General features: G+C 46.3%; 2 protein-coding genes across 2 annotated transcripts; one reads left to right on the plus strand and one right to left on the minus strand.

The window, feature by feature from the left end:
• Positions 1–18,716: 18,716 nt before the first annotated feature.
• On the minus strand, positions 18,717–82,011 carry LOC147596711 (alpha/beta hydrolase domain-containing protein 17B-like). Its single transcript, XM_086769507.1, has 3 exons — positions 81,545–82,011; positions 19,825–20,004; positions 18,717–18,936 (listed from the first exon to the last, which is right to left on the minus strand). Exons 1-3 carry the CDS (start codon positions 82,009–82,011, stop codon positions 18,717–18,719), a joined length of 867 nt encoding a protein of 288 aa, XP_086625633.1.
• An 18,100-nt stretch (positions 82,012–100,111) lies between these two features.
• LOC147596712 (syncytin-2-like) lies at positions 100,112–100,960 on the plus strand. Its single transcript, XM_086769617.1, has one exon. The coding sequence runs from the start codon at positions 100,112–100,114 to the stop codon at positions 100,958–100,960; it is 849 nt and encodes a 282-aa protein (XP_086625743.1).
• Positions 100,961–119,659: the final 18,699 nt, after the last annotated feature.

The raw sequence follows: 119,659 nt of genomic DNA on the forward strand, positions 1-119,659 counted from the left end.
ATTTTGTATATTTTGTATATATTAATATCCTTATATCCTGTTAGCTTTGTAGTTTTTAGTATTTTTAGTAAACTGTTTTTATCTCAACCCACGAGTTTTCCTTTCTTCCCAATTTCTCTCCCCCGTCCCACTGGGTAGGGGGAGGGTGAATAAGAAACTGTGTGGTGATCCGGGCTAAACCACCACAGTCTTTTTGACGCCCTGTCGTAGTTCAGCCCCGATCAGGACCAGACTACGCAGTCTCTCTCTCGCTCCCCCCACCCTCTGAGAGAACAGGGAGAGAAAATATAAGGAAAACGGCTCAAGGTTTGAGATAAGGACAGGGAGAAATCCTTAAAGTTACCGTTACGGGCAAAACAGACTCGACTTGGGGAAAACTATTCATTTATTTCTAAAATTAGCAGGAGAATGAGACAGGGAACAAGATAACCTCCCCCCACCCCTCCCTCTTCCCGGGCTTAACATTATCTCTACTACCTTCCCCTCCCGAGCGGCATGGGGGGGGAAAGGGAATGGGGGTCGTGGTCAGTTCATCACGCGTTGTTTTACGCCGCTGTATCATCGTCGGGGGAAGAACTCCTCACATTCCTCCTCTGCTCCAGCGTGGGGTCCCTCCCACGGGCCACAGTCCTTCGTGAAACTGCTCCGGCGTGGGTCATCTCTTCCACGGGGTGCAGTCCCTCTAGAACAGCTGTCCCAGCGGGCCCTCCATGGGCCACAGCCTCCTTCAGGCCTCCACCTGCTCCGGCGTGGGGTCCTCCACGGGCTGCAGGTGGATCTCTGCCCCTCCGTGGACCTCCATGGGCTGCAGGGGGACAACCTGCTCCACCATGGTCTTCACCACGAGTTGCAGAGGAATCTTGGCCAGAAGCCGTATTACTCCTCCCCCTCCTTCTTCACTGACCTTGGCGTCTGCAGCCATTCCTCACAACAGGCTGGCAGACGCCTCTCAGGATCCTTTTTACATCTTATTCACTTCTCATCTCCTCTCCACTTCTTGCAGCCAGGCTGGGCCGAGTTGGGCCCAGTCGGCTGCCCGGCGGGAGGCCAGAGGGTGAGGCCTGCAAGGCCCATGAGGCTCGCGCCTCCCCCTCTCTGCCCCCCGCTCAGCTGCTTCACATCTTCTTCTCTTTTTTTTCTGTTTTCCCCTACTTAAATACGTTATTGCAGAGGCGTTATCACGGGACATTCTGCTACCAATTGGCTCGGCCTTGGCCAGCAGCGGGTCCGCCCTAGGCCCGGCCGAGTCCACTGAACAAAGGGGAGCGACTTCTAGCAGTTTCCTACAGAAGCTACCACCTTAGGCCACCCCTCACTAACAAAACCAGAACACGCCCAATGTGGGGCTCGAAGGGGCCTCACTAGATCAGTCGTGAGATCATCAGACCTTAGTCTGAGGATTCAAGATTCAAGCCCCGGTCAGTCCCGAAGGGTTGAGATAAGGACAGGTTTTAACACAGTGTGTTGAAAACAGATTTGTTACAAGTGTTCATTAAGCTGGTTTGGTCATCGCTGGTCACAATGTTGTTTTATTTGTTCTTGCAGTTGTTTTTAGAGCTGTACTGGATAGCACCCTACTTGCCGTTTTTTCTGTTTGTCGGTGTTTGTGCACGGTTTATCAATGATGTGTGTTGGATCAAAGGTATCGGTCTGCTGTGCTATGTGGCACTGATTTGTTTAGTGAGATTGCTGGTAACAGGACCATTTTCATATCTGTACTCAATGGCGGCGGGCAGCGTGCAGACCAAGGAGGCAGAGGCAGCTCCACCCGGGTATTTCGGGAGCCATCTTGTTGGTGTTGTTTGGAACTATACCTGTTGTTTTGTTCCGGGAAGCCAGGCCGCGGGGGGAACATCTGTTTACAGCTTTCCCCACCTCACCAAGCTAATTTCAACAGCTTTTGAGAATTTTGAATACCCTTTTGATACCCCTACCACCGTGTTCATGGTGACAAGTCTCTTGCAGCTATCTCAGATCTTGATATTGATTAAGTTTAAACAATTTTTTAAAAGTATTATGGCTCCTCCAACCCCTGCAACAGACACTGTGGCTACTCAAACCTCTGCAAGCAGTACCAAAGAGAAACTGAAAAACCAATCTACACCAGTATCAGTTGCCCCTGTACAAAAGAAATACACCAAAAAATCAGTTCACATAGTGAAAAATGATGATGAACCAGGGCCGTCATATGATCAGGGAGAGGCAGAAGGGGAGGTAGTCACCCGATCCCTATCACTGAGTGAGCTGCGAGATATGCAAAAAGATTTCAGCCGTAATCAAGGTGAGCAACTTGTCACCTGGTTGCTCCGATGCTGGGACAGTGGGGCCAGTAGCCTGGAATTAGAAGGCAGGGAAGCCAGGCAGCTGGGATCCCTGTCTAGGGAAGCAGCCATTGACAGGGCGATTGGAAGAGAGTCAGCAGCCTGCAGACTCTGGAGGTGACTCCTGTCAGGTGTGAGGGACAGGTATTTCTTTAAGGAGATGCCACCAGTACGTGCAGTGGCTAACCAGCTCCGACAATATGAAGACAATCTCTCTTCCCCGATGCGGGCCTGTGTCTTGGCTATAGAAAGACTGACTGAGAAATCTGAAAGCCAGTTTGAAAAACTGTTAGAAAAACTATCTGAGGTGTGTCAGAAACTTGAAGATTCTTGCTCCCCACCTGCACGGACTAATATCTCAGCTATTAGAAGAAGACCTCATCCTCCTCCTGCTCAAGGGAGACGGTACACCCGACGAGATGACCTATGGTTTACCTTGCGTGACCAAGGAGAGGATATGAGGAAGTGGGATGGAAAGCCTACCTCGGCCCTAGAGGCACGTGTACGTGAGTTGTGAGGTAAAACGATCACAAAGGGAGGTTCTTCCAGGCAATTTGCTGCTCCAGTCTCCAGTGGGCAGTTCCCCAGACAGCGTAGAAGGGCTGATCTCACCTCTGATCCTATGGAAGAGACTTCTGATTCATATTCACAGAAAGTGAATAGAAAATATTATGAACAGGACTAAAGGGTCCCTCCCTCCAGCCAGGTGGAGGAGAGGGACAACAGAGTTTATTGGACTGTATGGATTAAGTGGCCTGGCACATCAGACCCACAAAAGTATAAAGCTCTAGTAGACACTGGTGCACAGTGTACCCTAATACCATCAAGCTACATAGGGGAACCCATTTGTATTTCTGGAGTGACAGGAGGATCCCAACAGCTGACTGTATTGGAGGCTGAAGTACGTTTGACTGGGAATGAGTGGCAGAATCACCCCATAGTGACTGGCCCAGATGCTCCATGCATTCTTGGTATAGATTACCTCAGGAGCGGGTATTTCAAAGACTCAAAAGGGCACCGGTGGGGCTTTTGGTATAGCCACCATGGAGACAGAGAAAAATAAACAGCTGTCCATCTTGCCCAGACTTTCAAAGGACCCTTCTGTTGTGGGAAAGCTGAAGGTTGAAGAACAAAAGGTACCAATTGCTACCACTACAGTGCACCGGCGGCAATATCGCACCAACCGAGACTCCACAATCCCCATCCTCAAGCTGATTCGTCGACTGGAGAGCCAGGGAGTGATCAGCAAGTCCCGCTCACCCTTTAACAGTCCCATATGGCCAGTGCGAAAATCTAATGGAGAATGGAGACTAACAGTGGACTACCGTGGCCTAAATGAGGTTACACCACCAATGAGTGCTGCCGTGCCGACATGCTAGAACTTCAGTATGAACTGGAGTCAAAAGCAGCCAAGTGGTATGCCACCATCGATATTGCCAATGTGTTCTTCTCCATTCCTTTGGCACCAGAATGCAGGCCACAGTTTGCTTTCACTTGGAGGGGGGTCCAGCATGGGGTCCCTCCCACAGGCTACAGTCCTTCATGAACTGCTCCTGTGTGGGTCATTTCTTCCACAGGGTGCAGTCCTTCCAGAACAGCTGCCCCAGCGGGCCCTCCATGGGCCACAGCCTCCTTTGCTTGCATCCACCTGCCCCAGCGTGGGCTCCTCCATGGACTGTAGGTGGATCTCTGCTCCTCCCTGAGCCTCCATGGGCTGCAGAGGGACAGCCTGCTTCACCATGGTCTTCACCACAGGCTGCAGGGGAATTCTGGTGAGGAGCAGCATTACTGCTCCCCCTCCTTCTTCACTGTCCTTGGCATCTGCAGCCATTCCTCTCATTAAAAAATCTTCACAATTGGCTCAGGCAGACACCTCTCAGGTTCTCTTCACATCTCTCCACTTCTTGCAGCCAGGCCGGGCCGAGCCGAGTCGGGCCCGGTCGGCCCCCCGGCAGGAGGCCAGAGGGTGAGGCCTGCAAGGCCCACAAGGCTCGCGCCTCCCTCTCTCTGCCCCTGCTCAGTGTCTTCACATCTTCTCTCCTCCTTTTTTTTTTTTTTTAATTTATTTTTCCCCTTCTTAAATACGTTATCGCAGAGGCGGTATCAGGAAACATTCTGCTACCAATTGGCTGTGTGAGGGATTTCAGTGATGGTCCATGTAGGGCCACTGTGGGAAATTACAAGCTGCACACAGCTGTGAGAACGCGACCTTGGAGAGGGGAGCTAAGAGGGTTTTTATTGAACAGTATGTTGCTGTTATCCAGGAACCGCTGTTAGCCAGCAGGGCACGTACTTGGCAGGCCTTGTTGCATGCGCTGGCCATGTGTGCATCAGCACCTGGTCAGTACTCTTCCACTGAATCTGCTGAGGGTATAAACAGAGGTGGCTCAGAGCGGAGGGAAAGAGAAAGGACCCAGAGCACACTCTACGAACAACAGGGGATGCCCTGAAGGTGCTGCGCCTACCTCCCTTCTCTGCTCTGACCCCGCTGATCATCATCCTCCTGCTCAGCGGTGTCTCCGGCTTAGTTGGGTTGGTAAGACTCTCATAAAGGGAAAACAATACACTAGTAACTGCTTATGCTAGGAACTGCTTATGCAAGGCTATAACAGAGCAATAAATACTGTTGTGCTTTTAAATATCATATGCTGGGTGAACTTTGTGCATAGGAATCCTACGAACTGGGTACATTGGCTCAGCCCTGGCCAGCAGCAGGTCCACCCTAGGCCCGGCCGAGTCCACTGAACAAAGGGGAACAACTTCTAGCACCTTCTTACAGAAGCTACCACCGCCCCCCCACCCCCCCCCACCCCCCCCCCCATAAAACCAGAATAAAAAGCTACGCAGAGTTGGGCTATAAAGGTACCTAAGGGGTTAGAGTCCCCAGGGGTTCAAGTCCCCATTGTACACCCGGGTTTGAGAAGTGGTTTGAGTCCTCAACTTGGTTAACTGTCTTGATTGGTTCCTGAGTTTTGGTTTGGTTACTGAAACTACGGATTTGGTTTTGTGGTTTTGGATCAGATAGCTGTTTTGTAACTCACATTTAGTATTGGTGGGGAATCATCTAAGGGAGGCCTCCTGAAAAAGTCACCTTTGGGGTGTATCTCAAAACAATGGAGACAGATTGCCAGATGCCCAGGTGGGGTCGCAATGAGGGAAAATTTGATTACAATATTGTAATCAATGGTGGCCAGTATATAAATTGGATGATGGGGAAAAGTGGCCTATGAATGGTACACTAGATTATAACACCTTATTGCAATTAATGTTGTTTTTGAGAAGAGAAAGGAAGTGGGATGAAGTGTTATATGCTGGTATGTTCTTTACTTTGAGGAGACATCTGGAATGTCAAAAGAAATGCAGTATAAATCTTGCACCTAGTGATTCTCCTGTTTTCGCTTTGGAAAAGAAGGGTAAAACTTTGAAAAGATGTTGTTCTGCCTGTAGCATAGGTCAAAGATGTTTAAAGGTTTCAGAGCAGGAGGAGGATGATATTGATTTATTGGTGGCCCCTGAATGAAGGTTGGGAACCCTAAATACTCGGTATGATGGTCCAGGGACAGAAAATAGGGGAAGCTGTGAAAGTTATCACCATCAAGGGAGTGAGTCAGTCTTGTGGGCTGAAGGTTTCAGCCCAATAGCAAGACGAACGAAGGGCAGACAAGGGGAAGTTATACAGGCACCCCTGCGGCAAGCTGTGGGTAATGAGGGATCGGTAACTGTGAAAGTTTTGTTTTCAATTACTGATCTTAATAATTGGAAACTGGCTGCTGAGAGTTATAGAGATGATCTGGATAGGGTAGCTAGTGCGTTTGAAATGATGATTAAAACCCAAGACCCTGATTGGAAGGATATTGAGGCAATTATGCAGATTTTGTTTGATAGCACAGAAAAATAAATGGTTTGAAAAACAACTAGAACACAAGTGGAAGCGCAAGCTGCTTCAGGAACTTTGCAAGGGACCATTGAGGTCCATTTTCCCTCTGTTGATCCAAATTGAGACCCAAATATACCAATATCAAGGCATCTTCTGAACCAATCTAAAAAATTTATTTTGTTCGGCATTCGAAATGCAATACCTAAGGCTATTAATTGGTCCAAATTATACTAAATTAAACAAGATTGGAAAGAATCTCCTACTGACTTTATGAATGAATTAAAAGAAGCTGCTCATCAATATACAACTATAGACCCTGATTCAGAAGAGGGAAGAAGTCAATTAGCTCCTTTGTTCATAGCGCAGTCATGGGATGATATAAGGAAAAAGTTACAAAAATTACAAGGAAATGACACCTGAGATCTAGGTAAACTATTAGATGTAGCCTGGACCATGTATAGGAACAGGGAGAGACAAAAGGAAATGGCAAATAGTAGGTTAATAGCAGTGTTGGAGGGCGGACAAAGAAGAGGATTGTACCCTGGGAGGGGCCGGGGAAGGGGAGGTTTTAAGCCATTACAAAATCCCAGGCCCCATCTGGGAGGAAACCAATGTGCTTGGAAAACAATGGGTTACTCACCAATACTTGCCAAATTCTCTGAAATCTTTATTGGGCAGAGATTTGCTTGAAAAAGTAGAAGCTGAAATCAAATTCAAGGATGGGGAAGTTAAAATTTTAATCCCAGAATCTAAATATGTGGAAGCCACAGCCTTGTTGTTACAGGATATAAATCCCAAAAAGGATGAGGTACCTCAAGAAATAAAAGATGCAGTGATTCCCATCATTTGGGCAGGAGAAGTTCCAGGAAGATCCAAAAGAGTGGAACCAGTAAGAATTGATCTAAAACCAGGATCATCACCGGTAAGAATTAAACAATATCCTTTAAAACTAGAAGCGAGAATTGGCCTGGTACCAATAGTTCAGAAATTTCTGAAATACAAATTACTGGTAGAATGCGAGTCAAAGTATAATACACCTATCAGTAAAGAAAGATGACGGGAAAGATTACCGTTTAGTTCAAGATCTTAGAGCAATAAATCAGATAGTACAAGACATACATCCAGTGGTTGTGAACCTGTATACATTACTAACTGCCCTCACTCTAGTGAGCAAGGTTGGTGTACAGTTTTAGATTTAAAAGATGCCTTTTTCTGCATTCCTCTTGATTCTGAAAGTCAGGAACTTTTTGCCTTTGAGTGGGAAAATCCTGAAACAGGGCGAAAGACACGATACACTTGGAGAGTTCTACCACAAGGTTTCAAGAACAGCCCAACCATTTTTGGAAATCAGATGTCAAAATAATTGGAAATCTGGAGGAAAGAAAACAGACGGGGAACTGTACTACAATATGTAGATGACATCTTAATTGCAGCAGAAACTTGAGAACAATGTTTTTCTCTGATCATAAGGTTTTTAATTTTTTTTTAATTAGTGGATACCATGTATCAAGAGAAAAGGCACAGATTGCCTGAGAAACAGTCATCTACCTGGGCTTTGAAATTCTAAAAGGGCAGAGATGATTAGGAATGGAACGAAAAGAAACTATTTGCCGCCTCCCCAAGCCACATACACCAAGAAAACTGCGAGCATTTCTAGGCATGGTAGGATGGTGCCGCCTGTGGATTGCGAATTATGGATTGTTGGTAAAACCCCTATATGAATTACTAAAAGACTCCCAAAGAGGCAGCCTTGAATGGACAAATGACAGCAGAGCTGCGTTCAAACAACTAAAACAGGCTCTGATGAGAGCCCCTGCCTTGGGATTGCCAGACCTGACTAAATCTTTTGAACTTTTCACTTATGAGTGATGAGGAGTAGCACTAGAGGTCTTGGCAGTTTCTAGGGGGACAACAAAGAGCAGTAGCATATTTCTCCAAACAATTGGACAATGTAAGCCAAGGATGGCCTAGCTGCCTCAAAGCAGTAGCAGCCACAGTATTGTTAATTCAAGAGGCCCGCAAACTTACTTTAGGACAAAAGATCACTGTGTGTGTACTGCATATGATAATCACAGTTTTAGAACAAAAAGGGGGACATTGGTTGTCTCCCAGTCATATGCTAGAGTACCAGGTGGTATTACTAGAACAAGATTATATTAATCTTAAGAATACTTCAGTCGTTAGTCCTGCTGTGTTCCTCTCCACTGATGAAGTAGAAAGTCCACCAGAACATGATTGCTTACAGACAGTGGAAGAAACTTACACTAGCCGCTCAGATGCAGGAAGCTGGGAGAGAGACAGACAGAACAATTGACCCAAACTGGCCAAAGAGAGCGTTCCGTGCCATAAAGGTCACGCTCAGTATATAACTGGGGGTTGCCCATGGAGGGGCATCCATTTTCTATCTCTCTCACTCACTGGCATCGTTCCCCCTACCTTGCTGGCTCCCTTTCACTCCTTTGCTTGCTGCTGGGTTTTGTTTCCGTGATCGCTGCTCGGGATGGGCTGTATCGGTCATTGGGACATGAGGTTGTGAGAAATCCTGCATTGTTCCTTTTGTATATTTTAGTATCCTTATATTCTGTTATTATTGCAGTTTTCCTTTGCTATTCTAGTAAATTTTCTTCATCTCAACCCACGAGTTTTCCTTTCTTCCCAATTTCTCTCCCCCATCCCGCTGGGGAGGGGGAGGGTGAGCGAGAAACTGTGTGGTGACCAGGGCTAAATCATCACAACAGTGCACAAGGGGGTTTTCCATACCGGGGAATGTCAGGGGAAGCCACCAAGACTCACCAGGATCCTGCAGCTCCTACGACAGCAGCTGATGAGACCTGGATGGCACCAGGCACAATGGCAACCAAGTCTCCCCACACATATAAATCCAGCCCTTAGGAAGTGCCAGTGACCAGGACGGACAAACAGGGCGTGGTGTGTCAGCAAGGGTGTGGTGTGGCAGTTTGCATGGAAGGGCATGCAGGAAGGGCATCTCCTCTCTGAAGGAGAGGCATTCCACTGGGCAAGTGGGAGACCTGAAGTACACATAACCCAGCATCTGAGCACTGTTCTGCAATCAACCGCACAGGCCAAGGGCACTCATCCTACCTGACCTTCAAGGCAGAATGGTGGGCACTCACCTGAGAGCAAAGGCTGCAGCTCCGGCTGAGAGGTCTGCACCAGCTACCCCAGCGGTAGCCAATGCCTCACGCAGATGGTGCTGCTAATGGAGAGGCTGCAGTGCAGACCTCGGGCTGCAGGAAGTGCCTGGATCTTGCTCCAGGGGCAGGGACAGGCAGCAGCCCTGCCTGCAGAAGGTGTGCCCAGGTGGAAGAGCTCCTGTGGCAGTGGCTGAGCTGCAGGAGGCAGTCAGGAGGCCGCGTGACATCAGGGAGGCTGAGAGGGAGCTGGATACTTGGCTCCAAGTGCAGTCTGCACTGGAACCACAGCCCCCAGTCAAACAGTCAAAAACTCCCCCACTGGTACACACAGAAAGGAGGGAGGCCAATGATGGAAGAGGAATGCAGAGGTAGATTCAGATTAGATATTAGGAAGAAATTTTTTACACTGAGGGTGGTAGAACACTGGAACAGGTTGCCCAGAGAGGTGGTGGATGCCCCATCCCTGGAAACATTCCAGGCCAGGTTGGACAGGGCTCTGAGCAACCTGATCTGGTTGGAGATGTCCCTGCTCCTTGCAGGGGGGTTGGACTGGATGACCTTTAAAGGTCCCTTCCAACCCTAACCATTCTTGATTCTATGATTCTAATGGAAGCTTGCAAAGGCAAGGACCAGCAGGAGGAAGAGACTTCCCCCGAAGCCTGAGGTGCCCTTGCAAAATCGCTTCACCACTCTGCAAATCGAAGAGGAAAGACTTAGCACATCAGGAGAGACGCTGGAGCTGAGCAAGGTAGCCTGACCTGTTCCCCATATAACAACCAGTGCAACCAAGAAGAGGCGGCGGGTGATAGTAGTGGGTGACTCTCTTCTGAGAGCTATGGAGGCACCCATTTGCGTTCCAACACACTCTCTAGAAAGGTGTGCTGCTTACTAGGAGCTCGTGTATCAAGGATGTCACCGAGAGACTACCAAACCTCATACAGTCCACAGACTATTATCCACTGCTGGTGTTTCATGTCAGCACAAGTGATGCAGTCAGGAGCAGCCTGAAAACTATCGAGAAAGATTACAGAGCCCTAGGAGCAATGGTAAAGGACTCTGAGGCACAGGTGGTTTTTTTCAATCATCCTGGTCAAAGGGAAGAGGCCTGAAAAGGCCAGTCAAATCCAGTAAATCAACAAATGGTTACAGGACTGGTGCTACAGCCAGGGGTTCAGCTACTTAGACCATGGGACTCACTTTGAGAAACCTGGTCTCCTGGGGACTGATGGAGTCCATCCGTCAGAGAAGGGGAAGAGCATCTTCAGTCATAAGGTTTGCCAAGCTGAGGAAGTCCGCTTTAAACTAAAGTTGCTGGGGGAGGAGAACCTCAATCCATCCCACTACTGTCAGCTTGATGCCAGTGCCAGCAACAGGTGCCCAGAGCCTGGAGAAAGTTCACAGGTCAGCAGGAGAGCACCTAAAGTGGGGCACAAAGGAATTCCAGCCACTCCAGCCAGTTTCATTGAGGGCCAAACTTAAAAGCTTCTGTGCTAATGCACGTAGCATGGGGAATAAACAAGAGGACACATGCGCGCGCCTGCACAACTATGACCTTATTGACATCACAGAGATGTGGTGGGATAGCTCCTATGACTGGAGTGTTGGAACAGAGGGATATAGGCTCTTTAGGAAGGACAAGCAGGGGAAATGAGGAGGAGGTGTCACCTCTATATCAATGACCAGCTGGAGTGCATGGAGATGGAGGAGGAGCTGACAGAGAGCTTAATGGGTCAGGATTAGAGGGAGGGCAGGGACAGGGGACATGACAGTGGGGGTCTGTTACAGGCCACCTGACCAGGAAGACTGAGCGGATGAGGCCCTCCATAGACAGATAGGAGCAGCTTCACATTCACAAGCCCTGGTCCTTATGGGGGACTTCAATCACCCTGATATATGTTGGAGGGACAATACAGCAGGGCACAAGTAATCCAGGAGGTTCCTGGAATGTGTGGATGGTAACTTTATTCTCCAAGTGATAGAGGAGACAAAGACGAGAGGTGCTATGCTGTACGCTCAGACAAAAATGCCAGGTAACCTGCATGGATGAACAAGGAGCTCCTGGACAAACTCAAGCACAAGAAGAAAACCTATAGAGGGTGGAAGCAAGGAAAGGGAGACTGGGAGGATTACAGAGAGATTATCCGAGTGGCCAGGGATCAGGTAAGGCAGGCTAAAGCCCTGACAGAATTAAATCTGGCCAGGGATGTCAAGGACAACAAAAAAAGTTTCTATAGGTACATCAGGGATAAAAGGAAGACCGGGGAAAATGTGGGCTTTCTCCATAAGGAAACAGGAGACCTGGTTACCTGGGACGTGGAGAAGGCTGAGGTACTCAACTACTTTTTGGCCATCCAGAGGGACCTGGACAGGCTGAAGAGGTGAGCCTGTGCAAACTTCATGAAATTCAACCAGGCCAAGTGCAAGGTCCTGCACATGGGTTTGGCAATCCCAGGCACAAATACAGGCTGGGTGGAGAATGGATCGAGACCAGCCCTGAGGAGAGGGACTTGGGAGTGCTGGTTGGGGAGAAGCTCAACCTGAGCTGGCAATGTGCCCTTGCAGCCCAGAAGGCCAACCACATCCTGGGCTGCATCAAGAGAAGCGTGGCCAGCAGGTCAAGGGAGGTGATTCTGCCCCTCTACTCTGCTCTGGTGAGACCACACCTGGAGCATTGTGTCCAGTTCTGGAGCCCCCAACATCAGAAGGACATGGACCAGTTGGAGAGGGTCCAGAGAAGGGCCACAAAGATGATAATAGGGCTGGAGCACCTCTCCTATGAGGACAGGCTGAGAGAGTTGGGGCTGTTCAGCCTGGAGAAGAGGAGGCTCCAGGGAGATCTTATAGTGGCCTTCCACTACCTAAAGGGGTCTTATAAGAAAGATGGGGAGAACCTTTTTAGCAGGTCCTGTTGTGATAGGACAAGGGTTAATAGTTTTAAAGTAGAAGGAGGTAGATTTAGACTAGATATAAGGAAAACTTTTTTTTTTTTATGCTGAGAGTGGTGAAACACTCAAACAGATTGCCTAGAGAGGTGGTGTTTTACCTCAGAGCAGGATCAGCACAAAAGGTTCAAATACCACAATACTCCACAAAATTAAGTTTTACCTGATTTATTCAAATAGAGAAGGTAATAAAGGATTAGTAGTGATTATCAACAGATTAACAGCAATAGCATTTAAAGGTAATGCATCTAATCATTGCTACATGAAAATAAGTACAGTGATTAAGAAAGATACATCACCAATTGCCTTATTAATACGCTACCATCATCCAGATCCGCAGTCGCTGCGGAGCCCCAGTTGCAGCAAGGATTTGGAGAGCCTGTTCTGGCAATTGGGAGGCCCTACACAGTGCATCCACTCATAGGTGAGGTCTCCAAAGTCATTGCAAGAGGGTCCAGCCTTTTTTAGTGCTAAATAAACAACTTTCTTTCATTATTCTAAAATGCGGAACCACCTGGTTTCAGTTACCCCATTTGGCCCTCCCTCTAGAGCTTGGCCAGAGTTCAGAAGAGGAAACATGGGAGTTGCTGTGATGTAACGCTTCTCTTTTGCGTATCTTCTGTTTTTTCCTACACAAGTTGTTACTTATTCTTATCGTGTATTTTCTCACACTCTGTGTATACTGAAGAAGCTACAATTAAAACGACACAATCCTGCTGAACATAGCAATGCGATATGGATCATCCATGGGTCAACTCTGCCTCAGGCCTGTTAGTCAAGCCCAGTCACTTCAGGTGGTGGATACCCCATCCCTGGAAACATTCAAGGCCAGGTTGGACGGGGCTCTGAGCAACCTGATCTGGTTGGAGATGTCCCTGCTCCTTGCAGGGGAGTTGGACTGGGTGGGCTTTAAATGTCCCTTCCAACCCTAACAATTCTATGATTCTATGATAATTAACCATTCATAAGCGGTCCCTAAGAGAATAGAATCTTTACTCACCAGTGTAATCCAGCACAGCTGCATCTAATGAAGGCACAACACTATTAGGCTTTTTTTATTCTGCCTCAATAAAACACAGAAACAAGAGCAGCAAAATTGCTATGCCACCTTTTTTGTCATTTCAATTACAGATTGCCATAGCATTCCCCAGCATAGAATTCAGAAATCAGATAGTTCTTGTGATGACACGTCATCATTTGCCTGCAATTTGCAGTACTACCAGCTGATTTCTATCACTTTTCATCACAGTTCTACACTCCTTTTTTGTGAATTTCTCAAGAGGTTTCTGGAAACATATCTAATTCATTCAAAAGGCTCAGGATTTCCATATAAATCAGAGTGGCTGAAAGATAGTAAGGAACTGAAATCAAATTGTATATAAAGTATGATGTAGTAAAGCTGAGTTACATATCTCTTGAAGTGTGTTTCCAATTGCAAAATCTTGGATTAGGATGAAAAATACAAGTCTAATATTATTGTACCTTAATACTAGTCTGAAGTTCAGAACACATTGATCTGTACTTGATCAAAAAAACAAACAAAAAAGCCAGTTGTTTGAGAATAATCTTAAATTCCTTTATATTCAAATAACAAACCAAGAAGCACAAGACAAGAAGTCACTGATGATTTCAATGAAAGATAAACTTGAATTACAGAAGAATGTTTATAATGCAACTCTGCAACAGAAAATCTTTATATTGAACAGCTGACTGCAGAAAGAAGTACGAATTAAGAGATGAGGATAGGAGAGTAATCAGAGCAATAGATGTCAATACAGAAATCTGCCAATAACTAATAACACTTTGTTACTGCATTAGCTCTTTGATTTCCTAGAGTAAGTGAGGAGTTGCTTATTAATTTGATTTACAATTAACAGTTGCTATTTCTTTTCAGAAAAAAAAGAAAGAACAGTAAGTGTGTGGAATTTTTACTGTTAATCAACAGATTTGAACCAAAGTCTTTACAATACTTGATAATACATTTAATTATACAATACTCTCAAGCAATGACAAAAATAAGCAGAACAATTAAGCTGCATAAGGCCTTAAAATTACAAGCACAGTGTGCACTTTTAGAATATTATTTGTTTACAAATTAGGTTACTTATAATTAAGTTTATCTCTCATAGTTTTAGTCAAGCAAAATGCATTAAAGGGAAAGGCATCTTAAAAAGTTTATTTTACTATGAGTTAATAGAAAAATGTCAACATTATCTTCTTGTCCACTCCCTGCACTGTCCTGGTGTGACTGGTGAAATTTCCATGCAATACTCAAAAAACAAGCTCTCACACTAAACAGCCAGAAGCAAGCCTGAACAGACATCTGCAAACTTGCAAATTGTTTATTGCAAAGTTGGATAAACTTCTAGTTTCTTTCTACTGAAATATTGCATCTCTACAATGCTTAAAACTATGTTGCTCACAAAGTTTTTCTAACTTCTAAAAGGCTTACTGATTTCAAAGAAGTACTTAGTGGCCTTAGTAGTAATCACGTAAATGATATTTATGTTATACAAATGATAACTTGTGACATTATTTTGGCAAGACCAGGATCACTGAGAAGATGATTGTGTAAATTTGACCCTTATCTTTCAGATTAAAAAAATCCAACCAAAACCCAACAACTAATGCAAAACAAAGCACAAAAGATATGAAAAATATGTAAAAAGAAATCTATTTTGAGTCCCTCTATAAAAGGGCATAGGTCATTTCCAGTGACTGTCTATTCTCATTATATATACAAGTATTTGCTCAAATTTAATGGCTATTGCATTTTTACAGGACAACTGTTTAAAAGTCTGTTTTTTACTTTACACCTGTGCAACGGAGTAAGTACAGTACATTTTGAGACAAAGGAGGGGTGCCATGCTCGACCTTGTGCTCACCAACAGGGAGGGACTGGTCAGGGATGTGAAACTAAAGGACAGCCTTGGCTGCAGCGACCATGACATGGTGGAGTTCAAGATCCACGGGGCAGCAAGGAAAATACATGGCAAGCTCTCTGCCCTAGACTTCAGGAAGGCGGACTTTGGCCTCTTCAGGGACCTGATGGGCCAAGTGCCATGGGAGGCGGCCCTGGAGGGAAGAGGGGCCCAGGAAAGTTGGTCCATATTCAAGGAGCACCTCCTCCAAGCTCAGCAGAGGTGCATCCCGATGAAAAACAAGTCGGGCAAAAAGGCCAGGAGGCCGGCGTGGATGAGCAAGGAGCTCCTGGACCAACTGAAAGTGAAAAAGGAAGCCTATAGAGGGTGGAAGTGGGGACAGGTAGCCTGGGAGGACTACAAAGAGGCTGCGCGAGTGGCCAGGGATAAGGTAAGGAAGGCCAAAGCCCTGGCAGAAATGAATCTGGCCAGGGATATAAAATGTAACAGGAAGAGCTTTTATAGGTACGTGGGGGATAAAAGAAAGTCCAGGGTAAATGTAGGCCCCCTCCAGAAGGGAACTGGTGTCCTGGTTACCCAGGACATGGAGAAGGCTGAGGTTCTCAATGACTTTTTTGCCTCAGTCTTCACCGACAAGAGTTCCTGTCCCACCGCCCAAGCTGTAGAAGGTGCAAGCAGGGACTGTGAGAATGAAGAACTGCCCATTGTACTCGAAGAGCAGGTTCGGGATCATCTAAGGAACCTGAAGGTGCACAAGTCCATGGGTCCTGATGAGATCCATCCGCGCGTCCTGAGGGAACTGGCGGATGAAGTTGCCAAGCCACTGGCTATCGTATTTGAGAAGTCGTGGCGGTCTGGTAAGGTCCCCGATGACTGGAAGAGAGGGAACATAACCCCAATTTTTAAAAAGGGGAATAAGGAAGATCCAGGTAACTACAGGCCGGTCAGCCTCACCTCTGTGCCTGGCAAGGTCATGGAGCAGATTCTCCTGGAAACCATGCTAAGGCACATGGAGAGCAAGGAGGTGGTTGGTGACAGCCAACATGGCTTCACCAAGGGCAGATCGTGCCTGACCAATTTGGTGGCCTTCTATGACGGGGTGACGGCATCGGTGGACAAGGGACGAGCAACTGACATCATCTACCTGGACTTGTGCAAAGCTTTTGACACTGTCCCGCGTGACATCCTTCTGTCTAAACTAGAGAGACATGGGTTTGATGGACGGACCACTCGGTGGATAAGGAGTTGGCTGGATGGCTGCACTCAGAGAGTGGTGGTCAACGGCTCAATGTCCATGTGGAGACCGGTCACGAGTGGCGTCCCTCAGGGGTCCGTGCTGGGCCCGGCCCTGTTCAACATCTTTGTCGGCGACATGGACAGTGGGATAGAGTGCACCCTCAGCAAGTTCGCCGACGACACCAAGTTGTGTGGTGCCGTCAACACGCTGGAAGGGAGGGATGCCATCCAGAGGGACCTTGACAGGCTGGAGAGGTAGGCCCGTGCCAACCTCATGAAGTTCAACCAGGCCACGGGCAAGGTCCTGCACCTGGGTCATGGCAATCCCAGGCACAAATACAGGCTGGGTGGGGAATGGATTGAGAGCAGCCCTGAGGAGAAGGACTTGGGAGTGCTGGTGGATGAGAAGCTTAACATGAGCTGACAATGCACCCTTGCGGCCCAGAAGGCCAACCGCATCCTGGGCTGCATCAAGAGAAGCGTGGCCAGCAGGTCGAGGGAGGTGATTCTGCCCCTCTACTCTGCCCTGGTGAGACCCCACCTGGAGTACTGTGTCCAGTTCTGGAGCCCCCAGCACAAGAAGGACATGGACCAGTTGGAGAAGGTCCAGAGGAGGGCCACGAAGATGATAAAAGGGCTGGAGCACCTCTCTTATGAGGACAGGCTGAGAGAGTTGGGGCTGTTCAGCCTGCAGAAGAGGAGGCTCCGGGGAGACCTGATAGCGGTCTTCCAGTACCTCAAGGGGGCCTACAAGAAAGATGGGGAAAGGCTGTTTAGTAGGGCCTGTTGCGATAGGACGAGAGGTAATGGTTTTAAAATAGAGGGGGGTAGATTTAGATTAGAAATTAGGAAAAAATTTTTTACGATGCGAGTTATAGAACACTGGAACAGGTTGCCCAGAAAGGTGGTGGAGGCCCCATCTCTGGAAACGTTCAAGGCCAGGCTGGATGAGGCTCTGAGCAACCTGACCTAGTTGGAGATGTCCCTGCTCCTTGCAGGGGGGTTGGACTAGCAGATCTTTGAAGGTCCCTTCCAACCCTAACCATTCTATGATTCTATGATTCTATGATATGTTGGGGATTAAAATAGGTTTACTTCTAGAATGTTAGAATTAATTGTGTGATTGCTTAGAGGTAAGCTAAACTAGAATCGAGTGTGTATTTGCTTAAAGTTAGATTGAATTGTAGCTTGCTTATAGCTTAGCATGAGTGAACTTTGTATAGCTTAGCATGCGTAGGCCTTGTTTAAAACTTGGCATAAGTGAACTTTAAATGAACTCTTTTTGCTAGCATGGATGACTATGCAGAGGAGGTAGCAAAGGAATATGGGACATCTTAATCTACAAGATAAGGGGAACCAAACCCATGACTCAAGGAAAAAGAAGACCTTCAAAATAGGCAGCAGATAACGAACAAAAGACCTTGATAACTTTTTCTGAGGGGCCCTAGGGGCAGGTCCAAGCCAGGAGATAAAGAAACTAACAACCAGCTGCAAACTTTTTGAAGACAAGGAGATGGCCTATCTAGAGATAAGGAGGAGACCCGATGGAAAGCAAGAAGCCCCCAGCCTCTGAAACCCTATTGGACCAACTGTAGTGTGGACAGCATGTGAAGAGGAGCAAGAAGATCCCAGCCCTGAAATACCATTGGACTAACTGTTGGGTGAACAGCTCGTGAAGAGTGCATGAGGAGTGAGGACTTAGATTGTAAAGGGTATAATTGTGCAGCGGTTTCTTTGTTTGGGGTCTCTCGCAGGAGGGGCCCAGCTCGAGCTGAAATAAACCGACTCTGTGGCAGAAGCTAGGGTCCGAACTCTAAATTACAGTCAGGGCTAAGTCTGGATTCAGCCACACCTAGGCTCCTTCCTGTGAAGGAATTTAGAAAGCAAGGGGGTCCAGTCTGAATCCCACGAGTCAGCAGAAGGGTCTTTCCCAGACTCTAACAGATATTTTGAAAATATGTATAAATTTGGTTTTGATATGCTAAAGCATTTGGCAACACTTTTACAGCAGTTCATTTTATATAATTAATATTTCATACAGTATTTTTTTTTTGTACATCTAAAGAGAAGAAAATCCTCAAACTAATATGAACTGCCAAGTTTTACTGCATGGTCATGTCATTCCAATTTATAATACTCGCATTAAAAATCTTCAGGAATTATGCTGATAAATCATTACCTGTACATTTAATGAAGGCAACCAACATTATTTCAAAACATAACCTGTAGATTTTATGTTATGTATTTATCAAGGTGTGCAATTCTGCAGTGAAATGAAAAAGCATGTAAATATACAAAGAAAATTACAAGTTTACCAGTTCCCGTGACACAAACCGTTTTAATCTTTCAAGGTACTGTCCATAGAGTTCCACATCATTATGGCCTGCTCCTTCTACCCACAGTGGTTCTACAGGTCTCTGGCAACGCTCAAGTAATGCTAGGCCATGTGAAAAGTCAATTACTTCATCTTCAGTCCCATGGATGATTAACACAGGAGATGTTATTTTAGAGATTTTGTCAATGCTGTAAGAAAAGATTATATCCATGAACACAGTAAGCTTTATTAAACCTTCTTGAAGGACTAGAGAGTCTTTATTTTTTTGTAATGGTTAAAAGTACAATGCGCAATTAAATTTTAAAATTGTTTAAATCATTAGAAATTTAGATATTATCAACACCCTGGAAGCCATTAGAGTAGCATATGCAAAACTACAAAGAAAGGAAAAACACTAGTGGAAGCTACTAGGATTGCATTACAGAGCAATCAATCTTAAAATGGTATTTATTACCATGTTCACTTCAAAAATCAAAGGCATTGTACTGATAAAAATACTGCTTCAGAGTTTTTCCTCAATAGAAAAAGAGCCTGTCAGAACTGGAAGAATTTTGGCTCCTAACTTTTGATTCTCTATGGGAAACTCCTTGAAGATAGATATTTAAAATGCAAGCAATTCTTCTAGCAAAGTGTACCAGTTTGTAATGGCCAATTAATGGCAGAGTTCTGAAATACATGACAGGACTCTATTTACTTCAGTTAAGGTCTATTTATTTTTTCCAGTCTTTGCTACATACAGAAATACATGCAAAACACTATTTATAGTCACCCAGAGTAACAATTCACTGCAAGAGAAATACTTGTTAGTTTTTAGGGTTTATGTATAGGAAAGCTAATCACATTTACACAGATACCCACTGAAATGATTCATGACATGAAAAACCCAAAAGATTTACAAAGTTTTGTAAACTCCCTCAAATGTTTCTCATTTTTTTTTATTCACTCTGATTATTCTCCAATTATTGTTTTTAAACCATCTAAAGAAAATTCAGAGTATTTACCATATTACTTGTTTCCCTATTCTACAATTTTTGTAATAGAAAAAAATGCATGCACAAAAAAATCTCACAACTCACTTTGGGAATGCATCAAAACAGTAGGTCTTCTTTGTATCAGGAAAAGCTACTCGCATTCCTGATGTCAGTGGAGAATGAAGAATTACAGCAGCACTTTCATACCTAGCAGCAAGATCCACAGATGGTACTGTTCCTATACTTTGGCCATATACAATAACATTTTCAGGGCGGATTCCATATCTAGAAAAAGAAAAATGTTAACAGAAATGTCATTTAAAATGAAACAGATTGATTTCTATACAACTAGACAAAAAAGCCCCTCTATAGATAAAAATTTCCTGAAGAGGATAAACCATGAAACAGGAGCTGGCAAAACAAGCAGATATGTTTTATAACATTTCTGACTTAAAAGGAAAATTATTTACTTTGTATTTGCAGTACTTTTTTTGCCTTATGCCCTGAATGATACTAAAATATGGGTTTATTTTTTAAAATATGGATTTGTGAATGCAGTTACAACTTGTCTACTAGCTGTATATTTTACTGATAATACTGGTGGACCTGCAACAGAAAACTGATTGGAGTCTTACTTACTATGTCTATGGTTATCAAGTGGAAAGTAGTCAAACATGCAAAAATTTGCTCAGCTTTATTATTCTGATACTTTGTAAAAGCTAAAAGCTGGTAATCCTGCTCAGCAATTTATAGGAACCTAAATGATCCCTATACAGACAGTATCCAGAATATTATGGATGCTGTGTAATAGTTGTGATACGTTTCTTTTATCACAGTTGCTTTGACGTATAGGAAGGAAGAGGAATATCTAACCTAATCCACAATTGAGACTGTACAGTAAGCACTAGAAAATTAAAGTCAAAGCCCCTTATACTTCGATGAAACCACTGTCACTTTTTCTGTAATTAACTGAGGTAGACAATTGAGTTGTGAAACAAAAAAATGACACCTACACAAGTCAGATCTAATATATTTTTCTGCACTAGTGTAGACACAAAGAGGATCTGATTCCCAAGTAACACAGCAGTACTGAAAAAGCCTGTAAGCAGATAGTTATGCTGATAAATGAGTATTCACTGCAGAAATGAACTACTGATAAATCAATCTATAACAGCAAAACACTCGTAAACACACTTCTACAGTCAGTACCGGTAGCACCTTTTTTTATTTATTTGGGAATGGGAGTACCTTAAATATGAAGGAACACACAGAATCATAGAATGGTTTGGGTTGGAAGGTCAAGATGACCTTTAAAGGCCATCTAGTCCAACCCCCCTGCAAGGAGCAGGGACATCTCCAACCAGATACGGTTGCTCAGAGCCCCGTCCAACCTGGCCTGGAATGTTTCCAGGGATGGGGCATCCACCACCTCTCTGGGCAACCTGGGCCAGTGTCTCACCACCCTCAGTGGAAAATTTTTCTTCTTTATATCTGTCGTGGTTTTGTTAGTGAGGAGGGGCCTAAGGTGGTAGCTTCTGTAGGAAACTGCTAGAAGTCACTCCCCTTTGTTCAGTGGACTCGGCCGGGCCTAGGGCAGACCTGCTGCTGGCCAAGGCCGAGCCAATTGGTAGCAGAACGTCCCGTGATAACGCCTCTGCGATAACGTATTTAAGAAGGGGAAAATAGAGAAAAAAAAAAGAGAGGAGAGAAGATGTGAAGAAGCTGAGCGGGGGCAGAGGCGCAGAGGGGGAGGCACAGGCCTCATGGGCCTTGCAGGCCTCACCCTCTGGCCTCTCGCCAGGCAGCCAACTGGGCCCGACTCAGTCCGGCCTGGCTGTAAGAAGTGGAGAGGAGATGAGAAGTGAATAAGATGTAAAAAAAGATCCTGAGAGACATCTACCAGCCTGTTGTGAGGAATGGCTGCAGACGCCAAGGTCAGTTCAGAAGGAGGGGGAGGAGTAATGTGGCTCCTGGCCAAGATTCCCCTGCAGTCTGTGGTGACGACCATGGTGGAGCAGGTTGTCCCCCTGCAGCCCATGGAGGTCCACGGAGGAGCAGAGATCCACTTGGAGCCCGTGAAGGACCCCGCACCGGGGGAGGTGGATGCCTGAAGGCAGCTGTGGCCCGTGGAGGGCCCGCTGGGACAGCTGTTCTGAAGGGACTGAACTCCGTGGAAGAGATGACCCACGCCGGAGCAGTTCCACGAAGGACTGTGGCCCGTGGGAGGGACCCCACGATGGAGCAGGGGAGGAATGTGAGGAGTTCTTCCCCCGACCATGAAGCAGCGGCGTGAAACAACGTATGATGAACTGACTGCAACCCCCATTCCCTCTTCCCCCCTGTGCCACTCGGGAGGGGAAGGTAGTAGAGATAATGTTAAGCTTGGGAAGAGGGAGGGGTGGAGGGAGGTTATCTTGTTCTCTGTCTCATTATCCTGCTGTTTGTAGTAATAAATGAATAGTTTTCCCCAAGTCGAGTCTGTTTTGCCCGTGACGGTAACTTTAAGGATTTCTCCCTGTCCTTATCTCAAACCTCGAGCCGTTTTTCTTATATTTTCTCTCCCTATTTTCTCAGAGGGTGGGGGGAGTGAGAGAGAGACTGCGTAGTCTGGTCCTGATCAGGGCTGAACTACGACAATATCTTGTCTAAATCTACCCTCTTTTACTTTAAAACCATTACCCCTTGTCGTATCACTACAGGCCCTGCTAAAATGTTTTTCCCCATCTTTCTTATAGGCCCCCTTGAAGTACTGGAAGGCCGCAATAAGGCCTCCCCGGAGCCTCCTCTTCTCCAGGCTGAACAGCCCCAACTCTCTCAGCCTGTCCTCATAGGAAAGGTGCTCCAGCCCTCTGATCATCTTCGTGGCCCTCCTCTGGAACCTCTCCAACAGATCCATATTTTTCCTATACTGAGGGCTCCAGAGTTGGACGCAGTACTTCAGGTGGGGTCTCACAAGAGCGGAGCAGAGGAGCAGAATCACCTCCCTCGACCTGCTGGCCACGCTCCTCTTGATGCAGCCCAGGGTACGGTTGGCCTTCTGGGCTGCAAGCACACACTGATGGCTCATGTCCAGCTTTTCATCCACCAGTACCCCCAAGTCTTTCTTGGCAGGGCTGCACTCAATCCCTTCATTGCCAGCCTGTAGTGATATCGGAGGTTGCACCAACCCATGTGCAGGACCTTGCACTTGGTCTTATTGAACCTCATGAGGTTCGCACAGGCCCAATTCTCCAGACTGTCAAGGTCCCTCTGGATGGCATCCCATCCCTCAGGAATGTCGACTGCACCACTCATCTTGGTGTCATCTGACTTGCTGAGGGTGCACTCGATCATGCTGTCCATGTCATTGATGAAGATGTAAAACAGTACTGGTCCCAGTACGGACCTATGAGGGACACCACTCGTCACCGATCTCCATCTGGACATTGAGTCATTGACCACTAACCTCTGGATGCGACCATTCAACCAATTCCTCATCCACTGAACAGTCCACCCATCAAATCCATATCTCTCCCTAATTTAGAGAGAAGGATGTTGTGGGGGACCATGTCAAAGGCCTCACAGAAGTCCAGGTAGAGGGCATCCATAGCTCTTCCCTTGTCCACTGATGTAGTCACTCCATCAGAGAAGGCCACTGGGTTGGTCAGGCAGGACTTGCCCTTGGTGAAGCCATGCTGGCTGTCTCGAACCACCTCCCTGTCCTCCACGTGCCTCAGCATATCTTCCAGGAGGATCTGATCCATGATCTTCCCAGGCACAGAGGTGAGGCTGACAGGTCGGTAGTTCCCAGGATCCTCCTTTCTACCCTGTTTAAAAATGAGTGCAATGTTTCCCTTTTTCCAGTCACTGGGGACTTCACCTGCCTGCCATGACTTTTCAAATATCATGGAGAGTGGCTTGGCAACTACATCAGCCAATTCCCTCAGGACTCTGGGATGCATCTCGTCAAGTCCCTTTTAGACTTATCTATGTTCAGGTTCCTCAGGTGGTCACGAAGCTGATCTTCTCTTTCAGTGGGAGGGACTTTGCTCCCCCAGTCCCTGCCTTAAGGTCCATCCACTCAAGAGGTGTGGGAAGAGATTGCCAGTGAAGACTGAAGCAAAAAACTTGTTGAGTACCTCAGCCTTCTCCTCGTCCATTTTTACTAGTTTGTCAGTCGTGTTCATCAGGGAGGTACACTTTCTTTGGCCTGCCTTTTCTGGCTGACATACCTGTAGAAGCCCTTCCTATTATTCTTTGCATCCCTTGCCAAGCTCAGCTCCAGCCATGCCTGACCCCATCCCTACACAACCGGGCAATGTTCCTATACTCTTCCCAGGATACTCATCCCTGCTTCCACCACCTGTGCATTTCCTTCTCGCCCTTTAGTCTGACCAGCAGATCTTGACTCAGCCATGTCAGTCTCTTGCCTTCCTTTCCCGATATTTTACACCTGGGGATCAAGAGCTCTTGTGCTCTATGGAAAGTGTCCTTAAAGATCTCTCACCTCTGTTCTGCTCCCTTGTCCCTGAGGGCAGTTTCCCAGGGGGTCCTATTGACTCACTCCTGGAAATTCTAGTTCTAAAATTCAGGGTCCTGACTTTACTCTTTGCCTGACCCATTTCCCTTGGGACTGCAAACTCCACCAGTGCATGATCACTGCAGCCCAGGCTGCCTCCAGTCTTGATGTCTCTGATTGCATTGTCTCTCACTTGCGTTGGTGACCATCAGGTCCAGTATGACATCCCCTCTGGTAGGGCTGTCTATTACCTGGCTTAAGAAGTTATCCTCAATGCATTCCAGGGGTCTTCTGGAGTGCCTACAGCTTGCCGTGCCAGTTTTTCAGCAGATGTCAGGGTGGTTGAAGTCTCCCAACAGGACAAGAGCCTGCGAGCACGATGCCTAATGTAGCTGGGTGTCCTGGTTTCGGCAGGGATGGAGTTAATTTTCTTCTCAGTAGCTGGTGTGTTTTGGTTTTCATGTGTAAAGAACGTTGATAAAAACACCCTGATGATAGAAGTTGTTGTTAATGAGACCAAGGACACTGTCTGGCTTTCCAAGTCTCATTAAAGTCTCATTAACGTGCAGATGCGGGAAGCTGGGCAAAAGACAGACAGAATAATTGACCCAAACTGGCCAAAGAGAGTATTCCATGCCAGAAACATCATGCTCAGTATATAAGTGGGGGTTGCCCATGGGAGGGGGCATCCATTCCATTCTGGCACCCATTCGGGCACCCCTGGTATCCTATTCTTCTCTCTTGCTTGCTGGCATCATTCCCTCTACCTTGCTGGCTTGCTCTCCCCGCTTTGCTTGCTGCTCGGTGTCGTTCCCGTGATTGCTGCTCAGGACGGGCTGTGTCGGTCATTCGGACATCGGGTGGTGAGAAATTGTACATTGTTCATTTTGTATATTTTGTATATATTAATATCCTTATATCCTGTTAGCTTTGTAGTTTTTAGTATTTTAGTAAACTGTCTTCATCTCAACCCATGAGTTTTCCTTTCTTCCCAATTTCTCTCCCCTATCCTGCTGGGTAGGGGGAGGGTGAATGAGAAACTGTGTGGTGATCCAGGCTAAACCACCACACTGGGATAAGAAGGTTTCGTCAATAGGCTCCTCTTGATCGAGTGGCCTGTAGTAAACACCAACCACAAGGTTCCCTTTGTTGCCTTGGTCTCTAATTTGCACCCATAAGCTTTCAACCTGCTTGTGGCTGTTCTGCAGAGCTAGCTCTTCACAATCTATCAATTTCTTGACGTAGAGGGCAACGCCTCTGCCCCTCCTTCCTCACCTGCCCCTTCTGAACAGCCTGTAGCCATCGATAGCCACACTCCAGTCATGGGATTCGTCCCACCAATTTTCTGTAATGGCAACCAGGTCATAGCTTTCTAGCAGCACAGTGGCTTCCAATTCCTCCTGTTTGTTGCCTGTGCTGTGTGCATTGACAGTGCAGGTACTTCAGCTGGGCTGTCGGCTGTGTCACCTTCTTAGAGGAGCAGCCCTTAATTCCTTTGAGGTATTTCATTGGTGTTTCCCTGTTGGCTCCTATTGTCTCAGGAGCCCCTGGCTCATCTCCGTAAGACTTCAGGTGTGCTGCAGTGTGCCCAGCACATCTCAGAGCAACAGGCTGAGGGCCCTCGCTATTACCCCGTCCCTCTAACCTTGGTATGCCATCCCACAGCTTGTCACAGGCAAGCCTGATATTACCCCCTCCCACTTCGAGCCTAGTTTAAAGCTCTGTCAATGAGCCCCGCTAGCTCATGTGCAAAGACCCTCCTCCCCCTTTGAGAAAGGTGAATCCCATCCAATGCCAGCAAGCCTGGGGCCGTGTAGGTCATCCCATTATCAAAAAACCCAAAATTGTGGCGGTGACACCAGCCACGGAGCCATGTGTTAATAGACTGGGTGCACCTGCTCCTTCCAGTGTCGCTGCCCGCAACTGGAAGGAGAGAGGAAAAGATAACCTGTGCCGCAGATTCCCTTATCAACCGTCCCAAGGCCCTGAAGTCTCTTTTGATCATCCTTGGACTACACATTGCAGCCTCATCGCCACCCACATGCAAGAGCAGTAATGGGTAGTAGTCCGAGGGCCGTACCAGGCTAGGAAGTTTCCTAGTGACGTCCTTAACCCAGGCCCCAGGGAGGCAGCAGACTTCCCTAAGAGGAGGGTCTGTGCTGCATGTTGGACCCTCTGTTCCCCTCAGAAGCGAGCTGCCTACAACTAGAACCCGTCTTTTTTTCCTCGTGGAGGTGGTTGTGATACAGGGGGTAGGCCTTTCTGACCCTGGCAACACCTCTGGTGTAGATGGACCATCATCCACATCATCCATTGAGTGGTCCTCCACATCCAGAGCCTCATACCTGTTGTACAGATACACCCAGGAAGGCTGGGTGGGCAAGGAGGGGGTTCGCCTGCTGCCTCAAGCATCAACTTGCCTCCATTCATTCTTTTCCTCTAAGCTACTACCTTCCGCTGGGCAGGAGGAGGATACAGGACTGCCTTGATCTTGGATTTTTACTGGTGGCTGTTCCTGTTTCTGTCTCAGGGAGACAGACTTTCTCAGACTCCCTGATGCTCCTTAACCTTTCTACTTCCTCTTGTAGCTCTGCCACCAGGCTGAGCAGATCATCCACCTGGTCACACCTCACTACTGCCACCCATTACCACTGAAAGGCTCTGGCACTCCCTGCAGCCTGAGACCTGGACGGCTGCATGCTTCCATGGGAGCTCTGTCTGGGTTGTCACATTCATCCTGGCGAGCTTCATCATCTTTGTGGCCCTTTGTTGGACTCTCTTCAGCATGGCCATGTCTCTCTTGTACTAGGGAGCCCAGAACTGGACACAGCACTCCAGGTGTGGCCTCACCAGCACTGAATAAAGGGGAAGAATCACCTCCCTTGACCTGATGACATTACACCTAATGCAGCCCACGATACCATTGGCTTTCTTTGCCACGAGGGCACATTGTTGGCTTATATTCAGCTTGCTGTCCACCAGGACCCCCAGGGCCTCTTCTGCAAAGCTGCTTTCCAGCTGGGCAGCCTGCAGCATAAGGGAGGTCATTCCCCTCCAGTTGCAGGATCTTGCACTTCCCCTTGATTAACTTAATGAGGTTTCTATCAGCCCATTTGTCCAGTCTGTTGAAGTCCCTCTGGATGACAGCATGACCACTCTGAGGTCAGTCATCAGCAAGCTTGCTGAGGGTACACTCTGCCCCACCACTCAGATCATTAATGAAGTTGTTGAACAGGCCTGGACCCAGTACAGACTGCTAGGGTACACCGCTAGTCAGTTTCCTCTAACTAGACTTTGTGCTACTGATCACCACCCTCTGGGCTCATTTTGCTCATCCAGCCCATATTTCACAGCTTGTCTATGAGTGTTGAAAGCCTTCCTGAAGTCCAGGTAGACAATATCCACCGCTCTCCCCTCATGTACCAGGCCAGTCATTTCATCACAGAAGGTTATCATGTTGGGCAAGCATGACTTCCCCTTGGTGAAACCATGCTGACTACTCCTGATGACTTCCTTGTCCTTCGTGTGCCTGGAAGTGATTCCGAGGATTAGCTGCTCCATCACTTTCCCAGGGATCAAGGTGAGGTTGACCGCCCTGTAGTCCCCTAGGTCCTTCTTCTTTCCCTTCTTGAAGATGGGAGTGACATTTCCTTTCCTTCAGTCCTCAGGTACCTCTCCCAATTTCCATGATCGTTCAAAATTTATTGAGAGTGGCCTCGCAATGACATCTGACGGCTCCCTCATCACTCGTGCGTGCATCCTATCAGGGTCCATGCACTTATCTATGTACAATTTGCTTAAGTATTCCCTAATGGGGTCCTCTTCCACCAACAGTATGTCTTACTTGCTCCAATCTTTCCCATGGGGCCTGGGATTCCTGAAGGCCAGTCTTACTTGTAAAGACTGAGGCAAAGGCAGCATTCGGTACCTCAGTCTTGTCCATGTCCTGTGTCACCAGGTCTCCTGCCTCATTCAGCAGCAGGTCCATGTGTTCCCTAGTCTTCCTTTTCTCACCTATGTATTTATAGAAGCCCTTCTTGTAGTCTTTGACATTCCTTCTCAGATTCAACGCAATGTGGGCTTTCCTAACTGCTTCTCTGCAGGCTCGGGCAGTGTCTCTGTATTCCTCCTAGGTTACCTGTCCCTGCTTCCACCCTTTGTATGCTTCCTTTTTGTGTTTGAGTTTTGCCATGAGCTTCTTGCTCATCCATGCAGGCCTACTGGCATTTTTGCTTGACTTTCTGCTGACTGGGATGGACTGCTCTAGAGCTTGGAAGAGGTGATCCTCCAATATTAACCAGCTTTCTTGAGCCTGTCTTCTCTCCAGGGCTGTATTCCATGGTACTCTACCAAGCAGATCCCTGAAGAGGCCGAAGTCTGCTCTCCTGAAGCCTAGTGTTGTGAGTGTCCTGGTTTCGGCAGGGATGGAGTTAATTTTCCTCTCAGTAGCTGGTGTGCTTTGGATTTTTGTATGTGAAGAATGTTGATAAAAACACCCTGGTGATATGAGTTGTTGTGAATGAGACCAAGGACACTGTCCAGCTTCCCAGGTCTCGCTAACATGCAGGCACAGGAAGCTGGGAGAAAGACAGACAGAACAATTGACCCAAACTGGCCAAAGAGAGTGTTCCATGACATAAACATCATGCTCAGCATATAAGTGGGGGTTGGCCAGGGCAGCTATCTGCCTTCCTGGCATCCATCTCTCTCCCTCACTTGCTGGCATCGTTCCCTCTACCTTGCTGGCTCTCTTTCGCTCCTTTGCTTGCTGCTGGGTGTCGTTTCTGTGATCGCTGCTCGGGACGTGCTGTATTGGTCATTGGGACATCGGGTGGTGAGAAATCCCGCATTGTTCATTTTGTATATATTAATATCCTTATATTCTGTTATTATTGTAGTTTTCCTTTGCTATTCTAGTAAACTGTCTTCATCTCAACCCACGAGTTTTCCTTTCTTCCCAATTTCTCTCCCCCATCCCGCTGGGTAGGGGGAGGGTGAGCGAGAAACTGTGTGGAGATCAGGGCTAAACCACAACAGTGAGCTTGCTTTTTGCCCTGTTCTCTCTCCTCAGAATCCTGAACTCTACCATCTCATGGTCACTGCAGCCAAGGCTGCCTTCAACCTTCACATCCTCAACTAACCCCTCCTTGTTGGTGAGTATGAGGTCCAGTAAAGCACCTCTCCTTGTTGGCTCTTTGTACCAATTTTGGCTGAGATAGAGTTACTTTTCTTCACAGTAGCTGGTATGGGGCTCTGTTTTGGATTTGTGCTGGAAACAGTGTTGATAACACAGGGATGTTTTAGTTATTGCTGAGCAGTGCTTGCACAGAGTCAGGGCCTCTTCTGCTCCTGACCCCGCCCCGCCAGCGAGGAGGTTGGGGGTGCACAAGGAGCTGGGAGGGGACACAGCTGGGACAGCTGACCCCAACTGACCAAGGGATATTCAACACCATATGACATCGTGCTCAGCAATAAATGCCAGGGGAAAGGAGGAAGGGGGGACATTTGGAGTTATGGCATTTGTCTTCCTAAGTAACCATTTGTCATAGTTTAGCCCCGTTTGGGACCAGACTACGCAGTCTCTCTCTCTCACTCCCCCCGCCCTCCAAGGGAACAGGCAGAGATAATGTAAGAAAAAGGCTCGAGGTTTGAGATAAGAACAGGGAGAGATCCTTAAAGTTACCATTACGGGCAAAACAGACTCGACTTGGGAAAAACTATTCATTTATTACTAAAACCAAAGCAGGATAACGAGACAGAGAACAAGATAACCTCCCCCCTACCTCTCCCTCTTCCCAGGCTTAACATTATCTTTACCTCCTTCCCCCTCTCTGAGTGGCACAGGGGGGAAGAGGGAATGGGGGTTACAGTCAGTTCATCACATGTCGCTTTATGCTGCTGCTTCCTCCTCGGGGGAAGAACTCCTCACATTCCTCCTCTGCTCCATCGTGGGGACCCACCCACGAACCACAGTCCTTCATGAACTGCTCCGACGTGAGTCATTTCTTCCATGGGGTGCAGTTCCTCCGGAACCGACTGCCCCAGCGCGGGCCCTCCACAGGTCACAGCCTCCTTCAGGCATCCAGCTGCCCCAGCATGGGGTCCTCCACAGGCTGCAAGTGGATCTCTGCTCCTCTGTGGGCCTCCATGGGCTGCAGGGGGACAGCCTGCTTCACCATGGGCTGCACCACAGGCTGCAGGGGAATTCTGGCCAGGAGTAGCATTACTGCTCCCCCTCCTTCTTCACTGACCTTGGCATCTGCAGCCATTCCTCTCATTAAAAAATCTTCACAATTGGCTCAGGCAGACACCTCTCAGGTTCTCTTCACATCTCTCCACTTCTTGCAGCCAGGCCGGGCCGAGCCGAGTCGGGCCCGGTCGGCCCCCCGGCAGGAGGCCAGAGGGTGAGGCCTGCAAGGCCCACAAGGCTCTCGCCTCCCCCTCTCTGCCCCTGCTCAGCTTCTTCACATCCTCTTTTTTTTTAATATTTTTTTTCCCCTTCTTAAATACGTTATCGCAGTGGCGTTATCAGGGAACATTCTGCTACCAATTGGCTCGGCCCTGGCCAGCAGCAGGTCCGTCCTAGGCCCGGCCAAGTCCACTGGACAAAGGGGAAACTTCTAGCAGCTTCTCACAGAAGCTGCTACCGTAGCCCCCCTCACCAAACAAAACCAATACACGGTGTTAAATTACAACAGTAATTTTGGCACCCAGCATGGGTCTCAAAGGGTTTGAGATATCAACAGATTTCACTGAAGTGTTGTAGACTGAATTGATAGCTGTTATAGCTCTGTAGGTATTGATTGGCAGGCTCTTGTACTTGCCATGGGGCTTCCTCCCCTTACTGTATATTAGAGTCCAGTGCTTGTTAGTGGCTGCTTTTTGTTGCTGTTTGCTGTACTACTGCTGTTGCTGTACTGCTTATCATCTTACTCTGCTGTGCCTGCAAACCTTTTGATAACAACAATGGTGATGTGCCTGGGCTGGCAGATGGCCAGGACATTGCTGCTGTTTCTGTGCTGCTGTACTGGACAGGGTGGAACTCCAGTACGGAGTCAAAGGGACTATGATCTCTGGATAAGTCCATGCAGGAGCAGGTACACCTCGAAGCATCTGTGGCCATGGATAAGTCCAGGCCACAGCAGGTATACCACTGAAGAGACTGTGGCCCATTAATAAGTCCACCCTGGAGCAGGTACACCCCTAAGGGGCTGTGGCGCATGTATAAGTCCACACTTATGGGGGAGTGAGCAAGTAGTTGCATGGTGCTTAGCTGGATACCAGGGTTAATCCACAACGCTCCTCTATCACTTGGGTCAGGAAGTTGTCATTGATGAACTCCAGGAACCTCCTGCATTGCTTATGCCCTGCTCTGTTGTCCCTCCAGCAGATATCGAAGTGGTTGAAGTCTCCCATGAGGACCAGGGCCTGTGAAGGTGAGGCTGCTGCTAGCTGTCTGTAGCATCTGATGGAACATGGCTTCACCAAGGGCAGATCGTGCCTGACCAATTTGGTGGCCTTCTATGACGGGGTGACGGCATCGGTGGACAAGGGACGAGCAACTGACATCATCTACCTGGACTTGTGCAAAGCTTTTGACACTGTCCCGCACGACATTCTTCTCTCTAAACTAGAGAGACATGGGCTTGATGGACGGACCACTCGGTGGATAAGGAGTTGGCTGGATGGCCGCACTCAGAGAGTGGTGGTCAACGGCTCAATGTCCATGTGGAGACCGGTCACGAGTGGCGTCCCTCAGGGGTCCGTGCTGGGCCCGGCCCTGTTCAACATCTTTGTCGGCGACATGGACAGTGGGATAGAGTGCACCCTCAGCAAGTTCGCCAATGACACCAAGCTGTGTGGTGCCGTCGACACGCTGGAAGGGAGGGATGCCATCCAGAGGGACCTTGACAGGCTGGAGAGGTGGGCCCGTGCCAACCTCATGAAGTTCAACCAGGCCACGGGCAAGGTCCTGCACCTGGGTCATGGCAATCCCAGGCACAAATACAGGCTGGGTGGGGAATGGATTGAGAGCAGCCCTGAGGAGAAGGACTTGGGAGTGCTGGTGGATGAGAAGCTTAACATGAGCAGGCAATGCGCCCTTGCGGCCCAGAAGGCCAACAGCATCCTGGGCTGCATCAAGAGGAGCATGGCCAGCAGGTCGAGGGAGGTGATTCTCCCCCTCTACTGTGCCCTGGTGAGACCCCACCTGGAGTACTGTGTCCAGTTCTGGAGCCCCCAGCACAAGAAGGACATGGACCAGTTGGAGAAGGTCCAGAGGAGGGCCACAAAGATGATCAGAGGGCTGGAGCACCTTTCCTATGAGGACAGGCTGAGAGAGTTGGGGCTGTTCAGCCTGGAGAAGAGGAGGCTCCGGGGAGACCTGATAGCGGTATTCCAGTACCTCAAGGGGACCTACAAGAAAGATGGGGAAAGGCTGTTTAGTAGGGCCTGTTGCGATAGGACGAGAGGTAATAGTTTTAAAATAGAGGGGGGTAAATTTAGATTAGAAATTAGGAAAAAATTTTTTACGATGCGAGTTATAGAACACTGGAACAGGTTGCCCAGAAAGGTGGTGGAGGCCCCATCCCTGGAAACGTTCAAGGCCAGGCTGGATGAGGCTCTGAGCAACCTGACCTAGTTGGAGATGTCCCTGCTCCTTGCAGGGGGGTTGGACTAGATGACCTTTGAAGGTCCCTTCCAACCCTAACCATTTTTTGATTCTATGATTCACTTGTTCTTCCTGATCAGATGGCCTATAGCAGACACCCACTACAATGTCACCCATATGAGTCTGCTCTTTATTCCTTACCCATAAGCTCTCAGGTTGCTCATCATCCATCCCTATACAGAGCTCCATACACTTGTGGTGGTGCAACTCCCCCACTCCCCTTCTGAGGCGCTTGGTGCAATTCCTCCCTTCCTGGGCCACATATCAACCTAGGATGAGTCATGAATGGATTGTGAAGGCAGTGGATCCAGGCGCTGAGGCACCCTCTTAATGTACCTGGCTCATGCTTTCCCCATTACTGGAAATAGTAATAACAGTCAATCACCTCCTGACAACCTAATACATCTGCACCTGGGTTGAAGCCCAAAGAGGGTGATACCAGAATTTTAAAAAACTAACAAATTCTGGGCCTGTGTAACTAGTGAAAAGCATCAGAATATGTCATAATCCAAGTCGGGCCGAAATGGAAAAGTACCTGACAAAAGTCAATTATCTCAGACCCTATAAATAGCAACCCTAAGTGAGACCCATTGAGCTCTCCTGGATCCCAGCGGGCTATGACCAGCATCTCCCCTGAGTTGGGACGCCTCTCAGGCATAGCCTCCTTAGACCAAAGAGGTTTAAGGACTATCTGCTGGCAAAGTCGACGAAAGGTCAGGGCGAAGTTTGACTTCTCGAGGCTCAATTATCGCCTGTTGAGGAATGCCGATGCACTGCGAGCATTTACTCTAAACTTGAGAAGGGAGAGGGAACTTTTAACTATAGGCTCGTCTCCTATATCCACCTCTCTACCCATACAGAGAAAAAGAGGAAACTTTTAACTATAGGCTAGTCCCCTCTACATAGATATTTCATTGGATCCAAATATCTCTGTCTGTGTTTGTGTGTTTTGTGTTTACACATATATAAATTTATTTAGGATCCCCTCTAGTAAGTTAGTGTGAATCTTGTCATTCTTGAATCTGTAATTAAGTTGCTGTTTTAATCATAATATATTCTACTGAATCACAGAAAACAATGTATGATGAACTGACTGCAACCCCCATTCCTCATCTCCCTGCACCTCTCAGGGGGAGGAGGTAGAGAAAATTGGAAGTGAAGTTGAGCCTGGGAAGAAGGGAGGGGTGGGGGGAAGGTGTTTTTAGGTTGGTTCTTATTTCTCATTATCCTACTCTGTTTAATTTGCAATAAATTAAATTAATCTTTCTCAAGTTGAGTGTGTTTTGCCCATGACGGTAATTGGTGAGTGATCTCCCTGTCCTTATCTCAACCCATGAGCTTTTTGTTGTATTTTCTCCCTCTGTCCTGTTGATGGAGAGGGAATGATAGAACGGCTTAGTGAGCACCTGGCAGCCAGCCAAGGTCAACCCACCACACGAGAAAAAAGTGACATCAGTATTGGTCACTTAAATGGGGCCTTAGAATTACAAGACATCCTGAAGAAAGGAAAAGTGACAGTTAAGGAGCTATACTCTAAGTCGAAGTTCAGATGACAAGAGCTCAAAAGATATATTGCAAAACCTGTTGATATCTCTGAAAACTCAGCTTCTTTTCTCAGCGGGAACACAGGAGAACCAGTGCATCATGACTGTTTGGAAACCATCAAAGCAACATACGCAAGCCGCCCAGACCTGAAGGACAGCCCCATGGAAAACGGGGAAAACTGGTTCACAGACGGGAGCAGTTATGTCTTAAATGGCAATTGACATGCGGGGTACGCCATCACCACCAGTCAAGAGGTAATAGAATCAGGGCCTTTGCCCATGAACACCTCCGCACAGAAGGCAGAAATAATTGCCCTAACCCGAGCCCTGGAGTTGGCCCAGGGCAAAACTGTGAACATTTACACGGACTCAAAATATGCCTTCGGAGTTGTGCACGCACATGGAGCAATTTGGAAAGAAAGAGGACTATTGAACTCCCAGGGAAAAAATATCAAACATGCAGAAGAAATTCTGAAGCTACTAGAAGCTGTCCAGCTCCCTGAGAAAGTGGCAATTATGCATATTAAGGCACACCAGAAAGTGAGCTCAGATTTGGAAAAAGGGAATGAGCTGGCGGACAGAGAGGCAAAACAAGTGGCCAAAACAATGGTGAAAGTAGAAGGGGCTCTAATTCCTGATAGGCAAATCTCCCTAGAAGGTAAGCCGAAATATACCAAGGAAGATGAAAAACTTATCACAGACTTGGAAGGGTCATATAATGAAGAGGGGTGGGCTTATACCCCACAGGGAAAACTAATTATTCCCTCTTGTTTACTGTGGCACTTGATACGGGAGGAACATAGGAAAAGGCATTGGGGAACAGAGGCTCTGTATAAACATTTGATAAGAGAAATTGTGGCCAGAAATTTATATACCACGGTGAGACAGGTGACTCAACAGTGTGACCTTTGCCTCCAGACTAATCCTAAAAATACTCCCAAACCAGAAATGGGCCAGATTGGGAAGGGCAATGGGCCTGGACAACAATGGCAGGTTGATTTTACAGAACTTCCAAGAAAAGGGGGGTATCGATATTTGCTGGTATTAACCGATACCTTTTCGGGTTGGCCAGAAGCATTTCCGACCAGAACAGCTAAGGCTCGGGAGGTAACTAAAGTATTGGTACAAGAGATAATACCACGTTTTGGGGTTCCAGCAACTATATCCTCTGACAGAGGACTGCATTTTGTCTCAAAAATAGTACAACAAATCAGCCACCATTTAGGTATAGATTGGCAACTTCATACCCCATATCGCCCTCGGTCAAGTGGTCAAGTGGAAAAAATGAACCACTTAATCAAACAGCAAATTGTGAAATTGGGACAAGAAGCAAACCTGACATGGCCTCAGTCTCTCCCTTTAGCCCTTTTGCGTATACGAACAAGACCAAGGGCGAGGGAAGGACTGAGCCCCTTTGAAATTTTGTATGGACGACCCTATGGAATACAAAAAGGGATATCTATGCAAATTGGGGACGAAATTATGACTTCCTACATGGTGACATTGAGCAAACAACTCAATAAAATTAGAAAGCATGTAATTAGTACCCGGGGAAGAGGTCTAGATGAACCTGCACATGATATACGACCTGGAGATTATGTATATGTAAAGTCTCTTGCAGAAAAAAACCCTGGAACCACAGTGGGAAGGACCGTACCAGGTACTCCTCACCTCCTTTACAGCAATCAAGATCAGAGAGCAGAATGCTTGGATACACCACACTAGGGTAAAAAAGGCACCACGAAAACTCTGGACTTCTGAAGTTCAGGGACCCCTAAAGCAATTCGATGCAGCTTGTGGTGTTTTTGTTGCAGATATTGGGAGTAAAATGAATCATAGAATATAGAAGTGTTAAGAATCAGTAGTAATTACAGATTATAACTTTAAAATAAGGAAACTGCCACTGACACCAATTTGCTGCTAAGAAATCCCCTACCCTTTCCATCTCGATCTGGGAATCGAGGTAATAGAGATGAGGGAGATTAATGAGATAATTTTTTTTATTAATCGCAGAACCGTAGCCGCATAGGGAGTGGGACCCTAGAGATCTTATAATACACATTTGTTAGAAGCTAGCCTAGCATATCTTTAATACAATGGTAAGTCCCAAACACCCCCAGATCCCACCTTCAGAAATAGGCCCTGAGCCATCACTTTGGAGCCAGGAAAACCAAGGAGCATCGCGACCTGTTCTCAAGACCGTATATGGAGATTTCAAGGAGGAGTTTGACCAGCGAATTTGAGGAGGGGGCGTTTTGACGACCACCGAGACCACCAAAAGACCCTCGACTCAAAAGACTGGGCATGCGCGAGTGGGTGGGGAAATGATGTAATGGTTTCTCAGAAAATTTATGTTTATGCATATTATTTCTTGGAATTTAATGAATATGTATAATTAATGTGTATTTAACCCGTGCTGTTGATCAAATGGGCGCGCACGCTAGGTGGAGCGATCCCCCGTGCGCCCAGCGCTGCAATAAAGAAGTGCCTGCTTCTTAACTTCTCATTGCTGTTAAGGAGTTTTATTCCGGATTTCGGTAACAGTTTTGGCGACCCAGATGGGACACCGCTTCTGAACCTCGACGGATCCGAGGGATCGCGGGACCTCCAGCGCGCACCGAGGGATTCTCGGGGAGAACCTCCGATCCCCGGACCGAAGGGCTCGAAGCAAGACCCCTGGGATTAGGGTAAGGCACTTCTTTTATTTGGAATTTGGATAGCCTGCCCATAAGACGCAGCGAAAGCTTCGCAGGGTTGGGGCTCAGAGGGTACCCGTTTGGTTTGGGAGCCTAGGCGTCTGCCCGTAAGTCATAAGCGAAAGCTATTGCTGGGTTGGACATTTGTGTATTTGGGGACAATTGTCATTTGCATTATTTGGTATCTGGCATTTGATATATATTTGGAATCGGAACACGGTAACTGATATATGGAATACGGCATTTGGTTTTTGGAAACACCTGGTACTCTGGTATATATACACGTGTATACTTGCTATATTCGCTGTACTTGCTATACTTGCTATCTTTGCTATCCTCGCTATATTTGCTATATTCGCTATATTCGTCATACTTATTATTTGTTATAATGTCCTTGTTTAAGTTGTTTAAGAGTAAGAGTAACAGTACAGGAAGTCTTAATGAAAAGATACCGAAAACATCACCGTTAGGATGTTTGTTAGCACATTGGAGTGAGCTGCATGATGATTTACGCAGGAGTAAAATGATTGAATATTGTAATCATTGGTGGCCTTTATATGTTCTAGAAGATCAGGAGAAGTGGCCGGTTAATGGGACTTTGAGCTATAATACTATTTTACAGTTAATGCTGTTCTGTAGAAGAGAGGGTAAATGGAGTGAGGTGCCGTATGTGGATTTGTTCTTTTACTTGAGACAAAGGACAGATTGGCAGAATGAGTGTAAATTGATAAGTCGAGATAATTTGGTGATGGCATTAACTTCAGAAAATCAGAAAACTAAGAAAGCTAAGAGTTGTTGCTCAGCTTGTGATATTGGGAAGAGGTGCATTAGGTGTACGGTGCCAAAAGAGGATGAAATGGAATTAGACTTAGATGTAGCCCCACCGGAAAGGGGGGGAGCAGAGTCTCTCTCCTCACAGGGAAGGAGTGAGTCAGGGCGAATAGAACCGGACAGTACAAGGGAGGAAACTGATGAAATATCAGAGGTAGTAGTTCATACTCCGGTGTCTAGACGAACTCGTCAGCAAACCCAGATGCTGGCTCCCTTAAGGCAAGGAGTGGGAGTAACTGGACCGGTATACGTTAAAACACCATTTTCTATCACAGATCTCATGGCATGGAAACAGGCGGCAGGGGTTTATAGAGAGGACCCAGAAAAGGTAGGGAGAGTGGTTGAAACAATTATTAGAACTCAGGATCCTGATTGGAATGATTTACAAGTGATATTAGATAATTTGTTGGATAGCACGGAGAAGCAGATGGTTTTAAAGGTTGGAAAAGCACAAGCAGAGGCGACAGGTGTGGGTGGAGCGTTCTCAGGAACACTGGAACAGAATTTTCCTTCGGCAGACCCCCAGTGGGATCCGAATGACCCGGTACATCGGGAAAGGCTAATTCGTTACCAAAAATGGGTACTGTATGGAGTAAAACATGCAATGCCAAAAGCCCTGAATTGGTCTAAATTATATGAAATAAAACAAGACAAAACTGAGTCGCCTTCTGCATTCATGGAAAGATTGAAAGAAGCCTCTAGAAAATATACTGATTTAAAATTGGAAACAGAGGCAGAACAACAACAATTAGCTTTAATTTTTATGGCACAATCACAACCTGACATAAGACGAAAGCTTCAAAAATTGGAGGGAGAGGACTCGAGAAGTTTGGTTAAAATGCTAGAAACAGCGTGGAAAGTTTATAATAATAGGGAGAGAGAGGAAGAACAGAGGAGAAGGGTGAGAGACAATAGGCTTATTGCTGTTTTAACAGGGAGCGCAGCAGCAGGGAGGGGACGAGTTCGGGGAAAAGGAAATTTTAGAAACTCTGGTACACGAGAATCTAATGCACCTCTAGGAATAAATCAGTGTGCATACTGTAAAGAGAAGGGACACTGGAAAAGGGAATGTCCAAAGCTGCAAGCAAATCAGCAAGGGGTTATGAACATGATGGTTTTAGATGACTGAAGGGGACCGGAGGGGAACCCAGCTGAACCTCTGGTTATAATTAAGCTGGGAAATGATAAAGTTGAATTCTTAGTGGACACTGGAGCTGTGTATTCGGTTTTGAATACTTGTAAAGGGAAACTAGGGAATAAAACCGCAACCATAGTTGGAGCGACAGGGAAAGAAGAAAATAGACCATTCCTTCAACCCCTTAATTTGAAGTTTGGAAATAAGACAATTACACATGAATTTTTGTATGTGCCAGAATGCCCAATACCCTTGCTGGGTCGGGATTTGCTGTCTAAATTAAATGCACAAATAGTTTTCGAAGGGGGAGAAATTTTTTTAAAGATACCAGAGTCAAAGGCAGGAGAAATATTAATGATTCAAGAAAAGGTTCAAATTCAGGAAATTCCGAAAGAAGTTGATGATGCTGTAATACCTGTAGTTTGGAACACAGAGGTACCTGGAAAGTCTAAAGCAGCACAACCTGTAAAAGTGGACTTAAAAGAGAATGTGAAGCCAGTAAGATTGAAGCAGTACCCAATTAAAACTGAGGCTAAACTGGGGATAAAGAAATTAATTGATAAATTCTTGAAATATGGGATTTTGGAGGAATGTGAATCTGAATATAATACCCCAATTTTACCTGTGAAAAAGCCATCTGGGGAATACAGATTAGTGCAGGACTTGAGAGCAATAAATCAGATAGTGAAAGATATACACCCTGTGGTAGCCAACCCATACACACTCCTAACAGCTTTAGGAGAGAATTATCAATGGTTTACAGTGCTTGATTTAAAAGATGCTTTCTTTTGCATACCTTTGGAAGAAGAAAGTCGAAAGTTGTTTGCTTTCGAGTGGGAGAATCCCCACACAGGACGAAGAACACAATTGACATGGACCAGACTACCACAAGGATTCAAGAACAGTCCAACAATTTTTGGAAGCCAATTGGCGAAAGAACTGGAGACGTGGAAACAGGATGGCCCTAAACCTGCCCATCTACTTCTACAGTATGTAGACGACATACTGATAGCGACGGAAGGAAGACCAGCATGCATAAAGGTAACAATTGACCTTTTAAACTTTCTGGGGCTAAGTGGATACAAAGTTTCCAGGACTAAAGCTCAGATAGCAAAACAAACTGTAATATATCTGGGTTTTGAAATTTCACAAGGGCAAAGACAATTGGGGACAGATCGCAAAGAAGCAATTTGCAGTATTCCGGAGCCAAAGAATACCCACGAGTTGAGAACATTTTTGGGAATGGCTGGGTGGTGTCGGCTGTGGATAATGAACTATGGTTTGTTGGTTAAGCCATTATATGAAGCTCTTAAAGGTCCACCATTCGAATGGGGTCCAGACCAGCGAAGAGCCTTTCGAAGCTTAAAACAAGCTTTGATGACAGCACCAGCCTTGGGACTTCCGGATTTGACCAAAGACTTCCAGCTGTTTGTATACGAAAGACAACATATCGCCTTGGGAGTGCTGACTCAGAAGGTGGGAAGTTGGAAACGACCAGTGGGATATTTTTCCAAACAACTGGACTTTGTAAGTAAAGGCTGGCCTGCTTGTCTGAGAGCAGTTGCAGCTACTGTGATGCTAATACAGGAGGCCCGAAAATTGACTTTGGGAAGAATGATCGTGGTATATGTACCACACATGGTGATATCAGTGTTGGAGCAAAAGGGGGGTCATTGGTTATCCCCGAGCAGAATGATGAAGTATCAAGTGGTTTTGATGGAACAGGATGATGTAATATTGAAAACCACTAACTTGATTAATCCTGCAGTCTTTTTGAGTTCAGTACAGGAAGAAGGACAACTGGAACACGACTGCCTGGCTACCATTGAATATGTGTATTCCAGTAGGGAGGATCTGAAGGACGTACCTTTGGACGATCCGGACTGGGAATTGTACACTGACGGTAGCAGTTTTGTCGAAAACGGAACTCGCTACGCAGGATATGCGGTAACAACTGAGAAATCTGTTATAGAAGCAAATGCTTTACCCAACACCACCTCAGCTCAGAAAGCAGAACTGGTAGCTTTAACCAAAGCCTTGGAATTAAGCAAAGGGAAGAGAGTAAACATCTGGACTGATTCGAAGTATGCATTTGGTGTGGTACATGTCCATGGAATTTTGTGGAAAGAGAGAGGATTATTATCCTCGCAAGGATCAGATATAAAATATAAAGAGGAAATCTTGCATCTACTGCAAGCAGTCCAAAAACCGACTGCAGTAGCAATCATGCACTGTAAAGCACATCAATCAGGAAGTGCGAAAGAAGCTGTAGGGAACAGACTAGCAGACAAGACAGCTAAACATGTAGCCAAAAGAAATGCCTGGCAATTGGCGGTGATTCCTACCAAAACCATTACACTACCAAAAGAAAGGCCTAAATATTCAGAAGAAGATGAGAAATTAGGAAAATTATTAAATGCTAAGAAAAATCTAGCAGGATGGTGGGTTACTGCAACAGGCCAAGTAATAATTCCACCATTGTTGATGAGGGAAATAATACAGACAAAACATAAGGAATGTCACTGGGGGGCAGAGGCATTAGTGGCTTTATTAAGGAGACAAGTACTGTCACTAAAGATGCTAGAGATGGCTAAGATGACAACTGCAAAATGTGAGATATGCTTGCAAAACAATCCAGTAGTAAAGAAAAAGGTTCAAATGGGAAAATTAAAATCAGGAACAGAGCCAGGAGACTATTGGCAAATAGATTTTTCAGAATTGCCTCGACAAAATGGGTATCGGTACATTCTGGTAGGGGTTGATACTTTTACAGGATGGCCAGAAGCCTTTCCTTGTCGTACCAATCAGGCAAAAGAAGTCATTAAATGGTTGCTGCAAGAAATTATTCCAAGATTTGGAGTACCAATTGGAATCTCCTCTGACAGAGGTCCCCATTTTGTTGCAGAGGTGGTCCAAGGTGTTAGCAAAATTCTGGGAATTACCTGGGATTTGCATACACCATGGAGACCACAGTCTAGTGGAAAAGTGGAGCGGATGAATCAAACAATGAAAAGGCAAATTAGTAAAATATGTCAAGAAACCAACTTGAAATGGCCCCAAGCGCTCCCATTGGCTCTTTTACGGATTCGGGTTCAACCAAAAAGTGGAACATCAATTAGCCCCTATGAGCTATTATATGGGAAACCTTACGAATCTCCAGAGCCAAATTTGAATATGCATTTGAAAGGGAAACAAGATGTCTATAATTATCTGCTTTCTTTAGGGAAAACTTTAACCGCACTTCGGAGTGCAGTTCTCTGGAACAGACCTCTGTCTTTGGAGAATCCAGTGCATGATTTCCAACCAGGCGATTATGTCTATGTGAAGACGTGGACTTCTGAACCTCTCCAGGAACGTTGGAAAGGACCCTTTCAAGTACTGTTGACTACTTTCACTGCAGTTAAGATCGCCGAATCTGATGCATGGATTCATTATACCCGAGTAAAGAGGGCTCCAACACCTTGGCAAGTTGTAAATAGGGATCCCAAAACTTTGAAACTAACTCTGAGACATGTCTAATCATAAGTATTATCCTGAAACTCTGGGAAAGTGGATTCTAATCTGGGGAGTAATGTTGGTGGGAGTTTGGTCAAAAGTTGTAACTGAGTCACAAACTGAATTGATAAAAGGGACAGGCGACGAACAGGTGATATACCTTCCAAAGAAATCCCAAGAGGAAAATTTGATGGTAGGATTGATCAAGGGATTTGCCAATTTACAGAATCTAACACAAATTACTGCATGTTTACCCATACCTAGAGCAGTCGGTGAGTCCATCCCATGGGGAATTCTAACAATGAATTTGACTAATTCGGAACATGGGGCAGATTGTGAGAAATTAATGAATCCTCCTCCTATCAATGACAGTTTGATGGCAAGAAATATAACTCGATTGATTAAGGAATGGAAATGTGATGCAAAAGAAACAATTAGTTGGGACTCAATATGGACAATGTCCATACTATCTCGATTCCAATATATGGCCAAAACTTCTTGGTGTTTTACTTGGGATGGCTCAATCTTTGCAACCTGGCCACTAGCAAATGACAAAGGGACTACATTACGAGAAAAGGAAAGTCAAGTGTCCTGGTGGAAATGTGAGAAAATATACAATTGTAGTACTAAAGACATAGCAATTCAGGAGGTTCCCCCTTTAGCTGCAGCTCTGAGATATGGTTGCCTGTGTAGAGGACTTAGAAATGACCTCCAATTGACAGAAACATTTAAACCAAAAAGGGGAACGTTCTTTAGTTGCAGGAGAGCTACCATTCGAAGCCCAGGACACTTAGTTTGGGCAATGAGTGATGGAACCTGGACGACTCATTTACCAATGGATGGAAAGGTAAAGCAAATTACTTTAGGAATGCCAACGTTATGCCTGCTTTGGAAAAAGTCTCCTTTTAAAGGACCCTTAGAAAATTTGAGGATAAAACGAGTAAAAAGATCGGAAGATGATGATGAATGGAATGAACCCAGTACTGGAGTCAGAATTGGTTGGGCCCTAGAATCCTTGTTAACCCCTTTGGCCATATATAGAAATCGAGAATGGTTATACCAACTAACAGGGCAGGTGGAGAAATTGGCTAATGTGACAAGAAAAGGATTTAGAGATCTAAATCTACAATTACAGGCCACTTCCAAAATGACTTTACAGAATAGAATGGCTCTGGATATGCTTTTACTCAAAGAACATGGAGTGTGCGGATACTTAAGAGACAGGATAGATCATTGCTGCATACACATCCCAAATGTGACTCAAGATGTAGAATACGATTTGGAATTACTGGAAAAGGTAGAAAAGGAGACGCAAGAATTGCAACAGGATATACAAGATACATGGTTAGATAAGATCTTTAAGAGACTAGGTTGGAGTCTGAGTTCCTGGATTAGATCTTTGATTAACACGGCCTTCATTTTATTAATAGTTCTTTTGGGGATCATACTAATCTACTGTTGCCTAAAAAGACAGATTAGTCGTAGGACCTCTTTTAATCACATGATCATCCAAGCGGTGACAAGACACCGAAGTGAACAATCAATCCCGGAAAGCACCCCTCCAGCTTATAATGATTTACAATAGATAATCAATAGAATGAAAGTTTTGAAATGATTTTCAGAACTTTCAAAGGGGGGAAATGTTGCAGATATTGGGAGTAAAATGAATCATAGAATATAGAAGTGTTAAGAATCAATAGTAATTACAGATTATGGTGACGTGCGGAAAGCAGACTCCACAATCTGTGAGATTGTAAAGTAGGTATGTTTATTCGGCGCCGGGCAGCACGGGGGGTAGTCCCGCCAAAACCGTGCGCACCTGGCATGGCAATTCACTTTGAATTTTATACAACCAAGTGTTACATATGCATGAAGTTAAAAAACACGCCTATACATATGCATGAGCTATCCCTGCTCCGTATTAAAATTAGTTCCAAGAGGTCATTTAGGTATTACAATTAGTTCCAAGAAGTCATTTAGGTATTACAATTAGTTCCAAGAGGTCATTTGTCCAGTTTTAGCTGGCTCCTGAAGGAGGCCCCTTGGTTCTTATCAGGACTGTCCTTGTGTGGGAGGTGCAGGACTTCTCGCAGGAGACCCCTTGGTTCTTATCAGGACTGTCCTTGTGCGGGAGGTGCAGGACTTCTCACTTCAGATAAAGAGTTCAAAGCACAAAGCAAGACCCCTCGGTTGGGGAATACAAGACTTCCCCCCCTCGGGTAGTTTTTACAATAGCTAGTTAGCAAAGCATCAAACGCTATTTGTATTAGCATGCACAGCAATAATCAATAAATGCCATATCTATTAAAGTTTCCTTAGCCCCTCTTCTCATTCCCCCCTTTTCTAGAGAATTAGTAAATTCTTTTACTATACCTAATTCTGGCATAATGTTTATTTATTTTGCACTTTCTCAAAGTATTGGTTAGACTCAAGCCTCTGTCGTAATTGGTTTTTCTTCCAATTACTATAGGAATTTCCCGTGCTCTGGAAACACCAGAAGCCACACCGAACTGTTATAAAAAGGATTATGAAGAAAGGTATAATTATAATTGTTGCCAAAAATAGTTGTTTCAGCCATGTTAAATTTGGTAGCCAAGAGGTTAGCTTTTCCCATAAGTCAAACCCCCAGGAAATGTTGTCCCTGGTTATTTCATGAAAACTTTTAGTTTGTTCCCAGATTTTAGATAAGTTTTTTTCTATCCTTTTCTCCTGGTTTACATATGTACAACAATGTTCACCTATAGCAGTACATAATCCCCCTTGCTGGGCAAACAACATATCCAAACCCAGCCTATTCTGGAGGACCATTTTTTTTTCAGGGAAGAAGTCTCCTCTTGGAGGGCTTGAATTGCATCCCCTGTCGCAGTACCGAGACTTTCCATAGTAATCTCCAGGTTGTATATCATGTACAGGTTCATCTAGACCTCTTCCCCGGGTCCCAATTACATGCTTTTTAATTTTATTGAGCTGTTTGCTCAATGCCACCATGTAGGAAGTCATAATTTCATCTCCAATTTGCATAGATATCCCTTTTTGTATTCTATAGGGTCGTTTATACAAAATTTCAAAGGGGTTCAGTCCTTCCCTCCCCCTTGGTCTTGTTAAAAGGGCTAAAGGGAGAGACTGAGGCCATGTCAGGTTTGCTTCTTGTCCCAATTTCACAATTTGCTGTTTGATTAAGTGGTTCATTTTCTCCACTTGGCCACTCGACTGAGGGCGATACGGGGTATGAAGTTGCCAATCTATACCTAAATGGTGGCTGATTTGTTGCACTATTTTTGAGACAAAATGTGGTCCTCTGTCTGAGGATATGGTTGCCGGAACCCCAAAACGTGGTATTATCTCTTGTACCAACACTTTAGTTACCTCCCGAGCCTTGGCTGTCCTAGTTGGGAACGCTTCTGGCCAACCTGAAAAGGTATCAGTTAATACCAGCAAATAGCGATACTCCCCTTTTCTTGGAAGTTCTGTAAAATCAACCTGCCATTGTTGTCTAGGCTCATTGCCCTTCCCGATCTGGCCCATTTCTGGTTTGGGAGTATTTTTTTGGATTAGTCTGGAGGTAAAGGTCACACTGTTGAGTCACCTGTCTCACTGTGGTATATAAGTTTCTAGCCACGATTTCCCTTATCAAATGTTTATACAGAGCCTCTGTTCCCTAATGCCTTTTTTTATGTTCCTCCCGTATCAAGTGCCACAGTAAACAAGAGGGAATAATTAGTTTTCTCTGTGGGGTATAAGCCCACCCCTCTTCATTATGTGACCCTTTTAAGTCTGTAATAAGTTTCTGATCTTCTTTGGTATATTTTGGCTTACCTTGTAGGGAGATTTGCCTATCAGGAATTAGAGTTTCTTCTATTTTTACCTTCGTTTTGGCCACTTGTTTTGCCTCTCTGTCCGCCAGCTCATTCCCTTTTTTCAAATCTGAGCTTACTTTCTGGTGTGCCTTAATATGCATAATTGCCACTTTCTCAGGGAGTTGGACACCTTCTAGTAGCTTCAGAATTTCTTCTGCATGTTTGATATTTTTCCCTTGAGAGTTCAATAAGCCTCTTTCTTTCCAAATTGCTCCATGTGCGTGCACAACTCCGAAGGCATATTTTGAGTCCGTGTAAATGTTCACAGTTTTGCCCTGGGCCAACTCCAGGGCTTGGGTTAGGGCAATTATTTCTGCCTTCTGTGCGGAGGTGTTCATGGGCAAAGGCCCTGATTCTATTACCTCTTGACTGGTGGTGATGGCGTATCCTGCATATCGATTGCCATTCAAGGCATAGCTGCTCCCATCTGTGAACCAGTTTTCCCCATTTTTTATGGGGCTATCCTTCAGGTCTGGGCGGCTTGCGTATGTTGCTTCGATGGTTTCCAAACAGTCATGACGCACTGGTTCTCCTGTGTTCCCACTGAGAAAAGAAGCTGGGTTGACAATGTTAGTGACCACGATTTCCACATCATCCTGTTCCACTATCACAGCTTGATATCGCAGGAATCTTTGTGGAGAGAGCCAGTGCCCACCCTTTGCTTCCAATACTGCTGACACTGCATGGGACACAAAAACAGTCATTTTCTGACCCAGAGTAAACTTTCGGGCTTCTTGTATGTTCAGTATCACAGCTGCAACCGCCCATAGGCATCCAGGCCAGCCCTTTGCAGTCGCGTCTAACTGCTTAGAGAGGTAGGCAACTGCCCGTCGATGCGGACCCAGATCCTGTACCAGTATTCCTAGGGCAATGCCCTGCTTTTCATGAGAGAAAAGAAGAAATGGCTTACTCACATCTGGGAGTCCTAAGGCTGGGGCTGACATCAGAGCCTTTTTCAGTCGCTCAAAAGCTTGTTCAGCCTCCTTATTCCATTCAAGGTGTTTCTGCTCAGTCGCTGTCAGCGCATACAGTGGTTTAACAAGCAGTCCATAATTGTAAATCCATAATCGACACCACCCTGTCATTCCCAGAAAGGTCCGCAACTCCTTTACTGTCTGGGGTTTCTGAGTTTGGCATATCACCTCTTTGTGGGCCTGCCCCAAAGTTCTCTGCCCCACACTAATTTCATAGCCCAAATAATTCACTTTACGCTGCATTACCTGGGCCTTCTTCTTGGACACCCGGTATCCTTGGAGTCCTAAGAAGTTTAACAGACTCACCGTCCATGCCATACAGTCTTCCTCTGTCCTGGCGGCGATCAGGATATCATCCACATACTGCAACAATTTTCCTTTCTCAGACGGGGTTTCCCAGGATTCCAGGTCTTTTGCAAACTGATTACCAAAAATGGTAGGACTATTCTTAAATCCTTGCGGCAACACCGTCCAAGTGAGCTGGGTCTTCCGACCACTCTTAGGATTTTCCCATTCGAATGCAAACAATTTTTGACTGGCTTCGTGGAGAGGGAGGCAAAAGAAAGCATCCTTCAAATCTAAGACAGTAAACCAAATTAGATCAGGTGTTAACGCAGTCAGTAGGGTATATGGATTCGCCACTACTGGGTAGAGGTCTTCAGTTACCTTATTCACTGCCCGTAAGTCTTGGACCACCCTATATGACCCATCGGGTTTCCGAACAGGTAATATAGGGGTATTGAATTCAGAATTTTGACCGGTGGAGCATTTTTCGCTCTTCCCGGTACGTCGGTAGCCCATACCCCCAGGTACACTTGATCTAGGATTTCCTCGTTAATTTTTCCTTCTGAGGGAAGACTGGTTAAGGTTAGACTCAATATTTGAATGTATTGTTGATCTTTTACTTCCAGAGTAATTTCTCCTTTTTCAAATGTGATTTTTGCTCCCAATTGTTCCAACAAATCTCTTCCCAAAAGTGCTTTTGGGGAGTTGGGCATATATAAAAACTTGTGAATGCCTCATTGTTTTCCCAATTTGTATTTTAGAGGCTTACAAAAATATGCCTTTTCACTTTGGCCGGTCGCCCCTTTTATCATAACATAATCATTCCCCAGGGGCATCAAGGCTTGATTCAAAACAGAGTATGTTGCCCCTGTATCTATTAAGAATTCTACTTTTTCTTGTTTTTCCCCTAGCTTAATTATAACCAGTGGATCCGCTAGGGTAGATCCCCCAGGTTCCCGTCAGTCTTTCCCTACGTGGGCTATTGTTCTTCCTGTGTGAGCCCTTTGGCCCCCTTTCTTATTCTTTGGGCATTCCCTCTTCCAGTGACCAAAATTCTTACAGAAAGCACATTGATTTTTACCTACAAGAGGCAGGTTCCATTTAATCCCTTTTTCCCTTTCTAAACACTCTCCATGCTTCATCCAGCAGCACTTCTAAATTCCTGCTTTCTGTGGGGCGTAACTTCTGAAGTTTGCGTCTTATATCTCCTGTGGATTGACCCAAGAATAGGGAGATTAATTGTTGTATTCCTACCTCTGACCCAGGATCCAGCGGTGTGCTACGGCGCATCACGTCCCTCAATCGATCCAGGAATTCAGATGGGGACTCGGAAGGGCTCTGTCTGATTGCATACTGTGAGAAACCATGGACTAGGGTATTGTTTATTAAGATTTATGTTAAGCCCAATGTAAAGGTCAAACAGCAAAAATCGCCTATGCAAACTAAAAACAGCCACCGGATACCGCTTGTGCAAGATAAGATAACCACCAGACGGCTCCCCGTCGGGGAATCGAATCAGAGTCACGAGATAAGATAACCACCAGGTATCCCGGAACCGACAGAAACAGGGCAAACAACCCCATATAGGGAAGACTTCTTACTTCGGCCTCAACAAACACCAGGAAGCAGAAAACGACCCCCTAACAACAACTGAAGCATGCCTCCACTACCTCATGAACACGGAAGTAAAGATGTATAAAAAGGGGCTGTTTGAACTGCTCAGCACGGCAGTTGGCGGAGCGCAGACTCCCCTGCCGTCCAGCGCTGTTTTTGCTCATATTCTACTTGCTATAATTAATAAAATTTTTAATTGGATTATGATCCGTTGTGGTCCCAATTTATAACAATTTCTGGTGCCGTGACTCGGATAAGGAACGGTGGGCTTTGGTCCTCCGGGGAGGCGCCCCGCGACATTTCGCGGCCCCACGACCAACAGCTTACTCCAACCTTACCGACGAACCTAAATTCTAGGATATTGAGCAAAAAAGGACCGGTAAAATCCCATAAAATTCTGTGCACGGGAGTCCGGACGAAGACGCAGGACGCGTAAGTATATTGCGAATTTGTTCGCGGGTTTGCCGTTCGGGCGGGATTGGGTTTCCTGGAATATAACGAGTGAGAGGTTCGATATACTGAACCAAGCGAGTGCGGACTCTTAAGTACTGCGTTTCCCATCTCCCGCGAGGGACTGGGCCAGGAACAAGGGGAGCGAGTGAGTGTATGTTTGTGGATATTCCAGAAGATGGGGGCGAAGGGCAGCAAGCCTTCGACTCCCATGGGAAGGGTACCCACTGTACCTAAGAATACCCCTCTGGCATATATCTTAGACAATTGGAGATATTTCCCTGGAACCCTAGGGAAAGATAAGCAGAAAATGATAGAATATTGTACTAAGATATGGGGAGGGAAGAAGATTTCTAAAAATGTCTTTTGGCCAGTCTACGGGTCAGAAGAAGATTGGGTAAGACAGCAATTAAACCTCTGGGTTAATAATAAAAAAACCCCTTAACCCGGAGGAGAATCAATATGCGGAAGTGTGGCTAGAAAGACCGGGAGCTAGACTTTACCCGCTGAATGAAATAAAAACTAAACAAAAGAAAAAGAAGGAAGCGTTAGATGAAACCCTTCTAACCCCCCCTCCTTACATTCCTCCTCCTGCTCCTGCAGAGGTCCCCAGAGCGCCCACTCCCCCACCAGAGTCGGAACAAGGCTCTCCCCCTCTTCCTAGACGCGTAACTAGAAGTCAAAAAGGGGCAGCTCAGATGTACCCCCTAAGGGAAATACCCATGGGGGGACCTCAACCTGTGATCGGATATATTTCCGTACCCCTAAACTCGGCTGACCTACGAGATTTTAAAAGAACCGAGATGGGAAACTTAATTGAGGACCCACTCGGAGTGGCAGAAAGATTAGATCAATTTTTGGGACCAAACCTTTATACTTGGGATGAGATGCAATCTATCCTTGGTCAATTATTTACTACCGAGGAAAGAGATATGATTAGACGAGCAGGAATGAGACTGTGGGATGCTCAACATGCCCAGGGACCCCAAGCAGATATTAAATGGCCACTTCAAAGACCTAGTTGGGATAATCAGGATCCGGTGCATAGAACCCATATGCAGGACCTGAGAACTATAGTAATTCAGGGAATTAGAGAAGCAGTACCCCGTGGCCAAAATATCAATAAAGCATTTAATGAAATGCAAAAGAAAGATGAAAGCCCTACTGAGTGGCTGGAACGACTGAGGAAAGCCCTTCAGCTGTACTCTGGGGTAAATCCCGACGACCCTTTAGGGCAAGCGCTCCTCAAAACTCAGTTTGTGGCAAAATCATGGGAAGATATCAGAAAGAAGATTGAAAAGTTAGAAGACTGGCAGAATAGAGGGTTGGATGAATTATTGAGGGAAGCTCAGAAAGCCTATGTAAGGCGGGAAGAAGAGAGCAGCAAGCGACAAGTAAAAATGATGGTAGCAGCGGTCAGAGAGGATCGCAAAGGGCGGACTGGTGAACACAGATCTGCTGGAACGAAACAAGGGAACGTAGTAGTAAAGAAGGAACAGAGATTTTGTTTTTACTGTGGAAAAAAAGGACATATAAAGAAGAATTGCAGAGAAAGGATCAGGGATGAGGAAGTATTGAAAACGGAATAGGAGAGTCAGGGGCTCTATATCTTAGGGGACCGGAGTCATCATGAGCCCTTGATAAAATTAAAAATAGGTCCCCACAAACAAGAGTTCACCTTTTTAGTAGACACTGGGGCTGAGAAATCGACTATTAGGCAAATACCTGAGGGATGTAAAGTTTCCCCTGAAAAAGTACAAGTAATTGGAGCAAAAGGAGAACCCTTTAAAGTAAGCAAAATCAAAAATGTGGTATTCGAAACTGAAAATAAATTTGGAATGGGTGAACTCTTGCTCGTCCCTGAAGCAGAATTTAATCTGTTAGGACGAGATTTAATTGTTGAATTGCAATTAGAAATTAAAGTGAAAAATCAAGAGCTAACGGTGTCTGCTTATCCTTTGACCGTGGATGATCAAAAACAAATTAACCCCGATGTCTGGTACTCTCCGGACACAATTAGTAGACTGGAAATCCCACCGATTAAAATCCAAATTTCCGAACCCCACATACCTGTGAGGGTAAGGCAATATCCCATATCCCTAGACGGATGGAAAGGATTAAAACCAGAAATTGATCGATTGTTAGCACAAGGAGTCTTAGAGCCTTGTATGTCACCCTTTTACACTCCCATTCTGCCTGTAAAGAAACCAAATGGGAAGTATCGGCTCGTACATGATTTAAGGGAAATAAACAAAAGAACTATCACCCGGTTCCCTGTAGTAGCAAATCCATACACACTGCTAAGCAAGCTAGGACCCCATAATTCCTGGTATAGTGTGGCTGATTTAAAGGATGCCTTTTGGGCCTGTCCACTGGCAGAAGAATGCCGTGATTATTTTGCCGCATTACCTTTTGGTATAAAGTGTTTATTGTTGTTCATATTTGCTATAATTATTTCTTTTCTATCTATTATATATGGAAGCGTACAAAGTGTGTTGAAGGAAATTGCTAAACTTATGCAACCACACAATATTAAGTATAGAAGATATGCTGATGTAAATAATATATGCACTCTAGATATACGAATTAGACGTAATAATTTGAACTGCAATTGTTATCCATTTGCTTGTTCCAGGTGTAAGGTATGCCAGAATAAATGGTGGACACACTGTGAATGTGGATACCCTCCAATAGGAGTTTGCACACAGTGTTGGAAAATCCAAAGAACTCTTACTGAGTGGAAATTAAAACAATTAGAGTCTAAACAAGAAATTATTCAAGAATCCCATGAGTGGTGGGAAATTTTTGCCAAAGGAATAAACCCTCAATATTATTGTTACCACTCCACCGAACCAGTCCCCTTTATAGCTGAAATCTTGGCTATAAAGTGCAGAAGGGAAGTACTAACCGTGTCTTGCTTTGCCCCATTAGTTAAAGCTGCAAAGTGGGAAGCCTATGTAAACAGACAGAAAGCCCGAAGCAGCTGTTCTCCTGAAGAATTCCCTTGCTGCCGAGAAGATGGTACACCCCGTGGCTCGAAGCAACCGAGTCGACGGGCAAGGCAGAGGAGGAACAAACTATGGAGAAAAGAACCAGAACAATGGGACACTAAAGCAACAATGGCCAAACTTCCCCGGGACTGGTAAAAAAAAAAATTTACTTAAATTGGCAAAATTGACAGACACCCTTTTTCCTGGTATACTGTTAGTTTTGTTATTGATAATAACCCAAGCAAATGGAAATCCTCATGAACCTATGAACTGGACAATAACAAACATAAAATATCCAAGTAATCCAATCCAAGCACGAACTACACCGGGCACAGTTAGTTTCAATGTGAGTTTGCATGATCTAATTACTGAAGAAGATCGTAGAGATGAAGCGGATATATGTAAACCAATTTATATATGTCCAGCATCAAACCCTGGTAAAGGATACTGTAATTCTCCAGGTCATTATTACTGTGCATATTGGGGGTGCGAAACATGGGCCTCTGAGTGGTCCGCACCTGGAGACCAATATCTAGAAATAAAGTGGTCACCGGAAGGATGCGAGAGACCTAAATTACACGGAGACCGGTGGGGTCATTGCTTGAGTAAACCGATTCCTTGTGTGGGCATCAATATAACTATAAAAAAATCCTGCTCAGGACTTTTGGCTGGCAGGGAAATATTGGGGAATTAGATATTGGGAAACAGGTGCAGACAGAGGAGGAATTTTTCAAATAATGAAGAGACCGATGCCCCACGATCCTTTACCAGTAGGACCAAACCTGGTCCTGAATCCACCCACTTTCTCCGAAGAAAAGATTGCCCCCGTAGTTGTTGTAACATCTTCTCCAGACTCCCTTTCGGAAACAGCTAATGACATTGTGACTGAATTCTCTTTATCCAGGGATCTAGAGTTGTCAGAATCCAAAGATCCCTTATGGAATCTAATGCAAGCCTCTTATCGTGCCCTTAATGAAAGTAAACCAAATTTAACTAAGGAATGCTGGTTATGTTATAATGTTAGACCACCATATTTTGAGGCAATTGGAAAACCAGGAAGGATTCGATGGTCTAATGGTTCAAACCCACGAGAATGCCCATGGAATGACCAGAGGAACCATACGCAAGGAATTACTATTCAATTAGTAACAGGTCAAGGAAAATGTATAGGTACAGTGCCCGAAAAGTATCAGCCTTTGTGCAACCGAACAGTTACTAACACCAATATAGAGAAACACAAGAATCAAAATAACAAATGGGCTATCCCGACACCGGGAGCTAAATGGGTTTGTTCAGACATCGGAGTAACGCCTTGCCTATCCCTAAACGTGTTTAATCAATCTCAGTTTTGTGTACAGGTGATTATTGTTCCTCGTCTGATCTATCACACCTCTGAGGAGGTGTTACGCCACTTTGAAGGAGACCTGAATAGACAAAAACGAGAGCCAATTACAGTGGTAACCCTAGCTACACTGCTGATAGCGGGCGGAGTTGGAACAGGTACAGGCATAGCCTCCCTAGTAAAAGGTCAGGAATTACAAAGTTTGCAGATGGCTGTAGATGAGGATTTAGCAAAAATAGAACAATCTATCCAAAATTTAGCCACTTCAGTAAAGTCTTTATCAGAAGTAGTGTTGCAAAATAGAAGAGGATTAGATCTATTGTTCTTAAAGGAAGGAGGGTTATGTGTAGCTCTCAATGAAGAATGTTGTTCTTTTGCTGACCATACGGGAGTAGTCCAGGACACCATGTCTGAACTCCGGAAAAGGTTAGATCAACGTAAGAAGGATCGTGAGGCGGGCAGGTCATGGTATGAAAACTGGTTTAATGTTTCACCTTGGCTAACCACTTTGTTATCCGCTTTAGCAGGACCGCTTATCATGTTGATTTTGGGACTTATATTTGGGCCTTGTATATTACGCTATATTTTACATTTTATTAAAGAACTGTTTGACATAGCTAAATTGCTTATTTTAACTACGAGGTCTGGGGCAAAATATAAGAGTGTATCTATTAATGAGGATGAAGATTGTTGTGAATGCGTTATGCCACGTGAGAACTATGCCTATTGTAATTGTGAGATATTACCTTGTGAGTGTTATGATAAATGTTTGGATTGTGGAAAAAGGTTTGCTTGCAGTGCCGAGAATGAAAGTAGCGTCTAATAAACAATAATAGGATAAAAAGAAAAAGGGGGGATTGTGAGAAACCATGGACTAGGGTATTGTTTATTAAGATTTATGTTAAGCCCAATGTAAAGGTCAAACAGCAAAAATCGCCTATGCAAACTAAAAACAGCCACCGGATACCGCTTGTGCAAGATAAGATAACCACCAGACGGCTCCCCGTCGGGGAATCGAATCAGAGTCACGAGATAAGATAACCACCAGGTATCCCGGAACCGACAGAAACAGGGCAAACAACCCCATATAGGGAAGACTTCTTACTTCGGCCTCAACAAACACCAGGAAGCAGAAAACGACCCCCTAACAACAACTGAAGCATGCCTCCACTACCTCATGAACACGGAAGTAAAGATGTATAAAAAGGGGCTGTTTGAACTGCTCAGCACGGCAGTTGGCGGAGCGCAGACTCCCCTGCCGTCCAGCGCTGTTTTTGCTCATATTCTACTTGCTATAATTAATAAAATTTTTAATTGGATTATGATCCGTTGTGGTCCCAATTTATAACACATACAAAGCTGACCAATTTATAGTTTTGGGGATTGCCTTTTCCATTCCCTTTAAAATCCATTCCTGGTATTCTTGCAGTTTTTCCATATGTGCAGATTTATTAACATCCCACTTTGGATCTTGGAGGGGGAAATGTTCCTTAACGTTCCCTCCTGTAACTTTATAATGGTATCCTTCCAATCAGGATTATGTTGCTTTATAATAAATTGGAAATGCTTAGTTACACTTACCGGGTCACTCCTATAATCTTTTGCAATCTTTTTCCACTCCCCTAGGTCAGCAGTAGAAAAGGGTACTTTAATTAACATCGTCCCACCATCCGGTCCCACCGCCTCCCGGAGAGGTGCTTGAAAAACTGTTGGAGCGGATTTCTTCCTAGTACGGGAAGATACGGGACTGTCCGGGGGAGTCAAAGCTCTGTCCGAGTCCGCATCCTGTTCCTGTGGTCGAGGGGGAGGCTTAAACAAATCAGTTAAATCTTGTTCTGGCGCCTGATGAATCTTACTTGCCTTAGTACATCTTTGTCTGATACGACATGCCGAACAACACCGCCTCAGTTTACCTCTGAGCTCCTTGTTGTTTTCTCGCTCAAGCGCGAGTACCATAGGGTCCTGTGGGGGCACCATTCCACAGCCCCTTTGCCATTCCGGGTGGTTTCGGAGGGTGAAAAACATATCTGCATACGAAACCTCATCCCATTTTCTTTCTCTTCTTAAAAACAACATTAGTTGTAAAAGGGTGTTATAATCTATTGACCCATCAGACGGCCACTTAGCCTCACCTTCTAGCTTGTACAACGGCCACCATTGATTGCAATATTTGATAAGGGTCTTTTTACTTTTCGTACTTCCAGTCCCAGCAATATCTTCCCAGTGAGCAAGTATGAAACCCAGAGGACTTTTGTTTATTATTCCTCTACTCTGACCCCCTCCCATATTTATTGATTTATTATTTATCCTTCTTTTGTACACAAACACAGCCCTTTCTTTCTTATCCCAGTCTAAATTTTACACTTAGGATGCTCGGAATTTCAGCCAACCTTTACCCACAACTTTTCACCACAACCCTTACACTCTAGAACAAAATATAGGTTTACGAGAGTTACCGTGGTGTAAAGGACACTATTCAGGACCGTCAGGGTCCCACCACAAGGGAACAAAGTAATCTACAATGACAGAACACAATAAACTACTACCGCGGTTACAAACACACACTTTGGATCCAATTCAATCTTTGCACACAAACAATACAATTTACATAGACTCACAGTGTTCACACTCTCGTGAACGTCCACACACTCATAGTGGTCACACAATCATACAAGAAACTTGGGAAAGAGGAAAGTCCCCTTGCTTTCTAGCCCACCTCAGAAGAATCTGGGTGGCTAGGGGCGGCTGGACAGACCTCACGCCACACACACAGTCACAGCTTTGCTAGGATTCCCGAGACTCACTCACGCTTTCACAACACAGGCGTTTACACCATAAACTTCGGAAAGAGGAAAGTCCCCTTGCTTTCTAGCCCACCTCAGAAGACTCTGGGTGGCTAGGGGCGGCTGGACAGACCTCGTGCCACACACACAGTCACAGCTTTGCTGGGATTCCCGAGACTCACGCTTTCACAACACAGGCATTTACACCATAGAAGGTCCTGCACGCAACATAGAATTTTTACCATGCAACATAGATCACACACACACAAGAATCCTTCACGCAGACACTATGGTTCAGCAAGTCCAAATCAGTAGCCAACACAAAATGCCTTATTACAAGAACCAAAAATCGATACCAGCAAAACGCAGACTAATTTGATCTACTCCCAGGATCACTAGTGGTCACTCTATCGGTCAGTGAGTCCCCAACTGGAGCCCCAAACCAACCTGGGTACCCACCCAAAGGGGACTATGCTGCACGCCAGACGTCTCTGCGCGATTTACCAGCTGCCCCGGCCACGCGTACGACTTACAGGCCCCTACCATTAAACATACCGTTTGGTCCGCGGCTTCAGGAGGTCGTTGTCTGCTCCTGCGGTGAGCGGCTGGCAGCGGAGGCTCCTCCGAGGAAAGTGCTCGGGGCGCGCCTAGGAGAGTCCGCTCCGCAGTCGATCCCGCAGCCAAGCAGAGAGCCTCCTGCCTGGCTCGCCAAACTGACGTGCGGAAAGCAGACTCCACAATCTGTGAGATTGTAAAGTAGGTATGTTTATTCGGCGCCGGGCAGCACGGGGGGTAGTCCCGCCAAAACCGTGCGCACCTGGCATGGCAATTCACTTTGAATTTTATACAACCAAGTGTTACATATGCATGAAGTTAAAAAACACGCCTATACATATGCATGAGCTATCCCCGCTCCGTATTAAAATTAGTTCCAAGAGGTCATTTAGGTATTACAATTAGTTCCAAGAAGTCATTTAGGTATTACAATTAGTTCCAAGAGGTCATTTGTCCAGTTTTAGCTGGCTCCTGAAGGAGGCCCCTTGGTTCTTATCAGGACTGTCCTTGTGTGGGAGGTGCAGGACTTCTCGCAGGAGACCCCTTGGTTCTTATCAGGACTGTCCTTGTGCGGGAGGTGCAGGACTTCTCACTTCAGATAAAGAGTTCAAAGCACAAAGCAAGACCCCTCGGTTGGGGAATACAAGACTTCCCCCCCTCGGGTAGTTTTTACAATAGCTAGTTAGCAAAGCATCAAGCGCCATTTATATTAGCATGCACAGCAATAATAAATAAATGCCATATCTATTAAAGTTTCCTTAGCCCCTCTTCTCAGTGGAGTCCGTTTTCCGCACGTCAATACCTTGCTTTACTAAGCTAATACATTCAGTGATACCTATTGATCCAGAACCAGGGAAAGAAAGAAACCATTCCCTGAAGATAATAAAAACAAAAGAGGATCTGGAATTGGCGTCAATTCGGCAAGTGTTGGCACGATTGGAAACAAAACCACGAATCAATACCAACAAAAAGAAGATGGGGGATTGTGAGATATGTTCACCTGATATGTGTTAATGTGAAGCAATACTAGGGTTGCATGGTGAAATGTGACCCTCTTTGTATATGGAATCTTTAATTATCCTGTTTGTTCTTATATAGCCACAGGCTTAGGAGAAACAGGATGATATGTACATAGTTCTATAAGTTTTGTTTAAAGTTATAAACTTATTTGGGAGGTTTATTTGAGTTATTAAAAATGTGTTTGGCAGGATCCACTCCTGCCTTAGTAGTTTGACATAATTAAGGATTTTACCTGCTTAACAGCGCTGTTTGCATAAGAAGGACACTTGACAATGGAGCGAACAAAAGGCGGGAAAACTGGGCTGGGGGCTGATGGCCACGGGCACGTAAACAACCCCAAATATGGGACCCGCCGCTTCTGTACTTTTAGCCAATTAACACCTGTATAGTGGCTAGTGATACGCTCTTGGCCAATCAGTACCTGTCACAAACGGTGTGAGTAACCAATGGAGTGTAGATTGTGAGCTCCCAAAAAGGAGACAGGCACGATGGGGGGACCGGGAGAGGTTATAAATACTGTAATTGTAAACAAAGGGGTGTGCGTCTTGGTGGAGCGAAGACTCCCCGCGCACCCAGCGCTGTTTGCTTGTTTCTATTCAATAAATTGGAAACTATAATTGGAATCCTGTTTTGGGACTCAACTCATTTATAACATTATGTCGATCATAACAATGCAAATGCAAACACTACTATCCACTCAAGTAATGTTAAGTAACTAGCACCAGGATAGATAGACCTTCATTTTTGGGGGGGTGTTTTGCTGTTTTTGGGTTTTGTTTGTTTTTAAAGCTGTGGCCATGTGAACAGACCTTAGAACAAAAAATCTCAAAGTAGTTGTGCACAGATGTACATTCTCAGAGAAAGCAATGCCAGGGACAAATTACTCTGGACTGAATCTGGCATAAAACTTAGGCAGATATTTTCTGCAGTTTAAAGGATGCCCACAACATTTTTCTTTCTCACAGCAACTGAGATTTCAATTCCTTTCAACACCTGATTCTTTCTTTGTTTATGCACCTAATAACTACCTTCATCAAAAACACATTGAACTTTAAGAACAGTATTTATGTAGAACTAAATGTACCTCTACTGACAAAAGTTTGCTAGCATCTACATAGAGCATCTGAGAGCTCAAACTTCTGACCTATTAGCATGCTAAAGATGCAGGTTAATGTTCCTGTTAAGCCAATATATTGTCAAGGAGTACAAAACCACTTTCCTATTTGCATCTTCCACCACCTGTTCCCCCTCACTGGGGCTTGCCATCTACCTTAGTAAACTGAACTAATCTCTTTGGGGAGTAGGATAGTAACTAGTTTTCTATTCCTTTGTCCTGGCTGTCTTCGGGATCAGACAAGCAACACATGCTCTAGCAGAAACTCCTTTATAATTTCCTTTATATTTTTGCCTTTCCCTCTGTAGCAAGAGACCTTTTCTATATTTTTCTAAACACTTATCTTAGAGACAGTAATCTTTTTTTCCTTTCCCTACTGATCAGATATATATTGTTACCATCACTGACATGCAAACTGACAAATGCATGTCTGGCTGTAACAAGTGATTTTTTTTTTTAGACTTTAGTCACCTTAAACAAGAAGATACCAGCTGAAATTACCATAGTACATTTTGCTGGCCCTTATGCTCTAGAGAGGCTACTGTTTGTGAAGCTATTGCAACACACATAGCTAAGTGACAGCAGCACTTAGGGCACATCTTGAGGAAGTTTTAAATGCAGGTTTCAGGACCTTTTGCCATCATGCATGCAACACACGAGATTACAGCTGCAAATTGCAGAACATGAAGAGCATGAACATGTTCCACATCTTTAGCTATATACATTCTATGCCATGAATAAAGTTTATGAGCATATACCTCTTCCTCAACTCAGATTGACATTCTTCTACAGTCTATGCCATTAACACTGCTAAAAAAAGGGAACTATGTTTTATGGAAAGCAAGGCCATAGTCCATGCTGTCAGGGACTGAAAGAGTTAATGTCTCAAACACTGTTGTAGCTGTGGCACAGAGTGCAGTCGGCATAGGGGAGGTGGAGGCCGCATGGGGGATGTGCAGCTCCCCAGGCCCCTGTTAACGACTTGCCATACATGGTCAGGGGTCACACAGCGGTCATCTGAGGAGGGGGCTTCCGACCACCCCTCACATTCAGCACCCGCTTTGCGCCTGCACAGAGGACTCAGAACTCTCTGGAACCAGGCCATACCAGTCTTCAAGGGGCATAACTGGAGGCAGGGATTAGACTATAAAAGATACTGCCTGAGGAAGCCGCGTGGCGAGCCCCCCACCGGAAGACCATCACACCGCGCGCCCGCCCGTCATCGTCATCTCTGGATCCAAGGGCGGTGATATCTCTTTTCTGTTTCCTTTTCCTTCTTAGAAATATTCCACTAAGAGCCCTGGCTATCAACCCCCTTTATGCCTTCCAAGTTTTCAAAGTTAAGTCGTTCCTCCAAATGTTAAATAAAATCCTAAATCAATCGTTTGGTGTCGGTTCACCTTAATTTAGTCCGAGGGAATCACAAACCTGCTACGGCTCCGGGCCGTAACATATGCATCAATATCAATCAACAAACTGCACCTCAGCCTTTCTCACACTGGTTTGGCCTTTTCTAAACTTTACAAAGTTACTGGTACATTTGTTTTACTGGCAAAATTTCTCTTCATTATAAATTTAGACTGCTTTTCCCTGTAAGGCTTTGTGGAAAGTGAGAGCTTCTGCTTCATTGAGGCTATCTAATCAAGGACCTTTTCAATGAAAAAGGGTAAAAAAAGTAAAGAGGGAAAGCATAAACAAGAACACAGAGACACAAATCTGGTAGACAAGGGATAATGGAGATGATGCCAAAGTAAAAAGTCTCCAGTTACTAATTAATAGGCCATTAAACTCCAGGCATATCTTTGGAGAAGGACATCTGGATTTTGTAACTGGTAAGTGGGAAACAAGAGGATTTGGAATATTTGGGGGGGGGGGTGGGGTGGGCAGCAGAACTATGCCAACTGAGGAGAGAATGTGCAGGGGAAGGGAATTGGGGAGGAACAGACAGAAAAGGGTATAAGAGGGGCTAGTTGGGTGTAAAATGGGGCCGGTCAGTATACTTGTTTGACTGAGCCCTACACCCAATTGCTGCAGTCTGTCCTATCTTCTTATTAAATCTTTTCTTACCTATCTCATGCATGCGGGTGCTACAAGGACTAAGCATCAGCTACTACTGGTGAGACCAGTGTGAGCAGATATGGGGTCAGGAACTTGAGTCAGACCAGGGGTGTAAGCATCCCTGGGCCTGCAGTGTCAGCAACTGTAGCAAGTGGAAGTCTCAGTGCCAGACAGAGTCTTGGGCACCAGTCACTGGGGTGGGAATGGCATGTATCCTGAGAACCAGCTACTACTGGGAGGGAATAGGATGAATGAAGCAATTATGGGGGCTCAGTATCAGCAACTGGAACAGAGCTTTGGGTCACAAGCCCATGTACCTGGACACCAGTTGTTGGTGAGCAGAGGGGAAGTGATTGCATCTTCCTGGTGCCCATGTGTAACTCACTAGAAAACTTCAAGCTGGACTAGCCTGCAAGTAGTAAGCCCCAGGTCCAGGTTGGGATAGCAGACAGGCAGAGGGTCCATGCTGATCTTCAAGGGGATCTGCAAGTGTGGAGTGCTCATCAGACAAGTGCATCAATATTTATTTATATATATATTTACTCTCCCTATTCATCCACCAAGAAAATCTTGTACACATTTAAGTGGGAAGAAGGAAGACAAATGAAAATAATATACTCTTTTACAATTTGTACAAGACAAAACAAAAGGAATTTACTACAGCACTGTTTCTGCAGTTCAGTGTAGAAAACACAATAGGGACTTCAGAAAAGAAAATGAAAAATCAATCAGAATTTGAGTATGTATTTTTAAAGCAAAGTAAGAATATCTAAGGAAATTAATTGGGTAAAATAGTCATTAAAGCAGTTCAGTTGATATTTCTCTCTAGATGTGTAAATATAAACAAACAGAAAAATGTACTCGTGTGCTAGAAGCGCAGAGCATTTCCAATGTCTACCTAACATGAAATTCCTTAGCTTTAGAAGAAATTGGGGCACAAGCACCCTTCCCAGCATAGTATCTTAACTATCAGTCTCCACCCCCAAGCTCCATCTTGCTGTTCTTCCATGCCACAGTTGCTACTTTCCTGTTTGAACAGTAGCCCAACTTTCAGCAAGACAGAGTGCTTCATGGGAAATATTATCAATGGTATAATATAGGAACTACAGTAGGTCTTTTAACAACCAATCTACACTACAGAAGGTGAACTTTACTCTCCTGTACTGTTTGAACTAGAGAACTTTACTCAGTTTAGTGCTGGTTCCTGCATGGGCAGAAGTGCTTAAATTCACATACATAAGTGTTTCCTATTATCTAATTCTAAGCAACGCTCCAATCAGCATGCAAGTGCTTGAGGAGCCCCTAGGTGACTCACAACACTTTTTTCCATTGTATTAATCAACCATTATAAGCACCCAGTCCATTATTCACTGTAAGGTAACCTAGGTGTTTGGAACCACCTCTTTCCAGCCAGACAAACATATAAGATGTTTATTATGGTTAGGATATCCACAGCAAAAACACTGGAACAACTTATGGAAGTTTCAGCCTAAATAATTGGATACAGGGAGATAGGAAGACAGAGGCAGAGCTGTGGTTAGACCTCAGCCATTGCAACTCTCAGTTCTCCCTGACAAACATTAATGAGAACAAAAACAGTTCTGGTACCACAGTGACAGAACATGTAATTCCGAGACTATATAATACTTTCCTTTATAGCTATGTCAATGCCATTTTCTTTGGGTGATATTTTGAAGCTTGCACATTAAACATGAGGCTCTGAACACCTCCAATATTGAAGCTTCAGCTCAGTAAAAATAGCAGCATGAAAACATCAAGAGCATTCACTTGAGTTTTCATGGTCTATTTCTTTGCTTGCAGCAAAGCTGGTCCTGTAGTTCAGCCCCTCTCGGGACCAGACTACGCAGTCTCTCTCTCACTCCCCCCACCCTCCAAGGGAACAGGAAGAGATCACATAAGAAGGCTCAAGGTTTGATATAAGGACAGGGAGAAATCCTTAAAGTTACTGTTACACAGGCAGAACAGACTCAACTTGGGGAAAACTATTCATTTATTATTAAAACCAAAGCAGGATAATGAGACAGAGAACAAGATAACCTCCCCCCACCCCTCCCCTGTTCCCGGGCTTAACATTATCTCTACCTCCTTCCCCCCACCAAGCAGCACAGGAGGGAAGAGGGAATGGGGGTTACAGTCAGTTCATCACATGTGGTTTTACGCTGCTGCTTTATCACTGAGGAAAGAACTCACATTCCTCCCCTGCTCCAGCATGAGGTCCCTCCCATGGGCTGCAGGTGGATCTCCACTCCTCTGTGGGCCTCCATGGGCTGCAGGGGGACAACCTCCTCCACCATGGTCTTCACCACAGGCTGCAGGGGAATCTTGGCCAGGAGCAGCATTACTCCTCCCCCTCCTTCTTCACTGACCTTGGCATCTGCAGCCGTTCCTCTCATAAGAGATTCTTCACAATGGGCTCAGGCAGACACCTCTCAGGTTCTTTCACCTCTCCTCTCCACTTCTTGCAGCTGGGCTGGGCCAGGCCCAGGTGGCCACCCAGCAGGAGGCCAGATGGTAAGGGCCACAAGGCCCAGAAATACTGTGCCTCCTCCTTTCTGCCATCCACTTCTGCTTCTTCACTACTTCCCCTCCCTTCTTAAATACATTGTCCCAGAGACATTATCAGGGAACATTCTGTCACCAATTGGCTCGGCCCTGGCCAGCAGCAGGTCCGCCCTAGGCCTGGCCGAGTCCACTGAACAAAGGGGAACAACTTCTAGCAGCTTCTTACAGAAGATACCACTGTAGCCCCCCCTCACTAAACAAAACCAGAAGAGCTGGATAAAAGTATTCACCTCGTAAACGTTTACCTAATATAGTAGGAAGTATTGATGTTAAGTAGTCTTTATTCTTATGGTCTATGAGCTGTAAAATTATGAATGAGCAGTTTCTATTCCTACAAAGCCAATGCCTGCAGCAAACTATGTTTTTCTTACTCTTATGCTACAAATACAAGTAATATCATCTTGTACAATTACTATCATTTGCAGATGTCAGTGGTCACTTTTTGACTTAACTTTAAAGCCAAAGCATCAATACTGACAGAAAGGAGGAAAGACTTAAGTTATTAGACAAGAATATAGACAATTGGTGACAGCATCGGCGGACAAGGGACGAGCAATGGATATAATCTACCTGGACTTGTGCAAGGCATTTGGCACTGTCCCACATGACATCATTCTCTCTAAACTAGAGAGGAATGGGTTTGATGGATGGACCACTCGGTGGATAAGGAATTGGCTGGATGGCCGCACTCAGAGAGTGGTGGTCAACGGCTCCATGTCCAGGTGGAGACCGGTCACGAGTGGCGTCCCTCAGGGGTCTGTGCTGGGCCCGGCCCTGTTCAACATCTTTGACAGCGACATGGACAGTGGGATAGAGTGCACCCACAGCAAGTTCACGGACGACACCAAGCTGTGTGGTGCCACCAACATGCTGGAAGGGAGGGATGCCACCCAGAGGGACCTTGACAGGCTGGAGAGGTGGGCCCGTGCCAACCTCATGAAGTTCAACCAGGCCAAGGGCAAGGTCCTGCACCTGGGTCATGGCAATCCCAGGCACAAATATAGGCTGGGAGGAAAATGGATCAAGAGCAGCCCTGAGGAGAGGGACTTGGGAGTGCTGGTGGATGAGAAGCTTAACATGAGCAGGCAATGCGCCCTTGTGGCCCAGAAGGCCAACCGCATCCTAGGCTGCATCAAAAGGAGCATGACCAGCAGGTTGAGAGAGGTGATTCTGCCCCTCTACTCAGCTCTGGTGAAACCCCACCTGGAGCACTGCATCCAGCTCTGGAGTCCCCAACATAAGAAGGATGTGGGATTGTTGGAGAGGGTCCAGAGGAGGCCACGAAGATGATTAGAGGGCTGGAGCACCTCTCTTATGAGGACAGGCTGAGAGAGCTGGGCCTGTTCAGCCTGGAGAAGAGGAGGTTCCGGGGAGACCTGATAGCGGTCTTCCAGTACCTCAAGGGGGCCTACAGGAAAGATGGGGAGAGGCTGTTCAGTAGGGCCTGTTGCGATAGGACAAGGAGTAATGGTTTTAAAATAGAGGGAGGTAGATTCAGATTAGATATTAGGAAAAAAATTTTTACACTGAGGGTGGTGGAACACTGGAACAGGTTGCCCAGAGAGGTGGTGGATGCCCCATCCCTTGAAACGTTCAAGGCCAGGTTGGATGAGTCTCTGAGCAATCTGATCTAGTTGGAGATGTCCCTGCTCCTTGCAGGGGGGTTGGACTAGATGACCCTTGAGGGTCCTTTCCAACCCTAACCATTCTATGATTCTATGATATATTCTTGTATTCACTGCTAGAGCCAGTGAGCAAGACCTAGATTCTTCTGATAAGGAAACACAGAACTTGCCTCAGTCAGTTAGATCAGGCCATCTAGGCAGTGACCAGAAGATACTATAGATGCATTTGTTGGCTAGCAAACATTAAAAATGGACTATCTGGCAAATAGGAGACCTGTGAAGCTGTGATGGTTTAGCCCGAATCACCACAGTTTCTTGCTCACCCTCCCCCTCCCCAGGGGGATAGGGGAGAGAATTGGGAAGGAAGGAAAACTCATGGGTTGAGATGAAGACAATTTACTAAAATAACAAGGGAAAATTACAGTAACAACAGAATATAAGGATATTAAAAATATACAAAGTGAACAATGCAGGATTTCTCACCACCCGATGTCCCAATGACCGATACAGCCCGTCCCGAGCAGCGATCACGGAAGCAAAACCAAGCAGCAAAGAAAGGAGCAAAAGGGAGCCAGCAAGGTAGAGGGAACGATGCCAGCAAAACAGGAGCAAAGATGGATGCCAGGAAGGCAGATACCCACCCTGGCCTGCCCCCACTTATATACTGAGCATGACGTTTATGTCATGGAACACTCTCTTTGGCCAGTTTGGATCAATTATTCTGTCTGTCTTTCTCCCAGCTTCCTGCATCTGCAAATTAGCGAGACTAGGACGGTGTCCTTGGTCTCATTCACAACAACTGGTATCATCAGGGTGTTTATCAACATTCTTCACACACGAAATCCAAAACATACCAGCTACTGAGAGGAAAAATTAACTCCATCCCTGCCAAAACCAGGACAGTATCCACTCCTTATTCTATACCATCTACGTCATGTGTATACATATATATATACACACACAGATGTAACTCCTTCAATCTATGGGCTATCCCTCCAAAGTCTGTTGAGTTCATTTAGTCCATGACTTTGGGTTCCATATGTCATAACAGTCTTTCAGGACAAGAGAGATGGTATGTAGTATGAGGTTGTTGCATGCTGCATCTGGAACTCGCAGTTGGTGCATCTGGCGTGGCTGGTGTATCATGTCCATGGTCTGCGAGTTGAAGATGTTGATCTTGAGGAAATTGTTGGGCGCTAGTTCCTGTTCCATCATCGTTGCATCTCTCTTGGTTTTATTGAAGCTCATTCTTCACTGGTCAGGGTGTTCCTTGCTGCAATACCTTTGATATGACATATAAGAACTACAGAAATTATTATATACAGTTCAAATTATTGGCTGTTCTCACCTAAAATCAGATCTCCTTGAGGTACACATCGAACTTCCCCATCCTCCCGCATCACCCACGAAGTACATCCAGGTCCTTGAGCAAAAGCAATCCCACGGGTGGGTTTGCCTTTGCCCAGGGGAGGAATAACCCAGACCGCCTTTCCTAACATATTCCTTAGATGCACCACAGGGACTTTATCATCCTCTACAATATGTAACAGTTCAGATTGGGCAGGGCCAGCTTGATTGATGGATCCCCGAGTGTTGACTAACCAAGTGGCTTTTGCTAAATGTGTATCCCAATTTTTGAAGGTTCCACCACCCATTGCTCTCAGCATAGTTTTCAGCAGTCCATTGTACCCTTTGATTTTCCCGGAGGCTGGTGCATGATAGGGGATGTGATATACCCACTCAATGCCATGCTCTTTGGCCCAGGTGTCTATGAGGTTGTTTCGGAAATGAGTCCTGTTGTCTGACTCAATTCTTTCTGGAGTACCATGTCGCCAGAGAACTTGCTTCTTAAGGCCCAGGATAGTGTTTGGGGCGGTGGCATGGGGTACGGGATAGGTCTCTAGCCACCCAGTGGTGGCTTCCACCATTGTAAGCACATGGCACTTGCCTTGACAGGTTTGTGGGAGTGTAATGTAATCAATTTGCCAGGCCTCTCCATATTTATACTTCAGCCATTGTCCTCCATACCAAAGAGGCTTTAACCACTTGGCTTGCTTAATTGCAGCGCATATTTCACATTCATGGATAACCTGTGCAATGGTATCCATGGTCAAGTCCACCCCTCAATCACGAGCCCATTTGTATGTTGCGTCTCTTCCTTGATGGCCCAAGGTGTCATGAGCCCACCGAGCTAAAAATAGTTCACCTCTGTGTTGCCAGTCTAGGTCCATTTGGGAAACTTTAATCTTAGCAGCCTTGATCCACCCTTTGGTTATTATGGTGTTCTTCCGTGGCTCGACTCTTGGGTACGTGGGCATCTACGTGACATACTTATACAACAAGATTCTCTAGCCAGGCAGCAATATCTTGCCACAATGCGGCAGCCCAGATGGGCTTGCCTCTGCGCTGCCAGTTGCTCTGCTTCCACTGCTTTAACCACCCCCACAGAGCATTTGCCACCATCCATGAGTCAGTGTAGAGACAGAGCTTTGGCCATTTTTCCCGTTCAGCGATGTCTAAAGCCAACTGGATGGCCTTCACCTCTGCAAACTGACTCCATTCACCTTGGCCTTCAGTGGCTTCTGCCACTCGTAGTGTAGGACTCCACACAGCAGCTTTCCACTTTCGATGTTTTCCTACAATGCAACAGGACCCATCAGTGAACAGGGCGTATCTCTTCTCATCTTCTGGTAAATTATTATATGGTGGGGCTTCTTCAGCACGTGTCACCTCTTCCTCTGGCGGCATTCCAAAATCTTTGCCTTCTGGCCAACCTGTGATTACTTCTAAGATTCCTGGGTGATTGGGGTTTCCTATTCAGGCTCGCTGTGTGATCAGTGTGACCCACTTACTCCACGTAGCATCAGTTGCATGATGTGTAGAGGGGACCTTCCCTTTGAACATCCAGCCCAGTACTGGCAATCGGGGTGTCAGGAGGAGCTGTGCTTCAGTACCAATCACTTCTGAAGCAGCTCAAACTCCTTCATATGCTGCCAGTATCTCTTTTTCAGTTGGAGTACAGCAGGCCTCAGAACCTCTACATCCCCGGCTCCAAAAGCCTAGGGGTCGACCTCGAGTCTCCCCTGGTGTTCTTTGCCAAAGACTCCAGGTAGGGCCATTCTCCCCAGCTGCGGTGTAGAGGATGTTTTTCACATCTTGTCCTCTCCGGACTGGCCCAAGGGCTACTGCATGAACAATCTCCTGTTTAATTTGTTCAAAGGCTTGTCACTGTTCAGGGCCCCATTTAAAATCGTTCCTCTTTCGAGTCACTTCATAGAGAGGGCTTACAATCATACTGTAATTTGGAATATGCATCCTCCAGAAACCCACAACACCCAGGAAAGCCTGTGTTTCCTTTTTGTCAGTTGGTGGAGCCATAGCTGTTATTTTGTTGACCACATCCATTGGAATGTGACGACGTCCATCTTGCCATTTTACTCCTAAAAACTGGATCTCTTGTGCAGGCCCCTTGACTTTGCTTCGTTTTATGGCAAAACCGGATTTCAGAAGGATTTGGAATATTTGCTCCCCTTTTTGAAAAACTTCTTCTGCTGTGTTGCCCCATACGATGATGTCATCAATGTACTGCAGGTGTTCTGGAGCTCCACCCTTTTCCAGTGCAGCCTGGATCAGCCCATGGCAAATGGTGGGGCTGTGTTTCCACCCTTGGGGCAATCGATTCCAGGTGTACTGGACACCCCTCCAAGTGACAGCAAACTGTGGCCTGCATTCTGCTGCCAAAGGGATGGAGAAGAACACATTGGCAATATCGATGGTGGCATACCACTTGGCTGCTTTTGACTCCAGTTCATACTGAAGTTCTAGCATGTCTGGCACGGCAGCACTCAGTGGTGGCATAACTTCATTTAGGCCACGATAGTCCACTGTTAACCTCCACTCTCCATTAGATTTTCTCACTGGCCATATGGGACTGTGGAAGGGTGAGTGGGACTTGCTGATCACTCCCTGGCTCTCCAGTCGACGAATCAGCTTGAGGATGGGTATTATGGAGTCTCGGTTGGTGCGGTATTGCCGCCGGTGCACTGTGGTGGTAGCAATTGGTACCTGTTGTTCCTCAACCTTCAGTAATCCCACAACAGAAGGGTCCTTTGAGAGCTTGGGCAAGGTGGCCAGCTGTTTATTCTCCTCCGTCTCCACAGTGGCTATACCAAAAGCCCACCGATACCCTCTTGGGTCTTTGAAATACCCTCTCCTGAGGTAATCTATACCAAGAATGCATGGAGCATCTGGGCCAGTCACTATGGGGTGCTTCTGCCACTCATTTCCAGTCAAACTTACTTCAGCCTCCAATACAGTCAGCTCTTGGGATCCTCCTGTCACTCCAGAAATACAAATGGGTTGTGCCCCTTTATAGCTTGATGGCATTAGGGTACACTGTGCACCAGTGTCTACTAGAGCCTTGTACTCTCGTGGGTCTGATGTGCCAGGCCATTTAATCCATACAGTCCAATAAACTCTGTTGTCCCTCTCCTCCGCCTGGCTGGAGGCAGGGCCCCTCTAATCCTGTTCATAATATTCATCGCTCACTTCCTGTGAATATGAATTAGAATTCCCTTCCATAGGATCATAGGTAAGATCAGCCCTTCTATTCCGTCTGGGGAACTGTCCACTGGAGACCAGAGCAGCAGTTTTCCGGGGAGAACTTCTATTTGCAAATGTTTTTCCCTGCAGCTCACGTACCCGTGCCTCTAGGTCTGAGGTAGGTTTCCCATCCCACTTCCTCATGTCCTCTCCTTGGTCATGCAAGGTAAACCACAGGATTCCTCGCCGTGTGTACCGTCTCTCTTGAGCAGGGAAACGTTTACTCCTAATAGCTGAAATACTGCTCTGTATGGGCGGGGAGTAGGACCTATCCTCTTTTAACTGCTGGACCTCCCGAGACAGTTTCTCCACAGCTGAGACAAGGGAAGAAGAGAGAGTGTCTTCATATTGCCGGAGCTGACTAGCCAATTCATCTATTGTTGGTCCCTCTCCCTCTTTCCAGAGCATAATTGCCAATGAATTGGCATATGATGATGGTACACTCTGTAGAAACTTCCGCCACATGAGTCGTGTGCACCGGACTTCACCTGGATCTTGGGGTGACTCCTCACTGTCTAGGTCACTATAAATGGCTTCCAGCACAGCTAATTCCCTTAGGTCCTGGATACCTCTCTCCATGGTGGTCCACTTGCCTGGGTGATAGGTGACATCTTCCTTGAAGGGATATCTTCCCTTCATCCTTGATAGGAGTCACCTCCAGAGGCTGAGAGCTTGTGCACCTCTTCCAATCACTTTGTCAATGCCTGCTTCCCTAGAAAGGGATCCCAGCTGTTTAGCTTCCTTACCTTCTAATTCCAGGCTACTGGCCCCATTATCCCAGCATCGAAGCAGCCAGGTGAGAAAGTGCTCGCCTGGACGGCAGCCAAAATCTTTTCGTATGTCTCGCAACTCATTCAGGGATAGGGATCAGGTGGTTTCAGTCTCATAAATTAGTTCCTCTTCCTCCTCCTCTGCTCATGATGGTCCTGGTTTTTCCTCATCCCTTACTAAACGAGCTGACTTTCGCTTCCAAGATTTCTTCTTCTGTACAGGGGCGACCGATACTGACACAGGTTGGTTCTCTGATTTGGCTGCAGTGCCAGTAGCTAGAGTTGGAGTAGCCGCAGGGCCGGTAACTGGGGCTGGATTAGCCGCAGTGCCGGTAGCTGGGGCTGGAGTAGCCATGGTATCGGTCGGTTGATTTTTTCTCCCTTCTTCCTGAAGGTGCTGCATAACGTTAAGCAGTGTTTGGAAGATACTAGTCATTGCCCAACACAAAGCAATAAGCTTTGCCTCTTTAGAATAGCCATGGCATTTTTCTTTCAAATATTCGATCACTTCATCAGGATTCTGTAGTTGTTCGGGAGTGAAGTTCCAGACCATTGGAGGTGAGAAGTTCTCTAGGTACCTGCCCATATTCTCCCACATGCCATGCCACCCCTGCCCCTCCAACCTCGAGGCAGATCTCTGGGTGATTTTTTAAAATAGTTGTTTAATCCTAAACAACATATGAAACATATTCAGGAGACAGAGCAATAGGAGTATGCTGGCTTGCACATCCCAAGGATATTCAAAATTCTCAACAGCTGATGTGACTCGCTTGAAGGAAAAAGGGAAGGTAAAGGAGTAGGGGAAGGTACCCTCCTCTGACTTCCCCATAGATTGGTTCTCCAAGGAGAAAAAGAAAAATGTGCGATTACTAATAATTCTTGCAAAATGGCATCCAAAGTATGGAGTTGCCAGCAATGCCAAAAACAAGAACCAGACTGATTTCATGACCAGTGATGTCATCATACCATAAGCCAGTAGTGCCCGGTACAACAAAATAAGAATTCTCATCCATTTCCGACAAATGATAAACAGCATCAAAGGAAATATGTGATGCAACTTAGGACAGACATAACACCACCATGTGAACACATAGTACAACATTGTGACCAGGGACTCAAATAGAATAACAACTTTAACACACTCTAGTCAGATCTGTCATTACCTTAACCCTTCGGGCCCCATGTTGGGCGCCAAAAAGACTGTGATGGTTTAGCCCGAATCACCACACAGTTTCTCGCTCACCCTCCCCCTCCCCAGGGGGATGGGGGAGAGAATTGGGAAGGAAGGAGAACTCGTGGGTTGAGATGAAGACAATTTACTAAAATAAAAAGGGAAAATTACAGTAACAACAGAATATAAGGATATTAAAAATATACAAAGTGAACAATATATGTTTTCTCACCACCCGATGTCCCAATGACCGATACAGCCCGTCCCGAGCAGCGATCACGGAAGCAAAACCAAGCAGCAAAGAAAGGAGCAAAAGGGAGCCAGCAAGGTAGAGGGAACGATGCCAGCAAAACGAGCAGGAAAGATGGATGCCAGGAAGGCAGATACCCACCCTCGCCTGCCCCCACTTATATACTGAGCATGACGTTTATGGCATGGAATACTCTCTTTGGCCAGTGTTCTGGTTTTGTTAGTGAGGGGGGGCCTAAGGTGGTAGCTTCTGTAGGAAACTGCTAGAAGTTGCTCCCCTTTGTTTAGTGGACTCGGCCGGGCCTAGGGTGGACCCGCTGCTGGCCAAGGCCAAGCCAATTGGTAGCAGAACATCCCGTGATAATGCCTCTGCAATAACGTATTTAAGTAGGGGAAAACAGAAAAAAAGGAGAAGGAGAGGAGAAGATATGAAGCAGCTGAGCGGGGGCAGAGAGGGGGAGGCACGAGCCTCATGGGCCTTGCAGGCCTCACCCTCTGGCCTCTTGCCAGGCAGCCGACTGGGCCCGACTTGGTCCAGCCTGGCTGCAAGAAGTTGAGAGCAGATGAGAAGTGAACAAGATGTAAAAAGGATCCTGAGAGGCGTCTGCCAGCCTGTTGTGAGGAACGGCTGCAGACGCCAAGGTCAGTGAAGAAGGAGGGGGAGGAGTAATGTGGCTCCTGGACAAGATTCCCCTGCAGCCTGTGGTGATGACCATGGTGGAGCAGATTGTCCCCCTGCAGCCCATGGAGGTCCACAGAGGGGCAGAGATCCACCTGCAGCCCATGGAGGACCCCACGCCAGAGCAGGTGGAGGCCTGAAGGAGGCTGTGGCCCATGGAGGGCCCTCTGGGGCAGCTGTTCTGGAGGGACTGCACCCTGTGGAAGAGATGACCCATGCCGGAGCAGTTTCACAAAGGACTGTGGCCCGTGGGAGGGAACCCCACGCTGGAGCAGAGGAGGAATGTGAAAAGTTCTTCCCCTGACGATGACACAGCAGCATAAAACAATGCGTGATGAACTGACTGCGACCCCCATTCCCTTTTTCCCCCCCTGTGCCACCTGGGAGGGGAGGTAGTAGAGATAATGTTAAGCTTGGGAAGAGGGAGGGGTGGGAGGAGGTTATCTTGTTCCCTGTCTCATGCTCCTGCTAGTTTTAGAAATAAATGAATACTTTTCCCCAAGTCGAGTCTGTTTTGCCCGTGATGGTAAGTTTAAGGATTTCTCCCTATCTCAAACCTTGAGCTGTTTTTCTTATATCATCTCCTCCTATTCTCTCAGAGGGGGCGGGAAGCGAGAGAGAGACTGTGTAGTCTGGTCCCGAGTGGGGCTGAGCTACAACAGCCAGTTTGGGTCAACTGTTCTGTCTGTCTCTCTCCCAGCTTCCTGCATCTGCAAATTAGCATGACTTGGAAAGCAGGACAGTGTCCTTGGTCTCATTCGTAATAACTGGTATCATCAGGGTGTTTATCAACATTCTTCACACATGAAATCCAAAACACATCAGCTACTGAGAGGAAAAATTAACTCCATCCCTGCCAAAACCAGGACAGAAGCAGATAAGAGGGCCCAGGATCCAAGTGAGGTCCACAGTAAGGAACAGTGACAAGGGGGTTTGGCTTCTGTCCTGGTTCTGGCTAAGATAGAGTTAATATTCACCTGAGCTGGGTGGAGAACTGAAGCTGGTAGACCCTATTGCTGGGTCACCCAGCTGCAGTAACTGATTAGCTAAGAGCTCGGGTTAATTTACCCAAATGAGCCAAAGGGCTGTTCCATCCCATGGGCCATCATGCTCAGTATCTAAGTGAGGAGGGTGCTGAGGGGAGCCTTTTGCTATGTGGGAAGAAAGTGGGTGCGGAGCTTTGTTGTAAGCCATTATACTGTGTTTGTATTTCATCACTGTTTTGTTTTCTTTTGTTATTGCTGATAAATTTGCTTTTTGTTCAATCTCAACCCATGTGTTTTTGCTGGTTTTGTTTTTTTTGTTTGTTTGTTTGTTTACCAATTCTCCCTTCTGTCCCACTGGAGGGTAGGGGGAGTGAGAGAGAGACGGAGTGGTCTGGTCCCAATCAGGGCTGAACTACAACAGCTTCCTAAAGTTAGATCTGTCATAAAGCAACCTTTCAGGTATCTGTTTGAACACCCCTCACCCTGCATTTGCCTGGAGATGATTAAACATCTCTCCTTGCTAGGATGTGAAAGGCCTTCACAGACTAGGTGTCCTGGTTTCAGCAGGGACGGAGTTAATTTTCTTCTCAGTAGCTGGTGTGTTTTGGATTTTGTGTGTGAAGAATGTTGATAAAAACATTCTGATGATACGAGTTGTTTTTAATGAGACCAAGGACACTGTCTGGCTTTCCAAGTCTCGTTAACGTGCAGATGCAGGAAGCTGGGCAAAAGACAGACAGAATAATTGACCTAAACTGGCCAAAGAGAGTATTCCATGCCATAAACGTCATGCTCAGTATATAAGTGGGGGTTGCCCATGGGAGGGGGCATCATTTTCAGTTATTCCTTTTCTTGTCGGGTATCCGTTTGGGCACCCTTGGCATCCTTTTCTTCTCTCTTGCTTGCTGGCATCGTTCCCTCTACCTTGCTAGCTTGCTCTCCCCCTTTGCTTGCTGCTCGGTGTTGTTCCTGTGATCGCTGCTCAGGACGGGCTGCGTCGGTCATTCGGACATCGGGTGGTGAGAAATTGGACATTGTTCATTTTGTATATTTTGTATATATTAATATCCTTATATCCTGTTAGCTTTGTAGTTTTTAGTATTTTTAGTAAACTGTTTTTATCTCAACCCACGAGTTTTCCTTTCTTCCCAATTTCTCTCCCCTGTCCCACTAGGTAGGGGCAGGGTGAATAAGAAAACTGTGTGGTGATCCGGGCTAAACCACCACAGTCTTTTTGGCGCCCAACGTGGGGCTCGAGGAATTTGAGATAAGGATTGAGTTTAATTGGGAGCGGTAACGGGCAGCTGTGGCCCGTGGAGGGCCTGCTGGGACAGCTGTTCTGGAGAGACTGCACCTGTGGAAGAGATGACCCACACTAGAGCAGTTTCACAAAGGACTGTGGCCCGTGGGAGGGACCCCACGATGGAGCAGGGGAGGAATGAGAGGAGTTCTTCCCCCAACCATGAAGCAGTGGCGTAAAACAACATATGATGAACTGACTGCAACCCCCATTCCCTCTTCCCCCCTGTGCCGCTCGGGGGGGGGAAGGTAGTAGAGATAATGTTAAGCTTGGGAAGAGGGAGGGGTGGATGGAGGTTATCTTGTTCTCTGTCTCATTATCCTGCTGTTTGTAGTAATAAATGAATAGTTTTCCCCAAGTCGAGTCTGTTTTGCCCGTGACGGTAACTTTAAGGATTTCTCCCTGTCCTTATCTCAAACCTCGAGCCGTTTTTCTTTATATTTTCTCTCCCTGTTCTCTCGGAAGGTGGGGGGAGTGAGAGAGAAACTGCGCAGTCTGGTCCAATCGGGGCTGAACTACCGCAGTCTTTTTGGCACCCAACGTGGGGCTCAAAGGGGCCTCACTAGATCAGTCGTGAGATCATCGGACCTTAGCAGAAGATAAGTATATCCCAGAATGACTACTGGCATTTCAACATTTCATAGCTATGACAGTCATGACTGTCCTCACTTGCAGTTTTTATGTAGTCCCACATCGATGAATATGGGAACACTCTGCACACCTTTCCCAAAGATGATGACAGTGAATTATCTTATCTTCCAGAGTCAGCATCCATACAACTAAGTACTGCTTCCTATTCAAATACTCAAAGCAGGTGAAAAACAGGGATAACTCAGAAGCTGCATTTGCTTGTTCCCTTTTCTCATCTGCTGCCTCACAAATTGAAGCAGCCTCCAGTACAAGGGCTGCAATGTAACTTGCAAGAATTGTACACAGGTGGGGTATGTGTGTGTATTTATGCTCACATACCCCTTGCATTCAAGGTTGTGAAGAGATATTAATATATTTTGTCTCTATATATTCAGGAAGCATTTGGCTGCCAAATTAGCTTTCTATATACATCTACATGAATGACAATATTCACATACTGTTACTGTAGCCACTTTTAAGTAACAGTGTTGTACTAACCTCACCATCCCCCTGAATATTAGTTCACTATTTCATCTTGCATCTCCAGTCCCCACTGGGAAGTTGTGCCAATTTACAGAAGGCCATCCAAAATACCACATAAAACAGTAACATATCTCCACCACAAGCAGTTGTGTTGACTGTAAGATGAAATTCACATCAGTATTTCACTTGCCCCAGAAACACCTTTTAAACGCTGGGTCCTATGATACCATTTCTCACAAAAGGGATTGTAGAGAGCTGTGATCAGCCCCCCCCCCCCCCCCCCCCCAATAACAATTACTCTGTTCCTTTCTTTGTCCCATCACATAATCTGGGAGACATGGTTTGAAAGCCTAGGATCCCTTCTCTCATCCCATTAACATGAATTTCAAAGGAGTTACAACTATATTTATGACCATCCAGAAACCAATCCACAGATTTGTTTTTGTAAAACACTGACATCATAAATGTTGATTATGTAACCATTGTAATACTGACAAAACAGGCTACACTAGAAAAGAGAATCAATATTGCAGCAAATGCTCAAAGGCTGTATTTAGGTCCACATATTGATTGAGTACTTAAACAGAGCTGAGCACTGTGTTTCAGGGCTCAAGAGAATACCATGGACAGGTAACCAAATTATAGGAGCCAGTATACCCAAAGTCATGTGCTAGATTTGTCCCCTCTCCATTCAATATTCAGATACAAAGACAAGACCAGGTCTACCAGTTGGAAAGTTGCTGAAAGTAGCACAAGGGAAACTAGTAGTACCAAATAATTTTTAATTAATGAAAAAAAAAGTTCATGTTTGCAAAATCCACAAATTGGGCAGAAAAATCCAAGCTTTTTACACCATACTACAGTTTTCTAAAGAAGTTTTTGACACAAAAACAAACGCAGGGAATAGATGTGCTTGAGGTGAAATCGTTCCCAAACTGGAAAGGTAAAAGTAAATATACAGAGCATGTATTTAGAGTCCATCCTCCCCAAAGGCTCTTCAGAAAAGGGTATATTCCAATGGAATGTATTAAGATCATATTCAGATGTGATGTTATTCTGATCAATAATCTTATTTGATCGGGAAAGATATACTATGGGTTGCTGAAATACAGAGGGGAGAATTCAACTTTCAATCATTTCCTTTAATGTTTTCAATCAGACATTATTTGGTGGAAATATGATAATTACTAATTAATTCATGTAACAGAGCCTGTAAAGTCATGTAAACAAGCAATTAAGCTTCATAATCTACTTTGCTTCTGTTCTGTTGATACGTATAGCTTGTTTTCCACATTGACCAAAAACATAACATTTGCAGCCAATGTTACTGAGTCTTTTATCAAGCAGCTATCTTCCAGATAACCTGTCAACTACAGACCACAGTCACCAATGCACCTGTTGTAGCTCTTTGTTTACAGATGTCTAGTTATATCCTAACTCTCTACTATAATCAAGAGAAATGCCAGAACTTGCCTAACTACATAGAAGTGTTTTAGAAAGATATCTGAGGCTAAATACCTACCCCCTCTGGTTGCATGAGGTTTAATATATGATTAAAATATATGCTTCTTTAAAAAAGAAAGCATCAAGCTCTTGTTATAACATAATAAAAACTCAAGACAATGTGTGTACTTAAAACCCAGAAAAGGGATAGTCTCCTCCAAAATAACAGTGAAATGGTTTAAATTACATGGAACAAGTTCAAAATTCACTGTAACAACCAGGCTCCAAAGATTTACACAATCTCTACACATGTCCCTACACAAAGTCACATCCTTAATATTATTAAACAGCATACTCAAGTTGTGACAATGCAACCATAATAAACTGTACAACATCAAAATTCAGTTTTTCACAGCTTTTCTATTGCTAAATAAGCAATATGATGCTAATTTTGTGAACATCTATTCTTATGGTCAGATAGTATTCTCAAATTTTTTTTTTTTTTGTAGTTTGGGCATTTGTAGAACAAGAAGAGGTTTTTTTTTAATGGAATAAGCCACGGTGGAAAAAAGCTCTCAAATTTAAGAAGTGGATGTGCAGTGCTGTATTTATTTGGCACTTGGGCTTCTTACATTTATTGGAGAATGCCTCTTATGATCTTTTAACTTATCATTTAATCTCTCTAAAACAATAGGCTGTAGCTGCTAGTCTGAATTCTGAAACAAAGATGACCAGAACACTACAATAGAACTCTTGCAGTCTTGCCAGGGTCCCCTTTCTACTACTCCTCCCAACAAAAAGCAGGCAACAGATGCATCTGAAGAACTATCATGGTTGAGCCCCACTCAGGACCACCCGACTACACAGTCTCTCACTTACTCCCCTCACCCTCCAAGGGAACAGGGAGAGATAATATAAGAAGAAGGCTCGAGGTTTGAGATAAGGACAGGGAGAGATCCTTAAAGTTACCATTATGGGCAAAAGTAGACTCAACTTGGGGAAAACTACTGCAATTTAGTATTAATAAAACCAAAGCAGGATAATGAGGAAGAGAACAAAAACAGGCTTCCCCCTCACCTCTCCCCAGGCTTAACTTTATGTTCAATTATCTCTACCTCCTTCCTCTCCCCAAGCAGCACAAGGGGACGAGGGAATGGGGGTTACAGTCAGTTCATCACACATCGCTTTACTCTGCTCCTTCCTCCTCAGGGGAGGAACTCCTCACATTCCTCCCCTGCTCCAGCATGGAGTCTCACCCACAGGCTGCAGGTGGATCTCTGCTCCTCCCTGGGCCTCCATGGGCTGCAGAGGGACAGCCTGCTTTACCATGGGCTGCACCACAGGCTGCAGGGGAATCTTGGCCAGGAGCTGCATTACTCCTCCCCCTCCTTCTTCACTGACCTTGGCATCTGCAGCTGTTCCTCTCACAAGAAGTTCTTTACAACTGGCTCAGGCAGATGCCTCTCAGGTTCTCTTCACATCTCATCTCCTCTCTTCACTTCCTGCAGCTGGGCTGGGCCTAATCAGGCCCAGATGGCCACCCAGCAGGAGGCCAGAGGGTGAGGCCTGCAAAGCCCACAAGGCTTGCACCTCCCCCTCTCTGCCCCTACTTCAGCTTCTCCCACCCCCCCCTTTTTTTTTTTAAAAAAAAAAAAAAAAAATATTTTTCCCTTTCTTAAATACGTTATTGCAGAAGCATTACCAGGGAACATTCCATCACCAATTGGCTTGACCCTGGCCAGTGGCAGGTCCACCGGACAAAAGGGAAACTTCTGGCAGCTTTCTTGCAGAAGCTGCCATCGTAGCTCCCCTCCCTCCACTAAACAAAACCAGCACAAGAGCAGATTTGCATTTTTCTCTCACCCACTTCAAATCAGTGGTTCAGTTACTGAACAATCAATTATTATAGGTTTTTCTTCTCTTCTGAGACTTCCAACTGAGGATAATCCTTACTTACCACCATTTGGGGTATCTTTAATTGTTTAACTAAAACTGAAATTTGTAATAAACTGTGAACTGTTTGTTCATCAAACTTTGTCAGAACAAGAAAGTTACATGAAATACGCAAGGTCGACCACAGGCACCCGACTATGTAAACACAGCATGCAGGACTGCGAAGGGGGGGGGGGGGGGCTCATGAAGACAAAGGGTATAAAACCAGTAACTTTCTAACCATATAGTTTGAAGAAGCAATTAGTGGGAGGGGGAAGTCTGTTTTCATGAGGAGTGAGAAACAGTCTCACATTACCTCGAGGGAGTGATTAATCCTTAAGCAAGGATTCGAAAATAGGATGGCATCCATCCCATAAATCTCCTTGCTCAAGGAAAACGGGTGGTTAACAAGGACATGAATTGGCCCAGACTGATAAGGACGCTGCCAACTTGTAGGATCAGCACATTCCAGGCAAAGGTGAAAAGTACACCATGAAGAAGACCTACAGCCTTCCTCCAAAAGGCCCCCGAAGACCCTCGCCCACAATTCCTGGGAGAATTTGCTTACTGGTCGCTTGCTTTAATAAACCAAATTTTTAATTGGCCAATCTCTGTCATTTAATTGGACAGAGAGGACAGATAAACTATAACAAAATTAAATAAAGTTTATTAGTTTATATTTCAATTTCTGTAGTACATCAGCACAATATAATAATTCTGCTAAATATTGACAATACCTTCAGTATAAAACACCACCAACCAAGTTTGATATGAATCTATTAATCTAATCCTAAAAATACAGTATTTCTATTTAAACTACTAGTGCAGATCAAGTACAACCATTTGGGAAGCGTGCTGGAAAATTGTACTAGGTCTGGCTGAGACAGTTAAATTTTTTCATAGCAGCTTGTATAGTGCCATCTTTTAGACTTGAGAATAAAGCAGTGTTGATAACACACCAATATTTTAGCTATAGCTGAACAGTGCTCGTGCAACGTCAAGGCCTTCTCCGTTTCTCACTCTGCTGCTGCCACCACTCCCACCCCCCACCCCCAAATAGACGGGGGGTGAGCAAGAGGCTGAAAGGGGACAAAACCAGGACAGTTGACCCAAATTGACTAAAAGGATAGTCCACAGCATACATCACCACATTCAGCAATAAAACTGGAGGTTAGGCTTTCCAAGGCAGCTGTTGCTTGGAGACTGGCTAGGCATCAGTCTGCCTGTGGGAGGTAGTGATTACCTTTGCATCACTTGTGTTCCCCCTCCCTTCACTTATTAAAAACTTAACTCATGAGTTTTTCCTCACTTTTGCTCTTTCAATTCTCTTCCCCCCCCCCCCATCCTGCTAGGGGAGAGGAGTGAGCAAGCAGCTCACACTGATGGATGCTTAGCTGCTAGCCAGGGTCAACCTAATGGTCAACCTACCACAAAAATAAAAAAGGCCACAGATGTCTTACCTTGTTCTAAGAGCCACCCAAGCAGCATCAATGTCAGCATACAGATTCTTCTCTGTTGGCTTCCCAGAACTTGCACCATATCCAGAATAATCATATGAGAATATGTTGCAATTTATCCGTGAACCCAGTCCTATATAAAAGCTGCTCATCTGACCTAGGTCAACAGCATTTCCATGTGAGAAGAGCAAAGTATACTTGGCATTAAGCGAGCAACGCACAAACATGCAGGCAATCTTGTTACCTTTACTTGTTCTAGTCATGAAACACTCAATGGCATCTTTTTCTCTAGAAGAATACTGCCAGTCTGCTCGCTCCAAGAGATGTAGAGTCCAGCAACTACCACTCTCATCACAAATCAATGTGTACGTAGGATCAGGAGGTAAGAATGCCAGTTTGGAAGCAATTTTCCCTGGGCATGGTGGACAACAGAAGAGGCAACACAGTTCACTAAAGGAAAGATTATTCATCTTCTAGTCTGAAATAGGAAGAGAGTGATATCAGTTTCTAGTTACAATCTCATATTAAAAAAAGCCTCATAAAAAATACAAACTTAATCTCTCCAATAAACAAGCAATTTCCATGGAAACATTTAACAAAATATATAAACTATTACATAGAAATTTGCTTATTTTATATTAACTGCTTTAAAATGAGCATGCTATTAAAAAAAAAACAAACAGTAATAACTACAGCCCTGCCAGATGTTAAAGCTAAACCACCCTCCACCCAAAAAAAAAAAAAAAACAAACACCACCAAAAAAAAAAAACCAAACCAACACACCACACAAGTTTTGGAGCTTCTTTTGAGGCAATAAAGTCTCTCTCCTTAAAGCAATAACAGAAGCATTCACCTCCTTGAAAACTATACATATCAAAGAACAATTACAATATGTTATAGCATTTGCAGGGTAATAAGGCAGTTAAGAGCTCTGCAGGGGGAGAGGAGAAAAAAAAAAAAAAAAAGAAAATCACTACAGTGTTTCTCAACTACAGAGAAAGCATAAGTTATAGGTCCCTACAAGCACTATCAGCAGTAGGAAAAGTGTACGAAGGTCAAGACTTAAGAAGCAAAGTTAGATCCTTTACTGGCCTACTATAGACCTTCAGGGCACTGAAATTCAGACAAACTCTTCCCACACTGGCTGACATCGGTGTTTTCAAGCCCTCCAAAAATTAACCAAGGTTTCCTGACTTGCAAGTAGGAATTGGGATTATGTTGATATTATCCATTTTCATAAGACTATTTTTATATTATGCTTTAACAAAAACATTCCAAACCCAAATGCTCGAGGACATATTGATTTGTAGAATATCTAAGCCACACTACCTATTCAAACTATTGGTTAATAGAGTGAGGAAGAAAAAAAAAAACAATACAATACAATAACTGCACATACACCTGAAACAAGCTAGATAAAGATACAGCTGCCTTGACAAACAGGTACTTTGTCCTCTTCATTTACAAGAGAGGCAGATGCACGAGGATATCCTTTGTCAACATTTTTTTTTTTTTCCCCACCCTTCTTCAGAGAGGAGGGGTGATGAAAGGTCCCCTCCAACCCAAACTGTTCTATAATACTATGAAATCTACCAAGAGCCATGCTGGCCATGCCAGCACAGCTAAAATAAGCATTTACACTACTTTCAGAATGCTAAGTTGTGTCAACTTAGACAGCTTTTCCATCTCAACTCTATCCACAGGTCTCAAGTTCAGTTCTTACCAGGTCATGCAAATAGAAAAACTCATATTTTCATGCATCACCTTTAATGCTAGATTCAAGTTTACAGTCAAGAACAAAACAAGCTAGCTTCTGGTGTCCATAGTCCCATGCTGGTTTAGAAATACATATGTAATCCCAAAGAAAAAAAAAAAAAAAAAAAATCTTACTTCTAACTGTATGTAGTGGGTTAACCTGGAGCACCTCCTCCCTCTCATTGATCTTGGCATCTGCATGATTTTTCTCACATTTCCCCCTCCCTCTTCTCTCACAACTGCTGCACAGCCGTTTTTTCACCTTTTCTTAAATACACTGACAGAGACACCAACAGCTTTGCTGATCAGCTTTGGCCAGCAGTGGGTCTCTTTTGGAGGTGTCTGGAACTGACTCTGTCCAGCCTGGGGACAGCCCCTTACTTCTCACAGAGGCCACCCCTGCAGCCTCCCTGTTATAAAAATTTTGCCACATAAATCCAATACACTATAATACTTGGCAATATTGAGAACTGTTCTCAAAGTCAATCCTCTAACATAGAGGAGTATAGTTTTCATGCCTGTATGCATTTCCAACTTTTTTTTTTTTAAAGCTCCATTGGGCACCGCTGCAGTAACTGTTGAATATGTTCAATTGAATCATCATTTCAACCTAGTAGTTTTCCACAAGATATCATAATTTAACTTCAATTAAAACCAGACCTTATTGTAAGGTATACAGGTCAGATTCTTCAGTTAAGGGATTAAACAGCATTAAAACAAACAAGGTATTTCTTAACATTAGGACAACATGATTTTCCAATGATTCATGTACACAAGAATTAACATATAAAGAAGAAAGAAAAAAAAAAGTCGCAAGTAAACCTTCATTTAGCATTGCCCAGTCTTGGCAAAAGCAGTTCAAAAATTGTCATTTTGAGATCAATCTTTCAAAGACCAATAATTTAATTAAATCTAAAATATAGTTTATGGAACATGTACAAAGTATCATAAATGAACTTGTGTTAAAAATCACTAATAACCTAATGGGCTTGATGAATGCTTTGCTTGAACTCTTACTAAAACTGAGAGGAAAAGAACACCCACCACAAATTACCTCAAGGAGACAGTTCCACAGGTACAGATGAACAGTTTTATCTCATCTATTCAAAACTTATGTTAGAGAAATACTCCCATTATCATTTAAAATCTTTTCAGATTTACAATGCAAATCTCTGCCCTCATTAAAATAACATCTTCAGATACAGAGATCAACACATCCTAAAAACATACCTATTTCACTACTTCTGTTTGTTAACTCAGTACTAATCAAGAAGACAGTTCTGTTCTGCAAATACAATACTGGAAGTTGGTAAAGTTGCTAACAGTAAAAATAGAAGTATACCAAGAAATGTATATAACCTTTAAAAATTATACAAAATTTTGCACACATTATATATATATATATATATGAAATTATGTTGAAGAGACTTAAATGCATAAAACTTACTGTTGTACCAAGACAGGCAAAGAAACAAAACAGACCCAAGTGGCATTACTCAGCCTTTGTGAGTGTTGTGGTTTAACCCCAGTAGGCAGCTAAGCACCACACAGCCACTCGCTCATTTTTCCCCACAGTGGGATAAGAGAGAAATAGAACTGGAAGGATAAAAGTGAGAAAACTCATGGGTCGAGATAAAGACAATTTAATACATAAAGCAACAGCTGCAGACACAAGCAAAACAAAACAAGGAATCCATTCACAAGTTCCCATCAGCAGGCAGGTGTTCAACCATCTCCAGGAAAGCAGGGCTCCATCACACGTAACAGTGACTTGGGAAGGCAAACGCCATTCGCTCCGAACATCTCCCCCTTCCCTCTTCTTTCCCTGAGCTTTTATTGCTGAGCACGATGTCATATGGTGTTGAATATCCCTTGGTCAGTTGGGGTCAGCTGTCCCAGCTGTGTCCCCTCCCAGCTCCTTGTGCACCCCCAGCCTCCTCGCTGGCGGGGCGGGGTCAGGAGCAGAAGAGGCCCTGACTCTGTGCAAGCACTGCTCAGCAATAACTAAAACATCCCTGTGTTATCAACACTGTTTCCAGCACAAATCCAAAACAGAGCCCCATACCAGCTACTGTGAAGAAAAGTAACTCTATCTCAGCCAAAACCAGTACAGCAGGATAAGCTTTTAAAAGGAAAGCAATCACTTCATCAAATTTACATCCAACTCTCATATGAATAAAAAAAGTCACATACAGAATGACAAAGTTAAAAATGCCTACAGGCAGTAGCTTTAGTCTACTCTTTCGCAGTTAACCTTTTCATTAAAGCTGATTAATTGACTTTTTTTTTCTCCACAGTCCTTATTCTATCTAATCAGAAACATCTCAAATATTTATCTTAGGATTCCTATGATAACACAAATGTAGTTCTTATATATAAGAAGTCATTCCTGTCCTCTTTCCTCTGCAAGCCATAACAAGAGTGACTCCCATTATTTAAGTCACCAAGTACTTCACTCCATACTAGTAGCTTAGTCTCAAAAGCCAAACCCTTGCAAACACTTACCTAGAACAAAGTTAAACTTGTAAATACAGTTCTCAAATTGTAAGTCTTTGGTGTTGCTCTAACTGTGCAATAGGCAATGGTCGTAGTTTAGCCTCAGTCAGGGACAGACTATGCAGTCTCTGTCTCTCGCTACCCCCACCCTCCAAGGGAACAGGGAGAGATAACGTAAGAAAAAGGCTTGAGGTTTGAGGTAAGGACAGGGAGAGATCCTTAAAGTTACCATTACGGACAGAACAGACTCGACTTGGGGAAAAACTACACATTTATTACTAAAACCTAAGCAGGATAATGAGAAAGAGAACAAGATAACCTCCCTCCACCCCTCCCTCTTCCTGGGCTTAACATTATCTCTACTACCTTCCCCCCACCCCTGAGCAGCACAGGGGAGAAGAGGGAATGGGGGTTACAGTCAATCCATCACATGTTGTTTTACACCGTTCCTTCCTCCTCAGGGGAAGAACTCCTCACATTCCTCCCCTGCTCCAGCGTGGGGTCCCACCCACAGGCTGCAGTCCTTCAAACTGCTCTCACATGGGTCATCTCTTCCATGGGGTGCAGTCCCTCCAGAACAGCTGCCCCAGCACAGGCCCTCCATGGGCCACAGCCTCCTTCAGGCATCCTCCTGCCCCAACATGGGGTCCTCCATGGACTGCAGGTGGATCTCTGCTCCTCCCTGGACCTCCATGGGCTGCAGGGGGACAACCTGCTCCACCATGGTCTTCACCATGGGCTGCAGGGGAATTCTGGCCAGGACCCACATTATTGCTCCCTTTCCTTCTTCACTGACCTTGGCATTGGCAGCCATTCCTCTCACAAGAAAAATTCTTCACAAGAGGCAGGCAGACACCTCTCTTCACATCATCCATCTCATCTCCTCTCCACTTCTCACAGCCAGGCTGAACCCAGTCAGCCACCCGGCAGGAGGCCAGAGGGTGAAGCCTGCAAGGCCCATAAGGCTCGCACCTCCCCTCTCTGCCCCTACTCAGCTCAGCTTCTTCTTCACGTCTTCCCCCCCCCCCCCCCTCCTGTTTTCCCCTTCTTAAATACATTATCACATAGGCATTATCACAGAACATTCTGCTATCAATCGGCCAGCAGCAGGTCCGCCCTAGGCCTGGCCAAGTCCACTGAACAAAGGGGAGCAACTTCTAGCAGTTTCCTACAGAAGCTGCCACCTTAGGCCCCACCTCACTAAAGAAAACCAGAACAGCAATATGTTCACATTGTTGAGGTTTGTGGGGTTTTTTGTTTTTGTTTAAATAACCATTTTTCATTATATACCACTGAAGTAAGAAACTATAACAGTTTCCCCTCACCCTTTCAATGAAAGCTTGATTTCACTACTGAAATACTAGTACTCATTTCAACATCTGCAGTATATTACCATGGAACAGAAAGGTATTAACATTTTCCAACTAGTTTAACAGTTAAAAAAAACAAAATGAAACAAAATGTGTAAACAAAAGTTTTAGAAAGTGTCCAACCAAATATTATATGAAAGGATTCAACTAAGAATTTTAAAAGAACACATAGTAGATCTGGAAAACACAGATAAAGTTTATTTAATAACAACAACAAAAAAAACATATCCAGAAATACTGTGAAGTAACTCTAATATGTCTCTAAGAGCAAAACAATCCACAAAGATTGAGTAGCCTGATGTGACCAAAATTTCATTTTGGAATCATCGGGTTTTAAAATAAATACATATACATATATAATTTTACTTAGTCTCAAGTTCTAACAGTATTAGAAAACTTGTTTTTACAGTAATCATAGAATGATTAGGGTTGGAAGGGACCTTCAAAGGTCATCTAGTCCAACCCTCCTGCAAGGAGCAGGGACATCTCCAACCAGATCAGATTGCTCAGAGACTCATCCAACCTGGCCTTGAATGTTTCCAGGGATGGGACATCCACCACCTCTCTGGGCAACCTGTTCCAGCCTTCTACAACTTGCATTGTAAAAAATTTTTTCCTAATATCCAATCTGAATCTACCTCCCTCTATTTCAAAAACATTACCCCTCGTCCTATCACAACAGGCCCTACTGAACAGCCTCTCCCCATCTTTCCTGTAGGCCCCCTTGAGGTACTGGAAGACCGCTATCAGGTCTCCCCAGAGCCTCCTCTTCTCCAGGCTGAACAGCCCCAGCTCTCTCAGCCTGTCCTCATAGGAGAGGTGCTCCAGCCCTCTTATCTTCGTGGCCCTCCTCTGGACCTTCTCCAGCCAGTCCATGTCCTTCTGATGTTGGGGGCTCCAGAACTGGACACAGTACTCCAGGTGGGAGTACAGAAACATTCTTAGTTGTATCACCAACTTGTTACTTTGTATATTTCAAAACAGACCTAATGGCACACTTGAAAGTAGAAGGGGAATAAACAAAGTAGATTGCAAAAATCTAGCCATTCCTTCTCACAAAAAGAAAACCCCACCAAAAAACACCCTCACAACAAACACCCACACAACCACTAAAACCTACTCCCCCCAAACCCCCACCCCCAAAAACCAAACTCCTCAAAAATCAAAGAAAAGCCCTCATAAGATCCCAGATAGATAAGTATTGGATTATGTTAGATTATATAATGTTTTGTATGTTCTAGAAAAACACTGCACCACAGAACTGCCCTGCTAAAACAATCTGCACATTGACAGACACTTAAGCCTCTTATTGTATTTCACAGGCATCATCCTGGTGCCTTGTCGTAGTTTAGCCCTGATTGGGATACAGTCTCTCTCTCACTCCCTCCACCCACGGAAGGGAGAAGTGGTAAACAAAAGGCAGCAAACACACATGGGTTGAGATTTAAAAAAAAAAAAAAAAAAAGCAATAACAGAAAAAAAAAAAAAAAAACCAAAACAGAGATGGAAAACAAATATAGTACAGTAGCTCACAGCACACCCTGATGCCCAGCTCCCTCCCAAGTAGCAGGAGCCTCCCCTCAGCACCCTCCCCACTTATACCCTGAGCATGATGGCCCATGGGATGGAACAGCCCTTGGGCTAATTTGGGGAAACTCTCCCAGCTGTTGGCTAATTAGGAAACTGTCCCAGCTGGGTGCCCCAGCCATAGGGGCCACCAGCTCCGGTTCTCCGGAATAGTGAATATTAACTCTATCCTAAACAGAACCAGGACATGCCTCACTACACCAGTCAATGTAGCAATAATGAAAGTCTATGCTTTTAAAACTAGTCTATGTTCAAGCAGTTCTATTTTAGCTTCTGCAGTCGGGCTTCTATCGTCACCTTTTGGTCAAGTATTTTTAAACTATGCATTCTAATGCAATTTTAAGACATACATCAGTCTCATCACCAATAGCTAAAGTTGAAAAAATAAATTAAGTGAGGCTGGACAAACTGAAAGGAGCTCTTCAAGCATCTGTATTTAATAAGGACCTCAAGGAAGTTAGTGACACTCACGAAGAACCACTATTTAAATCTGGTAAAAGATAGAATTTAACAACCATTTAAGTCAGTGTGCCAGTTTCCTAAACAAAGACATCCACAGCCAGACCATGGAAACAGAAGCCCCAGGACAGACTGCACATAGCACTCCAGGCCCTCTAAAGCACCTCAGCAGATGACACCCCATCTCCCTAGGCGCAAGAGAGACCCTCATCACTTTCCGTGGTGCAATAAGCAGGGAGCTGCTCCCCTCACAGCACGCAGGACACAGGCTCCCGAGGGTCCACAGCCAGGACATCAGCAGAGATCACCGCAACCCCCCTACCCTGCCCACACACTCCAGGGTCAGAGAGCTGAACCGCCGCCTTCCTCACTGAGGCTCAGCACCTACCTTGGCCTTTCCTCCTGGACCTACTCAACAGTTATGGGAGGCAGGTATCTCCCCTCACCTGCTCTGTGATGGAGAAGGTCCAGGGGTGCATAAAAGATGAGGAAATAAATAAACGGTCAGAACTGGCAAGAAGCCAACTCGCCTCCACAACTTGAAAGCGGATTCACGAACTACAACCGGCAGCGTTGCCGCTCCCACCACCTCCACCATGCTAATACCCCACTGAAAGAGCCTCTCCCGGAGCAACCACCTTTAACAGGCGACGGGGGAGGGAGGAAGGGGAGCTCACCGGCGCGCGCACACCACGAGAGCAGTAGGTTAGAAGAACCCGTACCTACACCTGGCGCTTGTCCGATAGTGCACAGCCACCTCCGCATCCCTTGCTAGGCAGCAGGCAGCGCACACACAGCCCCGCACTTTCCCCAACAGCCGCTGCTACTTGAACACCAGACCGACAAGAGGAATCGGTTGTGCCGAATAATAGCAACCAACACCCACTGTTCCCCAACCACACTCTTAAAAAAAAACCCAAACCAACAAACAAAAAAAACCACAAAAAAAAAAAAACAAGACCCAAGAAGAGCTACGCTAACCTCACTAGAAGAATACACCTAATCACATGACTGCCTCAGCAGCTAAGAAAACGATGAAGGAGGAAGAGACCTACAGGAACTAGCAACCAGCTGCATCACACCAATAAGAACACAGCCCGCAGCTCAGCTCTAGCCACTGAAGCTCTGCCTGAGCAGGAGTAGGCGGGGGCAGCCAGGAGGCAGCAAATCTGTGTGCGCGGAGGGATTATACAGACGCTGGCTCTAGCCAATGGGTAGGTTGGTTTGGTTTCTTCTTCTTCTGGCAGACAAAGGGGAGGTGGTCGAGTTAGAGTAGGCTTGAAGGTGGAGTAGTGGTGTTGGTTACATAGAAGAGACCTTATCAGAGCAAATATTAATATTGCAGCCTGTGGGGAACCCCTGCTGGAGTAGTTGGATGTTTTTTGAAGGAATTGCAGCCAGTAGAGAACTGCTGGAGCAGATTGTTCCTGAAGGGCTACAGCTTGTGGGGAGTACCTATGCTGGAGCAGAGGAAAAGTATGTCATATGGTGTGGAATATCCCTTAGTCAGTTGGGGTCAGCTGTCCCAGCTGTGTCCCCTCCCAGCTCCTTGTGCACCCCCAACCTCCTTGCTGGCGGGGCGGGGTCAGGAGCAGAAGAGGCCCTGACTCTGTGCAAGCACTGCTCAGCAGTAGCTAAAACATCCCTGTGTTATCAACACTGTTTCCAGCACAAATCCAAAATAGAGCCCCATACCAGCTACTGTGAAGAAAAGTAACTTTGTTCCAGCCAAAACCAGTACAGCAAGCTGCACCTGCCAGGAGCCCTGTCTGTGCTCATGTCCCTGGTGTGGGAGCTATCTGTCCTGCCTGGCCACTGCCCTCCTGCTGGCCTTCCTCCACCTTTCTGCAGAGCTGCCATGCCCAGCTGCTTGAGGACCCACTCAGGACTGATACAGGGAACTAATTAACTGTCTACATATTGCTTGATATAGGGAACTGACCATCTGCTAGCTTTATAATTAAACAGTAAGCATTTAATTCTTGTGTGAAAATATAAACTACTAACCTTGAGAGAAAGAACAGCAGAGTCATAAATTTAACATAACAAGATACTTTCAGAATGCCCCAGTAGGTGCTGAGATGAGTCAGATGGAAACATCCTGAGGGAGTACAGACACACGAGCTGAAACCAAGATAAGGGGGCTTCAGGAGTTTAGAAGCAACTGATAGGGTGGAATAACCAAGGACATTGGGAACCAACAAAGACAAGTCAGTAAAAAACTGCCTTGGCAGCAAGAACAAAGACTGAGTTCACGCAGCAGACACAGTGATGAAGAGGAGGGAACGACCACCGGATGAAGTAAACGACCACCAGAGGGACTGCGACTCCTGAGAACAGACACGAGATGGACACGGAGACCGGGGAATAACCTGTCTCACGGGGGTGGAGACTTATTATAATGATTTCTTGGAAACTAATGAATATGTAACTAAGTCCTCAGTAATTCTATGAATATGTATGTCTATGATGCATAAATATTGTACCTGTTGCTTAACACGGTGTGCGTGCTTTTGGAGGAGCATCCGGCGCACCCCACGCACCCGGCGCCAAATAAACATACCTGCTTTATAACTCTCTCTGAGTTGTAGAGTTTGATCCGCGCGTCAGGACAGCTCCTCTCCATGGAGTGAGCTTCTGCCCAGGGTGCTCCTGGTTGCTGGATAGGCCTGCTACAGGAAGGCCGTGTCCCTTACTCAAGGCCAACAGTAGCAGTTCAGAGGGGCACCCACTGGCAGTGTGGTGCTACCATGTTACTTGCTGCTGGGGAACAGCTCTATTTTCCTCCTAGAGTCTTCCTTCAGCCCACAAGAGGGAAGCCCAGGAGAGGGAGATGACACATAGAGGAGTCACCACTCCTCCTCCTCCTGCTGCCACATGCTCTCAACGCGGGCACTGCTTCAGAATCTGCCAGCTGCTGCAGAGCCTCACACCAAAGTTACTACCCACCAGCTCAATGCCACACCTCTGTGGTAGTGGAAGCGGGGGTAGTGAGGCAGGCTCAACCTGCATAGCCCTGCAAAGCAGCTTTGCCAGTGGACAGAGCCTTGATCAACCATAGGGGCCTATGCTTCTGCCTCCCTGTCACCCCACCCCTCAGAGCCATGACCACTGCTTCAACACAGATCCACCTCACACAGGACTGCCTCCCACTCCAGAGACACACCACTCACGCCTCCTTGCGCATGTCCCCTCTGCTTGTCTGAGTGACATGAAATGTGTCAACCTAATGCTGGTCCCTGCAGCAGCAGCCACCATACATCCACCCTGACATTGCACAGCTGGAATTGCCTGTATTGCAGCCGTGGCCCTGGCAAGATGCCACTGCTGTTTTCCAGGCTTGCCTGTGACTCTAAGGGTGCACCAGCTGGCCCCATGTGGATCTGACCTTGATGGAAACGCATACAATGCCTCTCACTGTGGTGTCTCACTTTTTGCAATTTTCCCATTTTTTTTTATCCTACTTATTTCCTTCTCACCACCTATACTTTCTGAAATCATGTAATCAATAAATTATTATTTTTTTTTAACACAGGAAATTTTAAACTACTGACTGTGGAAAAACAAGAAAATGTGACTTGATTGTTCCCTAACAGTTTAGAAAACATTTTAATGGCTCTATGTTTATTATTAAAAAAATAAACCAAATATTCTTTTCTGTCCTTTAGGGGAGGGAGAGGAAAGGTAGAGGCAAACCAGAACTTAGACCCAAATCCTAGGCCTGAAGCTACTCTTCTTGCTATTCTGTGAAACTAAAAAAAAGCTTTTCATAACTAAAAATTATGTAGTTACACTGACAATCCTGCAGCATGAACTACTTAAGTTTAACACTGAGTGCTTGGAGTTTAATACTAACCCTAATCTTAGGAACAGAGTTATAAAATTTTTAATGACCATTTACTCACTAAGGTATTATTATAGCTCAAAAATGACACTCCTTAAAATAAGACATTACAATAGGCCATCCTAGAAACAAAGAATTATGTTATCAGATTATTGTATTGAGAGAAGGAGTTAAAGAAATCTTAATAGATATGGCATTGATTAATTATTGCTGTGCATCCTAAGGAATCAAGTTGATAAATAGTGCTTAATGTTTTGTTAACTACTTGCTTAATAATTTGCTAACCATTGTGCAAACTATTTGAAGCAGAAAGTCTTGCAATTCTTCACGAAAGACAGTTCCCGGTAAGGACTAGGGGGGTCGCTTCAAGAACCAGCTAAAACCGACCCTGCAGCTTGAATGAAAGCCAAGGGATAACTGAGTTTGCGCAAGAACAAAAGGTTACTAGCGGTGACGAAGAGGAGTCACCTGCCTTCATCCTCACAACCCCCGACGACCACCACCAGGAGGCACTGCGCAAGCCCAGACAGGAGGAGTTTATGAAAATGACCCCTTGGGACTAATTTTAATATGAAGCGGGGATAGGTCATGCATATATATAGGTGTATTGTGAAACTTTATGTATATGTAACACTTGGTTGTATAAATTTAAAGTGAGTTGCCACGTAAGGCGCGCACGGTTTTGGTGGGACTACCCCCCTGTGCTGCCCAGCGCTGAATAAACATACCTACTTTACAATCTTACAGATTGTGGAGTCCGTTTTCCGCACATCAGTTTGGCGAGCCAGCCAGGAGGATCTCTGCTTGGCTGCGGGATCGACTGCGGAGCGGACGCCCCTAGGCGTGCCCCGAGCACTTTCCTCGGAGGAGCCTCCGCTGCCAGCCGCTCACCGCAGGAGCAGACAACAACCTCCTGAAGCCGCGGACCAAACGGTATGTTTTACTGAAGGGCCTGTCACGCGTGGCCAGGGCAGCTGGTAAATCGCGCAGAGACGTCTGGCGTGCAGCATAGTCCCTGTTCGGTGGGTACCCAGGTTAGTTTGGAGCATCAAAGGGGGACTCGCTGACTGATAGAGCGGCCGCTAGCGATCTTGGGAGTAGATCGAGTGAGTCCGAGGTAACCGCTGCATCCCATTGTCGGGAGCCAGGACGGACCTGCTGATGATCGGTACATGAGAAGCAGGAGAAGGGTAAGCGGGCCTCTTGCAATTTTGAAGGCTATATTTTGCAGCTGCTAAAAGGGATGTCAATTGGAGTGTTAATTAAGCGTCCGGACAAATTCATGTGTGTGCGAAGAACGTTCTGCTGTGGGAGTGCCTGTGTTGTGAGAGAGTGATTGAGTCATGAGAATTCAAGCGAGACTGCAACTGTGTGTGTGTGGTGTGAGAGGCTGGTCTAGCCGCCCCTAGCCGCCCAGCTTGTCTGAGGTTGGTTAGAACGCAAGGGGGCCATCCTCTCATCCAAATTTAGTAAATGTCCTTGTATGTCAGGACGGAGAGAAACATTCCTGAGTTGGTTTGGACTTGAACCGTAGGAATACGTGTACATTACTGGATTTCCCCAAATTCCTTGGAGTAGGGGATATCTGGGGAATATCCCCTGTTTTGTCCGGAAATTTGGGATGTGTGGAGAGGAAAATTAGGAGAAAACTGTAGGGGTTTGCAGGAAGTGATTTGCGTGGAGACCTTACAAGATGGGTAATACACAAGGAGATATATCAAAGAAAAGCCCTCTGGGGTGTGTACTTGCCCACTGGAAAGATATTGTTGGGACTGGAGGTACGGAAAGTAAAAAGACCCTTATCAAATACTGTAATCAGTGGTGGCTGTTGTATAAGTTAGGAGGCGAGGCTAAGTGGCCACTCAATGGGTCAATGGATTATAATACTCTGTTACAACTAATGCTCTTTCTAATAAGAGAAGGGAAATGGGATGAGGTTTCATATGCAGATATGTTTTTCACCCTCCGAAACCACCCAGAGTGGCAAAGGGACTGTGGAATGGTACCCCCACAGGACCCTATGGTACTCGCACTCGAGCGAGAAAACAACAAGGAACTTAGAGGTAAACTGAGGCGGTGTTGTTTGGCATGTAGTATTGGACAAAGATGTACTAAGGCAAATAAGATTCACCAGGCACCAGAACAAGATTTAACTGATTTGTTTAAGCCTCCCCCTCGACCACAGGAACAGGATGCGGACTCGGACAGAGCTTCAACCCTCCCGGACAGTCCCATATCGTCCCGTACCAGGAAGAAATCTGCTCCAACAGTTTTGCAAGCACCTCTCCAGGAGGCGGTGGGGCCGGATGGTGGGACAATGTTAATTAAAGTACCCTTTTCTACTGCTGACCTAGGGGAATGGAAAAAGGTTGCAAAAGATTATAGGAGTGACCCGGTAAGTGTAACTAAGCATTTCCAATTTATTGTAAAACAGCATAATCCTGATTGGAAGGATATACAACTATTATTGGAGTATATGACCGAGACAGAGAAACAGCTGATTTTAAAGACAGCAGGGAATCTGGCCGAAGACCATTATAAGATTACAGGAGGGGACATTAAGGAATATTTCCCTCTCCAAGATCCAAAGTGGGATGTTAATAGATCTGTACATATGGAAAGACTGCAGGAGTATCAGGAGTGGATTTCAAAGGGAATGGAGAGGGCAATCCCCAAAACTATAAATTGGTCAGCTTTATATGCAGTCAAACAAAGTCCTTCCGAGTCCCCATCCGAATTCCTGGATCGATTGAGGGACGTGATGCGCCGCAGCACACTGCTGGATCCTGGGTCAGAGGTAGGAGTACAGCAATTAGTCTCCCTATTTTTGGGTCAATCTACAGGGGATATAAGGTGCAAACTTCAGAAATTACGCCCCACAGAAAGTAGGAATTTAGAAGTACTGTTAGATGAAGCATGGAGAGTATTCAGTAACAGAGAGGAAGGATATAGACAAGAGCAAAAGAAGCTGATAGCTGTTATCCAGGAAGAGGGAGGAAGAAGGATTAGACGAGACCTGCCCTGACTGGGCAAGGATCAATGTGCTTTGTGTAAAAATTTTGGTCACTGGAAAAAGGAATGCCCAAGGAACAAGAAAGAAGGTCAAAGGGCTCAAACAGGAAGAACGATAGCCCATGTGAAGAAAGACTGACGGGAACCTGGGGAGTCTACCCTAGCGGATCCACTGGTTATAATTAAGCTAGGGGAAAAACAAGAAAAAGTAGAATTCTTAGTAGATACAGGGGCAACATATTCGGTTCTGAATCAAGCTTTGATGCCCCTGGGAAATGATTATGTCATGGTAAAAGGAGCGACTGGCCAAAGTGAAAAGGCATATTTTTGTAAGCCTCTAAAATACAAATTGGGAAAACAATGGGGTATCCACAAATTTTTATATATGCCCAACTCCCCAAAAGCACTTTTGGGAAGAGATTTGTTGGAATAATTGGGAGCAAAGATTATATTTGAAAAAGGAGAAATTACTCTGGAGGTAAAAGATCAGCAATATATTCAGATATTGAGTCTAACCTTAACCAGTCTCCCCTCAGAAGGAAAAATTAATGAGGAAATCCTAAACCAAGTGTACCTGGGGGTATGGGCTACTGATGTACCTGGAAGGGCGAAAAGTGCTCCACCTGTTGAAGTTAAGGTTAAGGAAGGCCGACGACCGGTAAGAATTAAACAATATCCCCTAAAGAAGGAAGACAGAGAAGGAATCCGGCCGGTGATAGAAAAATTTCTACAGTTAGGACTATTAAAGGAGTGTGAGTCAGAATTCAATACCCCTATATTACCTGTTCGGAAACCTGATGGGTCATATCGGGTGGTCCAAGACTTACGGGCGGTGAATAAGATAACTGAAGACCTCTACCCAGTAGTGGCCAATCCATATACCCTGCTGACTGTGTTAACACCTGAACTAATTTGGTTTACTGTTTTAGATTTGAAGGATGCTTTCTTTTGCCTCCCTCTCCATGAAGCCAGTCAAAAATTGTTTGCGTTCGAATGGGAAAACCCTAAAAGTGGTCGGAAGACCCAGCTCACTTGGACGGTGTTGCCACAAGGATTTAAAAATAGTCCTACCATTTTTGGGAATCAGCTTGCAAAAGACTTAGAATCCTGGGAAACCCCATCTGAGGAAGGAAAATTGTTGCAGTATGTAGATGATATCCTGATTGCCACGAAAACAGAGGAAGACTGTATGGCATGGACGGTGAGTCTGTTGAATTTCTTGGGACTCCAGGGATACCGTGTCTCCAAGAAGAAAGCCCAGGTAATGCAACGTAAAGTGAATTATTTGGGCTATGAAATTAGTGCGGGGCAGAGAACTTTGGGACAGGCCCGCAAAGAGGCAATATGCCAGACTCAGAGACCTCAGAGAGTAAAGGAGTTACGGACTTTTCTGGGAATGACCGGGTGGTGCCGATTGTGGATCTATAATTATGGACTGCTTGTTAAACCACTGTATGCTCTGACAGCTACTGAGCAGAAGCACCTTGAGTGGAACAAAGAGACCGAACGAGCCTTTGAGCTACTGAAAAAGGCGTTGATGTCGGCCCCGGCCTTAGGACTCCCAGATGTGAGTAAGCCGTTTCTTCTTTTCTCCCATGAGAAACAGGGTATTGCCCTGGGAATATTAGCACAAGATCTGGGTCCATATTGACGGGCAGTTGCCTATCTCTCTAAGCAGTTAGACGCCACTGCAAAGGGTTGGCCTGGATGCCTACGGGCGGTTGCAGCTGTGATACTGAACATACAGGAAGCCCGAAAGTTTACCCTGGGCCGGAAAATGACTGTTTTGGTGTCTCATACAGTATCAGCAGTACTGGAAGCAAAGGGTGGGCACTGGCTCTCTCCACAAAGATTTCTGAGATATCAAGCTGTATTAGTAGAACAGGATGATGTGGAAATCGTGGTCACTAACATTGTCAACCCAGCTTCTTTTCTCAGCGGGAACACAGGAGAACCAGTGCATCATGACTGTTTGGAAACCATTGAAGCAACATATGCAAGCCACCCAGACCTGAAGGATACCCCCATGGAAAACGAGGAAAACTGGTTCACAGACGGGAGCAGTTATGTCTTAAATGGCAATCGACATGCGGGATATGCCATCACTACCAGTCAGCAGGTAATAGAGTCAGGGCCTTTGCCCATGAACACCTCCGCACAGAAGGCAGAAATAATTGCCCTAACCCGAGCCCTGGAGTTGGCCCAGGGCAAAACTGTGAACATTTACACGGACTCAAAATATGCCTTCGGAGTTGTGCACGCACATGGAGCAATTTGGAAAGAAAGAGGACTATTGAACTCCCAGGGAAAAAATATCAAACATGCAGAAGAAATTCTGAAGCTACTAGAAGCTGTCCAGCTCCCTGAGAAAGTGGCAATTATGCATATTAAGGCACACCAGAAAGTGAGCTCAGATTTGGAAAAAGGGAATGAGCTGGCGGACAGAGAGGCAAAACAAGTGGCCAAAACAATGGTGAAAGTAGAAGGGGCTCTAATTCCTGATAGGCAAATCTCCCTAGAAGGTAAGCCAGAATATACCAAGGAAGATCGGAAACTTATCACAGACTTAGAAGGGTCATATAATGAAGAGGGGTGGGCTTACACCCCACAGGGAAAACTAATTATTCCCTCTTGTTTACTGTGGCACTTGATACGGGAGGAACATAGGAAAAGGCATTGGGGAACAGAGGCTCTGTATAAACATTTATTAAGAGAAATTGTGGCTAGAAATTTATATACCACGGTGAGACAGGTGACTCAACAGTGTGATCTTTGCCTCCAAACTAACCCTAAAAATACTCCCAAACCAGAAATGGGCCAGATTGGAAAAGGCAATGGGTCTGGACAACAATGGCAGGTTGATTTTACAGAACTTCCAAGAAAAGGGGGGTATCGATATTTGCTGGTATTAACCGATACCTTTTCAGGTTGGCCAGAAGCATTCCCAACTAGAACAGCCAAGGCTCGGGAGGTAACTAAAGTATTGGTACAAGAGATAATACCACGTTTTGGGGTTCCAGCAACCATATCCTCTGATAGAGGACCACATTTTGTCTCAAAAATAGTACAACAAATTAGCCACCATTTGGGAATAGATTGGCAACTTCATATCCCATACCGCCCTCAGTCGAGTGGCCAAGTGGAGAAAATGAACCACTTAATCAAACAGCAAATTGTGAAATTGGGACAAGAAGCAAACTTGACGTGGCCTCAGTCTCTCCCTTTAGCCCTTTTGCGTATAAGAACGAGACCAAGGGCAAAGGAAGGACTGAGTCCCTTTGAAATTCTGTATGGACGACCCTATGGGATACAGAGGGGGATGTCTATGCAAGCTGGGGATGAAATTATGACTTCCTACATGGTGGCATTGAGCAAACAGCTCAATAGAATTGGAAAGCATGTAATTGGTACCCGGGGAAGAGGTCTAGATGAACCTGTGCATGATATCCAACCTGGAGATTATGTATATGTAAAGTCTCTTGCAGAAAAAACCTTGGAACCACAGTGGGAAGGACCATACTAGGTACTCCTCACCTCCTTTACAGCAATCAAGATCAGAGAGCAGAATGCCTGGATACACCACACTAGGGTAAAAAAGGCACCACAAAAACTCTGGACTTCTGAAGTTCAGGGACCCCTAAAGCTTAAACTGAGAAGGTAGAATGTGGATTAAGGTTTGTGTAATCCTGGTAAATCTACAAATGATGAACATAGCTGCTTGGCAAGGGAATTTGTATGTTCAGCTGACTCAAAACATCACTAAAATCTTAAACAAGACCGATTGTTGGGTTTGTACCCAAATGCCAAGGCATTCTGGTCATGGAGTGCCTTTAATAGGTATCCCATTGTCGTTGAATGTCTCCTGGATAAATAGGATCTTTTGGGAAAGTACCACTCTTAGTAAAGATACTCAAGCCACGTGGGGCCGGGAGTTGGAAATAAACACAATAGTAACCAATACCTCAGGAGACCGCTGCCTGGTAAGCTCGGGAAACGGTATGTTTGTTGGGGAGTATCTGAATTGTAACAAAACTATCTAATTGAACATGACGAATATTGACCCAGTATTTCAATCGTTTAATTATACTGGTCTTCCAGTTCCACTGGGAACAGGATGGTACTGGTTGTGTGGCACAGTGGCCCGTAAGACTCTGCCTCTAGGATGGCGAGGAGCCTGTACTTTAGGCGGTCTGGTCCCCAACATCACTATTATTGACAAAACAACACAGAGTCCCGTAAGGAGAAAACGGAGAATCAATTCAATTAGGAGCCGGAGGACAAACAATCCCCTAATAGAAAGGCCAACGGGTTTTCATAGCTTTGTGCGGTGGCTGATCCCATCTCTAGGGGTAAGCGAATTGGAAAAGGCCATAGTAAATATTTCAGCTGTAATAGAAATAATAGAGAACAGAACAATAGATGCTATTCTTGCACTCCAAGAAGAAGTGACTGGGTTATCAAAGATAATATCACAGAATCGCATGGCCTTAGATTTATTATTGGCCTCACAAGGAGGAGTATGCACAGCAATCAACGTTGACTGCTGTATGTATGTAGACCAGAGTGGGCGGATTACTGACGACCTCCAGGAGATCAGGAGGCAAGCAAAGATCCTACATGAGATAACACAAGATGACACCTCTTGGAGTTTTTCCGAACTCTGGGAGAAGTTAACCTCCTGGCTGCCAAATTTAACATGGTTAAAACAATTCTTTGTTACAATAATAGTAATCATCCTTTTATCCATAATCCTTTGTATAGCAATTCAATGCGGCTTGTGGTGTTTTAAGAATACAGGAGATTCCTACAGTGAATGGAAAAGAAACCAATTACGACAAAGGCTTGAGTCTAACAAATATTTTGAAAAAATGTTAGATAGAGAAACACTATACTAGAATTAAATTAAATACAGTAAAAGAATTTACTAATTTTCTAGAAAAGGGGGGACTGAGAGAAGGAGTTAAAGAAATCTTAATAGATATGGCATTGATTAATTATTGCTGTGCATCCTAAGGAATCAAGTTGATAAATAGTGCTTAATGTTTTGTTAACTACTTGCTTAATAATTTGCTAACCATTGTGCAAACTATTTGAAGCAGAAAGTCTTGCAATTCTTCACGAAAGACAGTTCCCGGTAAGGACTAGGGGGGTCGCTTCAAGAACCAGCTAAAACCGACCCTGCAGCTTGAATGAAAGCCAAGGGATAACTGAGTTTGCGCAAGAACAAAAGGTTACTAGCGGTGACGAAGAGGAGTCACCTGCCTTCATCCTCACAACCCCCGACGACCACCACCAGGAGGCACTGCGCAAGCCCAGACAGGAGGAGTTTATGAAAATGACCCCTTGGGACTAATTTTAATATGAAGCGGGGATAGGTCATGCATATGTATAGGCGTATTGTGAAACTTCATGTATATGTAACACTTGGTTGTATAAATTTAAAGTGAGTTGCCACGTAAGGCGCGCACGGTTTTGGTGGGACTACCCCCCTGTGCTGCCCAGCGCTGAATAAACATACCTACTTTACAATCTTACAGATTGTGGAGTCCGTTTTCCGCACGTCAGTATCAGGAAAGGATTACTTCTTACTACTCCTTCCGCCCTTCCTTCTGCCCTGCCTGCCTTCTTGCCTGCCTTTCTGCCTGCCTGCCTTAATCCCTCCCTTCCTCGCTTCCTTCCTGTCTTCCTTCCATCCTGCCTTCCTTCTTTCCTGCCTCCCTCCCTCCCTCCCTTCCTTCCTTCCTTCCCACCACCCTCCCTTCCTTCCTCCCTCCCTCCCTTTTTCCCTCCCTCCCTCCTTTTTTCCCTCCCTCCCTGCCTTCTTGCCTGCCTTCCTGCTTTCTTGCCTTCCTGCCTGCCTTCCTTTCTGCCTACCTTCCTTCCTGCCTTCCTTCCTTCCTGCTTTCCTGCCTTCCTTCCTGCCTGCCTTCCTACCTTCCTTCCTTCCTCTTTCCCTCCCTCCCTTCCTCCCTCCCTTCCTTCCTTCCTGCCTGCCTTCCTGCCTTCCTTCTTCCTCCTTGCCTTCCTCTTTCCCTCCCTCCCTTCCTCCCTCCCTTCCTTCCTGCCTTCCTTCCTTCCTGCCTTCCTTCCTGCCTGCCTTCCTTCCTGCCTCCCTCCCTCCCTTTTTTCCTTCCTTCCAGCCTGCCTGACCTCCTGCCTGCTTGCCTGCCTTCCATCATGCCTGCCTTCCTCCCTCCCTCCCTTCCTCCCTCCCTTCCTGCCTTCCTCCCTCCCTGCCTGCCTTCCTTCCTCCCTCCCTTCCTCCCTTCTTTCCAGCCTTCTTTCCTGCCTGCCTTCCTGCCTTTCTGCCTTCCTGCTTTCTTGCCTTCCTGCCTCCCTCCCTCCCTCCCTTCCTCCCTCCCTTTTTTCCTTCCGGCCTGCCTGCCTTCCATCCTGCCTTCCTGCCTCCCTCCCTTCCTGCCTCCCGCCCTTCCTTCCTCCCGTCTCCCTCCCTCCCTTCATCCCTCCCTTCCTCACTTCCTTCCTGTCTTCCTTCCATCTTGCCTTCCTGCCTTCCTTCCTGCCTCCCTTCCTGCTCTCTTGCCTTCCTGCCTCCCTCCCTCCCTTCCTTCCTCCCTTTTTTCCTTCCGGTCTGCCTGCCTGCCTTCCATCCTGCCTTCCTTCCTGCCTTCCTCCCTCCCTCCCTTCCTGCCTTTCTGCCTCCCGCCCTTCCTTCCTTCCTCCCGTCTCCCTCCCTCCCTTCATCCCTCCCTTCCTCGCTTCCTTCCTCGCTTCCTTCCATCCTGCCTTCCTGCCTCCCTTTTTTCCTTCCGGCCTGCCTGCCTGCCTTCCTGCTTTATTGCCTTCCTGCCTCCCTCCCTCCCTCCCTTCCTCCCTCCCTCCCTTTTTTCCTTCCGGCCTGCCTGCCTGCCTGCCTGCCTTCCTGCTTTCTTGCCTTTCTGCCTCCCTCCCTCCCTCCCTCCCTTTTTTCCTTCCAGCCTGCCTGCCTGCCTGCCTTCCTGCCTGCCTCCCTTTTTTCCTTCCGGCCTGCCTGCCTGCCCGCCTTCCTGCTTTCTTGCCTTCCTGCCTCCCTCCCTCCCTCCCTTCCTTCCTCCCCTCCTTCCTCACTTCCTCCCTCCCTTTTTCCCTTCCTGCCTTCCTGCTTGCCTTCCTGCCTCCCTCCCTCCCTTCCTTCCTGCCTTCCTACCTCTTTCCCTCCCTTCCTCCCTTCCTGCTTTCCTTCCTTCCTGCTTTCTTGACTGCCTTCCTCCCTCCCTTCCTCCCTCCCTTTTTTCCTGCCGGCCTGCCTGCCTACCTGCCTTCCTGCCTGCTTGCCTGCCTTCCATCCTGCCTTCCTTCTTCCCTCCCTTCCTGCCTTCCTCCCGTCTCCCTCCCTCCCTTCCTGCCTTCCTTCTTTCCTTCCTGCCTCCCTCCCTCCCTTCCTTCTTTCCTTCCTGCCTCCCTCCCTCCCTTCCTTCTTTCCTTCCTGCCTTCCTTCCAGCCTTCCTCCCTTCCTTTCTTCCTTCCAGCCTTCCTCCCTCCCTTCCTTCCAGCCTTCCTTCCTTCCTCCCTCCCTTCCTTCCTCCCGTCTCCCTCCCTTCCTTCCTCCCTCCCGTCTCCCTCCCTTCCTCCCTCCCTCCCTCCCGTCTCCCTCCCTTCCTCCCTCCCTTCCTGCCTGCCTTTCTGCCTGCCTGCCTTCATTCCTTCCTGCCTCCCTCCCTCCCTTCCTTCCTTCCTGGCTTCCTTCCTCCCGCCCTTCCTTTCCTCCTCCCTTCCTCCCTTCCTCCCTCCCTGCCTTCTTTCCTGCCTTTCTGCCTTCCTGTCTCCCTCCCTTTTTTTCCTTCCGGCCTGCCTGCCTGCCTCCCTGCCTTGCTCCCACCCTCCCTGCCTTCCTCCTGCCCTTCCTTCCTTCCTCCCGTATCCCTCCCTTCCTCCCTGTCTTCCTTCCATCCTGCCTTCCTCCCTCCCTTCCTTCCAGCCTTCCTCCCTCCCTTCCTTCCTTCCTCCCTCCCTTCTTCCCTGCCTGCCTTCCTGCCTGCCTCCCTCCCTCCCTTCTTTCCATCCTTCTTTCCTGCCTGCCTGCCTTCCTTCCTGCTCTCTTGCCTTCCTGCCTCCCTCCCTCCCTTCCTTTCTTCCTCCCTTTTTTCCTTCTGGCCTGCCTGCCTTCCATCCTGCCTTCCTTCCTCCTGCCCTTACTTCCTTCCTTCCTCCCGCCCTTCCTTCCTTCCTTCATCCCTCCCTTCCTCACTTCCTTCCTGTCTTCCTTCCATCCTGCCTTCCTGCCTCCCTCCCTCCCTTCCTTCCTGCCTTCCTTCCTACCACCCTCCCTTCCTTCCTCCCTCCCTCCCTTCCTGCCTGCCTTCTTGCCTGCCTTCCTGCCTGCCTTCCTCCCAACCTCCCTTCCTTCCTGCCTACCTCCCTTCCTTCCTGCCTACCTTCCTTCCTTCCTGCCTGCCAGCCTGCCTTCCTGCCTGCCAGCCTGCCTTCCTGCTTGCCTTCCTGCCTCCCTCCCTCCCTTCCTTCCGTCCTGCTTTCCTACCTTCCTCCCTCCCTTCCTTCCGTCCTGCTTTCCTACCTTCCTTGCTGCCTTCCTTCCTCTTTCCCTCCCTTCCTCCCTCCCTGCTTTCCTTCCTTCGTGCCTTCCTTCCTGCCTTCCTGCTTTCCTTCCTTCCTGCCTTCCTGCTTTCTTGCCTGCCTTCCTGCCTTCCTGTCTTCCTTCCTGCCTCCCTCCCTCCCTTCCTTTCTTCCTCCCTTCCTTCCTCCCTCCTCCCTTCCTCCCTCCCTTTTTTCCTTCTGGCCTGCCTGCCTTCCTGCCTGCCCTCCATCCTGCCTTCCTCCCTCCCTCCCACCCTTCCTTCCTTCCTTCCTCCCGTCTCCCTCCCTCCCTTCATCCCTCCCTTCCTCGCTTCCTTCCATCCTGCCTTCCTTCCTGCCTTCCTTCTTTCCTGCCTCCCTCCCTTCCTACCACCCTCCCTTCCTTCCTTTCTCCTGTCTCGCTCCCTTCCTCCCTCCCTTCTTCCCTGCCTTCCTGCCTTCTTTCCAGCCTTCTTTCCTGCCTGCCTTCCTTCCTGCCATCCTGCTTTCTTGCCTTCCTGCCTGCCTTTCTGCCTTCCTGCTTGCTTGCCTGCCTTCCTTACTGCCTCCCTCCCTCCCTTCCTTCCTTCCTGCCTTCCTCCCTCCCTGCCTTCCTGCCTTCTTTCCTGCCTTTCTGCCTTCCTGCCTGCCTTTCTGCCTTCCTGCTTGCTTGCCTGCCTTCCTTCCTGCCTCCCTCCCTGCCTTCCTGCCTTCTTTCCTGCCTTTCTGCCTTCCTGCCTGCCTGCCTCCCTCCCTCCCTTTTTTCCTTCCGGCCTGCCTTCCTTCCTGCCTGCCTTCCTTTTTTCCTCCCTCCCACCCTCCCTGCCTTCCTCCTGCCCTTCCTTCCTGTTTTCCTTCCATCCTGCCTTCCTGCCTTCCTTCCTCCCTCCCTTCTCTCCTTCCTGCCTTCCTGCCTTCCTTCCTCCTTCCCTCTCTTCTTTCCCCCCTCCCTCCCTTCCTTCCCCCCTCCCTCCCTTCCTTCCCTTCCCTCCTCCCTTCCCTTCCTTCCCTTCCCTCCTCCCTTCCCTTCCCTCCTCCCTTCCCTTCCCTTCCCTTCCCTTCCCTTCCCTTCCCTTCCCTTCCCTTCCCTTCCCTTCCCTTCCCTTCCCTTCCCTTCCCTTCCCTTCCCTTCCCTTCCCTTCCCTTCCCTTCCTTTCCCTTCCCTTCCCTTCCCTTCCCTTCCCTTCCTCCTTTTCTTTCACTTTCTTTCCTTCCTTAATTCTTTCTTTCTTTATTTATTTCTGTATTGGGCAAGGTTTATGTGGCAAGTTTCTGGCTGCAGGGGTGGCTTCTGTGAGAAAACACCATAAGCTGCCTTCATATTGGACAGAGTCAGTTCCAGCCGGCTCCAAGATGGATCCGCTGCTGGCCAAAGCTGAGCCCATCAGTGATGTTGGTAGCGCCTTTGGGATAACATATTTAAGAAAGGGTAAAAAAAAGCTGTGCAACAGCAGCTGTGAGAGAGGAGTGGGAATTTGTGAGGGAAACAGCTCTGCAGACACCAAGGTCAGTGAAGAAGGAGGGGGAGCAGTAATGCGTCTCCTGGCCGAGATTCCCCTGCAGCCTGTGGTGCAGCCCATGGTGGAGCAGAGATCCACCTGCAGCCCATGGAGGACCCCACGCTGGGGCAGGGGAAGAGCATAAGGAGGAAGGAGTGTCAGAGATGAAACATTATGAACTGACTGCAACCTCCATTCTCCATCCTCTTGTGCCATTCAACAGGAAGAGTTAGAAGTTTTGGGAGTGAAGTTGAGCCTGGGAAGAAGGGAGAGCTGGAGGGAAGGTGTTTTAGATTTTTTTCTTATTTCTCATTATCCTACTGTGTTTAACTGGCAATAAATTAAACAGACAAGTGCAGAACTCACATGAGTGTTACTAGGATTTTCATACTTGCACTAGATGAGAATAGGGCTCAAAATCAAAAGGTGGATTCAACATTCATATTTGAAAGGTCTAATGTGTACTTACTCTTCCTTTCAGTATGATTAGCAGAAAAAGATGCCCCAAAAAAGAAACAATGAAAGAAAATAGTCTTCCATTTCTACAGAGTCATCTGCTGGCAGCTTAATTGTCTGTTGTTTAATTGTTAATTACATCTTCCACTGCAGGAAACAAATCTTATCACAATCAACTGAGAAAGAAAACCTGTAGTTGAAAGCATTTACATGATTGAAATGTATCTTCCTTTCAGTGGTCCTACATATACAAAATTCCTTTAACCACACTTTTCACTACTGCAAATAAACTAAAACTGAGGATAAACAGAACTAAACTCTGCTTTCAGAGACAACAGTGTAAATTCAGAGTGAAATGTATTGATAGTGGCATTGCTGTGCGTTTATTTCTACTCACTGCAAGTGGAATATAGCTATCTGTTGTGGGGTAACGTTAGCAGGGCTGCATGTATGCAGGAGGAGCGGTCCGCGGCGATTCGCGCGCTAGGCGTGGATAAGTCCATGAGTGCAGGGGGAAAGTACGGCCGCGTGCGTGGCGGGCACGGATAAATCCATGGGCACAGGGGGGCGGGTGCGTTCGCGTGCGTAGCGGGTGTACGGGTATTTAACCCTGTGTTGCGCAGCATTAAATAGAAGGCTTAGTTTGACGGCATCCGTGTGATGCCCTGCTTTCCCCGGGGCGGGGCTCCGGTGCGTCCTGGGTTGGTTTGCTGGCAAGAGAGCCGGCAAGTGGTGACCCCGACGTGATTCCCCGGGATGGGATCCCGATAGAGGGAGGGTCTGTAAGTTGTCGTGCAGCGACAACCGGTGACCTCCGACGTGTTAGAAGGTAACGCGTGGCCGCGGGGCGGTGGTGCCTGGCTGCTGTTAGGATGGCATCCACCCAGGATACAGTAAAGGCGTTGGGAAAAGAGGTAAATTGTCCGGTGCATACGGCACCGTTGACGAAGGGCTTGATTAGCAAGCCGGGAGAGGTGATGGACGTGGCGCGGTTACAGGTGTGGTGGTTTAGCCCGGATCACCACACAGTTTCTTATTCACCCTCCCCCTACCTAGTGGGACAGGGGAGAGAAATTGGGAAGAAAGGAAAACTCATGGGTTGAGATAAAACAGTTTACTGAAAATACTAAAAACTACAAAGCTAACAGAATATAAGGATATTAATATATACAAAATATACAAAATGAACAATGTACAATTTCTCACCACCCGATGTCCGAATGACCGACGCAGCCCGTCCTGAGCAGCGATCACAGGAACAACACCGAGCAGCAAGCAAAAGGGGGAGAGCAAGCTAGCAAGGTAGAGGGAACGATGCCAGCAAGCAAGAGAGAAGAAAAGGATGCCAAGGGTGCCCAAACGGATACCCGACAAGGAAAGGAATAACTGAAAATGATGCCCCCTCCCATGGGCAACCCCCACTTATATACTGAGCATGACGTTTATGGCATGGAATACTCTCTTTGGCCAGTTTGGATCAATTATTCTGTCTGTCTTTTGCCCAGCTTCCCGCATCTGCACGTTAACGAGACTTGGAAAGCCAGACAGTGTCCTTGGTCTCATTCACAACAACTCGTATCATCAGAATGTTTTTATCAACATTCTTCACACACAAAATCCAAAACACACCAGCTACTGAGAAGAAAATTAACTCCATCCCTGCTGAAACCAGGACAGTATCCACCCCTTATTCCATACCATTTACGTCATGCTTATAGATATACACACAGATATCACTATCTCAATCTATGAGCTATCCCTCCAGAGTCTGTTGAGTTAATTTAGTCCATGACTTTGGGCCCCATCTGTGATAGCAGTCTCTCAGGGCAGGAGAGATGGTATGTAGTGTGAAGTTGTTACATACTGCATCTGGAACTCGTAGCTGGTACCTCTGGCGCGGCTGGTGTATCACGTCCATGGTCTGCGAGTTGAGGAAGTTGTTGGTCACCAGTTCTGACTCCATCACTGCTGCACATCGCTCGGTTTCATCAAAGCTTGTTCTTCACTGTTGAGTGTGATTCTTGCTGCACTACCTCTGATAGAACATAAAAGAACTACAGACATGATTATATACAGTTCAAATTATTGGCTGTTTTCACCTAGAATCAAATCTCCTTGAGGTACACATCGGACTTCCCCATCCTCCCGCATCACCCACCAAGTACATCCAGGTCCTTGAGCGAAAGCAATCCCACAAATGGGTTTGCCTTTGCCCAGAGGAGGAATAACCCAGACTGTTTTCCCCAACATATTCCTTACATGCACCACAGGAACTTTATCACCATCTACAGTATGTAAAAGTTCAGATTGGGCAGGGCCAGCTCGATTGATGGATCCCCGAGTGTTGACTAACCAAGTGGCTTTTGCTAAGTGTTTGTCCCAGTTTTTGAAGGTTCCACCACCCATTGCTTTCAGTGTAGTTTTCAGCAGTCCATTGTACCGTTCAATCTTTCCAGAGGCTGGTGCGTGATAGGGGATGTGATATACCCACTCAATGCCATGCTCTTTGGCCCAGGTATCTATGAGGTTGTTTCGGAAATGAGTCCCATTGTCTGACTCTATTCTGTCTGGAGTGCCATGTCACCAGAGAACTTGCTTCTCAAGGCCCAAGATGGTGTTTCGGGCAGTGGCATGGGGTACAGAATATGTCTCTAGCCACCCAGTGGTTGCTTCTACCATTGTAAGCACATAGCGCTTGCCTTGGCGAGTTTGTGGGAGTGTGATGTAATCAATCTGCCAGGCCTCTCCATATTTGTATTTCAGCCATCGTCCTCCATACCAAAGAGGCTTTAGCCGCTTGGCTTGCTTCATTGCAGCGCATGTCTCACAGTTGTGGATAACCTGTGCAATAGTGTCCATGGTTAAATCCACCCCTCGATCACGAGCCCATTTGTATGTTGCGTCTCTTCCTTGATGACCTGAGGTGTCATGGGCCCACCGAGCTAAAAATAGTTCACCCCTGTGTTGCCAGTCTAAGTCCACTTGGGAAACTTTAATCTTAGCAGCCTGATCCACTTGCTGGTTGTTTTGATGTTCTTCAGTGGCTCGACTCTTGGGTATGTGAGCATCTACGTGACGTACTTTTACAACAAGCTTCTCTAACCGGGCAGCAATATCTTGCCACAGTGCGGCAGCCCAGATGGGTTTGCCTCTGCGCTGCCAGTTGCTCTGCTTCCATTGCTTTAACCACCCCCACAGGGCATTTGCCACCATCCATGAGTCAGTGTAGAGATAGAGCTTTGGCCATTTTTCCCGTTCAGCAATGTCTAAAGCCAGCTGGATGGCTTTCACCTCTGCAAACTGACTTGATTCACCTTGGCCTTCAGTGGCTTCTGCCACTCGTCGTGTAGGACTCCACACAGCAGCTTTCCACTTTCGATGTTTTCCTACAATACGACAGGATCCATCAGTGAACAAAGCATAGCGCCTCTCATTTTCTGGGAGGTTGTTGTATGGTGGGGCTTCTTCAGCACGTGTCACCTCTTCCTCTGGCGGCATTCCAAAATCTTTGCCTTCTGGCCAATCTGTGATTACTTCTAAGATTCCTGGGCGATTGGGGTTTCCTATTCGGGCTCGCTGTGTGATCAGTGCGACCCATTTACTCCACGTGGCATCAGTTGCATGATGTGTAGAGGGGACCTTCCCTTTGAACATCCAGCCCAGCACTGGCAATCGTGGTGCCAGAAGGAGCTGTGCTTCAGTGCCAATTACTTCTGAAGCAGCTCGAACTCCTTTGTATGCTGCCAGTATCTCTTTTTCAGTTGGAGTATAGCGAGCCTCAGATCCTCTATATCCCTGGCTCCAAAAGCCTAGGGGTCGACCTCGAGTCTCTCCTGATGTTCTCTGCCAAAGACTCCAGGTAGGGCCATTCTCCCCGGCTGCGGTGTAGAGGATGTTTTTCACATCTTGTCCTGTTCGGACTGGCCCAAGGGCTACTGCATGAACAATCTCCTGTTTAATTTGTTCAAAGGCTTGTCGTTGTTCAGGGCCCCATTTAAAATCATTCTTCTTTCGAGTCACTTCATAGAGAGGGCTTACAATCATAATGTAATTTGGAATATGCATTCTCCAGAAACCCACAACACCTAAAAAGGCTTGTGTTTCCTTTTTGTTAGCTGGTGGAGCCATAGCTGTTATTTTGTTGACCACATCCATTGGAATGTGACGACGTCCATCTTGCCACTTTACTCCTAAAAACTGGATCTCTTGTGCAGGCCCCTTGACTTTGCTTCGTTTTATGGCAAAACCGGCTTTCAGAAGGATTTGGATTATTTTCTCCCCTTTCTCAAAAACTTCTTCTGCTGTGTTGCCCCATACGATGATGTCATCAATGTATTGCAGATGTTCTGGAGCTCCACCCTTTTCTAATACAGTCTGGATCAGTCCATGGCAAATGGTGGGGCTGTGTTTCCACCCCTGGGGCAGTCGATTCCAGGTGTACTGGACACCCCTCCAAGTGAAAGCAAACTGTGGCCTGCATTCTGGTGCCAGAGGAATGGAGAAGAACGCATTGGCAATATCGATGGTGGCATACCACTTGGCTGCTTTTGACTCCAGTTCATACTGAAGTTCTAGCATGTCTGGCACGGCAGCACTCATTGGTGGTGTAACCTCATTTAGGCCACGATAGTCCATTGTTAGTCTCCATTCTCCATTAGATTTTCGCACTGGCCATATGGGACTGTTAAAGGGTGAGCGGGACTTGCTGATCACTCCCTGGCTCTCCAGTCGACGAATCAGCTTGAGGATGGGGATTATGGAGTCTCGGTTGGTGCGATATTGCCGCCGGTGCACCGTGGTGGTAGCAATTGGTACCTTTTGTTCTTCAACATTCAGCTTTCCCACAACGGAAGGGTCCTTTGAAAGTCTGGGCAAGATGGACAGCTGTTTATTTGTCTCCACGGTGGCTATACCAAAAGCCCACCGGTGCCCTTTTGGGTCTTTGAAATACCCACTCCTGAGGTAATCTATGCCAAGAATGCATGGAGCATCTGGGCCAGTCACTATGGGGTGCTTTTGCCACTCATTCCCAGTCAAACTTACTTCAGCCTCCAATACAGTCAGCTCTTGGGATCCTCCTGTCACTCCAGAAATACAAATGGGTTGTGCCCCTTTATAGCTTGATGGCATTAGGGTACACTGTGCACCAGTGTCTACTAGAGCTTTATACCTTTGTGGGTCTGATGTGCCAGGCCATTTAATCCATACAGTCCAATAAACTCTGTTGTCCCTCTCCTCCACCTGGCTGGAGGCAGGGCCCCTCTAGTCCTGTTTGTAATATTTTCTGTTCACTTTCTGTGAATATGAATCAGAAGTTCCTTCCGTAGGATCAGAGGTGAGATCAGCCCTTCTACGCTGTCTGGGGAACTGCCCACTGGAGACTGGAGCAGCAAATTGCCTGGAAGAACCTCCCTTTGTGATTGTTTTACCTCGCAACTCACGTACACGTGCCTCTAGGGCCGAGGTAGGCTTTCCATCCCACTTCCTCATATCCTCTCCTTGGTCACGCAAGGTAAACCATAGGTCATCTCGTCGGGTGTACCGTCTCCCTTGAGCAGGAGGAGGATGAGGTCTTCTTCTAATAGCTGAGATATTAGTCCGTGCAGGTGGGGAGCAAGAATCTTCAAGTTTCTCACACACCTCAGATAGTTTTTCGAACAGTTTTTCAAACTGGCTTTCAGATTTCTCAGTCAGTCTTTCTATAGCTGAGACACAGGCCCGCATCGGGGAAGAGAGATTGTCTTCATATTGTCGGAGCTGGTTAGCCACTGCACGTACTGGTGGCATCTCATCATCTTTCCAACTCATTGCTGCCAATGAGTTGGCATACGATGATGGTGCACTCTGTACAAATTTCCGCCACATGGGTCGGGTACATTCAATTTCATCTGGATCTACGGATGTCCGTGGGTCATCCAGGTTATGATAAATCAGCTCCTGAACAGCTAATTCCCTCAGAAACTGGATACCTCTCTCCATGGTGGTCCACTTGCTTGGGTGGCATACAATATCTTCCTTAAAGAAATACCTGTCCCTCACACCTGACAGGAGTCGCCTCCAGAGGCTGCAGGCTGCTGACTCTCTTCCAATTGCCCTGTCAATGGCTGCTTCCCTAGACAGAGATCCCAGCTGCCTGGCTTCCCTGCCTTCTAATTCCAGGCTACTGGCCCCTCTGTCCCAGCATCGGAGCAACCAGGTGACAAGTTGCTCACCTTGATTACGGCTGAAACCTTTTCGCATATCTCGCAGCTCACTCAGGGATAGGGATCGGGTGACTACCTCCCCTTCTGTGTCTCCCTGATCATGTGATGGGCCTGGTTCATCATCATCTTTCACTATGCGAACTGATTTTTTGGTGTATTTCTTATGTACAGGGGCAACTGATACTGGTGTGGATGATTGGTTTTTCGGTTTCTCTTTGGTACTGCTTGCCGAGGTTTGAGTAGCCACAGTGTCTGGCATGGGGGCTGAAGCAATCGCAGTGCCCGTAGCAGGGGCTGGGGTAGCTGCAGCACCTGCCGTAGCGGCTGAAGTAGCTGCAGTATTTGTAGCAGCAGTATGAGTAGCCACAGTGTCTGTTGCAGGGATTGGAGGAGCCATAATACTTTTAAAAAACTGTTTAAACTTCATAAATATCAAGATCTGAGATAGCTGCAAGAGACTTGTCACCATGAACATGGTGGTAGGGGTATAAAAAGGGTATTCAAAATTCTCAAAAGCTGTTGAAATTAGCTTGGTGAGGTGGGGAAAGCTGTAAACAGATGTTCCCCCCGCGGCCTGGCTTCCCGGAACAAAACAACAGGTATAGTTCCAAACAACACCCACAAGATGGCTCCCGAAATACCCGGGTGGAGCTGCCTCTGCCTCCTTGCTCTGCACACTGCCCGCCGCCATTGAGTACAAATATGAAAATGGTCCCGTTACCAGCAATCTCACTAAACAAATCAGTGCCGCATAGCACAGCAGAACGATACCTTTGATCCAACACACATCATTGATAAACCGTGCACAAACACTGACAAACAGAAAATATGGCAAGTAGGGTGCTATCCAGTACAGCTCTAAAAACAACTGCGAGAACAAATAAAATAACATTGTGCCCAGCGATGACCAAACCGGCTTAATGAACACTTGTAACAAATCTGTTTTCAACACACTGTGTTCAAACCTGTCCTTATCTCAACCCTTCGGGACTGACCGGGGCTTGAACCTTGGATCCTCAGACTAAGGTCCGATGATCTCACGACTGATCTAGTGAGGCCCCTTCGAGCCCCACATTGGGCGCCAAAAAGACTGTGGTGGTTTAGCCCGGATCACCACACAGTTTCTTATTCACCCTGCCCCTACCTAGTGGGACAGGGGAGAGAAATTGGGAAGAAAGGAAAACTCGTGGGTTGAGATAAAAACAGTTTACTGAAAATACTAAAAACTACAAAGCTAACAGGATATAAGGATATTAATATATACAAAATATACAAAATGAACAATGTCCAATTTCTCACCACCCGATGTCCGAATGACCGACGCAGCCCGTCCTGAGCAGCGATCACAGGAACAACACCGAGCAGCAAGCAAAAGGGGGAGAGCAAGCTAGCAAGGTAGAGGGAACGATGCCAGCAAGCAAGAGAGAAGAAAAGGATGCCAAGGGTGCCCAAACGGATACCCGACAAGGAAAGGAATAACTGAAAATGATGCCCCCTCCCATGGGCAACCCCCACTTATATACTGAGCATGACGTTTATGGCATGGAATACTCTCTTTGGCCAGTTTGGATCAATTATTCTGTCTGTCTTTTGCCCAGCTTCCTGCATCTGCACGTTAACGAGACTTGGAAAGCCAGACAGTGTCCTTGGTCTCATTCACAACAACTCGTATCATCAGAATGTTTTTATCAACATTCTTCACACACAAAATCCAAAACACACCAGCTACTGAGAAGAAAATTAACTCCATCCCTGCTGAAACCAGGACAACAGGTAGCGGGGAAAGAGCCGTCGGAAGGGGAGGGGGACGAACGGAGTCGAGACGGCGCGGAGGGGACGGGGGGTGGCGCTCCGGTGGTCTGCCCGTTTCGGCCGAGAGCCTCTGACAGTGATAAAGGGGCGATGGAGTTTGGGTGTGCTCCCCCGTGTGTTGCGCCTCGCTTGCCGGGGGGGCCTGGGCCGAGGGGGCGACCCCCCAGATGCGAGGACGCGGGGGTGCCCTCTGTCTCTCCCTCTACCCTGTCGGCTCCACCGCTTGTGGATTCGCGGAGGGGCGATACCGGCTTGCCACCTCTCCCTGAGGATTCATGGGCTGCGGACAGGGGAGGGGGCAGCGAAGCGGGAGTAGTGGACGCTTTAATCCGCAGGTTCGAGCGGTTGGCGGCGGGCGTAGAAAAAACACTGAGTAAAGTAGAGGGGTCGGCGCGGGAAGCGGGGGCAGCGGCTGAACAGAAAACAGGTAGTGGATTAACGGATTGGACATTGATTGCTAAGAATTGCGTATTGGAAGGGGTATCTCTAGGGCCATCAGATGGAGATGGGGGTATAATGGTGTGCCCAGTGACACAGGGGCAGCAGGGTCGGCAGTGGAGCCCGTTGGTGAGAGAAGGGGTTAAAGAAACTTTACTAGATATGGCATTTATTGATTATTGCTGTGCATACTAATACATATGATGCTTTATGCTTTACTAACTAGCTATTGTAAAAACTATCCGAGGGGGGGAAGTCTTGCATTCCTCACAAGACAGTTCCTGATAAGAACCGAGGGGCCTTGCTTTGTGCTTTGAAGTGAGAAGGCCTGCACCTCCTCACACGGACAGTTCCTGATAAGAACTAAGGGGCCTCCTTTAAGAACCAGCTAAAACTGACCCTGCGGGTTGGACAAGAACCAAAGCATAAGCGAGTCTGCGCGAAAACAAAGGGTTACTAGCGGTGACGAAGAGGAGCAGCTCATCTTCATCCCCACGACCCCCGACGACCACCACTAGGAGACACTGCGCAAGCGCAGATGGGGGGAGTTTATGAAAATGACCCCTTGGGACTAATTTTAATACAAAGTGGGGATAGGTCATGCATATGTATAGGTGAATTACCTAACTTCATGTATATGTAACACCTGGATGTATAAATTCAAAGTGAGTTGCCGCGTCAGGCGCGCACGATTTTGGCGGGACTACCCCCCGTGCTGCCCAGCGCTGAATAAACATACCTACTTTACAATCTTACAGATTGTGGAGTCTGTTTTCCACACGTCATTGGATTACAAGTTATTCAGGGAATGGCAGAAGGCGGTGAAGGAGGAAGGTGTTAATGGGGTGGCGGCTCGAGCGATTTTGGATGTGATCTGGGCAGCAAACCCGCTTCCTTTTGATTGTAGGCAGCTGGCTAGAGCGGTTTTTACAACCCCCCAAATGGTGCTGTGGGAGGCTGCGTTAAAGGAGGAAGCGGACAAGGTGGTTTTCGAAGCTTTAGATCCGAATCACCCCCTGCACGGGATTAGTGTGGAAAGGATTCTAGGGTCAGGTAACCGCTGATCCGGCCGCACAGGCTAATATGCAGGGCAGGGATATCCACGCCGCCGTGCAGGTGGCGCGGGTGGTGTTCGCAAAAATAGGTAAATATGAGGGCAAGAAGTGGCCGTACACTCAGGTGAGGCAGGGCGTAAGGGAGTTGTATACCTCTTTCTTGGAAAGACTACAGAAGGCGATTGAGAATTCTGATTTACCAGAGAATGTGAAACCTATAGTGGCGAAAGAGTTAGCTAAACAGAATGCAAATGAGGTAACTCAACAAGTTTTGGCGCAATTGCCTGGGGATGCAGGTGTGGCGCAGATGATGAAGCGGGTTATGGAGGCAGAAGCCTTGCAGCAAGCAAAACCGCTCATTGCAGCAGTTTCCACTATGCGATCACCCCCCGCGGGCCCCACCTGCTTTGGTTGTGGGGGTGTAGGACATTTCAAGTGGCAGTGTCCTTCAGGGACCGATCAGGGGATAGAACTTACAGGTGGCCAGAACAGGAGATGTTTTTGATGTGGGCGGGGCGGACATCTTGCCAAACAGTGTCTGCAGCCACGCTTGGCCAGAGGGCAGTCAGCTGAGCCGGGACCGCGGCCGCAGGCGAGCTGTGAAGGGGGCGAGCGGGGAGAGGCTCGGCGGTGGCTGCCCCTCAGGCGAGCCCGGTGCCGGGAGAAACGGCGGGCGGAAGCCGGTTTCTGTCACGGTCACCGTGGGCGGGCTCGCCCGGTGACTCGGCAGATCTGGGTATATGCTTCAGAGATGGCTTTTCAGCTTGCTGGACATCCTGCTGAAAATGGAGAACATCCCAAGAGAAAAACGGAAAACGGAACGGACCCACTGCTGGCCAAGGCCGAGCCGATTGGTAGCAGAATGTCCCGTGATAACGCCTCTGCGATAACGTATTTAAGAAAGGGAAAACAGAAAAAAAAAAAAAAAGAGAAGAGAAGATGTGAAGAAGCTGAGCGGGGGCAGAGGCGCAGAGGGGGAGGCGCAGGCCTCATGGGCCTTGCAGGCCTCACCCTCTGGCCTCTCGCCAGGCAGCCGACTGGGCCCGACTCGGTCCAGCCCGGCTGCAAGAAGTGGAAAGGACATGAGAAGTGAATAAGATGTAAAAAAGATCCTGAGAGACATCTACCAGCCTGTTGTGAGGAACGGCTGCAGACACCAAGGTCAGTTCAGAAGTGAGGTGGAGGAGTAAAGCGGCTCCTGGCCAAGATTCCCCTGCAGCCTGTGGTGACGACCATGGTGGAGCAGGTTGTCCCCCTGCAGCCCATGGAGGTCCACGGAGGAGCAGAGATCCACTTGGAGCCCGTGAAGGACCCCACATCGGGGGAGGTGGATGCCTGAAGGAGGCTGTGGCCTGTGGAGGGCCCACTGGGACAGCTGTTCTGAAGGGACTGAACTCCGTGGAAGAGATGACCCACGCCGGAGCAGTTTCACGAAGGACTGTGGCGTAGGGGTGGGACCCCACAATGGAGCAGGGGAGGAATGTGAGGAGTTCTTCCCCCAACCATGAAGCAGTGGCGTGAAACAACATGTGATGAACTGACTGCAACCCCCATTCCCTCTTCCCCCCTGTGCCGCTCGGGAGGGGAAGGTAGTAGAGATAATGTTAAGCCCGGGAAGAGGGAGGGGTGGAGGGAGGTTATCTTGTTCTCTGTCTCATTATCCTGCTGTTTGTAGTAATAAATGAATAGTTTTCCCCAAGTCGAGTCTGTTTTGCCCGTGACGGTAACTTTAAGGATTTCTCCCTGTCCTAATCTCAAACCTCGAGCCGTTTTTCCTTATATTTTCTCTCCCTGTTCTCTCGGAGGGTGGGGGGCTGAGAGAGAGACTGCGTAGTCTGGTCCTGATCGGGCCTGAACTACGACACACCTACACCCCAGAAGAAATGGTACAGCAGATGAAAGAGCTCATCACTGAGAGCAATGAGTTAAAAGAAGCCATGAAGTTGCATAACCAAGCTATGAAGGACCGGTACGAGGAACTTTCCATCTGTCGAGAGAAGAAAGAAGAACGAGAATTTTATGAGCTAAACTTTAAGGAAGTTAAGCAGTGCTTGCTAGACAAGTGCATGGAAAATGAAAAGCTACAACACCACCTTCAGAACTTAAAGGAAAGAGAAGGAGCTGAAATGGAGGGCTGCATGGCTCCTGAGAAGGAAATGAGGCAGCTGATATCCCAGGTGCAACGGCCTCCAGGCTGAGAAGGCCAATATGCTAGGCATCATTTCAGAACTGCAGGTCAAGCTGAACATCTCAGCAGAGGATTCCTTTGTGGAGATTGGGATGAACGAAGGAGAAATAAATAGAACTGCAAAGGAACATCAAGAGAATAGTGGTGAAATGACCAGTAACATTGATATCTACGGCAGGAGCAAAACTGCCGACGAATCAAAGAATCTGCAGTCTGAGGAGCTAATTGTTAGCCAACTGCTCTACTGCCTTAGAAATGAAACTCAGAAGAGGGAAGAACTTGAGAAGGAGCTGCAGAATCACAAAGAGAGACTGTCAAAACTGGAGAAGAAAACCAGCAACTGCCTGAAGAGTGGGACACAAACTGAACAGCAAGCAGAGGAGAGTTCAGAGGCTGTTGGCAGTGAAGTAGAACCTCTGAGTTTGCAAGTTTGTGCTCTGTTTAAAGAGCTTCAGGAAGCCCATGAGAAGGTAAAAGAAGCAGAATTGATTCAGAAGCAGCTTCAAGAAAAGTGCCAAGTACTGGAAAGAAAAAGCTCAGCTGCTGCATCAGAACTGGAGGAGAAGCAGCAGCTAATATACACCATCAAGAAGCTGGAACTTCAGGTGGAGAGCATGCAGGCAGAGGTCAAGCTGGAACAAGCCAAGGCACATGAAGAAAAGGCGAGATATAGTAGCTTGCAGGATACAAATAGCAAACTCCTTCCTGAACTCACCAAGGCAATGAAAACCATTGATGAAATGAAACTCAAAGAGCTGCACAGAGTGGATAAAGTTGTGGTGGAACAACTGAATGCAAAGGTGGAGTTGGCAGAACAAGAGCCTGTGGCAAAGCAGCTCCAGATAGATGAAATGAAGCAGATAATTGCTAATTATTTGTTATTGACTGTGCCTTTTGATTTGAAAAACATTTAAATTGAAAGCATCATAGAAAAAATAATTACTTGGGAAACACACCCATCATTTTCCTCAGGAATGCAGCATAAGACTTTTGGCTATGTACTTAATAGAACTATAGATCAGTGGTTTAAGAACATTTTATATTTCGTTTTGGAAATTTCAACTTTAGGCTAGAATGATTTAGCATGGGGGGGGCGGTGGGGAGAGGTTGTCTTGTTCCCTTTCTCATTATCCTGCTTTGGTTTTGGTAATAAATAAGTGGTTTTCCCCAGGTCGAGTCTGTTTTGCCTGTGACGGTGGCTTTAAGGATCTGTTGTCGCGGCCGCCGCCAGGCGGCGCCCGCCCCCATCCGGCGGGGCGGGGGCAGCTTACCCAAAAACTGCCATGGTTACAGATACTCCTGTCTGAGTTGACCAGTGGCCTTTAGCAAGAGAAAAGCTGCACCATTTGAATGAGTTACTTGACGAGCGATTACAACTTGGACATATAAAGCCAACAGACAGTTCCTAGAATACACCTGTGTTTGTAAT

Source organism: Chlamydotis macqueenii, chromosome W (genome assembly GCF_036417535.1).
Source record: "Chlamydotis macqueenii isolate bChlMac1 chromosome W, bChlMac1.mat, whole genome shotgun sequence".
NCBI classification, from domain to species: Eukaryota; Metazoa; Chordata; class Aves; order Otidiformes; family Otididae; genus Chlamydotis; species Chlamydotis macqueenii.

Excerpts from the sequence above, each read along its gene's own strand:
- LOC147596711 (XM_086769507.1), bottom strand. The coding sequence starts at position 82,011 with ATGAATAATCTTTCCTTTAGTGAACTGTGTTGCCTCTTCTGTTGTCCA. Across the intron at positions 20,005-81,544 it reads TGGGTGGCTCTTAGAACAAG|ATATGGAATCCGCCCTGAAA; the intron begins GTAAGACATCTG and ends TTCTTTTTCTAG. Across the intron at positions 18,937-19,824 it reads TGTTTTGATGCATTCCCAAA|CATTGACAAAATCTCTAAAA; the intron begins GTGAGTTGTGAG and ends CTTTTCTTACAG.
- LOC147596712 (XM_086769617.1), top strand. The coding sequence starts at position 100,112 with ATGACGAATATTGACCCAGTATTTCAATCGTTTAATTATACTGGTCTT.